This window comes from Xiphophorus maculatus, chromosome 12 (genome assembly GCF_002775205.1).
Source record: "Xiphophorus maculatus strain JP 163 A chromosome 12, X_maculatus-5.0-male, whole genome shotgun sequence".
In the NCBI taxonomy this organism is placed as follows: Eukaryota; Metazoa; Chordata; class Actinopteri; order Cyprinodontiformes; family Poeciliidae; genus Xiphophorus; species Xiphophorus maculatus.
Window position 1 is genome coordinate 25,236,147 of NC_036454.1, and position 113,046 is coordinate 25,349,192.

The window sequence follows — 113,046 nt, forward strand, 5'->3', positions numbered from 1 at the left end:
CTGGGCTGAGGAGTCCATGTCCTGAAACTTTTCATCTGGGAATCCTTGTAAACTAAAAGAAATATATATAGATATATATATATATCGTTAAAATATTTATGGATGTGGAATTTTAAATCAAAGAATACAAAACAATAAGTCGCATCCTATACAGGGGCCCTTTACAGGCCTAAATGGGGCCCGTGTATTCGTAGCTGCGCTGGTCCATCGTTCTAGGTTTAAAAATGTAACTTTAAGATTACAATTTCTGATGTGTGAAAAGAAGAAGGAAAGAAAAGAGAGAGAGAGAGAGAAAAAAGAAACGTGGACAAATATTCAGCAAAAGTCAGGTTAGATGACACCGGACCGGGTCGCAAATTGTCGACGTTTTAAGGCTTCAATAAGCCTCCGTGTTGATCCACGATGGTCAGCGGCTCCGTTGACTTAACGAGAAAAGTGCTGCGCCCCTGCAAAGCCTCTGCAGCCGGGAATGATTTTTTTTTTTTTTTTCCCCTGAAAGCGAAGAGCGCACGGGGCTAAAACAAAAAAAAAAACAAAAAACAGGCGCAATATCAATATTTTTCATCAACTTTTTTTTTAGGAATATCTCAAGGATAAAGGAGCAACATACAATGCAGCGGGTTTTTTTTTTTTTTACGTTTAAAAAGGCCAACCTTCATCAGAAACTCTTATTAAAAGATCAAAGTACGTGAACTATTAAAGTCCTGCAGCTCTGCAATTCATGCAGCCATTAGCTATTTGCTTTGCTATTATGCCCCCCTTTGAAGATGTAAGGAGGTCTTCCCACTTTCCACACGGCGTTTTATTTCAAAATTCCTCTCAGTTTTATAGGGATTATTATTATTTTTTTTTTTAAATGCAACCTCTCAGCTCAAGAAACTTACCAGAAACAAATTTTCACACTCAGCCCATGTTTTATTTTAAATATCAAAGTTATTTATTTATTTATTTATTTTTAGTTTTGCAACTCACAGAGCCTGCGGGTTTAAGGCATGCCTCTGGGTTCTGTGTGTGTGTGTGTGTGTGTGTGTGTGTGTGTGTGTGTGTGTGTGTGTGTGTGTGTGTTTGTGTGTGTTTCTAAGGCAGCACTATGCAAACTGAATTAATAATACTAAAACTTCGCCCCACTTTTAAAAAAACCCCCAACATTTCTGTTTGAAGAACTCGCTTTTGCTAATAAAGATTGCAACTTAAACACGTTTTGAAATAATTTGTGGCTATATGTTCTTTTTTTATGTAAGCAACCTCCCAATAGCAATCAAAGTTGTAATAAAATAACAATTAGACGACGCAAGACGTCTTTATCCTAAAACCACTTGACGCGCTTCCTTCCAAACTTTGTAAAAAGGTTTTACCTCCCATTCGCACAAAGGAACTCCGTTTACTGATTTCCATGGTCTTTTTTTTTTTTTTTTTTTTCAACTTTTTCAGCTTTTCACCCGAAACATCTACATATCGAGTTGGATTCAATAAATCGAGATTGCTTTTTTATTATTATTTTTTTATTTTTATTTTTTTTTTTACAGTGTTACAAAAAAAAAAAAGAAAAAAAGTCTGCAAATGAAAGGACAGCAGGCCGCCTGCAGGAATCAATCTGGGTCATTCTGATTTTTTAATTTTTTTTTTTTTTTTTAATGAAAAACCGCGTTAGCATAATGGTCCCTTACCTTTCCGATGGATGCAACAGTTCTGCTGACTTTAACGTAAATTGCTTGCTTTCCGTGCTGCACACCTGCTGCTACAGTTTTTTCCCCTCTCTCTCTCTCTCTCTCTCTCTCTCTCTCTCTCTCTGTCCCATAAGGCGAGGGAGGGCTCGTCATGCAGAGGCTCATTAAAACACCGCAGGCTGAAAGTTGGCGGATTGATTTATTGAATGCATGTTTGATGTCCTCGTTCACAGAGGTGACCCCATCCGATGACTGCTGCGTAGGACATTAGAGGGGAGCAGAGTTGGGACTGAGGGGGGGCAAAATTCATATGGGCTTTAAAAAAAAAAGAAAGAAAAAAAAACTATCGATTATGTTCTATTGATAGAGTTTAGCTCATAATGCTGCTTAGTGGTGAGATAATCCAATATAGCGTGAGACGGAGGTAATTGACCCCATGCTGATGGAGGCGCTGGAAATAGAAGGAAACTGGAGGTGGAGCCTCCCGCAGGATGTCTTCATGGAGGATCAGAAATGATGAAATAATAATAAATTCTTGTCTATTTTTAGATACAGACATAAATATATTTTGTGAAGGTTGATCAAAAACAGCTTACTAACAGCAAGAAAAAAAAACAAAAACTTTTTTTCTCTTGCTGTACTTCAGATAAATGCAGTTCTCTCTTTGAACGGCAGAGGGCAACGACAGCAGTCGCCAACCTCCCTGGGTCGTCGTCGCCTCGAAGGAGCGCAGAGAGCAGCGAGCGAAGGCCTTGGGAATGGATGCAAAAAAAAAAAAAGAATAAATAAAAATAGAAATCTCCAAATACCGTAGTTACGTTATTTAAATTAATGCATTAATGAAATTTAAACTCACAAATTTATTTTAGTTCTATTTTTAAAAAGCGAAATCCCATGTCACCCATTCCTGTCGACAGACTTTAAAATAAAAAAAACACACCCACACAAAAAAACGAAAAGAAAAAAAAACAAAAACAGTAGCAGCACATGAACACAATCATTTCTTATCCTAACCCATTCATGCGGCCTGCTCCCCAATTTAGATACATTCACATCCAAGAACGTTCCTCGCGGCTGCCGCCAAGCTGCACGATCGACTAAAGCAGATAACCGAGTCGACAAGACAAGCAAAAACACAGAAGGTCCATCGCCGAGTCAAAATGATCGGTCAGGAGAGGAACCCAGTCTGATTCTGAACGGAAAAACAAAAAACAAAAAAAAAAAACGATTCATTTCGTTCACATCTGAAAGGTTATTCGGGGATATGCATATTTAATACGATAATATCCTCTCTTGACTGTGCCCAACCTCAGCAGAAAAACCTTTCATTTCTTGTAGGCCTCAATGCTCAGCAGGATGATCCTCAACATCCACACTGCAGATCCTGTGTGAAGATCTTCACTTCATGACTCAGGAAAACCAGCTTTATTAGTTCAGGTTACAGCCACCCAGTCATGTTCAATGTAAGAAATTATTATTATTATTATTATTATTATTATTATTATTATTATTATTATTATTATTATTATTGGTGGTGTTTCCCTGCACTGGTTGATCGAAAGCTGGCCAGCCGAGGTGGCAGAGGCCACTTCAGTGGCTGACACGGCGCTGTTATCACCCCTGATCGCCAGGTGCATCGGCTGAAAGGGAGCAGCAGCGTCCACCAGAGACAATACACAATAGAGCCTGTGATGCTCCAACACACACACCCAGACACACACACACACACACACACACACACACGCATACCCACAGCCTAGTTCGGAGTTCTGTGCATATAGAAAAAGACCAAAACGCCCCCTTTATTTATTTATTTATTTTTAACATCTTGCTATATTTTTCAGTTTTATTTGTTTTTCTTTTATTATTACAATTTCACGTTTTAATCGTGGTACATGCAATTTTCAGAGTTAGTATTTTTCTATTATTATTATTATTATCATCATTATTATTATTATTATTATTATTAGTGATTTGACCCCCCCCCCCCCCCCCCCCCCCCCCCCCGTGCTGTTACCGGACAGTGCAGATCGCGCTGTATTCTGCTCCAATAGAGCCCCAATGGCAGTGAATGGAGGGAATGGAGGAGGGAGAAAAAAAAGTGTAGCCATGCATGCAGCAGTGGGAGGATCTTTGCTCGCTTCAATCTTGATCTCAGACTTTTGCAGCGACGGGGGCACAAGCAGCCAACCGTCTCTGTTACTTCCAAAGAGTTACTGCCGGGACATCTGCCTGTACGGGCTGTGCTATCTCTGGATTTGGTGTCAACTTTTACCCTTCTTCTTCTTCTTCTTCTTTTTTTTTTTTTTTAACTATTATTATTATTATTATTATCCTTTCCTCCTCTTTGGTGAGGCTGTCACTCGGTGAAGTCATTCCGTTGCGGCTGCCTCCTCTCTTTCTTTTTTTTTCACCCCCCCGTCGGCTTTGGGGAGGAGAAGATAAAGCTTCCTCGGGTCCTCTGATCATAACAGGTGACTGTCCAGAGTTTTCCCATGTTTGTTTGCTGCTCTTCCCTGACGCATCAGGGATTCACGCTTCCGGCTTAGACTGCCTTATTGGCGAGCATCAGAAAAAGTCGTATTTTCTCCCCCTCCCTGCCTCCCCTTCGCTTTATCTGTATCTTTTTGCGACGCGCGTCTAGTTTGTGCGTCGCACGGAGTTTCCAACAGGTTTCTCAGCTCGCCAAAGTCCTCCAGACAGCTTTGGACAAGCCGGGATTTTTTCCCCCTTCTTCTTCTTCTTCTTCTTTTTTTTTTCGTGTTTTTTTTTTTTTTTAATCCTCCCCCTGCCAGCTCTCACCCCCATATTGTTATGGATATCGCAACAGGTCTGGTGTCGCTGGAGCGCCTATCCGCGGGAGAACGGTCCGAGACGCGCATCATGCTGGACGGCATTAAACTCGAAGATCACCCGCTGCGATCGGGACAAGCCACGCTGGGAGTCCTGCTCGGTGAGTGCCACGCATTTCTACAAAGTCGAGCACAAACCCGCATGCAGCCAGATGTTGGATAATTTGATTTTATTTTATCATTTGCATTCATGCATTCTTTTTTTTTTTTTTCCACATTTCACAACAATGCAAATAAAAAAAGAAAAGAAGAAGAGAGGTTTGTGCAAGCAAATGGAGGAAGTGATGGCGAGTGTAGTCCTTGTTCTATTTTAGTGTGTATGATTTTTAAGGCGGTAATTGTCCCAGGCCTCATAGAATAATAATAACAACAACAACAACAACAACAAAGAAAAAATGTTTATCACATATATTTTTAGTTTGAACGTGCAGACCTTGACTCAGGCCTTCCCTCTGTTCCTCCAGGCTCCGAGTGTCACCACAGGTCCGTGTGTGAGGGCTGCCAGCGGCCCATCTCCGACCGCTTCCTGATGAGGGTCAACGACTCCTCGTGGCACGAAGAGTGTTTGCAGTGCACCGTGTGTCAACAGCCCCTCACCACCAGCTGTTACTTCAGAGAAAGGAAACTTTACTGCAAACACGACTACCAACAGTAAGCACAATGTCCGAGGAGGTGGAAGATTTTCCTTTTGTTTTGTTTTGGTCTTTTCTCTTTTTCCTCCGCTTTATATATATATATATATATATATATATATATATATATATATATATATATATATATATATATATATATATATATATATATATATATATATATATTTCTTTGCGTTGTTGAGTGGGTGTGCAGTGATTCTACAGAAAATGGCTTTTGGCTGGTCTGAAGGCCCTCAGCGGGTCTCACGCATCCGAGGGCAGTTGATAATAAAGTTACGAGAATATTATTATTATTATTATTATTATTATTATTATTATTATTATTATTATTATTATTATTATTATAAGTAAAACAGCAACATCTTAAATCCACGTGATGTTTGACTCAATGTAGACATGGAACAGTTGTGCCTCTCGATTAACAGTCCCAGTAACCCACGGTGTTTCCACAGTCGCCTCTGCACTTTGCAGCGTTTAATAGTGCAGCTTGATCCCGCTCGAGTCCGAAAATCCGGAGGCGTAGAAAGTCGGTTTTTATTCCGCTCCCTGACGCTTGTTTTCGGGTTGAATCATGTGGCGTTTCCCTGTCAACCTCAGAGCCCCTTTTTAAAAATAATACCAAAGATGGAAAACACTCTCAGTAGGTTTCTGCGAGCCCACGGCGCTTTATTTCTCCATCAGTCCATATTAGGTTCTCTCTGTAAATCATTTAGCGCTGATATGCCTTTAATATTAAAATTTCTTCCCCTTATTTGATTATGGCGACCTATCCTATTACTTTTATTTGATTCATTATTCTGCTTATTATTTTCTGTTTACGCAGTTATTTGTAAACATCAAATTTATTTTTATCTTATTACACATTTATATTTTTGTTATTACACATAAATCACTTTATTATATGTATTTTAATGGAGCTAAGGAATATTCCGTGCGAATATTCGAGTTCCGACTATCCGAAGAGCAATGTGCCTGTTTAAGTCACCTGTACCGATTTAGATTCGCGCAATTTGCGCATGTGCGAATAATGCACGCATGTACGCAAATATAAATGTTTTAAAAGCATGGAATTGGTTTTAATACAAAAATTGCACATAATAATAGTAATAATAATAATAATAATAATAATAATAATAATAATAATAATAATAATAATAGTAATGGTTTTGTATTATTATTATTATTATTATTATTATTATTATTATTATTATTATTTTTATTATTACACACTCATATAATAATGTTTATCTATTACTATTGGTACTATTTCAAAATATTAGTTTAAATTAAAGAAAGCACCATGATTATTGTAAAATGTATTAATAGCAATTTAAAAGACCAACAAAACAAAACCAAAACTTAGTGCTACCTTCTGATTTAAACCTATTCCAGGAAGAGGTAATAATATAAACTTAATTGGTATTTCCTGAACATAATAATAATTAAAAAAATACCTATATGCATATATATTTTAACAATCCTCATAAGGCTGATGGAATTAGCCGCATGATTAAATTATCTGCCAGACTTAAAGAAGTGCAGCAGGGCCGCTCCCCGGCCTGTGCAGACCCCGGGGTGCCCCAGTGTTTCTCATTGCATGAGCGCTTTTCATGCTTGTCACAGAATTTCCAGCGTTTTGTGTCCGGCCCTTTTAACCAATTCTCCTTCCATTACCGGGACATCATGGCTCTCTGCTAGACACCTTGCAAAGCAACAAAGAGTTACATCTATTGGCATGCGTGGCATTCACCCCGCTCTGGGACGGCGGTGTAGTCGGGCGGTAACAATGGGGAAAAAAAAAATTCAGAGCAGTAACCCGGGGATACCAGAGTCACGGCCCAGAGGTGGCTGGAAGCAGAGACAGAAGGATCTCTTTCTCTTATACTTGTTGCGGCATTCTGTTCCCGTTTGAAGTTTGGTCATTTGCAAAAAAAAAAAAACACAAAAAACAAAAAACAAAAAAAGAGTTGACAAAAATGCAAATGCTAGAATAGAGCCTGAGTAACTCTGGCTTCCAAATATTCATCTTTCTATACATTTTTTCCCCCTCTTATGCTCTTTAGAAATCACATTTGGAATAAAAGCGTCCGTATCCCTAACTATTATTTCCCGGTTTGCTGCTTTGAATGCTGTGAGCAAGCTCAGCCAAGCACGCCATCCGGCTCCCGCGCGCTATAAAATTCATCACATCTTCAAGATCTTCTCCCCTTTTTTCTTCTAACCCCTCCCAGACTTAAAAGAGCTGCCAGGTCGCTCTCTCACACCAGCACAGGTAGATCTTTTTTTCCTTTTCTTTTGTCCATGTTTATTTCATTTTCGCTGATGCGATACTTAAAGATGTAATTGGCACCTTTTTGACTTTTATGACAGCCATTTAAGATGCATTTGTCAGCCCACAAACTGCTTTGGGCTGTGAAGAGAGCTCCAACCCCTTACAGAGGACTTCGTGCCTAATTACATTCCTACAGCAACTGATTCATGCCCCGTAATCAGCGCTCACTAGCTATAATAAATCAAGGCATTGGCAAGTGGGCCCCCCCGCTCTTTCTTTTTTTTTTTTTTTGCACCTTTTTAACAGAAAGGGGAAAACAATTGTGTTCTATGTTACTAAACATAAAACAAACCCAGCTTCAAAGTATCTTGCTACAATATTGTAACAAGGTTGGTTTGCATAACTCCCTTTTTTTTTTTTTTTTTTGCCCTTGATTTTGTTTTTCATCCTCAAAAAAATGTTTTTTATTTTCGTCCGAGAGCAGGATCCGACGGCGTCCGAAACGTGCAGAAGTACAACCGCTCAGTTAAACGCGTGCCAGAATATCTGCGCGGAGAACCGTGGAGCAGAATTTAGTGAGAAAATGCGAGGCCGATCATGAAAGTGCTAGTAGCTGAGGCTGTCAGTCGGTTGACAGCCGTAGCCGTAGAGGAGGAACAAGCTCGAACGAGACGAGCGGTATGCAAAAGGCAGAGTGGAATTACACCATTCCGGGAGAGTTTGTTGTGCCCTGGTGTTTGGGAGGTCAATTATACATCATTAGAAAGAGGGAGATCTTCCACCCCTCAACCCTTCTCCCTCACACACACACACACACACACCACAGGGATTTTTTTTCTCCTCTAACCAAGCAGATGCTTTGAAGGGAGCCACGTAATAAGGGCCTTTCACTCGACCCAAGTGTTGGACAACACCCCTCTCTAATGGACTGCCTTGTTAGAAAGTGCCACAGGCTCTACCTGCAAAACACAACATTTAGCAACTATATTTTACACCCTGCCGCCTTGTTATTGTGGGCGTCCTGTTGATGCATTACAGAGCGGTTTTTTGTTGTTGTTGTTGTTATTATTATTTCTTAATAATAATAATAAGCTTGACTGTATGCCAGTGGGGGCACATTTTAAATATTTTTATTTGTTGTCCATTCAAAAAGGTTCAATAAGCAGATTTTTCTTCAAGCTCCCATGCTGTAAGCAAAATAAAATAAAAATAAAAAAAACAGAAAAAAAAGAAAAAAAAAAATCCAGGTCACGGCAGTGTGAGCAGTAGGAAAACACAGCAGTGATGAAGCCATAAAAAAAAAGAGAGAAAGAAAAAAAAGCGGCGCTCCCAGAATCTGTCTCGCCTCCCAGTGTTTTGTGCAGGATCCCCCCGGTGTGCTGAGAGGTGCTTTTTTTTTTTTTTTCAGGACAGTTTGCAGTGCCCTCCTGTGAAATTGTTGTTTTTTAATTAGCCGTGCTCGGGACGCTGCCGCAGAATGTGTGTGTGTATGTGTGTGTCGGGGTGTGCAAGGATAGATGCTGACGGCTTGGTTTCTGTGTTGGCTCGTCGTCCGTGCGCGCGCGCGTGTAGTGTGTGTAGTGTGTGTAGTGTGTGTGGTGTTTTACTCACTCCAGGACACTCCCGCGTCGCTCGGCGCTGTTAGAGCACTTATATGCAAGCTAAGAATAAAAAGCAAAAAAGGAAAAAAGGAAAACACAGGGATGCAGTCGGTGTTGTGGTTGAGGTTTTATACTCAGCTGAGGAGTTTTACGCTTAATTAAAGATGCTCCTCAACCTGCCGAGTGTGGAGCTTCCTTTCCAGGAACATTTTCTCATGTTTAGCTCTACCTTTTTTTTTTTCTCCCTCCTTCCTCTACCTTTAAATCCCCCTTTAAAAAAATTAAAATAAAAACACGATAATAAGGCGTTTTTAGCCTCCTGTTCTTGGGCAAATAAATCAAGACCTCTGCAGAGAGATAAATCTCACATTGGAAACACAAAGGCAGATGATATTGCTTCGGCTTGCTGGGATTTAAAATGTTTTTTTTTTTTATAGTGGCTCGGCGAGGAGCGGGCTGAAGCTGGCCCCATTCTCCAGTAAGGAAGTATTGGGTTTTATGTCAACACGGCTCGGCCTGTCCCAGCAGCACACTAGGATGCATCATCTGTCATCTCACGGCTTGCTAACCATGACCCCCCTCCGCCCTCCTCCCTCCCGACACATTAAGAGCCATTAAAGACCTGTTGGGGTGTGTATATATTTGCATCGCTGCAACATCATCTTGGGTTCCCACTTTTTTTTCTCTCTCTTTCTCTCTCTCCTCCATCTACTTTCCAAAAGTGGAATCTTTAAGGTAATATTTGTCCTTTTTCTAAGTGCCTTGCAAAAGTATTTGCACCCTTTGAACTTATCACTTTGTCATGGACTTCAGTGTTCGGTTTTCTTCAGAAGTGCCTAATTAGTAAATAGAGTTCAGCTGCGTGTGGTTTAGTCTGTGCTGTGAAGGCATCTGAGGTTTGTTAGGGAACATCGGTGGACAAACAGCATCAGGAAGAACAAAAGCAGACAGGCCGGGGAGAATGCTGTGGAGAAGCTGACACTTTTCTGTCCATCACCCACTAATAATATAGGAGTAGGGGAGGGCGATATGGACTTTGGAATTTTAGGGTGATATTTTGTGGTCCGATAAAGATTAAGATTAAAGGAAAACTATTTATTTGTTATTTTTCATGTAACTGTACGGCTGGGACTGCATGGCATAGCACCGTAAACACAAATATTGTTCTCGAAAACATTCCCATTAGATTTAGGCTTCTTCATGACACCACTTACTTTCAAAAAAAGAGCGATTCACATCACTAAAGTGCACACATTAGCGGCATTTAATCATATTTTTGAATTTACGGAAACCTATCGATGCTTTCGTGGAACAAAGAAGCGACGAAAACAGCAAAAGTAACATTTCTGACCTTGTTGTTAGTGGTTTTTTAAAATTATTATTATTTTAACATCAAAAACTGAAATGAATCATGAAAATGACAAATCAGCATTCTTATCGTGACAAGGAATTTTTGAGTTTGAGTTTGACTTTATTGAACATAGTGTAATGAAAGAATAAACAAAGTCATATACAAACAACATCAATTTAAAACAAAAGCAAAAAAACAAAACAAAAGAAGAGCAGCAGTGAAGCAGAAGTATATTTACACGTTCGAATGAGTGGGTAGAAGAATGACATTATTTTCACGATAAATGATAAACGAAGCAGCCAAGAGACACTGGATTACTGTGAAGATCCACAGCTCTTCCTTACACCACAAATTACCCTGAACAAACCACCGTGTTGAAGTAAAACAAGGTGTTAGCAACGTTATGCTGGGAGCTAATCCTTCAGCAGGTGCGGGAAAAGTTGGCCTGAGATTAAGAGAACATGGATGAAGCTAAACGCAGGCTAGTTCTTGACACTGGAGTTGAGTGGATGGTCAACTTCCATCGCATTGCAGAACATGCAGTCAGAGCTACAACGTAGCATGGTTTGGATCAAAGGATATGCATGTGTCGGAATGGTCTAGTCAAAGTTCTGGCCTAATTCTGAAGGCCAGAACTCCGCAGAACTCTGCGGAAAGATTTTTGAAAGATCCCATCCACTGCGAACGAGCTGGAGCTCTTTTAAGAGAAAGAAAACCGGGCTGATTGCCCGAACGTCTCTCAGCCGTAATTGTTTCACAAAGGCAGTTTTTACGAGTACAACCAGGCACTACTTCATGTTGGTCCATCATGTAAAATCGCAATAGAATATATCGTAACATCAGGTTGTAATGTGACAAAATGTGGAAAAAGTTAATCCACGAACACTTCTTCTGCAAAGTGCAATACTTGAAGTCTTGTTGCATTTGAGCGAAACGCTTCAGCAGCTGCTTTTATTGAAAGGAAAGAGTCTGCCACGTTTCTGGATCCAGTGGTATTCTTGATTCCGCGAATAGATCATAAAATAAGACCCAGAGGTGATTCAATTAAGATGTCTTTTTTTGTGCACAGATACAGTTCTCCTACTGTGCGTTTCAGTGGTAATGACTGGGTACTAGGTGTGCATGCCAAGACGTTGCAGGGAGAGCAAAGAGAGAGTGGTTTGAAACTCTGAGCGCTTCTCTGGACACTACGGGAAGCCACGGTAATGCCCATCACCACTCTAGAGGCCAGGCCGGTGGCTAGGGATGTGGAAAGAGGGCTCTGTGGCTTTGTGTGGTGGCGGGGGGAGCTGTTGTGCAGCAGAGGAGAAGAATCTGCCCGGTGTGCTCACATTACACTGCGTGGTAGCGTAGGGCTACAGAGGAACTCAAGCATGCAATTTGTTGGTAGCCACAATTTAACCTCATCTCCTAAAGCCGGCTGTTAGGCAGCCAGTGGGACACGTCAGTCAACCGGGAACGCTGATCAGCAACGGCTGAGAAAGGGAGAGAGAGGGAGAGAACGAGACGGAGGGAGAAAGAAAAGCCCTCGGCTCGGCAAAGCAGTGATTTTTTATTTTTTTTTTATTGCTGGCTCTGAAATCCTCAGGCCTTCAGGTTTATTTTCCCAGCATGACGGCTCTTCAAAACAAAAAAACAGGGCAACCGCAAGCCATTAAATGCAATTTACAAATTAGATTTTTTGGCCAAATCTGTGAAATCCTATAATAGTCTTTTTCAAAGCAACCGGTTGAGGCGAATACACGTACTCAGCAAATGTGTTTTGTTTTTTTTTTTTCAGTTTAAATTACACTCAAAATCCGGGTGCGTTATTTTTGCTGCCGTGAAATTATTCAATCAGTAAGTCTCTTCTTCGGCTGGCTAATTTATTCCCGCGCGTTTGCAGTTTTGTTCCTGGCGATATTTCCGATCTGTTTGTCTCGCCTGCGCCGTCTGGACTGAGCCCCCACTTGTTTCTTCGGTGCAGCCCGATCGAACGCGCATGAGAAATTGAGAAGGGGCCTCTGCTGCTGGCTCGTGGTGCGGCTCCTGGCCCCAACTGTGTATATGTGATCCCCCCTCTGGAATGTTTTTCCAACACGTAGGCTTTTCACAGATACACAAGAAGGGACTGGCACGGAGGTGGCAAGTGCTGCGTTCAGACTGTTGTGTGCCCAAGGCTTACTCTCGCACTCACGCCACACATTCTAGCTGTGCATGCGAATGGGCAGAGCAGTGTGTTTGTCTACACTCAGCCCAGGTTTTAGTGAGGGTGTGGGCACGCTCGCGTATGCATGCACACTCGCTTCCTCTCCTTTCTTTGTCTCTAAATTCAGCTCTTTTCCTCCGCCTCGCATTGCAAGCGGAAAGACACGGCTCATCCTCGTCGCTGCGTGTCGTATTTAGCTGCTGGCTTGCTGCGTTTTTGGGTTTTTTTTTTTTTTTTCTGCACAAATACGTCATTTCTTTCTTTCTCTCTTTTAAAAAACAACAACAACAACAAAAAATCCTTTAATCTTCATCAAATCAGATTAGCCTCCAAATGCTGGTATTTCTGCCCAAAGTGACTGACAGAGATTTGCACTTTTATCATTAAGTGTGACAGTAAGCCGGTCAGGAGCTTTGTCTTGAATAGAGGGCTCTGACGGAAACGGGGGCTCCTAATCCTTTTATTTATGTCAGACCCAGAAAGAGGGAAAGAATGGGGCCCGGGGTGGGCTGGGGCCGCAGGATGTCGCGGCCCTTAGTCGCCTCTAGACCTGGCCTCCACAGCCAAGTGAGCATGAGAGTAGCCCTATGTGGTCCGAGCCCTCCAACGGCAACAGTCGCTCATGTTTTCCTTGCACCTACAACACGGTGTGTTTAAATGTTAAACCATCTCAGGGTGCAGACAGTTTTTTTTTTGCATATTTGGGGAAAACTGCTCACACAGGGTCGTTCCACAGTGTGTGTACCTGTTCACAGTCAACCAAGCTACGGGTGTTGCAGTGATAAGGGGCTCGCGGTCTAGGATGAGATTAATAAAATTTGCCGCTTCCCTGGTCGAGGTCCAACGTGAGGCTTTTGTCTGCGGCTCACCACCGGGTTGTGGGGCTTCGGCCCCTTTTGTGCGTGTACCCCTCCTGGTAATCCAGCTCCAGCGGGAGTCCCCCGGGGCACTTTATTTACTCATTCAACTGTTTGGAAGTCTGTTAGACTGCAGATCAGATGCAGTGAGACCAATGTGATTACTTTAACCCGCACTTACAGATTCCCGGCCTGGCATCTCTGCTCACCATGAGCCGGTGGGGGTCAGCGGGCGACCAGGGTGCTGCGAGGGGGCGTGAGGGGGAGCTCCACGTCATCTCTGCATGTCCCTGGTCTGAAATCTTCACTGTTTAGACGGGGGGTGGGGGGGGTAATGTATTCAGTGAGTGACCTTATTACTCACCTTTATGCATAAGAATGAGATTGATAACTTTTCAAAGTATCACTGTTTAGCAGTTTTATTGCAAAAAGTAAAATATGTTAGCTGATATTAAAACAGAATAGCTAGCATTTCTGTTGCTACAAAAGCAGTATAACATACTTATTATAACAGATGAAATAATGTTATTTCCAACATGGGTCTATTGTATTTATAAGTGCTTATTATGCTGGTTCATAAGGCCAGTAACTGCTTAGATATCAACTGCATAGTCACTTTCCCCAGCTTCTCAGTAAGGAAGCTAGCTGTCCTAAAAGTCCCCAAAAGTTGGTAAATGACATCTTCACATAATTTGTAAACGGCATGTAATTGTAATAGCCCCTGTAGCAGAGACGACTGATGCAGTGGGAGATATAAGAAGTTAATAGGGAATATCCTAGATATGTTCCGACGTTCAAATTCAATTCTTTGTCGATTATTTTTCAGTTTCGTGTCTGACTTCTCGTTTAACCTATTAGTTCACTTAAGAGGCCACGGTACAACATATTTATTTTGATATTTTCTTGTCTACACTCTGCGTTGGCGTTCTAAATCGACCTTGTCCGAGCACGATTCCTTTGCAGTGTGTTAACATTGGAAGGAGGGCGGTCATCTCCTGATGCCGTTGTAGCATCAGGAGATGATGCTGCAATAGCAAACACAGGCTAGGTGATCTGTGATTGCTTTGGGATGACTCTGAAAGTCTGCAGTAGCACCAGAAAAAGATGCTAGAAGGGTCTGAATACTTATTAGATATAGAGCGGGAAAGTAATGCATGATGCTTGCCAGCAGCAGTTTTAAAACATCGTTACCTTTTACCTTAAACAGAGATTCCTTCGGTTTCCATAGAAACTTAGCTGCGGAAAATGTTTTCAGCAGACAGACCTGTGTCTCTTTTGAGTAAGGGAATAGTGCAGTAGCCTTCTTTCATCCAGCTGACTAGCAGTGGGCAGCAACCATTGGAGGAGGGGCAGACCTACATGACTCTGTCAAGCCCTCTGCCACTTTTCCTGCCATATTGTTCTTACAGTTTAACTTTTTCTTTTTAACACTTTGAACAATATTTGAAACTATAATCTTGTAATACCTCCAACCACCCCGTGCCTTTTTACTAAATATATAATACTTCCGTTGATGTCCTTTCATATCAAAGTGAAGTGTTTGACGTTGCACTGACAGAGTCTGGTGGCTTCCCTAATTTCTTTCACTTGCTACACCATAATTCAGCACCATAGCAAATGTGGTGTCAACATTTATGTTTTATTGCAAACAATGAAGTGGATTTGGTTATCCATCCATCAACATAAACCCAGAGCTATGTATTTGGGGCTAACCCCCATGTTAAACCACTGCAGGCTGTCAGGCTCTCTGAATTTACTCACCACCCCTTCCCCTTAGCGCGTCCTGGGAATATGTTTGGGATCAGCTGCCAGGAGCGGCATCAGTGCAGCGGGAGCTCCCCTAAAACTCTCTGTTTAGAACCAGCTGCTGATTGGCGATGGCTGCCTTGGCAAGGAAAAAAAAAACAACAAAAAAAACCCCGTATGAAAACAGTGCAGATTGGATTTCTGTGCGCCTGACTCCCTCCTGTCCTCTCTGACTTGCCCCCCCACGGCAAGCCAGCGTGATTTGTGCATGAGGTCCCGTGACCCATGGAAGCTTCAAAAAGCAGCGAGGAGAAATATTTGGATGATCCTGATGGGGGAGTGGAGACGTGGGAGGGAGGGAGGCAGAGACGACGGGGGCTTTGGTTGAGAGCTGGGGTCCGTGCTGCGTAAGGCGAGGCAGATGTGGAGGATCTGCAGTGCAGCAGCGATGACAGGGAGGTGTGTGCCGAGATGACAGTCCTCTCTGGACTCCCAGCCCTCCCACCCAGGCACCACCACCCCCGGTGCCCCCTGGGAAACAGACATCCCCCGTCAGAGGGGGTGAAAGAGTTGCAGCAACTGCAATAGAGGAGGTGTTTATTTTATTTTATTTTATTTTTTTTACATCAGGTACAATACCAATCGTCTGTATACCCCACCCCTCTGCTGCTCCCCCTCTCCTCTTCTCTTTACCTTTCCTCTGCAGGCTGGATATTAATATTTCCCAGAAAGCTGCAGCAATATGTCTTCTTGGGAAATTCCACGTCTCCCGAACGCTGCAAAATGATCTGGTGTCTATGAAGAGGATGGATAAGGGGATAAAAACGTAGACATTCTTTTTTCCTTTGTCTATATGTGATTTCATAGAGCTGTCTGAATAGAAAAATCTATACTTTTGCCTTGATAAGAAAAATGGGTTGCTGCAGGTGAAGGCCGAGCCGTTTGCTCTATTTATCAAAGTTTTCCTCCCCCCCAGCCTAAAGCACGGCATCACTGGAAATCCCTTTTGAACTAAAAACGTCAACAATAGGCTGAGGTTTGATGCGAACTGAAGCTTAGCTGGTACAAGGAGAAAATGTGGCATGAGGTAACTGTAATCAGTCTTGTTGCTGCCTCCTTCTCTGTGTGGGTGGGGTTAACTGACCCCCCCGGCCTCCCTTACCCCCACCTTCTGGGGGGAGAATGTCGGCTCGAAGACTGGCAACCAAAGGCCACTGGCGGGGGGCTGTCCCAGCCTCAGGCCGGAGTTTCGCTCTGACACTGGAGCTCTATCGCGGCGTTGGGATCCCAGCTGGAAGAACATCTCTGGCTCTACGCGGAGCCGTCTCTCAGCATGCAGCCGGGCTCACCGCTGGCCTCTGAGCCTCCAGCATTCATCACTCCACTGAGCTCCGGTTCAGACGGCGTTATTTACACACTTTATGGTTCTTCAAGGGCCGTGTCCGAGCCGTGGGTGTAACAAGATCTCATGGCTTGGGATCTTGTGATATTGAAACGCGACAATATTTCTCGTCCACCTCATGCGAATTTTGGGTTTGTTCACCTCACCACCTCATCTTACCCACATTTTATACCAACGCTTTTCCATTTAGTCCCTTCTTTCTTCCATTTGGTACATATAAACAAACTATCCCTATTTACTAAGGAAATTGTGTATCATTTTGCTTTTTATTGTAATTAAGTATTTTCATAAACTATGAAAATATATGATTACACACACATAATCATATATTTTCGTATAAATACATATTATTAACTCCCCGACTGTTATGTTGTTGCCCTGTTGTGTTGATAGAGTCGGCTAAAATGGACTTATTGTCAGACTGGCTGGCAACACTTGGTTACAAAAGCGTCAAGGACCTCCAGCTTCAGAGCTTGTTGTCAAGGTAAAATTAAAAAAAACTATTTCAGAGTTTCTGATTAATCTGGACTGCATGTGTCCTTCAAAGTCTAAAAACTATGAATGCCAAAGTATCTTGACTAGCCAATGTGGGCTGAGATGTTCTACCCTGATTAGACTTGTTAGCACAGTTTGTGATTCGTGAAACCCTTAGTTTTATAGGAATTTTGACTTTTACCAAAAAATATATCTAAAATCTGAGCTTGTTTTTGTCACTTCTCATGTCATCCTGTGAGCTGGATGTGTCTTAATTTCATCTTGTTTGAACAAATATACAAGAACAATATTTCGGGAGGTTTTGTCATCTATAGAGTGTCGTGGAAAAGTGTTTGCTCTCAAACAGATTTCTTCTGTTTTTGCCAGACCCAAACCAAACAAATTTTAAAACACATATGTACTGTTTCAAATGATAACTGCATTTATTAAGGTAAAAAAAACAACAACAACAAAAAAAAAAGCTAGCCAAAGCAATCTATTTATTTGTGAAAAACATAATTTCTCTGTTTGTTATGTCAGTCATAGCCACATTTTGGAAAGGTGAGTTGAGTTTCATTGTGCTTCTATTTAGACATGTGACCTCTGGGTGTCTACGATCAGGAAATCCCGTACATATCACTCATCTTGCAAAAAATTATTTGGTGAATTTATCTCAAAAAGCATCCCATCATGCCCTGATTTAAATAAGTATAACAAGAGATGAGAAACAAAGTTTTTGACATCTATCAGTCTAACCAGGGTTATGAAGGCGTTTCTAAAGTTGTGAGACTCTGGTGAACCTTCCCCAGGAGTGGCCAATGACTCAACACAAAATAATCCTGAACAACATCTAAAGCACAGCAGACTTTACTGAATCTGCTGTGAGGTTGGGGTTCACAGTTCAACAATAAAAACGGACTAAACAATAATTGCGTCAACGGAGCAGTTCCAACGTAAACATTTGACCCAAACAAAACCAGATGTCCATTTCACATATGCCAAGAAACATCTTGATGACCCCTTAAGACATTTGAGAAAATATTCTATTGACTGACAAGAAAAAATAGATTTTGTGACATCTGGAATATAACAAGCACAGCATTTTCAGAAAAATAACATCACACAGGTAGTCAGACATGGGGGTGGCAGTTTGATGGTCTGTGCTGCCTTGCTGCATCAGAACCAGGATGACTTCACGTAACCACAAATTCAACTCTCTAGCAGAAAATCCTCAACAATTCCTGAGCTTAAATAATTGTGCATGCATGACGGTGGGCCACAGCTTCTCCAGCCTGATGTAACAGACTATCATTTCTCCCAAATATCTGATGACATTTGTGGCAAAACAAGGTTTCGAGGACAATTAACTTTCTTATGCAAACTAACCTGCATAGCAAGAGCTATAGCAGGTTAGTTTGCATAGCCTTTGTTGCGCTATAAATAAAATCATCATTTGCAAACTCCTTCATGCACTCAGATTATCTTTATCTGATTGTTCGCTGGTGATCTGAAATGTTTAAGCAAGACAAATAAAGCGGAAACAGAAGACTCGTGTTATTTTTCTCGTGAAAATACAGTCAACTGTTTGGTTATTGGCCTCGGTATTCCCTCTCAATGTATGTCTTTCGGCTTTCTATATAATAGTGCTGGCGTATGTTTATGTGTAGCTGGATGTGTTCTGTACGCCTGTTCTCATGTTGACCGTGGTTCTGTCACTCAGCCAGGCATCGGACATGCTCCTGGCAGCCAATCTCTCTGTGGACTCTAAAGGCACAGAAGTGGTGCGTGCCACCCAAACCACCGGCCGCCTCCGTCGCTTTCCTCCTCCCCCTTTTCTCTATCATCAGCCAAGCAGCCCTCTCCCGGTTCTCCCTGCTCTCCTTTTCCTGGGCCCCAGAAGCCGGGCTGTGGCCTATGGATGAGTGCTACATCCTGGCTGTCAGCACAGGGGTTAGCTGGGGATTGGCCTGTGGTGGAAGTGCAGTATCAGGCTCTGTCTGTCAGCTCCTCATTCCACTTCCTACCTGCCCCTCAGAGCGGGCTGCAGTCGGTGACACAAACACACGCTGAGCTGCAACTGAGTCAGATCTTTGACTTGGGGGGGGGGGAGAGGAATGAAAGGATAACCCGTTAGAATAGGCATATTCATGGCCCTGCCAATGAAAAGGGTCTGTTTAAGTGTTGTGCTTTTAAACAGACTGCGAAAGACTTGACAGACGGTTTACTATTTCACCCCGTATTTCATTTCAGGTGCTTTGAACTGCTGCATTACGACTTCCGAGAAGCAGTCGCTCACCCCGAGCGTGGATTTGCATACAGTTCCAGATCCTTAGCAGCCGCTGCTGAAGCTGCTTTTTTTTTTCTTTAAAAAAAAAGAAAGACATTTATTAGATTGATAAATGTTTACAAAAGTCACATGTGGTGATCTGCAAATGTTGCTGGTTGTAGAGCTCCAGCCAAGATTCTGATCTCTGTTGCCTTTGACGTGGAGCCGTACCTTTCGCTACGTCCGCGAATCTCGTCCGCGAAAACACAGGTACATAAACGCTCACGCACACACACGCACGAGCGCACATCTGCACGGCACATGGCTCCAGACAGGCCTACATATGTCGGAGGATTTGCGACTATAATCAGATTAATTGGTCCATCTCTCCTTGGAAACATCACATACACACATGAAGGCCTCTGGTAGCTTTCAGCTGGATGCCGCTTACACAAACCAGAAGCCAGGCAAAGCGGGGCCGAGGTTGGAGGGGTCACGGCACGCTCTCTGGCGTCAGCATCTCTTCGTGTTCAAAAACGTATTACGGCACTTACTGGCTCGCTCTGCCCAGCAGTGACAGAACCTTTTATCTGCTCGCTCTCGCTGGTTCCTATTTATTCAAGCTGTTAAATGTGACAAAAAAAGACATCTTTTCTCCAACGCTAAGGGTGGAGATTAGTGTTGCTTGGCAGAGGACTCAGCCTTTTTTTTTTTTCTTTCAGAAATGGTGGCAGAACACACTTAGCCTCTGTGGCGACTATTATAAATACATCAACCATAATCCTTATTAACATTCTCTAAGCTTCATGCAGGTTCAGTGCCTGAGTATGCTGAGTGTTTTTCTTGTTGCCCACAAGTATGTCCATGTAAGGGACTATCTACACACACGCTGCCATTCATGATTTTTATTTCAGCCCTTGGTCTCACCACAATTTCTAAGTAATGTTCTCTTGCTCTTGTTTTCAGTCTTCGCAATATCTTCAGCTTGAGAGCGTTCCAGTAATTATTACCTTGTCTTGTGGGCAAATGAGGGTCATCGTTTAGTGGCAGACAACACGGGCGCGTAAATGTTGCCAAACCACATTAGCTCGCAAGTCCTCTGTAGACATATAGGCTATAAAATTACCACTTTTTCCGGTCTTGAGAAAGTAAATGATTAATAAATCTCTTAAACTGTAATTAATGATCCACATAGCTTCAAGATCCTATAAAATGCACTCGGTTCAATTTACGTATGTAGCATCATTTTATACCAGATGTCATCTTGAAAAGCTTTACAAGACAAACAGGTTCAATTTATATCAGATTATATTCAGATCAAATTTGGACCGAATTCAAATTAGAGCACTCTAATTAAGAAGTCAGATTAAGAAGCAACTAGAGGCAGTAAAAGTCAATCTGGTAATAATGCAATGCAGCAGAATTGGGCCAGCATCTCTGTTTTCAATTCAAATCAGTTCAATTCAAAAATACTTTATTAGTCTCAAGGTGAAATTTCTGGTTGTTGTAACTTATATTATGCAATTTTCTTCAAAGAGTTGTTGTAGATGCTGATGACTGTGGGCACGGAGCTTCTCTTGTAGCAGACTGTGTTGCAGCAATCTGAAGAAGGCGCTGACTGAGGACACTCTGTTGTATAGCAATCTCATACAGAGGATGTTCAAGGTCGTCTGTAATTTTCTGGATTTGAAGAAAAACCTTTGTTTTTACAATCATTTCCAGCGGTTCTGTAGTTTCCAGAACAGAACCACCTGTCTTTATCAGGTTATTTAGCCTTTTTAAGTTGTTGGCTCTGATGTTGCCATCCCAACAAATGATGGTAGAAGAGATTACAACAGATATCCACCTATAGCCGATCTGCAGCATCTTGTTGTAAACACTTAAGGACCTAGGCTTCCTCAACAAGTAACATCTGATATGTTGCTTCTTGTAGATTGATTTATTGCTGAATCTCCAGCCCTGTTTTCCAGGTGAACACTGACATATTTGTGCTGCTTCTCCACTTTCACCTCCTCTCCTATAATGGGAACAGTATTTGACCTAATCCTATTTCTCTTGAAATCTACAATCATCTCTTTTGTTCCGTTCACATTCAAGATAAGATTGTTGTTTTATGTGCTATCTGCAAAAATATGAATTGAGAAAGCTCAGATCCCCAATCTCCCAGTCCTCACTTCTGCCATGAGCTAGCACCCCCTGTGTAAAGCTCATAGCAGATAATACAATTTTTATTGAAAAACAATTACAATTGGCTATGTACTGTGTTGGTAAAAGGCTATTTTTTGTCTTAAATGGAGAAAAAAAAATTTGCCTGGTGTGAATTAATATTAATATGAAACAATGACTTTAATACCATCTTATTTCATGACATTTCTGATTTCATTGTGTGAAAGAGGTTTGGTAAAGTTAAAGTTTATTTTGGAACAGATGATAATCTGTGAGTAGTCCGTTTCCTACTACTACAACAACAAAAAACGCAATTTTGCACCCAATGTTGGGTTAAAACGGCTAAATTTCTTTTTGAAGAGCATAAACCCAGCATCTGGGTGGAAGAAATACCTGAGTTTTTTTTTTCTTTTGCAACTTTTGTTTATGTTGAAACCGCAGGGCCATAAAATACCAAGTATTATTAAGGACACAGATTAAATATATTCCATATTAACATGCATTTACATGTAAATATCGCAGACTGCAGCGAACGCTAAGCTCACATTTGCATTACATTATCTTTTGCTTGTAGAAGCAAAATCTGTAAGCACAACAGAGTACTGCAGTGTTTACTCAAAATAATAATTTATAAAGCGCCATCGAGAAGAGTTGCACAGCGTTTCTTTTAGGATTCACTCATGTTTTTTAAACAGACGATGTTTGAAGTTGAGAGGGGACGATAGAGCACAAGAAATATCCGTAAGACTCACCAAATAAAAGGAACACTATGTGACTGTTTTAAGACTTGGAAGGATCTGACATAGATTTTATAAGTTGAATAAGAACACTGGAAAATGGCTCGAAACAGGTCTATTTAGATTTGACAGACAAAAGGCAAAGGACATTTGAGCGTTTTGAGCCGTTAACTGTTAAATATAGTTGGTTTCTAAGTGTTGAAAACTATTTTATGTCAGCATATTTAGAAAGCAACTTGTTAAAGGTAATCACAGAGTCCGTATTACAGAGTTGTGTGAGTTTCGTTGATTCAAAGGCTGGAAGCCTATCTCTTGGAGGGGGGGGGGAGAAATATGATATTTAGACACATAAACACCGACTTCCACCTAAAACTAATGGCTGATGAGAAGGTCTGTAAGAATTTTCATGCACATCATATATCTTATCCAGCATCAAGTATCAGCAGCATGAGGTTTAGCAAATCATAAACGCAAACGTTTTGTCTGGTTAGTCTTCAACTTAACCGTCTCATCATTATTTGTTACTGTCTGAATGTTTTGTCCGCCTGCCCCGCTTTATGTGGGAAACCCCACTCCGCTGGCGCTCCAGACGAGTAAAAAAGCCCATAAAAACCCTTTTTTTTTGCAAATACGTCTTTACCCAGCTCTGCTTTTTTCACACATTTTGCTGCTAATAAGCTCTGACACACCCTAAACAACCAGCCTCTCAAAGACTACATCCAGTGTGGAGCGGCGGTTTGGTGTCCAGGGGGAAGCCTGCGGTTCTGGAGCCAGAGAAGGAGTCGTGCCCTGCCGTCCCACAGAGATGACAGGAAGATAAGAAAGAGAGGTGGCCTCTCGGCGCAAAAACATCCCACCAGGAACTAACCTAACCGAGGGCAGAGATTGAGGACTTTCGGGACCACAGTCAAAAAGTTATGCTTAGTGAAAGAAAATCCAGAGAGGCAAAAGAAATATTTTCATTCATCAGATTTACAAATCCTTCATCGGATGTGTCTGATTGTCCTTTGTTGGCCTTCAGAATATGCTGTGAAATGTTTTCTTTTTTAAAGTAAGAATAGTCATATCAAATTTATGCTTCCACAACATGCCTCTGTATGTCATAACAGGGCTGTGCAATGCAACTTCTTCCAACCAGCATCCACAGAAAGAGACGGGGGGAAGAAAAATCTAAGTGCAAGCGACAGACTCTTGGCAGACACGAGCTCGTACAGTTACGACTTTGGACAACCACTTCTAGTTGTTGCAGTATTTAAGAACGTGAAGGGAAAAGGTTGCTTCTCCAAGACGGTGCGTAATGAGGGAACGGTAGGGAGGAGATTTCTGGGATCAGTGGCATTAAAAGAGATTTACACCCAGAGCCCTTAAAGAGTTTTCTTTTGCTGAACCGTTCTTCTTTTCCAGATATATTTTAAGGAAGTAATAAAGTGCGCTGACAAGCATCCGAGAAGGCTTTGAAACGTCCTTCTGCCTGGGCTTTGTGTGATCGTCATCTCTGCACAGGTCAGCCTCTTTCTGTCTGGAAATTGGGTTCAGCTTTGTGTTGCTTCATATCAAAGAAATGTTTGGTAACTAACCCTAATACATCAAGCATTATGCTCCCCCTCAGGGTAAATCAGTTCAGCATTTATCTCTTTGTGTGAGAGGTGCTTTCCCTGCGTGGTTTAGGCCAACAGACTGTTTTTCTTGAAGGTTATGTTCTTTTGAAGCCGCCTGCATGGTCCAGAACGAGGCCCTGCACAGTGTTAAGATGTCATATTCCCACTGTGCTGACCAACATGCTCTGTGGGCCTCGATGTACCCATAACATTTAATGGGACTTTGGCAAATGCTAATGGAAATTCTTACTTTGCTTGGTAATCAAATTTAATTCCTACTTCTATAGTTGCTCTTTTCTTTTCTTTTTTTTATTTTTTATTTACTATAATTATTCCTTGATATGCTTAAGTATGAACTCATGGTTGAGAGAGCAGCGTGGAGGGAAAAAAACATGCATTATCTGTTAATTATTAAGATTAAGGGTTGGATAAATAAACCAGAACCAAAGGGAACATTTGTCTTGAGTAAAGCTTGGTTTCCCGCATTCTGCTACCCTGAAGCGAGGAGGTTTGAAGTCTTTTGTAGGGTGTCCCTCATGGGTGTAATGTTGTGGCCTATAGGTTGACAAGATACCGAAGGGGGAGGAGGATTTGGCAGTGAGGGGGGGGGAGGTCATGCCGTGGCACATAAGTGTCTCAGTGTGGGATGAGGAAACATCTCAGCCTCGCGCAGGTTCAAGAAGAAACAGCCTGCTTTTGATTAGTCACCCTGATCTGCAGTGATAAACAATTCCTGCGGTCTCCTGCTCAGAGAGAGGTCGCTGCCAACGGCTCGGTGCTCATGGGTGGTTTGTGTGTTTGCATGTATGCCCAGACATGTAAAGTTTCTGAGCGTGAGTGCGAGCTTTTGCTCTGAGAGCAGTTTCCAAAAATAAAACCTTTGGTCTTCCACAACAGTTTGGGTGTGACGACATACCCAGCTGACGAGATACACTATATATATTTTATGTATATTTTATTGATGTATTTACTTGTGGGCGTGTGTGTGTGTGTGTGTGTGTGCACAAACTTGATGAATGAAGCTGATTCTAGCTTTTAGATATCCCAAACTGTGTTTCAGACCATATTAAATCAGTGCTGCATGATTTATTGCAGGTGCGATGAGTCCTGAATGCTGAGAAAACTTAAAAAAAACAAAACATTTTGTGTTTTCAGAAATGGAATTGATCTTAAATTGTCATAGAAAGAATGTTTTTGTCATGTGAAGTTCTTATTCATTTTATCACAGTCAGCTTCAGTCATTCTTAATAGGTTATATTTTGAACAAAATGCACAAATTACAGCTTAGCCCAATTACAAATATGGGAAATGTCCCTTTAGTTTAGTGCTGAAAAGAAACCCTGAACGGCTGCCAGGTTCAGAGTTGTTAGCAGTTCATGTTTAACCAGTCATTCTTGCAGCGCATGCAAATTATTAATTTTTTGTCTGTGGTTCTTCTTTGATCCAGACATGAAAGCAGCCCCGATGCCTTGAAAACTGTGTATGCCCCCTTTATTTAATGCCAGTAAGTAGCACTAAAGCAGAAGCCAATTTTAATAATGTTAGCTGCCAACGGTTAGCTGGTCACAATATCATTGAAAAGGTTACAAATCATTCGTGTCTGGCCTTCCCCCTGTCACTGGTAAATTTTTTGATTGGAGTTTTTGTAATCAGTTGAACGGTTTACAGGGAAGTTTTTATTATATGCTGGACATCAATAAATCAAGAACTTCTTTCTGTCTTGCTTCGAAAATATTGCCTAGATGATTCAACGACTGCAAGACCGCCCAAAATTAAGATCTGATAGGGAACTCTGAAGTTGATAAAAACTTTAGATTGTTATAGAGGCTAATAGCCTAGAGGTCTGCAAACTTTACAATCCGAAGAGTCATTTTGAACTCCAGTCCAGCATAGCTCAGAGGTCTGCAACCTACAGTTCTGGAACCACAAGTGGCTCTTTAGACCTCCCACATTATTATTTTACCCAAAGCTGGTATTAGCTTTGGGTAAAATAATAATCAGTTAATGCTTTTAAATACACCCAAATATATTAGGCGTGGGCAATATTGTCTTACAATTTTATCACAATATTTGGGGGTATTTATTGTAATAAGGATAAAAGTGATCACAAAGAAGCATCTACAGCTTATTTTTTTCTGTCTTTTTTTCAGTGCAACTGCAAGTTTTCAGTTTTTCATGGAATAATTACAGAGTTTCTAATACATTAGATTGTCTATTTTAAAATATAAATGTTAAAATTTACATCCCATAAAAAAAAATATCCATCTTTTCTTTGTAGAAGTTTTAGGATTTTCTTTATTTTAAGCGTTAAAAATAGAAGTACAATGGTGGTTCTTTCAAAATAGCAACAAGTTTCCCATAATATATATTTATCAGAAGCTACAAATTGTCTTTTATCAAAGATCGTGGAACATGTGTGACTCATGGCTAGTTCTATGTAGGTGAGTTGACAGTAAACATAGTTTTGGTTGCAAAGGTTGCATAACCCTGTTCTATCTAGTTGCATGACCTTAAAAAATTACATGATTTTTGATCAATAGATTGAATTGGAAATTTGTGGCCATTTTTTAAAGAACTAAAATTTTGTTTCTATTTTTAGGTTTGGAGTAAGAAAAACTAAACTTTTGCAAAAAGAGGATGGATACATTACAGTATCCATATATTATGGGAAGTTCTTATGACATAAAAATAGATCTAAAATGATGTTACTGGTATTTTAAGTGCCATTTTGTTGTGAACATTTTATGCAGGATGTATCAGAAGGAATACTTCTGTCCAATGCGACAGTCGCCTTGGACAGAAGCCAACTTCCGTTAATGACTTCTCTTTGTTGACATGATGTCACATAATCACACAGTGAAACTCCTCTTCCTGCAGAAACTGAAAGTAAGTTAATGCCATCCGTTGTGGGATTAATAGCTCTTAAATCAGCCTCCTGTAGTTCAATCCTTCTTGGCTGGAAACCCAATATATATATATATATATATATATATATATATATATATATATATATATATATATATATATATATATATATATATATATATAAAAGATTGCTCATAATTTTTTACCGAAGGTATTAAGAACCATGTGGAAGGTCCAAAGAGCCATTTGCCTCCTAACCTAAAGTTAAAGTTCATATTTTTTCAAGCTGTCTCAATCTGGAATGCAGTTTGAAGAGGCTGCTCAAAATCTAAAATGTTTGAAAATACAATTTTATGTTTGTACAAATACAAAATTATATCAAAATGTATTATCTAAGGGTGTAAGGAGCTCTTGTCTCGCAATGGACAAAACACCACAATGTTTCTCGTCCAGTTAAAGTCTCACAAAGCACTACATGGTTGTTGTATAATCTTAGCTATTGTCAGGGAATTTTGAATATAAAGGTGAATTGTTGAAGCTTAATGTCCTGCATCTATGATTGAAATTTAGACAGGAAGCTAAATTGCCTTTGCTCTGTTGTCCAGTTTTGAGATGGAGCTGGAAAAAAAAAAATGTCCAAGAGCATTTTATTGCAAGAACCCTCCACCCTTGTTTATTTGTTCTGTGGCAGCATTTTGAATAACTGATAGAAAACGAAAACAGTGACAGCCAACATACAAGATATAAATGATTTGTTAGAATTAGAAGACAAGGGCATTTAGCCAACTGAGGTTAGCAATAAAGCAGATAGCAACTTTAACATTGTTTGCAGCAAACAGTTAACCAGCCATGGTATTCTTGTAATATACCATACAAGGTATATTACAATGATATAATATGTTGTTATATCATGTCTGCTAACTGTCACCGTTTGCTTTTCATAGTGGGAGAAAAAAAAATATGATTACACAAATGATTTGAAGCAGGTGGAGGCTTATCTAATCCTGATGTAATCAGAGACTGCTTAAGATGTCACCCAGTCCCCAGTTTTAATTCCTTACTCTCTCATAGCTACAACTGGACTGTCTTATATAAAATGGATGTCAGACATAGACACAAAATGTGAAATCTAGGCTCAATTTAATCTGCAGCTCCATAGTGCTATTTAGATATAAATGTATTACAATTTATTTATTACAATTTTAATTTATTATAATTTTTATTTGTTGTTACAACAATCAGATAAAATATTCCAACGGTGTAAAAATGATTTCAAGCCAGAAGACAACAATTTCTTGTAGTTTGACTTTGGATTCCAGCTTTAGATGTTTAAAACCCCTTTGAGGTGTCACCCTCAAAACACTTACATGTAAGTCAATGGATCCATGAGGACGCCAGTGTCCTCATGGCAGTTAAGGGGTTATTAAAAAAAAACAACAACAAAAAAACCAGATGTTAAAAAAAGACCCTTTGATCCCAAACATACAAATCTATGGTTGATGGAAAACCTTTATGAGACTGCAGTCATGTCGTCTGTTGTCCTCCTTGCCCTCACTGGTACCTGGCAACTTTATCTGTTGCTCTGTACTTCTGTACATATGCCTGGCATCAAGCCGCTGGGCGATAAAAATGTCCTTGGGAGGTAAGTGTTTATGGTGAGGATCCACAAAGTTAGCCAGATCAAAGCTTTGTTGAAGGGAAATTAAGCAAAGACACAGGCATGATAAACAAAACAGCCAGTTAGTCATAGAGGGATTTATGGGTGCTAGAATCCAGCAGGGGAAGGCAAATGTCTGCTACGTTGTTCTTTACTGCAGCGAAAAAGTCCCAAACAGCAGGGGGACTGAGTTAAAAGAACAATACAAGCAAAGGGAAGAGTAAGGCGCCAAAAATGTCACACCCAAATAAACAATAGGTTCTTCTTTTTTTTTTGCCTCTCAACATCGCTGTGTTTTCTACTGTTGTCTGAGACGCTGATTGACTGAAAACTCTGTCTGACTTTTTCCATTTCCAGTGAATTTCTTAGTCTGTGGGTGGATGTGTTCAGCAGCCTCTCCGTCTTATTTTACCATCAGACAACAGCATTGTGTGACTCAGCTTGGGACCTGTTCTGGTGCTTGTCGGCGGGAAAAGGCAGATTGGGTTGACTGATTTATTTGGGTACGTTCAGAAATGCCACCCCCCTCTTGTCTTTGAATTCCTCATGCTTACACACTTGGGTACCAGATTTCAATCAAGGCAGATTGATTCATCAAATCAAAGAGTTGAGCGACACAACTGTTTCTGTTTTTAATTTTCATATGCTTTCGTTTTAAAACCAGAGGCTCCTCTCCGAACTTCCTCCGCATTGCTAGTTGACATGTTCGGTTGACGTTTGCTTCGAGGAGGGGTATGGTGCATCACCAGGGCCATGCAGTTCCCGCCCTGCCCAGTCATTTGCTCGCGGCTAGAGAGCTTTAAGTTGGAATTATTGCTGTGGAGATAAGTATGGAGATAAGCTAGTCCTTGCCTGCAAGATGTATGAGGTGTCTGGACATAGCGAGAGGTGCACCTGACCTGGAAATGGATGGTGTGAAGGTGCAAGTGCAGCACACGAGCCTCCTTACTCACCCGGCTCCTGTCGTGTACGCGCAACACCCAAGATTACGGCGCAGATATTAGGAGCAGACTATTGTAGTTTTAGGGCATTGCAAGATTTTATATGGTCTTCGAGTGAAAGAAGATTATTTTGTGTGTTGGAGCAGTAAAGATTTGGGTGTAATTTTAAAAGCAAGTGCAAAAGGCAAAACAGAGCACTCGCTGTTCAACAAGTGTACGAATTGTACGCTTGTGCTTTAATCGTTAGGATCTGGACTTTTAACGACAGGAAGGAAAGAATAAACCAAGTCAAAAAGCAAGACTTGTTGGTGTACTTTTAAAACCAAGTGCAAAAGGCAAAGCAGAGCACTAGGTGTTCACCAAGGGTCCAAATTGTACGCTGGTACTTCAATCGTTAGGATCTGGGCTTTAATGACAATAAGGAACAAATAAACCATGTCAAAGGAAACACGAGCTGCTGTGGCTTTAGAAGAGAAATTGGCATGGTGTTGCCCTAGACCTACTTTGGATTTATTCCTGGAAGTTTTGACGGAACCTATATTAACGGTATTACCACCTTCTGGTGTGGCAGGGCATTGCAGCACTTTTGATTGGAGCGCCACAGATGGCATGGTCAGATATCCGACGCCAAAGACCAACCTTACCGCTCCTTAAGCAAATATATAATCTTTCTACAGATACATTTTCACAGATAATTCCTTGGAATCAGATATTATTGCAAAGCAAAATTGCAGTGAAGAACAAGCGATTAGGCAGCTGATTTTTGAAGGTGTGTGGGAGAAGCATTCTTGCTGCTTGGTATGTTAATTCGCCGCTCCGGGCTCCGCGCCGTCCCTCGCTTTTTGAAGTTTTCCTTTCGCCTCGCCTTCCCTCTATCGGGTGAACTTGTGGCCTCCTCAGCATTTTTATTTATTAGACAATCCCTTACATGTAAAAAAATGATAAAGTTGACACGTTACAGGCAGTCGCCGCTTGCGTGCGTTGAGAGGAGTGCTTTGTTAAACACCCTGGCAAATTTGAGCTTTAAATTTAATGACACTTTACATGTCAGAGTGGCTTGCTCTCTGGACTCCTGCCAAAAGAAGCTAAAGGCTGTGATCTTACGCTGACACTGTCAGTGTAGCCGAGTGCAAACAGGTTCTCCAACTGGTTTTTACATTTACCTATTGCCATGACTTTTCTTTCTTTCCTTTTGACGCGCAAATCCTTAAAAGTCAGTTGTTCCCGCATTTCATCCTGTCTGCCATTATTGCTCTTCTTTTTCCGACTTCCCCGCCAAGAATCGTCCTCGGCAGACGTCCAGCAAAGGTCAGCCGCTGTTACGGCTGAATCGAGCCGTGCCGGTCTGACCCGGCGCGCAAAGAGTTATATAGGTGGTCGGTCAGCTTGTCAGTCAGGAAGGTTGGGGTTTTTTTAATCATTTCATCTTTGCTGGGGGGCCCTCCCGAGACCCCTGCAACGTTTAGCAGTCTGCGGCTCAGAAACCCCGGGGCTCGTCTAAGCCTCGGCTGTATCCGAGCTGCCATTATTAGCTCTGCTCTCCAGAGCACGCCGCTCATCTCTCCCAAGAGAGGGCTGCTGAGAAATGAAGCACTCGGGCTGGGCACGGCAGCGGAGGGCCAATAGCCCGACATGGAACAGTAATTACTCCATTGATATTCCTCGCACAATAACACTGTCATCTCTCATTTGCATAACCCCGGCTCTGCTTGCAGCGGCAGACGAATGCATATGATCTCGTCGGGAGGCTGCGAGGGCTTTACGCGGCTCAGGGTTTTTGAAGGTTCTCTTCCCACCCCACCTCACCCCACCTGTTTTCAAGGTTTCCAACTAATTGCACAATTTGATTGTGCTTTTTAGTTTGCGGATTGAAAAAGCAGCCCATTTTCTGTTGCTGTGGTATTAAAATGTATGCGAAAGAAATAGAAATAGGAAGTTGTTGCCTGTCAGTTTTGCAACAGTGCTTGTGCACACGTGACTGCCTCGGAGAATGAAAGTGTGTTGAGGGGGTGGGTGTCAGCGGATGTCATAGGGCCCTGTCTCAGTCCGTGGTTAATAGCCATTGGTCATAGGCTGTCTCCCCTTTATTTCTTTTGCTCTCCTGCTCTATCCTCCCAGGTCTCCCGCTAGAGCATCGCCCTCGGGCTCCGCATCATTTATTGCTGTCAGGAGTCACAGTAGAGAGGAAGGAGGGAGGAGAGAAGGGGAGAATTGGGGGGGTTGGGGCACAGGGGGAGAGGAGACAAGAAGAAGTTGTGCGGCAGAGAGAGAGAGAAAGAAGCCAGTGGAGGCAATGGGGAGAGGCAGGCATGCTCGACTGTCAAATCTCAGCCGTTGAATATTTAATGGAGCCTGGAGTGTTTATTTAGTTAGCCTGTCGATTTTTACTGCTCTGTCAATAGCAGCTCCCGTGTAGCCCTGCTGATGATCTTTAGTGTCTCTTCCCCCAGGAGAGGCCAGGCACTAAATGCAATTATGGATTTTCCTGCACCGCAATGTGTTTGATATTTTTACTGATCTAATTTGCAATCTGGTAGTTTATTGTTTGGCATTTTAGTGGCGCTCAAGTGGCGAGGCAAATTTGATTTCCCCTCATAATTCTTTATAACTTCATTAATGCTGTTAGCACATTGGCACAGATCTTAAATAAAGCCGGAGAATCATCCCATGCATGAATGCATTCCTCATTTTATTGTCTCCGTTACCCCGCTCTTCTCTTTTCTTTCTCTTTTCTTTTTTTTTCTTTTCTGTTGTTGTTGTTTCACTGATTCTGGTTCTAATTAAAAAAAACCCATCCTAGTGGTGTACTGTCTTTGTGAAATATGAAATCGTAATCGGATTTGAATGGCTCCCTTCATGGAAGCCCGTGCGTCGTGGGGCCGAGATGAGCGGAACCAAAGCCGCTCGGCTTTCGGTGGCATTTCCAAGCGTCGTCGGAGACAAACGAGCAGCATTAGCTGCGGAGCAGCGGAAAGGGAACAGAGGCGAAAATAATGCGGCTGATTGCCTCTCGGCGCCCGTGCGGGCGCCGCGTGTTCTCCGCACAGCCGTAGGATTTCCAGCCCCTATGACGGATGCGTTAGTTAGAGGGGCAGCATTAGCCGTAATGCTGTTAGCATGTAGCCGCGTGAGTGATGTGCTAGTTAGATGCCCAGCAGTAGAGCTAATGGTGTTAGCGTGTTGAGCCTTCAGAGGGATGCAATCGGTTAGGCCTTGATGGATGAGTGTCGTGCTGCAGAGGCCTGCGAGCCTCCTCCTCTGCCAGGCTGTCAGCTTCTTAAGTGGACGTGCACAATTAGCGCTGAAATCAGAGACTGCTTAATCTGATAGTTGGCTTAACATTCAGGAGGAGGAAAAAAAAGCCTCATCTAGCTACTGGTGAGTGAATGATGGCCACTTTAAAAAAAACAAAAAGCGAGTCTCAAAGCATTGTAAGGGAGAAGGAGCTGATACAGATCTTTCTCATTCTGAATTTCTGTAGATGTACAGAAAACAGTGCGTCGCCCTGAAATTCAGGGCAACATAGGAAGGAGTTTCTGGGACCTACAACTCAACTTCCACTTAAGATAAGAAAATAAAAGGACCAGCAGTCTGTTGCCACTGATTGAGTGACAGACAGACAGACGTAGAGAGCCGAACAGACATTTCACTTTCGTTGCGATGAAAGGGGCACGGGCTCCACTCAGGCACATTTTATCATGCAACATATTCACACGTCACCCGAGTCTCCAAAACAAACACAAGGAGCATCAAAGGCAGAGCAGCTCTGTTTCTATGAGCCGCTTCACATCAACAAAACCTGTTCTCACTTGGCCCGCCGCTGTGTGCAGACACAAGGCTCTCATTATCAGTCTGATAATCAGTCAGACTATGATGAAAGCAACCACAAATTAACTTGCTGTGAATTTATTATACAATATCAACTCTGTCCTGATTTGATGTCAAAGTCTCATCTTGAAGAACAGATAAAGATTGCATATCTGATTTGTTTACGTATTCACTTATGTCATTCCTGCTCCGTACAGTTAATTATGACAACCGTTGTACAACTTTAACAAATGCACGAAATATTCTTATTGCTCGATCAACAAGCAGTTGACGCTATAGTAACGGCAACATGTTCATAGTAAGTAATGACAAAAGCTAGTCATAAAGGCACAAGCAACAAAATGGCAAAGAGCGTTTTGATTTATTTGCATGTTTATGATGAACTTTGCCAAGTTTTTATTTGAGTTTGTACGATTCAATTAAGTATGCACCTATGCTTTGTTGTTACCTGTAGAAATCCCTGCAGCTACTACTGCCCTCTGTTTACGATTTCTATATTTTAGCCCTTTGGCAGAAGAGATGGATGCAAATAAATGAATAATCTAATAAAGGCTCGTGGTCTTAATGGTGTAGTTCTGCAACATTTGCCCTTGTCCTCTTGAGTCAGTCTTAGAAGAACACAAACCTGCTCGGCCAAGTCTTCGGCACAGATGAGGCATGTTTCTGCTCCGGCCGCATATAAAATTCATTGTCCTTATCAGCCAAGATGAGAGGGGGAGCGAGGCTGAGGAGGAGTTCTCTTGGAGCAGAAAATGTAGTTTTTCTGCAATAGTTTATGATTCATTCCTCCACCTTTGACTAAATAATGAGGGATGACAATTAGAGCAGGCAATGGGAGTAGAAATCAAAGGGCTGAGATTCCCCTTGGCAGAGTCAGGCCCGTCTGAGAGTGCTCCCAGCAAACAGGATCCAGATGTCGGGTCTGTGCCGCCATAGGCGGCTGCTGCCGCTGCTCCCGCCGCAGCCGCACAACAGTCTCTTTCTGCCAACTAGCAGCCAGCCAGCCAATCTCTCAACCTTCGTGCATGCAAACATAACAGGAGCCTCTCCTGGTGAGAGCCCGGGACAGAGGCCCCTACTCCAAATAAAAGAACTCCAGCACACGGATCTCGCGGGGCTGAGGTCTGCAGAGTGTGGCCTCCTCATGCTGTGTTTTATCTATGCGTTGGTTTGTGTGTCTATCCCCTCTTTGTCTTCCCTCATCCGTTAAAGTGTGTGTCTACGCACAGCATGCATGGCTGACTGATGGGAACTCAGATATGAATATTAGTGAAAATAATACAGTTGTACATTGCTAACAAAATTAAATCCTTCAAGGTTTGCAGTTAGGAAAGCATTGTTTTTAACAGTTCTAACAATGTGTGCGACTTAAAGTGGGTGAACAGGAGTGGGGAGTGAAAACAAGGGTCTGCTGTTGTCACGGCTTTGGCTCAATCAATGGCTCGATGTGGCAGAGAAAAGGCCAGCAGAGCGCTATTGATATGTTTAACAAATTAGCCCTGATGACGGCAGGTGTGATTGTGAGAGCAGATCCGGGGTCAGCTCGTCATATGGTGGCTAACAGACACGATATTGCTGCGTGTCCTGATCTCTCCATTCCCTCACAATGGCATTAGGGGCACCCCAGGGAAATAAAGAGTCCCACTCCCCTATCCCCAGTGCTCTTCAAATTAACTCCCCAGAAGGTTAAGCTCCCTGATTCATAATTATTCAAGCCCACCGCTGCATCCACCGGCGGGCCCACTCCACATCCACTCGCCTGCCCCTTCTCTTTTTCACTCTCCCTACCACTTCTCCTGAGTGGCACTTGGCTTTTTTTTGTGGGAAAGCCCAGGAATTAGATTAACTAAGCCTGACCTGTGAATGCACAGCCAGATGATGGGAGCGGGATTGGACTTGATCTCTGCCTGTCTAGCTGTCTCTCTATTCAATCTAGCTGTCTGTCTCTCATATTGTGTGTTATTGCTTGTGAGCGTCCCTATGGATGAGACATTTTCAGCCGTGGCTCTTCTGCAATTGCATATATGGGCCTCAGAGGAGCGACCAGTGTCAGGAGCACATCTTACTTGCATGGACAAGATTTGAATGATGGAGGGGCTTGATTGGCCTTCGGTTCTCCCTTTGTGGTGCTTGTGACGGTCGGCGTGCTGGTCTTCTCATTACATGCGTTCTGCATAGTAAACAAAAGTAGTGACTCTAAAGGACAGCCAGAAGGCTAGGCTCTACACAAGCAGAGGCAATACCAAAGGAGCCTAGATTTTTTTCTTTTCACATTTTGTCACATTACAAACACAAACTGCCATGTATTTTAATTTTTTTGTGATTGATCAAGACAGAATTGTTTATAATTGTGAGCTGAAAAGAAAACTGTACATCAGTTTTACAAAAAACCCTAATAATCTTTTAAAAAAAAGTTTAGCATGTTTTGTCATTTTTAATCTGAAACCACTCCAAGCCTCAGAGATTTGTTAGAGAGCATTAGCGATAACCGAGGAACGCAGCAAAAAAGGCATCAAGAAACTTATAGAAAAGTTTAGAGTAGCATCATGTTACCAACCAATTCACCATTTGAAAATGGAAATGGTATGGCACAAAAATGTGATGAAAAACTGACTGTTCGGCACCTCTTAACACAACACCTACGGGGTAAAACAAGGTGGTGACGGCAGTATGCTGTGGGGAAGCTAATTAGAGCTGATGAGAAGATGGATGGAGGTAAATGGAGGAAAACCTTAAAAAAACAGAAAAAAAGTTATGTGCTTCACCTATCACCTGGGCAACAACTGCAAAGGAAGGTTTAGAATAAGGCATTATGAATTTGTTAAAATGGTCTAGTCAAAATGCAGACAAGAAATCCAAAAGGGAATCTGTGGTAAGAGTTGAAAACAATCTTGTGTGCGGAGATGTTTTTGGTCTGATCTGTTTGAGTTTGTGGTATTTTGCAAAGAAGAACGGGCTCTGGATGTGCAGAGCATTCCTTAAAAGATCTGCAGCTGTAATTGTTCAAGAAAGTATCAACTGAATGCGGCTGAATACCATTGCTATGCCACACTTTTCAGATTTTTATTGGAAAACCTTGAAAAGGTGCTTGACAGTCATGTACTTCTTTTTATAGGTATAATTCATAAATTATTTGGGGTGTAATGGTACACAGAAATCATAGTTCTGTACATATTTTGGTTTGAAACTCAAACATGTGCCGAACAGTTTATTGTGTTTTTGTACTACAATCAAAAGGAAATACATTTAAGAAATTAATAAATATTTTTTTTCTTATTTACTCCATTCAGCAGTTAAATAGTTTTTTTTAAAGTTCCTACAATTTATTAGATTTTATGATGTAAAACTTAGAAAAGTAGAAAGGATATCACTGATAGATTTGGTTGGACTTTTCACTGAATAAAGTAGCATAAGCAGACGGGGCAAATTCTTGGATCGATAGATTTCAAAACAGTTTAACAACCTAATTCACTTCGATGTAGAATCGGCTACATTGTTGTTGAAAATGTATATACTGACATCAAGTTCTGCTTGAGTCTGCCTTTCATTCTCCACTGTAGCTGCATGAGAAACCTTGTAGGTCCCAAATCTCAGAGTTTAGCTTTGGTGCCACTTTTTAAAGTTGAACATAGCGTTGCACCTTTATTGATACATAAGCCTCCTGCTTGTGTTCAGGAATAAAACAAAGTTATGTTCATTTGGTACAAGTGCATCGCAAACCGAAACGGCTGTGCCAGATGGTTTCGATGTGAATACATGAAGTTACACCCATATAAAATATCAATAGAATAATATTAATTAGTACTAATTAAACAAATTAAAATTCCTGGTTGATGTTTGCAAGTCACTGTGATGTACTGAAATTCTTGAGTATGAAACAAACTTTCAATTTCAAGTAAAGACACGGCTTTCGGTGCCACATGCAGCAGAGGGGTCTGGACATGCATTATCAGCCATTAATAGTTGTCACAGTTCTCAATCACTGTAGATGTTCGCCGAGGAGCAGCATGCCTTTTAAGTCAATTTGGCTCCTCGGGAGAAAAAGGTAATGTAATGAGGGACCTTTCCAACTGGGGGGGGGGTTCCTTTTTTCCACCGTTACGTAATTAATCTCCAGATTCCACCGCTCATCATGTCCTGACAGATACGTTTGTATTCAGTGCATAATGGCGAAGACTTCTGGGCTTTCCCGGTTGTCTGTGTTTGGGAAAGCGGTTGCAAAAGCCCATTCCGTTGCAGGCTACAGAGACTTACTTACAAACCAACATTCCCTTCGGGCCCTATTAGGGCACGAGGAGGAACACTCACCTCACAAGCAGGTTCCCTAATAATATGTCCGCAATTTAGATAATGACTGGGAGTGAGATAAACTGAAGTGTGTATAATAGATAATTGGGTCTGGAGCATGTTGTTCTATCAGAGCATGCATGGAATGTTGTGTTTTAGTTTCGGAGCTGGGAAAGGGCATTATTATATGAACTGCCAATATTAGGCATTGTAATTCTTGCTCAGATGTGTGGAAAATAATGACCGATTTGAGATGCTGTAGCTGAGAGCCCGTCAGAGCCGGATGTAGCTCAGACTCTGGGTATCCAGTTGTGGGCAATTCCCCACTCTGCACCACTTCTTCCCAAATCCCAGGCGCTTGCGAGCCCCTCCATTTAGTCATATGATGACAAATACAACACCACTGGCTGTCCGAGTGATCACGTTAAGGGGTTCTCCCTTCTTCCCTCTGCGGTAAAGCCTGAGAAAGTTGGAGTCATAATGAGAGTTGTCAAGGCTGTACGGAGAAACGCGCTGCAGAAGAGGAAGCACAGAGGACACCTTCGGGGGCCCTGGTGGGCCGCATCTCCCTGGCCTTTAAAGAGATTACCCTAGCAGAGCGAGAAGTTCTACTCGAAGGATTATAGAAAGGTAGGCCAACCAGCCTATTACCAATACTGCAGGGGACCCTCACCAGCTTCATTAATAATCTGATGATGAATCACCACTTTAGTTGGACCTTTATAGCTGCTGCCTGATCCCTGACTCCCATCTTTTCAACTCCGTACTTAATGGGCAGGTAGTTTGTTTTTATTTCTCAAAATAATCATTTCTTTAATTGATTAACTTTACTTGTTTCATGAACGAGGAGGCTTAGATCGATGGGAATAATGTGATGGGTCTTCGCAGAGGCATTCCTTTCAATCAAATTTTGTCTTTGTTCGGATTTGTCCATTAAGTGGGGAAGTGTAGGGCAGGTTTTGAGGCAAGACGTGGGGTCAGATTTTTCCCTCTCTTAATTAGATGAGAGATGGTCTAATTAAATCAAATTCATTATCCTCAGCTCCAGAAATCAAGAGGCTCTATTGGAAATAAGGTTAGGCTCTCCCTCATCCATCATGGCCTAACTAACCAATTTACAGCCCAGCCTTTTGCATGAGGCATTATTACCTTGTCATAAACACTTACCTTTAAAATCCTTGAATCAAGCCGTGATATGCTGAGCTTTTATCACATTAGTTTGCGCTACTGTGTCAGCCTCTTTCTACCTAAGACAAAGTGGGTCCCAAATAATTATATTAGCCACATAAGGCGGAGACAGTGCAAACGACTGCTATTTAAATCTGGCTGATAATTCTGTATAATTAAGATGTAGCACGGTTTCTTGCAAGGAAGAGGGACTGAGGGCTTTTCATGGGTAAAACAAACAGGGAGAAAAACACTGCCCCTGGTGAAGATGCACTCGGGGGGCTGAAAAATCTCAAATGCATGTAGAAATGCACTGATCTCAGATCTCTGTGATCTGATTTTCATTCTTTGGTTTTTGACAAAACTTTGACAATCGGTTACTACTTTTTTGGTTAACTCAGCTTGTGTTTCTACCAAGTTAGATCAGGGACACCTCTATTAAACGTAGGGGCGGGAATTGGGGTTGGACATCACTGCCCTGCTCTGTCTTGCCATGTTGCGTCCGTGAAAATAATAGTCCACTGTCCAGCGATCTGAAGAGAGGAATCGACGTACAATTTACGTTCATAGATGTGATCTGAAACCTTTTGAATCATTGTAATACCTCACTCTGCGTCTGGGTAACCATAGTAGCACATTGTTTTCTCTCCTCCCGCTGCAATCTTTGTCTGTACTGCTGCATTTGTCTCATGCGTACACAGCAGCGTACTGACAGCTTCTTCCCTTGGCTGCTCCTCATATTGGACTGATTCTTGTGTCAGCGCCCTCAGACTGCTTGTTGCTGTATTTGCGTCACATTGTCCAGACGATTGATCCACCTCAAAAGTGCAATGTGAAAGTGAGCCAAACCAAATGAAGCTGTGAAATCTTTTGTTGTACTTGCATCATGAAAAGGATTGCCCAACCATTCGGTTCGACCTTAGAGACAATCGATTTAAAAATCATCAGATTCAGGCAAGCGGCTGATTTCTCTCTGCGTCCCTGCATGGCTCGTTACTGTCTAACAGTTCCTGCTTCCTTTATTCAAGCTGCTTTAAATGCACGGGACCTAATATCCCTAACTCTACGCTCTAGCCGTCGTGTCTCGTCTCTGCAGCTGCAAGTCGCTCTGAATCTTTTGTCTAGGAAAGATAAAAAGCCACCTTCATGATTATTCAGTTCAACTGATCCATCCGAGGCGATACGCTATTCATCATATGGCTCGCCTTTGATATTGCTGATGCCAAAAACGATTGGAATTCCCATTTAATAAACTGTCGCAGCTCTGTCTCGCAGTCGATATCTTGGAATATTTACAGCTGATTAGCGCAGGTGTGAGATGTAAATAGTTGCGTGAGGACGTGAGAATGCAGTTGCTTAAAATTTATAACAGGCCACCAAATGGCCACAAGCCCCCTTAAATGCCGCTCAGTGATGGAGCCATATTCTGGAACACATGAGGCCTGTCTTCGTATCTGTGTTGGAAAGTGAATTAGTGGGCTCGATTCTAAAGCTGGTGATAGCAATGGGCCGAGGGCAGTGATTTGTTGGCAGCGTATATTACAGCCCCACGGTCAGGGGAGGAGGGATGTGTGTGTGCGTGTGTGTGTGTGTGAGGGATAGGATGGGGGGGTCTTATCACTCAGTGTTTACTCACAGTAAATTGAGTTGAAATAATAGTCTTTCTCCAAGGCCAAACAATGGAGCAGGCTGCAGGCCGAGGGCCCAGGCTGGTGCGTAGCTGGTCTGCGCCACTTCAAAATGAAAGGAGCTGAGCCCGGGGCCATGGAGGCAAGGCGAGAAGGGAGCTGGTGGGGGAGAAGGATGGAGGGGGGTCCTTTATACGGACAGCTACACTAGTCATGGAGCAGACACCCCTCTGACTGGCACCTGTGCTGGACAACAAGGCGGAGGAGGGGTGGAGTGATGAGGCCTTGGGGCTCTGCCATTAGGGTGGCGGTGGAAAGGAAGATGACTGCCCCGAGGACAGAGATGCGACAGGTCTCGATGGGACGGCCGCCGCGACCTTTCACTCCCCTGGGCCCGCATGAGGACTGGTGGGACGTGTCGGTCCCCATCCCCACTGGGTATCCTCAGCATGCTGCCATAACCTCTGGCTATGGGTAAAGCGCCAGGAGTCCAACCTGCTGAGAGGCAGAGCGTGTCAAAGCGAGAGGCGGGCACAGAGTGCTGATCCATGTAGCGAACGGACCCTCCTAAGCCATTGTCTGGGGGTGGCGGGGTGGGCGTGCGTGCGTGTGTGTGCGCGCTTCAGCTGCACCTCAGCTCTGCCTTTTCCCCTTCATTCATCATTCTGCAACATAAAGTGCTGCCACAGCATTATAGAAACAGCTGCTTTTCTCAGACGGCCGCAGAGAATGGGCCTGCCTGCCGCCACACAAAGGCGCTCGTGGACCTAAAGAGAGTGTAAAATTGGTGGGTGAATGCAAAACTCTTTCATGGCTGAGAGGCCTGACAATGGGTGTCACTGTGGCAGCAGACTCTGTCATCGCGTCTAAAGACAAATAAGGATCCGCACGAACCGAGTCATGTGTGCAATTGTGGCTGGCAGGGGGGGCGGGGGGGGGGGCACCGGGGAGATCGGCCTTGTTCGCAGCTAAATGCGCGTAACCACAGCTGCTTTGAGTCATAGCCTCTTGAGAATTCATATCAGCCTGTTTAATCAGGCTTTATATGCATGAATCATCCGAGTCGAGGCATCTGTATGTATCTGTGTGCGCTTCGGCACAATACAGTGTCTGCTTATTGAGTCCAGAGCCAAAGTGAAGAAAATGAACCGTGTCAGTGCTCTGTTAGAGGTCATAATGCAGTCACTGAAGGGCTGCGGTTAAGGCCACTGAGCCGACTGGAGGTAAGCGCCGCGGGGGCCATGCAGATACGCTGTCAGTTGGTGCGCCGAGGGAAGCAGACGTGCCGTGCCATGCTCGGCCATTCCGCTCCAAGCCTCGGAGGCTCCACGTGCAGCGAAGGGAATTTTGCCGAACCTGTTCTGTTCCAGCTGGAGAGATGAGATTTTACACTCCACCAACCACATGACAGAGAAGCGCCGAGGTTGCATGTGCGCACGCGCGCCTTCGTGTGCGGGTGTGTGGGAAAAGACGGAGGAAAGATGAAGAAAAAGAGCAGCGGGGGCATCAGACACCTCATCTGCCAGACCTCCTGGGGGCAGAATGCGTACTTGAGTACTTGAAGACATGAACAAAATAGTTTCACAGTAACTTTAGCTGCTACAACGGGGAGAGAATTTCCCTTTCAAGATAACGCACACAAACACTCGCATACATGCAGCAGGTCCCGGCAAGTACAGACAATTCATTTATTGTTTAGGTGAAACAACACAGAGACAACACTTGGTAAAGTAACTCTGTTTGACTGAGTTCGACTTGACATCTGTGGCTCGACCTGCAACCTGCAGAAATGCAGCTCGTTTTTAATGAGATTTATTTCAGCTTACTTTTAAAAGTAACTGTTTTCTATTGAAGGGCTGTCACAGGTAAAAGTCGTGTATCTTTTCACAAGACGTCGCATATTAGCAATAAACTTCAATGAAGATAACAATGTGGCAGACCAAAACAAAGTTCTCAATTTCTTTTAACAAATAAGATCTAAAAAAATAATATGCAGCACATTTTTATTTACCCACCTTGAGTCAATTCTATGTATAACTGCATGTTACTGCTACTGTGAGTCTTTTGAAGTACTGTATGTCTCCATAAGCTTTGTACACCCTGACACTAAAATCTTTTTTAAGCATTTTCCATGTTTTACAATAGCTGAAACTCAGGGGGTGTATTTAAGCATCAGTTTTCAAGTTTTACCACAATTTCTCAGTTGGACTTTTGACTTGGCCTCTCTCAACCATTGACTATATTCTTTTCTCTTAGCCAGAGGTTCCAGGCTCTCTCGTCAGTGCCTTTCAGCTTTTATATGTCTCGGCTTCGACAAACCTGAAGCTTGTTTGTTGTTTTTTAGACCTGAAAAACAATCAGGTCTAAAAGATGTAACAGAAATAGTCAATGAAAACACAGCATCTATCTTTACAGAAGTGGAAGTGTCCATATGAACATGTCTGCAGAACCTGATTGCATGCTGAGGAGGAAATTCAGTCACTTAATTCAGGTGTGTTTGACCAAAGACAAAGGCTGTCGCAATAAGCAGTAAATCAATAAGTCGGACAATAAATTAACATGAGCTCAGTAGTTTCCTGTTGCATGACTGTTCTCATGACTCCACCTCTTTATACCAAAAACTGGATGGCAAAAGTCTTGTGCATTGGTCTCAACTAAACCGTTTTTGGAGGGGAATTTTACTTTAAGAGACTTCAGTATCTATTTAGTTTTTTTTGTTTGTTTGTTTGTTTTGTTTGTTTAATTTGGCTGTGTCTTCCAGTTCCAATTCTAAATGTTTTTTAGAAGTTAAGCTTTATTGATCTTTGAGAGGGTGCTTTTGCATTATTATGCAAATACTGTTATATTACTTGAAAATGGTCTCAAAACATAACATACTTCTGGGAAATTTTATCATCCAGCAAAATTTGTTATCGTGACAAACATACCAAGGACACATCTTGAGGACCGGAGTTTGAGGCCTGTGCTTCTAAACCGTCTATTGTACCTTTGACTGTTCGTAGAAAAATTATCCTTCTGGAAGGTGAACATTTGGGTTTATCTCAGCGTTAGGCTGCAACTAGCTCATCCGTCTTCCCATCAACTCTCTGTCCCTGCTGAAGAAAACACATCACCTAAGCATTATGCTGCCTCAGCCATGTTTCAGTGTTGGGAGGGTTTGTTCTTCTGCTTTTTGCATGTAGGTCAAATGGGCTAATCTTGATTTCTTTTGACCAAAGCACTTTCTCTCTGTCTATGTTGTGGTTGACTTTAAATGGCTTTATTCACACAATTCTCCTTTAAGAAGTCCCACGTATGTGGAGTGCACAACTATTTGTTGTCCTGTCAACATTTTTCCCTCCCTGGCTGTTTTTCTGTTTTTCTTGTCTAGCTATGTCTTGGTTGGTTTGGTCATTTTTTGGAGGATGGATAAACATGGTCTTATAACCCAATCCTGCTTTAAACATCTCCACAACTTCATTGCTGTTGAGATTCTTGGTCCTCATGAGGCAGTTTTTTTTTGTTTTGTTTTTTACAATAATGTTCTACAGCAAACCTCTAAGACTTTAACAGGACAATTGTGTTTATAACTGAGATTGTTTATGCACAGCTGTTCTTTTGTTGCTTAAGGTAATCAGTGGCACTGGGTTTTATTTTGGTATGTCGGGGTAAAAAGGGGCAGAGGAGAAATGTCAGGTGTTTCTTTGTTTGTAAATGGTAATTTAAAGATATTTCAAATTTTCTTTCACTTCACAGACACTATTTTCTGTTCACCTATGGCAAACAGGTGAAATGCAATACTTTGTTGATGTAATCTGACAAAATGTGGAACGTTACATAGGCACCAAATTCACTGAAAGAACTATTATTACATTGTAGTTCTACATACTTTGTATTTAGCCACCATCACTTACTTTTACATGAAAAAGCAGTTTTGTTCCACTTGATTATGTAGCTTCGAATGTAATTTGATTGCATTCCCCATGTTTGGCGTATGTGTTTCGGCAGAATGATTTTTATAGGTCAAAGGTAACTGGATGAATCATCTCAGACAAAGCAGGAAGAACATTGTTTAATTCATCCTGATGAAGACATCTCCTCCTCTAGAATAAATGTATCACTTTTACATCTGACTCCCTTTGAACTAGGCAAGGCACACCTAAATCAGCCCACTTGTAAAAGTCCATCTATTTAAAAAAAAAACAACAAAAAAAACAATAGGGACAGTATAGCTGCTTGGAATTTGTAGGTGGTCTCAGTGCTGACAGTCTTTAGTCTTTTTGTGAAACAGCAGGTTTTTGGTTTGCTCTGCGGTGTGTGTGTGTGCCCCTCTGTCTGTTTGACACATTCCAGCACCGCGCCGCCACGCCGTGGCTCCTGACTACCAGCCGGTCACCATGGCTACAACCATACATCCATGCCAGCTCTTCACAATCAAAGACATATTTGTTTGGCTAGTGTAGCTACGTTCCTGACCAAAAAAACCCACAGCTTTTTAGCATAACACCTGCTAATCTTGGGATTTAGCTCTATGAAGAGGATTGCTGATCAGATATTCAAATATATTATTTGAATGCTAAGCCGAATGTTAATCCTTGGCCCCGGGTCTTAAAGCATCCCGTCTCTCAATAACAGTGTTTATTTTTCATTTGGTTTTTTTTTTAACTACCCCTTTCATCCCTTTTATTAAAAGATAAGATGGAGAACTAAACTCTCAAAGGATGCAGCAAATTAAAGCATAAATTATTTAGATACTATTAATGAAACAGAATATTATGACTGTTTGTAGAATCAAGTTAATCTATCCAGCTAGATTCTATCAATCTTTTTTTTTTTCATCTTTAAAGTTTAGCTTCTAAAGTTTAGGTTAACTCATCCATACAGCAATGTGAACAAAACCTTTCCTATTTGTTATTATTATTTTTTTATTACATGCCATTTATGAAAATTAAGTCTTTTTTACCAAGTGTTTTCTCTCCAGCTTTAGGTAAACAGTATGGTGGGTCTACATTGTAGGGCCATTGGAATTCTTTGTTTATTTTGACATTATCCATTTAGAACGTCTCAATATTTAGGCGCTAAAGTTTCTTTAGAACATATCCATGGTAAATATTGAAGGAACTATATTTCTTTAAAATCTGTCCTAGCCACCTGTGGTGTACGGCCATTTTTTCTTACTGTGCATGAGCTGTATACAGCTTAGAGCTACATCCATTTCTCATTGACTTAACATGCAGTTAAGCAATAGGAAACTCATCCGGGTAACAATTGATAGATTGTATTTTTGCCCCAGGAAAGTGCTGGTCCGCCCTAATAATTGTACCGCCCTGAAAATGCTTTAATATTCAAATCAAAAAGACATATATTATCAAAACATTTATACTTTTTAGATATATTCAGAAAATAGCTTTTTTAAGTATTTGTCATGACCTAAAATGCTAACTGCTTATGAAATCGGAGAAGGGTTTCCTGTTTTATTCAGTCTTCTCATATCTCCAATAGAGACTCAAGGGCAGGGAGATCACAGGCACATGAATCCGGATCTTGTGAACAACCTCTAATTCCTGGTTGCCTCACATTCTCTCCCTCCAAACTAATTTTGGGCTTAGACTGAATCTCTGCTAAGCAAACAGAGCCCCCACTCATCCAACAATCCTCTGTCACAAGGATCTCCAGATCATCTCAGCCCATTAAAACCTGGGCAAACACTTTACTTCACACCAATATTCTAAAGACTGGAGGAAGAGAAGAAGAAGAAGAAAAAAAAGGGAAATGCACTCTTCTTCTTCTTTTTTTTGCTTGAGACTTTCCCAGATTGTCTCTCTTTCTCCCATTCTAGCCTGTAATCCACTATCTTTCAGTGCTGGTAAACTCCTCAAGATGGACACAGCTCGGTTCGGGGCGGAAAGGGGTCAAGCTTCGCTGGCCTCTGCACAGAGCTGTGGAATTTTTCATTAGTGCACAGCTGGGTCACAAGTGGCTCCAAAGCCGTCTTAATATTGTGTAGGGCCCAAAGATTAGGAGCGGAGAAAAGAAGCCAAAGCGTGATGCTCTCCACCAGACCCTGTCTTTGCATATTTGCAGACTTGTGCTTTAGAACACCTCATATTACTGTTTGTTTTATTTCTTAGGCCCAGAACCTCTGGGTCAATAGTAATTATGAAGCCCTCCAATCCAAATGTTGTTTTTTAACCATTCCGGTGCTGAATCCGAGAGACGAGTCCATTTGTTTTTTCTTACAATAAAGAAAAGAGGGGGGAGGGCAGAGGGAGAAAAAAACAAGTGTCCTTGAGTTGGATGCTGCTCCCATGATTCTATCTTGTCTTCCTGCACATATGAATTGTTTTTATTGCTGCAAAGTATTATTGCACGTCCCAAACTGCTGTCAATCTCTTATTAAAGAATAATAATAGTGTTTGTATGGGGGGTCATATCACTTTGTAATTCTGAAGCATGTGAGAGCTGTTGTGCTCACTTTTAAAACAACCGTCTGTTACAGTAGCTCAGCAGTGGTAGGTTTCGCTTTACGTCTCTCAGATCAAAGTGAATTTTTCGTCACGATTTTGTTCACGTGAACGACACCAAAAATTCAAACTCGTCACTTTTGACGGACAATGGTTATGTACGGTACGGCTTTATGCCGGGAGGTTTTAGACTTTACAGTCTTACTGCTTTGTGTTTAGGTAAAGAAGGAAGCTGAAGGAGCAACTCAAATATGGTGCACGCAGAAACAAAACAAAAAAAAATCTTCTCAGTCATCATTTCTTCACAGATGCTGTAGCGCAGCGTGTGCTACCACACTGTTTGCTCGAGGCTTTAAAAACTGAGCCTAAATGTGATGTCGCACTCATTTTACATACTCAGGAACAGCAGCTGTCCAAACAACATCGTGTGTGCTCGCCTGCTTACTCTTGTATTTAGCTGTGTACTTAGCCTCCTCCGCTGCCCAGTACACTGTCCTTTTCACTCCATTTGCTTTGTTCTACCTGTGTGGCTGCGGAGGATTATTTCTGCGCTGTTTTCCTGTAGCGACTCATTAGTGAAGACGGGAGAAGAAGAAGCGGTTCTCTACATCCTTTTTTTTTTTTTTTACCATGGGTTGGTTATGACTGGCCATTTGCTCACAGATTCTCACTGTATGATGATTTGTCTTGAACTACCGTGGTCTCATGGTATCTACACAGAATTTGTCGACAGAGATGTGCAACATGACATAATTACTTCTCATTTCAACTATTTCTACCGCCGTTACAATAAAATGATGTGTCAATTATTAGGGCTTTAATAACAGTGTCTACAAAATTAGTTTTTGCTAGTTTCATTTGGATATACAGAATATATTAGACCTAAGCAAAAACATACAAATCTTCTAAATTCATATTATTTTTTTTGCTTCTGTTTCTTATTCAGTGACATAAGTAAACCGAGGCAGTCTGCAATTGGCCGCTTGACAGCCATGCTGCTCTTAGCTTGTCAACTGTAAATTTATAACATTAGATTAAAATGAAAGATGGGTGGCATGCCTTTAGTTTCCACTTCATAACCATGAGTTGTTGTGACCAAACGTATTCCCAAAATCTATAAATTGCAGGACACAATGACTCAAAGACTATAGTCTGCCAATTTTCCCTTTAACATCTTTGACTTGTGAATGTCAAGTCAATTCTGCAAGTACTTATTGTTCTCCATTTGTTAAAAGAAAGACCTTCTACTGTTTCTTTCTTTACGAACACTGAAGCCAACACCATGTTTTACTGTTCACCTTTTTGATTTAATAAAAATCAGACACTGTTCGACCTAAAGTTATTCATACCACTGGCGGTTTAAGGCGTAACGTTTTCTTTTGATTTTACTAAGATGTTTTTCTGCCTGAAATCAATATTAACATTTTGGAGTGACCTGGTCAAAATTGTACCTTGAATCTGATAGGTAACCTGTGATATCTTATCAGATATCAGGTTATCTGATTGGTATTAGATAACCTGATATCCTTCTATAATCTTCTGTGATAGAAGGTAAAAATGAACATGATGGCAAAAAGGTGCTCTAAGACTCATCACTGAACATAAATCATCCATCTCCCAGTGAAAACATGCAAAGAAATGGCCTACAGTCATAAGTAAGGTCTGATTGCTGTGATGCCAATAGAGATTGTTTTACCATTTATTGTTGGGAAGAAAACATTTTGGCCAAATTAAGCCAATTTAGCAAAACAATGTGTTTGTAATAAATTGGTTAGTAATATGAATGACTTTGGGTTGAACAGTAAACGGTAAAGTATTTGGTTCAATAGGAAGCATTTTATGATTTCTTTATTTACCAGTGAATTGAAAACTGCTCTTTCAATAAAAACAACAACAACAAAAAACACGAGCCCCTTTTCTTACAGTTTATTGTGGAAAAAAATGTCAAAAAACAATAGTTAACCAATTATTTGCAAGAAAAGCCAGACTGGTGCAGCCATATTAATTGTCCTCCTTTGTTTCTCTACGAATTTAACCCTTGCCTCTCTCCAGGAACTCACTGATTCCGACATATTTTCTGGGCCATAGTTATTAATTAAGAATTTATAATTTACGACCTTCTTCAGCTCAATGTGAGCTTAAAATATTTGTTTCAACAAAGAAATCATGGGAAAAACAAGAGCAATTTGCATGTTTTGATCATGTTCTGGTAGTGAGCCGGAGCGCAAACGACACAGATTTCTACCAAGCCGTATTTCAGGTGTTGAGTAATCTGTGAAGCCTGGAATGAGATCACTGAAATGACGACGCCAGGGTTAGGATTTCTTTTTGCAGCTGTGCTGCTACGCGCAGATCGGCCTGGGATGTCCGTCTGGCTGGAGGCTCGTTCGACGAGCTGCGCATTCCAGCGCATGGGAGCTGATACCGCCACAGAACCCTAGGTGCTCGATTTACTTTTACAACAACAGCCGTGCGGTTGATCCTGGAAACATTTCCTTCCTGTCTCTCTCTCCCTCTCTGTAACCGGCGGTGTTTTGCAGGTTTAGCGTTGCTCTGTTCAGCAGCTATTACTAAGTGCGTTTCCTCTGAGAGGAAGGGGCACCTGCATATGCAAACTGTAACACATCAAACATATTTCTGCTATTATCTTTTTTTTTTTTTTTTTTTTAATGCCAAGTGCAATCTGCTCGTCTCTTTCATCCCCCTGTGAGCCTGCAGGCAGCCGGCGCTGCACGTCAGCGCGGGAGTACGAGCCGGACCCTTCGGCCAGAGCTGCTTGATGAAGAAGGCACCTTTGGGCCATTAGTGGTGTACACATTTCCCGTTAATGTGTTTTACTTTTACCTGCTGGGAGTTTAATTAAAAAACAAAGAGCCTCAATTTAAAGGCCATTATTATGCTAATGTAGTAAGCAAGGGATGGTGATTAAGCAGCTTTTAGAGCTGACTGGAGCTGGCCCTCGGGAGCACGAGGATGGCACTTTTTATTTGGCTTCATTACTCTCCATGAATGTGTTCTCCAAAGAGAAACGCTGATACAATGAAACAAGGTCGGCCAATGAGGATGCTCCCAGAAATGGCGTCATCCTTACTGCTTCTTGTTTCGCGGTCGACTTTCCTTACAGGCCTGAACTTCAGCAGGTTTGTTTTTTTTTTCCCCTTTTCTTCTACATCCACGAGCAGCTGTCTTAAACCTGCTTTTGTCATCAGAGCCTCTGCAAGCAATCACACACTTGTATTAGCAGAATGCAGGGCTGCTATTTTAGGGCAGCGTGGTCAACATCCAGCCTCGGCTGCATGGAGAGGACAGCAGGGCGGTGCATAACAAAGTAATTTTCCTGACGTTCTGGTGAAGTTAAAGAGGTTTGTTCATCAATGGGGAGGCCAAACATCTGGTCATCAAATGTTCCTCCGCGTCTTCGGCTCCTCACGCGGCTGCTGAAGCGCCGTCTTCAAAGTGAGGTGAGGAGCTGCAAAGAGGATAAGGAACACTTTACGACAAATTAAGTTTCTATAGATATTTCTTGGAAGAAAAAAAAAAGATGAGTTTTGATTTGTCTGAAGCGACGCTTTGCAAGGCTTCATCAGTTTTATCTACAGGTAGTGGTTAGTTGTGTGTGTGTGTTCCCTCTTTGAGCTGATTTTGGATGTCCACTTCATAATTCAGTGGAAATGTTGATATGTGTGACACAGAGTACTTTATTAATAATAAATATCTGTCTTCGTGTTTGCAACACATGGCTGTTGTGGTGCAGCTGACCTCTGGGATAATTCCCAAACAATGACGAGACCTGGAAAAGCTCTTTGATGGTGTCACGATAATGACAGGTTTACTCGACTTTTGGGACTATTGAGTAACAGCTGATAGAGCGAATTGATAAAACAGTCTGTCTCAAATCATGTAACTCCAGCATATTAATGCCAACATTCTTCAGCTAAGAAAATGATAAGCAGTACAGTGTTTCCTCTGAGTGTGAAGGTTTAACACAGCATTCGTATCCCGTTGATATAAACAGTTTCAATGCGAGTTGTTTAAAATGGCTAAAGACAACTAAAACTGACTGCTTGTCCTCTCTGAGGATTTCTACACTTTTCTACAAACTGTAGAAAAGTTTGTAGAAAACAAACTTTGTTTTGTTTTATATAAACTCACAGTAATTTGAGTTTATATCTAACCCTGATATGACACTTTACTGCCCCTTTAATCAGGTGCCTTTGGTTATGCTTAGGAATGAGTTCCAAATTTATTGTTATTCCTTGAGGAAGAGGTATTTATAGGTTGAATGATCAAAATAGTGATGTAGAAAATTGCTTATATTTACCCATCTCACACTATTGTGTTTCTAACTTATGTTTTAATGATTTGACCAGATATGGTGCCTTAAGTAAATGACGCTCCGGCTTTGCCTTCAAAAGCGATTTACAGTAAAATATACAAAATTTTATCACATAAATATCAAGCTCTTACACACCCTATATGTCGCTGATACAGATAAGCAACTGCTTCTCAAATACTGCAGATAGCTCCACTCACCTAGCTTCAAATGTAAAGTGAAACAGGTGGCAGGACCCACTTTTTGATTCATTTGGATAAAAATTATCTGACCAATTGATGGTGCTCAAAGAGCATTAAAATTTCAATCCCAGTTGGTCAGTGGAGCTTTAAATATGACAAAAGGATGAAAAAAATGTCAGTCGTGTCATTGTAAAACCCCATCCTTGATGCAGCAGTGCAAAGTGTAATCCACAACCTTGATCCCAATACACCTTCACTATTCAGAACGGGAGCACATCAAACATGACGGACACACATTAAAGACACGACCGGACGTTGTGTTCCCCTTCATGTCTTCAGGTATAGACCTGCGCTTCAGACATTGTTTAATACGCTGACACACATGGCAAAATAGGAAAACACCTGCAGTGTCATTAGATTATTCTAACTCCTCCATCTTTTCAAAAGAAAATTTTGTTTGTTGGTGATTATTTCATTTTTCCCCCCCAAGTTTTGAATAATCTGACAAAATTTCTAATCACTGACTAGTTCTGAGATTATTGTGCAAAATATAGCATAACCACCAGCTGTGAGGTAAATGTAAAATCAACGTATATCCATCTGAGATCATATGAAGGAAGGGCGAAGAAGTAGGATAGGCTCAAGTAAATCCTCTTACAATTCAATTATGATATTTGTATTTGTGTTGATAGATTTCCTTTTTCTTTTAGGTATTGGTTGTGCTTTTCATCAACAATCAAAGTTCCCCAATAGACACACGCACACACAGCAATATTACTCTGACAGAATCAAACATTGAGTTATTTTAATCAAACCCTAAAAACTGAATTGAGTTGTTTTTTTAATATCTATATATATATTTTTTTTCCATGAGCAGCCACATAGGCCTCGAGCCTCACCTCTGCATGATTGGCACAGCCACAGGTTTTCCTACCAAAAAAACAAAGACGCACACACCCACCCCAGCACACGAGCCCATCTTCAAAGTAATAGCTTACAGCTGCTGCCTGGATAATCCTCGTCCTCGCTTTCTTTTGAAGGGATGCGGTGACATAATGGCCCTGGCTATTCTTCGCCTAAATTGTTATGGTATTTCTCAGAGTGTTGTTCAAAAGCAAAAGGGGAGTAGGTGAGGCTGTTGCACGTGTTGGTTAAATGTGGCATGATAGCAGCCAGCCACCTTTCTCCTACCCCGTCCTCCTCCTCCTCATTCGGGCTTCCTTTTTTTTTTTTAACTCTCTTTCTCTCTCTCTCTTTCTTGTTCTTCTGCTTTTCTTTTATCCCACCCCGTCCTCCCGATGCTCGCTACTGCGGCAGAAGTGATAAATGTAAAGTCTGCAGAGGAGAAATGGCTGGCAACACGTGGTGCGAGTTTAACATGTTGTCACACTCTTAAGTTGCGCTTAATCTGCTCAGAGGGAGAATGCGGCGGGTCTCTGAAGTGCCCGGATAGAGAGGCGGAAGACGACGAGCCGAGGTCCCCTGATTGCACTTTTTGGCGGTGCAGCTCATCAGACATAAAACTACTCCTTTTGCTTTTGTTTTCCCCTCAATGTTTTCAGTTGTTTTTTTTTCTCTCTCTCTTTCTGCGCATTTCACCCTCAACAGTGTGATAATCTGTCACACAGAGAGGTGATGTGAGAAAGAGCAGACGAGGGATTACAGGTATGAGATTTGGAAAAAAAAAAAAGACCGACGTAATGATTCCACAGGGGCCGAGGTATGTGCTGAGATGGGCTCTTTTTTTTTTTCCTCATTTATGAGTCCTGTTCCAGGGAGGCCTAGGTAAATATTGACAGGTCTCTGCTTGAGATGCAGCCATTGATCCAGGCGGCGGGGTCTCATCATTCGATCTGTGCGCTCAGGTGTGGGAGGAGGGAAACAAAAAAGAAAAAAAGAGCCAGAACAGGAGTTGTCATGCTGGTGGTCCCTCTTTGTGTTGTCCTTTTCACGCAGGCTTGACTTGCAACACCGGGCATCCTGTTACTGAAGCAGATGAATGACTGGAAAGTGGATTTTTTTTTTAGCTGGAAACTAGCATCGCCGGAGTCAGGCAGGAACGAGAAATTGGTTAAAGACGACCTAACTCGCTTCAAGTTTGATTCAGAGCCACTTACGGCGTCGTAGATGTCTCCGGAGAGGCGGGCGGTCTTTCCCGTGGCCTACGTCGTCCCCCTGCCTCTGCTCGTGTGTTGTTTTTATTTATAAAATCATAATTTACATCTTCCAGTCTGTCTCCTGCTGGCCGTGCCAGCCCAGCAGCCCCGGCCGCAAACCTCTAATCAGGTAATGTTGGGGAGGTTGAAAGGCGTGCCCCCCGCTCCCCCTCCCGGTCAACCTTCACTGCTCACACAGTGGTGTTGTTTTTAAGAGCATTCTTTAGCAGCTGAACTTGGAAAGGTATTAAAGTGGGATTAGGCTCCTCCACAATCCACTGCTTGTGTCATTCAGGGAGTTTGTGTTCCCCTCTCCCCGCTGCCGCCTCCCCGCTCCTCCTCTGTTTGATTGTGGCTAGCCGCAGGAGTGGGACTGACTGTGCCTTTCAAAGGATAGGGGTAGGGTTAAATCCCTAGTCCGCTGCTCCCTGCTAATTCTCCTTGTTCCTTAGAGAAGGATTTACTTCTGCTGCCAGCCTCTCAAAGGCCTTCTCTGCCCATCCGAAAAGTCGGCGTTGCCTTCCTGTGGAGGTGTGGTTGCCATAGGAGGGGCGTCACGCATGGCTATTCCATCTGAACCCCGCTGAGAATGGGGACCGGCGGACTGAAAACAGGCAGAAAGTCCGGATTAGACCCGGGGACAAAGCAGGACAGGAAGATTCCAGAAGGGACGAATGGGAATTACAGCAGCAAAAATAATGCAAAGTGACAGAGAGGGGAAATAGAAAAATAATGGCTTACAAGATTAGTCCCGGCGAGGAGAAAAAAAAAGAAGAAAGGAGAAGGGAGCTGAATGAGAATGTTTTCATCCAGATGAGAAGATTTGAGAGAGCGAGAGAGAGAGAGAGCGGTCGTAGGTGAATGCAGCTCGCCTGACGCATCTAAACCGCGCTAACAAGTCATTTCCTCAACTTTTCGCACCCCTTTTCTGAGCCTAAGCCACCGATCATTAGCTAAACATTAGAGTTGGAGCTGGGAACTCGTCTTGACAGATTCATCACCTCTGTTTCCCTGATCCCAGCATGTAGCACACTAATCCCCTCTGAAAACCAGACACATCTCAGAATATTTGACTTTTTCCACTGGTGGTTGGACTTTAGCAGGAACCTAACAAAGCCACAGAGAAATTAACCCAACGCAGTCCAGTCATATCGTCAGATTCAATTTCAGTTGTAGGTATTTTAATGCAGACAGAGTCAGTTTGTGCTGTCAAATGGTAAAAAGTCATCTATCTGAGGAAATTCAGCTGCATCACATCGTTTACTTTGTGGCAGTTCCTCATAGAGAGCATGTGGCTACAGCAGACTGTTGATTGCATCAGCATCACTGGTAAATGGACCGAACCGGAAAACAGTTAAACCTAAGCCTATTCATACCCATGATGGGTTTAAATTTTGAAAAATAACCTGTTTCTAATTTGTTTCTAATCAGAAATAAGATGGGCTTCTCTCAAAGATCATAAAGCAATGTAAGAATTGCATAGAGTTTGTAGTCTAAATGTTGTTGCTTACATTTTACTGAAAATGTTGACCCTTCTTGAAAGTCAGTAGGTGATTTTTTTATTTTATTTTTACCTTAGAGCTATTGCATCTTTTTAAAAACAATTATTTGTTAATTATGTAATGAAACAATCGGTGAAAAGATTCCCTCTGAGGGAATCTGTTTGAAGAGGTGTGACTGACAGGATGGAGACGACTGTAAGGTGGGGAAATAGAAGTTTATCATCGCTGCTTCCAAGCTTTCAGCTGAAAATGAACCTCCTGATGGAGAGGTGCTTCTGCTTGGGCTTCAAAAACATCAAGTCGTGACAAAGCATCCACGTTATGCTGGTACACACAGCTGCTTTGTTTTGGGGATCCTGTGTACTGAAGCTTTGCACATTTTCTTTCTTACACTGCGCATGTCTCTTCAATGTGTTTTTACGCCACAGTCGGTGTCTTTGGAGACAGAGGATAAGCAGGAAAAGTTCAAAAAGGGAGACATTTACCAGCCGGATGAGGAGCACGTACAGGCAAAACAAAGTCTGGGTTTTGTGGGAGGCGTTCTGCTGGATGGGCCACAAACCAACCACGTACAACAGAGTATATGTCTCTTGGGGGACTTTTATGTGTCCCCAAGTGTAAAAAGATCGTATTCAAGTTTGTTTGTACTGAGGGGTTTCATTGTATTTTAAAGCAGTGATGTCACACAAACCCAAACCTCAACTCAAAGCACTGCAGACATAAGACAAAGCATCGCATGAAATCCTGTTGTACTTTTATTGCATTTCAATGACTATGTTACTATGCTTGGCATAGTTATTATAACAGTTTGAGTAATATTTGTGTATGGATGAAGATGACTCTAGAAATTTGTTAATAGTGAACTTTTTATAAATACACAAGCTATAGTAGGAAAGTTCCTATTTTCTCGTGAAAAAAGGCCTAAAAACTGTGATATTCATCTGTCCCTGTTACGATATTTTACAAGAAAAACAGATAATTATGTAGGTGGACAACAAAACTGACTCTGGTCCCTCGTCCTCCTAAATCCGGCCCTGGATGTGATGTTTCTCTCTTTTTCTGTCGTCCAACTTCCCATCATTTGTTTCTTTATGGACCTAACTTGGTTGTTTAGAGGACAGATCCAGGTTGGCAGGTCAATTCAACAAGAGCGCCGCATGTTTGAGATGCATGCCAGCATTTCTTTCGCAGAGGATTATCCTGGAGGTGTTTCCATAGTTCAATAATCTTCTTAACCTATTGTAATAAACGAAAAATTAAAGGATTTTTGAACCTTGCGAGTGCCAACATTGACATCTCTGTTGTTTCACTGCTGCATGGGGGGGAGATAAAAAAAAAAAAAAAAGACTGTGATGCTCTACTTACCTTCTGCTGGAAGAGAGAAGTTGTATTTTAGTGGATAGACATTAAGGATGTTGCAAAGATAACAAATTAATTGCTCTATAATTAAAAGTTAAGAACAAAAGCGTGTCGGTCCTCAGGACACACACACACAGCTGCTCACGCCCGCACGTGTTAACACGCACACACACTCCCACACACACATTATCAGCACTCAATCAGTACCTATAGCTGCATTAGCATGACAACAACTGTCCTTTGGTTTCCCCTCGCTCTCATATTTACACATTATATTCATCTCTATCGTTCAACCCTGTCGCGAAACTGCCAATGATGTCAACTGCTCCCCTCGCCGCCTCCTGCACAATGAAATAGATGTTCACCACAAACAGATAGGCGGTCGCCAGCTGTCTCCCAGACCAGGGCAAACACAGAAGCCACTAATAAATCCAGCTTTTACAGCTGGACAAGATCAACCGCACTCCTCTGCCTTCTTGCTCCGTTTAATGTGGCTTCTTCCGACACAACAGAGTGCGAATTAAATGCCTCTCAGTCACCGATAAAACAATGCAAACATCTTCGCTGAAAGGGTATAAAAGAAGATGGAGGTGTTGTCAGGGGAATGGTGATAGAGGTGGGCGTCGCAACGCAGGGCGGGGGGAGGGGGGGGCATGGTGTTAGACGCAGAGATGAGATATGAACGGTAGCCAGCAATGAATCACAGCCTCAGATATGCTATCTGATGCATATAGAGAACTGTGGAAATGAAAGAAGTAGAGGTGGACCAATCAGGCTTTTCCAAGGCAGTACAAACGTCCAGTTTGCTTTCTTTTTATATATATATATACTATATATATATATATATATATATATATATATATATATATATATATATATATATATATATATATATATATATATACTATATCTCAGGCCGGACCTGTTGATTGTGATTTTGACTGACCATAACACTTGCAAGGCATTCTGCAGATGGCTGTATATAATTTATAGCAGTGGATCCCACAGACAATGAAAGAATACATCAAAACAACAACAAAAGAAATGTACGTCACAGTGCATGCAGGTTTCATGTTTTTAGACTGAAAACTGTGAGTCCTTAGCTTTGATGCTTTTACTGAAAATAAATAAAAGAGTCAGATTTTGTTTTAGCATTTCTTCTGCAGATTCATGATCATAGCAGAAAAAGGGAAAGTTGGCTTATTCTGATATCTTTTGAAAAAATAAACTTCTAGCAAAGAGTCGATTGGGGTTTTGTTGTTTGAAGATCGCTGCAGCAGAACCTGAACCAGCCTCATGTTTTTTTTTTTTTTTAGGTTTTCAAAGGGATTTTGTTTTCATGACTGAGCTCACTTTGGACCGATGCAGCGTTGGGCCCACCCTAGAAATCTTAACAGATGAGTTGTTGCCAAAGGAGTCACATCCCTTTGACTGCTTAAAGGGGTCAACGAGCCAGTGTAAAAAATAACAATAAAAAAAAATCCTTTATGAGCAACTAAAGCTTCATTGAAGAGAGACAACAAATAATTTGAATGAAAAATGTATCCTTAATTTCAAAGAAATACATATAAACTATAGATTCATCATAATATTTGGTGAGGTTTTTTTTATCGTAATAGTGAGAGACAGGACAATGAGATGTAATAAAAATAAAAGAATCACTCTTTTCAGTAACAAATCTTTCTCTGCGTAGAGACAGAGCCTAAAGAAATAAAACTTACACATAATAACTTTTATGTCTGCAGGAGTTTCATTTAGTAGTGCAACTGAGCTGCAAGACGCTACATATTGATTGCATGCTATTATATTTCGTATAGTTAAACTGCAAAATTATCAAATCCAGCCAGGTTGTCACAGAATGACTTTTTTTCAGATTCTCTTCCAGAAAAATAGTAAATGATATAAAAATTGCCAATCTCAAAAAATAAAATAAAAAAAAATCAAGGCAGATGTGACATAAGACTTCTTAGGACCTCCAGGCCAGCTGGCGGACCAGAGAGCACGCGACTCCTTAAACACAATACCGGTTTCTAAACTTAACTGTGAATATTTTTTTGTAGTTATGTACTTTTTTTCTAAAGCAACACCTTTAAAAAAAAGCTGCTAATTCTTTAATGCTTACATTTTTTTTTTATAAATTTACTATTCACTAAATATAACATTTGTCTTCTATTTGGAGAATTATGTAATTAATTAATGGTTTGTTGTCAGTGTTCTAATTTATTTAGGTGAAGTAAATTGATAAAGAGACCTTCTAAAATATATTTTTTAATTAAAGAGATTTAATTATTTAATCAATGAATTGCTAATTTTGTACTTATAAGTACAACAAATTCTCCTTACTAACTTGACTGAACATGTGAAAAGCTGAACTGTGGACAATATTCTGGACCAACTGAGTAACTCAGTAACTCAGAATTTCCATTTTGGGAAATAATAATAAAAATAAATAAAATGTGAAGTGAACCATCCAAGCAAAACACATTTTATTTTATTTTGTTTTCTGACCTACCTTGTAAACTCTGACACTCAAGATTTGTTGGAGCTGTGGTTGGCAGCGAGGGTTAGCCGGAATTGGGATTGGGTTTTTCAGTCTTGGTGCCGGCAACACATACAAAAACAAGGAGCAGTGTGCATTTTATTTATTTATTTTTTTTAAGACATGACATATTAAACAGTACGTTTTTCTCCTCCACCCTCAGGTTGTTTGCCACCAAGTGCAGCGGCTGCATGGAGAAGATCGCCCCCACGGAGTTCGTGATGCGGGCCCTGGAGTGCGTCTACCACCTGAACTGCTTCTGCTGCTGCGTGTGCGACCGCCAGCTCCGGAAGGGTGACGAGTTTGTCCTGAAGGAGGGTCAGCTGCTCTGCAAGATCGACTACGAGAGGGAGAAAGACTTACTCAGCTCAGTCAGCCCAGATGACTCAGACTCAGGTGAGGCCCCCCCCTGCACCCCTCTCACAGCAGGGTGAGAACAGCACTCTGGTGCTATCATCATCCGGCACTGAGGTGTTGCATTCAGTGTGCTGTGCTGCAGCACAGCACACGCCAACAAAGATGCCCTCCATGAGAAAACGAAACCCACCTTACTTTATTATTATTAGAATAGTTTTCATAGACGTCTGAGATACAACGCTTGCACCCGATAGAGCTGAACTTATTTACTCCTGTGGCTCCATCTGGGGCTCTTCGATGGTTTTTCTCACGTTCATCCGAGCGAGGAGTGTGGCTTTATAATACAGTAGGAAGTGGAAGCAGGACAAAGCCAAGCCACCCTGCATTAATGGCTCTCCATGCGTGGGCAGGATCTGGTGCTGGAAAGAATTAAATTACTGTATCACGATGAGTGACAGAGGGATTTGGGGGGCCTTTCTGCAGTAAGCCTTCGCCTCCGCTCTTATCAGCCAGAGTGCTCCTCGCCTATAGACTGCACACACAACGAGGCACCTAGCCAAGCCTCGCTGTTCGCCGCCATCTGGCTTACATTTAGACATTCACAAAAGCAGGAATTTGTCAAATACATCTGTGCCTGTGTCAACTTTTGTCAACTTGTGGGAATATTTGCTCCTTGTCCTCTCTCCACCAACCCCCCACCCCCCCGTTGCCCCCGCTCACCCGCCCTCATCCCTCGTTTACTCGCATCCCAGCGCACCACTCACACATGTCTTTGGGAGTCTCCCGGATTTTCGAGGCGGAGAGAATCTCGACACGAGCAGAGGTTAACCTCGGCATGTCGGGAACCAAACGGAGGTTTTCGGTTGAGAAATGTAGAAACATATCAGAACCAGATGACGGGAGACACTCGGCCGTCGTGTGAGAGCCTCCGTTTTCAGCCGTGAGCGCCCGAAAATCAGTAACAGCAATCAGTAACCAATGGAGCAACGCTGGTTCAAATTTGGAAATACATTTTTTATTTATTTTTTTTACTTTGTTGTGTGTGAACAGTTGAAGGCTTAAAAGCTACTTGTCAGACGTTTTGTTTGTCAAAATTCATCCAACGCACTTTTTTTTTTACTTAGATTGATGCCAATGGATCAACATGTCATTGTCATATTTTCTTTCACATTTTTTGGGGATTGTGAATTGTTTATTAATCAGACAAAAACAACAACAAAAAACGTACACGTACACCACGGTGACATCACATGAGGCAGTTTTTTATTGGAGTACATCTGTGTGCCTTTTTCTTGCTTTGTCCTTTTTATTCACGGTTTACAACAATGCTTTACATGTAATCTGTAGAGCTCTAGCATAACGTCTAGATTTTACATACGCATAACAGTGGGAATTTGGCAAAAAGGAAGCGTGTAATTTTGAACTTAAATGCTTCAAAATCTTTTTTTCCACCACATTTTGTTCTACTTCAAACATGGCACTACATTTTTGTTCCTTTTTTTGTTGTAGGACTACAATAATATTTGTATCAATTACTGTGCTAGACCACACGAAAACACTCAAGGCTGAAGTTTTGTTGAATTCAAATGTATATTGTTATCGGGAGACTTTAACTCTCTTCCCTGTTGAGCTTTTTCTTTGTTAAATTGGACTAATTATGATCCCTGGTCAAACCAAAATATCTGAGTGACCTCTTGCTATTTGTTCAGTTCAAATAACCAATTTTCCTCACAGTAAATTATGAGAAGAAAATGTATTTAAATCATCGATTGTCAAAGCCTCTTGTGATGTCATCAAATCAGAAAGCAGATTTTGCTGGGGGGTTTTTGCAGTGAAGTTTTTAAAAGTGTTATTTTGTGAAAATCCTTCTGTAGTTTTTGTTGACAGTTTACCCTTTTTAGTGAAAAGAAATACACCTAGGGATAGATTTTTTTGAATCAATCAAGATCTAAAGTAGATGTATGCTGCTGTCCTTTGGTACAAGAGAACTTGATATTTGTCTGTTTCCTGAAAAAAGGTTCTACTTTACGAGCTTCAAGAACACAAAACAAATTGAATAGATGATCTGTCGCAGCAGCCTCAGTCTGCCTTTAAAAGCTACGACAAAGTCAAACTTAGTTTTCCTAGAGATGCTTTTCCAGTATGAGCCCACAATGGTTTTTCCGTGGCACTCATGAGGTAAGTTTTCTTATCAGAGACTGATTTAGTTTAAATTAGGCAAAGCTGAGAGCAATAAATTACTAATGACACCATGTCCAGCAGGGTAAAGAAAAAAAACAAGATCATTTTTCAGCGTGCTCTCCACATGCTTCTGAAAGTCTAATCATGCCTCTTTTTTTCCCCCATTTGTACAAAATTGATAAAGTACCAAAAGCACGTCTCTTGTTTGATTGGCCGTTTGTTCCTCACCCGATGTAGTGGAATAAAAATATACATTTATCAGCCGTCTGTCAGCAACTTAAAGCCTGTGCTTTGTCCAAATTTGGGTTCATTTTGGCTAAATGATGCTCTTCTTTTTTCCCCTGCAGAGAAAAGTGATGATGAGGAGCTAGACATCAAGCCAGAGAAAGGAATCGGGAGCCAGAGCAAAGGGGACGACGGGAAGGATCCGAGGAGGCCCAAGAGACCGCGGACTATTCTGACCACTCAGCAGAGACGGGCCTTCAAGGCCTCCTTTGAGGTCTCCTCCAAACCCTGTAGGAAGGTGAGGCGCAGCACAGAAAAACTTCCACGACAAAGTGGGATTTTTATTTTCTTTTGTTTGGAGCGTAGTGGGGATTTAAAAGCCCTACAGTAGTTTGACATATAAAATCCTCAAATAAAAAAAAATAATAGTAATTTTCCTCCACCTCTGAGCCGAACTTTGAAGTGGACAGCTATCTTCTGTTTCGGCGTTGCCGAGGCAAGGCAGCAGTAACACAGTCCGTCTGCATCAAACATCACACTGAGATGAGGGGGGGGATGCCTGCATAACTTCAGCCCTGAAACACTAAAACAGGAGCAGCAGTCGCTCCAGAACCTTTAGGAACCAATTACCAAAAGGCTCAAAAAAGACAGTACCATTCAGGTTTTACTCCAATCAAATAAAAATCAAAAAAAGTTCTATTTTCTTTTTGTGTGTGATGGTAACTGTATTTCTTTTTTCGTCTTTAGGTTAGGGAAACGTTGGCTGCAGAGACGGGACTCAGTGTTCGAGTGGTCCAGGTGTGGTTTCAGAACCAGAGAGCTAAGGTGAGAGACACCCTACACCAGATTAAAATCCGACTCTCCCCGTCTGAAAGAACAGCTCCGTTCTGTTTGCGCCACTAAATCACCGCAACTATGCGTGTGTTAAACTTATCGCCGCATTCCTCTCGCGAAATGCAGAGAACGAGAGCGAAGAGTTGCAAATCTCGCTTGGTCCTGCATTAAATGTCTACGCCCTCCTCTTTGCTGATGATTATCTCGCGAAAACCTTTGATACTCGACAACGAAGCACGCTGAGATAGAGATTTCAGGCGGTTCACGCAAGGGTGAACAGCGAGGAGCATCCTTTTTAAATTAAAGACAGCATGTTAGTTTTGGGAGTTCTTCACAACTTTGACTCCTTCGTTTCAGATGAAGAAGTTGGCAAGAAGACAGCAGCAACAACAAGAGCAGCAGAATTCCCAGCGGCTCGGCCAAGGTACGACCTTCATATTCTCGGCACCAGCGGCGGCTGTGCGGGGCCTGGCAAATGTTTTCCTACCCCTTGAACCTTTTTTACAATTTGAAACATCCATGCAACATAAAACCATCCATTACTCTCACACCCCTAAATTAAATTAAACAATATCCCAGCTTACAGAACATTGTTCCATCCATTAACTGAAAATGGTAATGGTATCTTACATGCGCAAACTTATGAAGCTGCCGCTGCTGTGATGGGATAATCTGTCAGAAGAACAGCTGTCAGACATGTAGCAAGAAAAAAAGCTACATGCAGTCTGTTTACAAAATTATAACAAGCCATATTGGGAACACAGCAAACTTGTAGATGAAGGTACTCTGGTGAGACGAGACCAAAATGAGACATTTTAACCTACATGCAGAGAGGTTTGTGTGGCTGCCATTGAGGACGCGGTGTCAATGTTTATTCATAGAGGTGGCAACATTATGCACTACAGAAGCTCTACTTCAGTATGGATTGGGAAGCTCATCAGATTTAATGCGAGTATAGATGTTGGTAGAGACGTGCAACCATAAGCTAAAACTATTTAGCTCAGGGGAGCCAAATGCGAATGGATACCACTCTGTTCAGTTTTTTTTTTGTAAAAACTTATTGAAAGCTAAGTATTCTTTTCATTACTCCTTGCGGCTAATATGCCTTTATCTTTTTCTAAAATTAGATCTCAGTGAATTGCAGAGATGTTTGTGTTTTCGCTGTGACAAAATGCGAAAAATGTTTAAGGATGCATGTATTTGCAAAGGACTTTTTAATTAATCTGATCACATTAAACAATTAAACTATTTCGAGTGTTGATGTTTGGAAACCAAGAACTCAGAAATCCCACATTACGTAGCTGTGTTGCACTGTAATCAAATTTGTGTTCAGTGATTACGCAAGGATAACAGATTACAAACATGTCAGCGGGTAAACAAGAGCACCACAGAACAAAGTTGGAAATTGTTTTCCGGAGGCAAACAAAATAAATGGCAGACATCATTTTGTAAAACCGCTGGAAAGTGAAACGTGGGGGGATGGGCTCGAGTACTGAGGCTGTGAGACAGCTTTGTGTTCCTCTTGACACTCAGTCAGCCAAAAGCAGTGTTTGTCAAGGGGAATTGTGGCAGATCTACTGTAGGTTACCATGGAAATGCTAACACGGAGACAGGCGAGCAATCTAGGTATTGGATAGTCGTAGGAGCTTCTCTCAAAAGCAAACAGAGACGGCCCAAGGCGAAAGAACCCTAACCAGCTGTTTTAGACTCTATACCAACAAGGGGCCCCCAATAGCACCAGAGTTGTCTATCAAATAAGGTTTATAAATGCACATGTTTTTGTAGGCTTGTAATTATATGGAAACCTGGTATAAAAATCAATGTGTGGAGATTCGTTGTCATGATTTTGGTAAAATGTGCTTGAAAATGGAAGATGTATTATCACAGGTTGAAGGTAATCCACTTGAACTGGAGCCAGCAGCAAATTGTCAACTTAACAGGACTTAGCTTAACTAATGAGGGTAATGACCTGATTGAATTTCTTTATGAATTAGTTCATATTCACTTAGATTTTTCTTTTACAAATTTAACAACTGATCATTGTTATATCATGTCACAGATTAATTTCCATCTTGAAATCGAACACGCAGTCAGTCAGTGCACTCAGACTGTTGTCGTTTTTAAACATAGAAGCTATTTTAATTGGACTGAAAACAATGTCTCTTAAAGTTCAAAGTACAGGATACTTATACCGAAGACTCTTATCTGGAAGCTTTTTAGTAAGTTCTGTTGCTGGTTATGTCATTTTAAAACAGAATTGGTAATCAGAAAAAGTTTATCATAGGAACCATTAAAACTACAAATCCAATAGAAATCGCAGTATGATGATTATCAGTGATAATTGCGCAAATCGGTCTCTATCTTTTTTCAATATAGGATATATATCGTAAACAGTGAAGTCGATCTGCTAAGATGTTTTTCTAAGTAAACTGGTTTGCTGTTGAACAGAGTAACTTAGAAACAGCCTTGCTGCTTTCAACGGCATCTTTTCATGCTCACCTCAGCTACAGACATGAGCACAGACTACCAAAAATTATGTCAATACTAGGAAATAATAATGATGGCTTTCCCTGAAATGGTCTCAAACAATGTTTCTGAAAGGCCAAATTGGAGGCAATGTGAATTCTGTTGAATAATTTCCATCCTGTACTCAGTCAATACTGGGACAGAATTATTATCAAAATAAGGAAATATGTTTTTCATATCTTTATGTATGCAAACTTTCAACATAGAGCCATCAATGTACAATTCATGGGAGATGGATGTGATTTAAGCAAGGCACAACTAGTTACTATCTAGTTCTAAAGCACAGTCCTATTTAGTTAACTAGAATGTGTGTTGAGAAGAGGTTTGTTTGTCAGGTATTAACACTACTTTTCATGAAGCCCAAATTTCTGGATCAAAATTGTGTTTTTTATTGATCCATTGCAATATTCTGATCTTAAATGTCTTTTTTTTTCTATAGGCGTCAAATAGAAAATTGTCATAATTAAGATAAATAAAGATCTTGAAGACATCAGTCTGTGTGTAATTATTCTATTATTTCACTTAGTGAATTGAGTTACTGCCATAAAGCAATATTCAGATTCATTCAACGTGACTGGGATAATGGTTGGTTATGGTAGATGTATAATTAGTACATGTTTGAAAATTGACAATGCAAAGAGGATGTTACTTAAGGTGTGAATCCAGTTCTTTTTTTTTTTGGAGCCCTACTGCTTTGGACTGACACTCGTTATGTCTTTTTTCCCCCCTTCATTAAAGGTGTTTTATGTAATTACTGTACATGTTTTTGTTTTTCCATTCGCTGCAGAGGTGATGTCCAATCGGATGGAGGGGATGATGAACTCCTTTACACCGCTCGCTCCCCCTCAGCAGCAGCTGGTCACCATGGATCAGAACGGCTACAGCACAGACCCGTTCCAGCAGGGGCTCACCCCCCCACAGATGCCTGGGGACCATATGAACCCATATGGTGAGCATCCACCTCCCAGCGCTACACGGCTCACATGCACACACACACAAGACGAACACATGCCCGTCCCGTAATCAGCCCCATGGCTCCTCTGTGTGGGACATGTTCCCTGGCCACAGCTCCCTGATTTAAGCCGCTCTCCCAGAGGAGCGAGCAGCATCTCCTCCCACATGAGATAACACAACTGTTCCCATAAACTCTCGGGGTTTGAAGTGTGCTTTCAGATCTGTTTAATATGGTTTCGACTCCATGCCTCCACTTCTAAGAGATGCCTCGTCACTGATGATGTTTCCTAATGTCGGCAGAAACATGTGGCTTGGCTTTGAGATGAGATGCACTGCAGTTCGAGGAGGGTGAGATAATGGAGCAGAAGTGGGAAAACAACAAGCCTCCGATTTCTGTTTGATACCAGACGGAATTAAAATGCAAATAGAGGCAGGGCGGGAAAATGAGCCAATCAACGTTTGAGTCCACGGGATGTAACTGGAACAGCACATTTCTGAGTGATGTCCTCAACGTGTCCCAGTGGGACCATTTTCTGAAGTTCATAACTTCCTTATAATTTGCTTCCATTTAGTTCTTCGCGGCAGTAAGAAACCAAATCCCTCGTCTCATCACTCTCCTTTGGTTTGGGGAACAGAACAATATTGGCAAGGCATTAAAAGATATCTCTCAAAACGCTGTCCCCATTTTGTGCAACACTATCATTAAGATCCAGAGTGTAATAAAGTTAACTATTCCCCCCAGAGAAATAACACATTGAGGTTTTTATGAAAGGCGTAAACAGTTGCTATTAACCAGATCTTTTAAGAGGGTGCCCCTTGTTTACATGCTCCCTCGCTGTCCTTCAATCGTCCCAGGGAGGGCAGCAAAAAGTGAGCTTTGATGATATCTAACAAAAGTCTTCTCGCAATTGTGATGACACACAACAGCTATTTCTCAAAGTGACTATTAGTAATTATCATTTTCCAACTCTGCTATAAATCTTAAATACAAGGTTGCTGTGATTTTATAGCCCAGTGTTGTTATTTTATTTTATTTATTTTTTCGTCTGATGTCTCTCCCTCTGAATTGGCAATGCTGGTATCAAGATGTAACAGCTTCGGAACCACCAGTACCCATGTTACATTATTCTGCATCTCTATTGAGTTCCAAAACTATATTTATATAGTGCTGATTCACAATAAACAACGTCTTAAGTCATTTTACAAGACAGATTCAATTTCTGTACATATGTTCCAATTTGATCCAAGTCATAAAATAATGTAGTCAAGTTCTGTTTGTTATGCCAGTTGGTAAAATGTTTTCTATTTAAGGAAACCTGTAGTTGATAGCTTCAAGTTGCTGACTTTTCAGCAATCTCTCCTTCTGAGCGAGCCTGTGGTGACAGAGGCCTGAGTACGGAAATGTATCACCATCTAAGCCAGGCTAATGATGATTCATTAAACTCAAGTGCTGGGTACTTAAAACTAAAAGTGAAACTCATGGCATGACCTACTTTCTGATTACTTTGTTTTCTAATTTTCTAAACACCAAGGAGCACTCATAGGGAAAGCGATTTCTAGAAATCTCCTTCTCTATTTTTAGAGGAAAAAATAAAGAGTGGTTTGTGTTGATGCAGATGAACATTACAAATTTCACACCCTTGATCTCACCACACAATCATGAGGAAAACTGGGAGCACTTCAAAATTGACACGTTTTTCAAACATTTTACAGAACTTTAATTTCTTCTAAATCCACTTCAGTTCCTCATATTTGGATCTGCATGACAAGTTCTACTCAAAGCGCCAACATATATGGAAAAAATAAGAAACAATGTGACGGCGGCTTGAAATGTTCCTGCATACCATTCCACAGAATCAGGGTGTATTAATGAGATGTCAGTCAAAGTGCAGAAGTAGCAAGAGCTACTCAGTTGGAAGGAACTAAATATCACTTCACACTCCTGCTCAGCTGGCTAAGAAAAACATTTTTTTCTTGTTTACATGAAAAATAAAAGTAGTCATGTTACAAGCAGCGTGCCTGTCATGTCAGTGAATATTAGCTTGTTTTTCCGGTGCTACTGTATTGTATTTTTTGTTGTTCTGGTCTTGATAATTTGACTAATAGTGCTTGCAGACTGCTACTAAATTTGGTGTGTACTGTATATGTATATATGATTTTTATAGTTCACGTATTTAAAAAAAAAAAAACAATAAAGAAATGTCACACATATTGAAACTGTCCTTAAAAATGTTTTAGCAGTAGTACGAAATATTGCTACTTTTCTCTTAACAATTACATCATGCTATACATTTTTAGTTAACACCTTGTGGTGTTTTTTAATCTTACTCCAGAACAGGCTTGCTTTGAATTCTGATGACTGATCGCACCATGTCCTCTCTTCACAGGTAACGATTCTGCGTTCCACGACATAGACAGCGACACGTCTTTAACCAGCCTCAGCGACTGCTTTATGGCGTCCTCGGAAGTCAACTCCATGCAGGCCCGCGTGGGAAACCCCATCGACCGCCTCTACTCAATGCAGAACTCTTACTTTGCGTCATGAAAAAGAGTGGAACAAAAATTGTCAGCTTAAAAAAAAACAACAGAGAGAAGAAAAAAAAAACTGCCCACCTCAACCTACGGCGCGATGGCCTGGGGTTCCTACACTACTATGGACATGAAGAGACGACCCCTTCCAGCAGCTCCTGGCTACGCACAGAAGCTAACGAAAAGATAGCTAAACCACTTTGATGTAGGAGAGTGAAGAATGGTGGGGACTTACACAAGACTTAAATATTCTTAGAGATTATTTGGTAGGATTGCTTATTCCTCACTCTTTTCTTTGTTCACTTAAAGAAAACAAGCAGATTCGGAAGCCACTGATGAAAACCTGTCAAACCAAATAATACGCTGAGTTTATACAGTGCATGATCAATTGTAAACTAACTTTTTGTAAGCCCCTCACCGCCCTGCCCCTCCCTGGTTAAGATGTGGTGTTTGGACTATTTCTTCTTCACACTACATGGACTTCCATGTTCACCGTTAGCATTTGATCACTTGCCATAGATTTAGGTATTGTGTTAATAGTATATAGATGCAGCATGTCTGCAAGAGTGACTGTACATTCGTGTGTATGAGCGTTTGTGACGAGAAAGAATCGTGTAGAGGAGTAAAAACTAAAAAAAAAAAAAAAAATTAATAAAATAAAGAGGCGGACGTGTAGGATCAGTGAACTGTAAATAGTTTCCCCGGACAAATTGGATGTGCATGTTAGAAATGGAAAGCATTCTATTTATTTAACTATAACAGGCTCTTGAAGGTACATATTAAACGTGAAAAGCTTTATTTAAAAAGGACAGCTTTTTTTGGAGCAGTTAGTGAGTTCACGAGAATCACATCGCATCTGTATGCCATTTTTAAATATGAAGATTAACCCTTATGTTTTTTTTTGTTGTTTTTTCTGTCTCCCAGCCAAGCTGTAAATGAGCAACATAGCTATTTATTTCATACAGACCATTTTTTGTGTCATTGTCCGATGTACATTCTCAAAATGTTCAAGTTGCTAATTGACCAAAGTTGACTGGTTTGATGAATAAACAATGTCTTTTTTCCTGATAACATTAAATAAATGCCATCTGTGACCATTTACATGTTAATGGTGTTAGCCCAGTATTATTTGTGACTGAAGAGCTCTATTAAAGGTCTTCCAATATATCAGATTATTTTCATTTCTGATATTGGTGTAGCTGTCATGTCAGGAAATGATATGAAATATTACCCTTCATTTTACATTGGCATTCAACATGAGAAAACAGATACCTTTACTCTTCAACTGGCTTATAAGGTAAACACATACCCGATATCAGGGTGGTAGCTTGATTATTGTGACTGATAATTGTGAGCCTCACAGAGCTTTCAGAAGTCATAAATCAATCCATTTGGTCAGCCGTTGGCCTAATTACCGTTCCTCCTCCGGTGTGTGACACGTCCATACGAGAATGAGGATACAGAGGAATAAAGATTTTATGCAGCGCTTGTGAGGTCAAGGAAGTTCAGGTGACACACCAAAACAGCTGCACACTCCACCTATAACCCCTAGGGCTGTCAGGCGGCTGACTTGAAGAACCACCTGGGAGCTTTATCTCTCTCTTGACAGCTTTTCATGTGGACAGGCAAGAGCCCGCCCACTGTCTGTGTAGTCATGTGCGTAAATCGACAAAGTTTGTTCTGAAGTAGTTCAAATGACTAATTCCACACTAATGCATGAACGTAGTCATTTCGGCTACTCTAACTGATTTTAAGGTAGTGACAATAAAAACTGTGACCCTTCCCAGACTTGAACAGCTACGGTAGATTGATATTAACGCTGCATTGGATTTGAGTTTGATCGTAAAGCTCAGAATTTGTGTTCTAGTTGCATTGGGTTTTGGTGCTAACTATGGTAGCAATGCAAGCTGATAAAAGTATATTTTTGTTTCATTCACGAAAGGAACATGTAGTAGTACCATGTGTATCACTGGTTAGAAAGGATGAAAACCAGCAGAAGTCCCAAAAAAACATGTTTCTTACTGCAACTTCCTTCTTACTGCAACTTCCACGATTGTTTCATGTGCTATATTGAACATTAAGAGTGTTTGCAATGACCTCACAAAAAGTACACACTGGCTATCTTGAAATACAAACAACAATCAAAACCATGGCAACACAAAAACATTTACTAAAAAAAGAGCATTTGATATCTGTTCAGTTTGTTAGATCCATACCAGATGTCAACTAGTAAATGTAGGTCTGAATTATAAGTGTCCAGGCTGCCAAACATTTCTTACATGGTTATGGAGAACCACTTGTTGCTGCCAGTGTAGCACACAATCAGTTTGCATCTAGCTGAGTAAGAAGTGTCTCAGTGGCATTTCATCACCCACATGTTGGATATGGGCCCACTGTAATTCATACTGACAAAAACATAGGGCTATGTAGCCTGGAAACATGCTAGCTTAGCTAGGGCGTGAGCTAATTCTAAATTCAGTTGTGTTTTTTTTTTTTGTTTTTTTCAAGAAGTCGGAGCTGGAAACATCACACCTGAGTTTAGTTCTAAGTAAAGAAAAACGATGGGATTGATGGATGTGGAACTCAGGGCTGTCAGATGTCAGAGTTCAGTGGCTGTTCTTGTATTTTTATTTATGAAGATCCAACGTCCAATTCTACCAATATTGGCAATTTAGCACCTTAACACCAGATATACAGTGATAGTGATTCCCAGTCCAAAAATAGTTGGGCCTTGTAGCTTGACTGCTATGCAAGACATGAGCTAAATAGACAAAATAGCTTTGTGTACATACACGTGTCCCTTTGTAAGACATGGGCTCCAGGAGGACAATGGGCAGGTTTGCATCAGGTTTCTTGTTTATATAAGGATTAATCTGTGAAAGACGGAGTAAACACGAATAACAAAGAATCCCATTTACAGTAAACATAGATAGGGCTGCCATGCACACGTTGTGTTTGTGTGGAACAGACAGTACAATTGGCTCAAATTGGTCCTTTTCAAGGCAGCCAGGTGAGATTACAGAGAGGTGTTTTGGTGGAGGGAAGGACTGAAGACCCTACCGCTGACAACGTCTAGAAAAAGTGAGCATAGATCCAAAAGGAAAAATTCTCTCACATTGAAACTTTGGCTAAGTTCCACGTTGCATTTTAGCTATGAAGAATTTGAAAACAATAACCTTTTTGTCATTCAGTTTAACCTTTTTGAGTAATGTCTGTAAATGTGATGGTTTAGAAACTTAAAAAAAAATGTCTATATCGCACTACCATCTATAGATATGCACAGAAATATTTGATACTTTTACCAGCAATTTTGTTGTTGCTTTTTTAAAATTTTTATAAAATATATAGCATGAACTGGATTAATGCAGTAAACTTGCTTTGCACTCAACAGTCTCATAAGGGCAAAATTGTCGATATTTTACACACAGAGGAATAAAAGAGCAAATCTCGATTACTTGTATGGAAAGAGTTTTTCAAGTGAGAAGCCAGGAGGATGAGAGGACTACACCTCTGCAGCTAAGCTTCTAGCCTGCAGTGTTTACTCCTCGTTGCAAACATGGCAGATTTGATCTAAAACCACCTCGGTTGCGCTCATCTAATAATAACTGCTAGATTTCAGCGTCACATAGCCAAGAGAAATTGTTCATATGGACAGGAATGTCTGGGACCGGCTACTGGAAACTGCAACTGAAAAATTGGTAATGGTGGAGGTATTCATCATGACAGAGCTCCCGACTTCAAACATTATTGTCGGACTAACGAGGATGTTGACATAATGTACTGATGTAGACGTTCTGGCCAAACTGAAGTATGGGTTTGGCTATTTCAAACCAGTTATTACAGAACAGTCTGTTCTTGGCTCCTGTTTGCACCATTGTTACCAACATAAAAGTGCAAATGACTCAATCTTGTAGGAACACTTTAAATCTCTTTTCTGCAGTAGATAGTTTTGATAGATGTTAACCGCTTAACCGTCACACCCAGTGACAGAGGTCAATGGTCAAGGAGTTTCACCCAGCCACCTGCTTTGAACACTTCAATAGCTAAAAAGTTAGAAAACCATCAGCTTTTACTATATAGGTTTCACTTTTAGTTAAAAGTACCAGTTTAACTGCACTTACTCATACCTCCTGTACAGACATGCAACAATATTTAAAAGAATATTTTTGTCGTTATTGCAGTTGCATTAAACAGTACTTAATGTAACTGCTGAGCTCACCGCACAGCTTCACCACATGGTTTGAATCCAGTGACTAAACTGGCAACAGAAGAAAGTTGGTGTTTGTATCTGCTGAGTCATTTCTGTCTTTATTTGGCAATTCTGGATTGTTGTTCTGTTGAAAGTGATCCAAACCATTTTCAATTTTCTGGTAGTGTCTAACTGCTTTTTTCTATTTTCAAGAGTTTATCACAGGTTGTTCTCTAACAAACTTCACAAAGTCTTTTAAAGGGAAACAGGCCCCCGTTATCACATATCCACCTGGGTACCCTCGACTATGCCTTCTGTTATACTAATCAAAGCAGGAGAAACTATACAGGAAGTCAGTCACAAACAATGCAGCTAACCAATCATACAATTTCTCTAAGTGGGTGGGTTTTGTAATCATGTTAGTGACAAATTCTCTACTCTGTGATCTTAATCTCACCTAACCAAAGCTCATAGTTCTAGTTAGAGTTCTGGTAGGTTTGTGTTGGTGGGGCATAAAAAGATAGTTTTTTTGTTTTGTTGTTGTTTGTTTTTTCTGGAATGTGGCCCAAAATCCAGGATGCCACTCAGTGCTGCAGTTAGCAGGAGAAATATGAATTGTTGTGTTGTTTGTTCCAGTTCCAGGTGCTCACAATGTGTTTTCAACTATTGCTCTAACTCACACGGGAAGTTTTGAGATACTCTGATCTACTTCAACCTTCCTCTTTTGTTTGAGAGACAGGATCTGATTATCTCAATTATTGTTGAAAGGAAAATCAAGCAAGCACATATTTACATATATGTACAACCTCATTTAGTTTGCCAATCCCCATAGTCAGCATTTATCTCTTGCTCAAGTCCCCTTTGAAGTCGTATTTCTAACTTGCAACGTCACCGTGAACCACAGCATGAGAGTTCAGTATATCTACCTCATTTTTAAAATGCAGTAAAACTTGGACAAACTTTTAATTTGCACAGAAAACAATATTTAGTTGTCACCAGATATTTCTATGCACTGTCTGACATTAGAGCAGCTGAGATGATCAACAATGATTCTGTTTTCCAGTGGTGGGCCGTCAGGGCCTGGAAGGCCTTCTCTGCTGGCCTAAAAATATCTGAATCACAGACTGATGTTAATTATATTTTGTCCATGAATATGTATTAAATAAATCCAAATGGTCTGTCCGCTTCCTTTCATTGCTAGTCCCCTGGTTGCGCTGCTTCCAGACGTGTATTTTCATATTTAAGCATTTAACCAATCACATTTCAGCCACTATTTGTTGCCAGGGTCAAAGAAATCTGCCTGGAGGCCCTGTAGCATAAAATAAATGTCGATCAAACTGTTGCTTCAACCAATCAGATTTTGAGTTGGCGACACCAAGGCCCTCTAGCAGGCGTAACGTCAGCGTATTCACACGCTCTGATTGGCTAGTCAAAGAGCGTACTAGCCAGAGCTAGCAAACTGCGTCTGTAGCGAGCAGCACAAGCAAAGATGTTGTTGTGTTGATTTAATAGCTGGTTTGTCAACCCACACTGGGTGAAGGAGGAGAAGAAATGGATTTGGTTGGAGATTTACTGTCAAAGACATTTTCAAGACGGACTTTTCAAGAAAAGCTGGACATTGTTAAGCAAAGTTTAACAACCGAAGCTAGCAAGCCTGTCACAACCGGGAAAAGGATTTGTCCGCCACTTTCAGTCTACTAACTAAAACTTATGCCAGAAATACGACAGGGCAGGCTGGACTTCCAGCATTAGCTTCGATGGCGATAGAAAAGGATTTCTTCATGGAACTGAAAGGCACGGATAATCTGCACAACAGAGTAATTGAAATCTTCTTGAGGAAAGAAAGGAGGATGGATTTTGTGTACAAATAATCAGGATTTTTGGTGAGTAAAATGTTGCTATATTCCTAAATAATATTGCAATTTTATCAGGTTATTTTTGATGCTTTTTTTATGTGTGTCGCAGCTGTAGAAGTTTTATAGCCATAAAATAGTTATTGAGGGTTGGATTGATTCAGACGGAGCACTACTGAAGGCCTAGGTGTGAAATGCACGGCCCGCCACTGCTGTTTTCTAAATGACAGAAATATTGATTTATTTTTTAAAATTTGGTTAAATCAGAATTAGAATTGCCTTTTACTGTATGACTTGGGCCAAATTTAGGTCTGTTCCTCTTGACAGAAATTGTGAAACTGTCAATGTTTAAGCCAGCCTTGCCAATAGACACGTTTTTTTTAAAAAAGATTTCTTCAAACATTTTCTTCAGCACTGAATTTTGGGTCTTTGCAAAAACTAACTTTGCTGTCTTTAAACCGCCTTGTGTCTAATTTGGTGGTATGCTTACTCTGGATTTACACTTCATGTGCCTATGCTCCGCCCGCTGCACACTTCGCCTCAGTTGCATGGTAAAATCTGATAGCTTATATTTATAAATATACCCATATATTTATTAAAATAGCTTGGATTTCACAAAAAGAAATTTGTTGTGAATTATTTTGAAAGCATGGATGTTGTGGTCATCCTGTTGGTGTGTTGTGATCTTTGTAGATTGACTACACACTTGTTCTGCCATCGGGCAAAAGTTGACTTTCTTCTAATTTTGCTGGATGCTGAAGCGGAGGTGCAATGCACTGCACCACCGTAGTGGTTTCTTCCAGTCCAACTGGCCTTACAATCCAGGTCAGTACAGGACTTGTCACACTATAGATAATAATGCTCTGTCTCCACAGTTCTCTTCCTGAAATCTTGCCATATTTCTTTTTATTTGTCCCACAAATAAGTAGTGTGTTACTGTTTAACTAAGATTTTGTCTTAAATTTATCAGAATAATGATATCAGGATCTAGGCTTACTCAAAATGTCAACAAATTCTCTTGGAAAAATGGTCAACTTAGTATCCTAAGATACAAAAAGTGCCACAAAGAGGGTAACAAGTTTATTTTATGTATTTATTTTTTAAAAGGTGAATGTAAATATGTGTTTAAAGCTTCATAAATCCTAATGTAATGATGTTCTCAGTTGGAAAAGGCCACTAGCTTTGTGCATGTAGAGCTATATTAGATTTGTCTATGCTCTAAATTCAGGTGTTGAATATAGAGAAGCAGGGGAAAGAGGCTGGAGTGAATCAAATTTACGGATTCCAAAATGTTTATTGGATTAGCCGTTTAGGAGCGTCCCTTTACACCTCCTGCTTTCTTTTTTCTTTTTCCACTGGCTTCCGACTTTCCGCAGTTCATGCCCCAAGTCAAGAAAACTGTCAAGAAAATGAATGAAAGTCATCTATGCTGCCACTTATTCACTGGCTCTCAGTTGGACGTGAATCCACTGAAGAGGCTGAGGTAAGTGTGGCCTCGATATGAAAACAGCCACCCCCGAAACCTGAGCTGGAGACACACAAACTCACGGCAAGCCGAGAGTCGCCCTTCAGAGCACTGTTCACACATTTACTCTTCTGCACTTCTGGCACCACAGAGGAAATGAGTCTAGTGACAATATTTTCATTAGATAACCAAAATCCTGAAATTTTCCAACCGGAGACACAATTGTAAGTTTGTGATTCAGTTACACCGCTAGCCTCTCTCGCCGAGCACATGGAAAAACACATGGAGCTCAGTTTATTGTTCGGGGTAATTTAAAGCAAGATTCTGAGTGGCTCGCTAATAAAAGCACAGCATGAACTAGGACAGAAGCTGCACCCTCTCTTCATCAGATCCATTCCACCAGGCCGTACAACATGTAGTTTCAACCGGCCATTGTTTTTGGATTTATTGTAGCTGTAATTGACATTCCAAATTGGCGTTTCTCAACAGTGCATTCACAACAGACCAATATTACATTTTAACTAACCCAACCCAATTAATTGTTGCCTTGCCAAGCCTTTCAGACACTTGTGGCTTCAGCACAGTCTAGATTTCTTTTCATGATTTTGCTGGGTTCACAGGAGTTCACAGCCAGTCTCCAGTGGGAACCGGGGGGAGCTTATGGGTGTTTTCATTGGGCATTTTCCATGCCGTGTGGTTAATTGTTAAGGGAGACTTTTAACCAACGTCTGACACATATTCTTTGAGCCTCGAGGGCCTGTGTATAATCAAATCAGAGCCTGTACCGCAGTTTGGGTCGTGGTGAAGGGGTCGAGCCAAACATCCAAGCATGCCCTCACAGCGGCGTCATACTTTGTTCCGTCAGTCAGAAGCATGACACACTCCTGCCACTGGGTGAAGTGTCATTTGTCTGCTACGGATCCAACAAAGAAAGGGGATTCTACTGTAGGACGCTGCCACGCTGAAACATTTTTGTTTTCATTTTTGTAGAAAAAAATGGTTAAAGTTCCTGACATTCACGCCTGGAGAAAAGGTAGTTGCACTCACGCAGATTTATTCTGGGGGGATTTTTTTCTGTCTTTTGTGGCAAATTTAAACATCTTAGATCATCAAAATAATTTTCATATTAGACAAAGATGACTGGCAGTTTTTGAAGAACAATTTAACTTTTTAAGGAAAAAGGGCCATTTGTGGAAATTTGATTTCACTCCTCTAAAAGGATACAAAGACCCATCTCACATGTGCCCAGAACATCTTGAGGATCCTGAAGACTCTTAGGGAAATATTCTGTAGATTCACAAGATTGAAGTGAAACGTTTTAGAGGGTGTGTCCCGTTATATTGATACAGCATGACAGAAAACATCGTACTGACAGTGAAACATGGTAGTGGTACTGTGATGTTCTGGGGCTGCGTTGCTTTCTGCAGGACCTTAATGATGAGCTGTAAGTGAATGAACTGTGAATCCTCTCTCTCGACTTAAAAAAAAAAATCTGAGGGTCATCACTTTTGACCTTAAGTTAAAGCTCACTTGGATTATCTTAAAAATTAGAAGAGCACCTTTGTGGAAACATAACAACCCAGCAACATTTCCAGTGACATACCTTCAAAGTTCACAAGGAGATTTGTCTGGTAGATCGGGACAAAAAAGGAAAGGAAACCACAACAAAGTCTGAAGTACTGTCAAGGTGGACTCAGTTAAATTATCTCATTCTGTGGAAGCGGTGACCATTTGAACTTCTCCTCCTGAGACATGTAAACACATCGCAGCGACTGCTTTCCTGCCTCCCACCTTTGTTCCTGTGCTGAGAAAGAGACAGTGTGGGATTCAGTTCTCGGTGCCCAGAGGTACGCACAGAGCCCTGGATAGAGATCAGTAATCCCCACCACTATTGGAGTCCATGTGTTTTGGCTTTCATTTTTCTGCATTATTAGTGCTTATTGGTACATGGTCTAGGAATGTGGCCAGGGTGTTTGAAGTCAAGGAGGAAGGTGATGCCAGGGGCATTATCTGAAGGAATGATGACCTTAAGGTCTAAACACAAGCCAGTACGCCTAACCTCCAGGAGCCTCTCCCTTCATGTTGGAATCCAAAGTCCTGCACTCTTTCCAACCTCCGGCACATGGGACGTTACAAATGTGTGATTTTGTCCCATAGCCAAGTAATGCCACTGATATAACATCTCCGTATATGTTATATACTGTATGTGCTCAAAAGAAATCTGTAGCGATATAATTACACATCACCTACCATTCAAAATCCATGGTTTTGTATCATTTAGACGAATCCAAGGGTTTGAAAGTACATTTTATACAACTGATTCCAGATTGCCTTCATCTATCTTCATAAGTAATATGATGGAATATGTGGTGTGTGGCTTTGCACACTTGAGGTTTGATGTAAATAATTTTAAGTGCCGTGGCGTGGCGGTGGTACACAGGTTGAATGTGCAAACCGTGTAAGGAGGTCTTAATCCTTTTTTTTTTGGAACCAGGTTGCTGGGCATTGCAGACTTCTGCCCAGGTTTCTCTTGAAAATGAGATCTAGATCTCAATGGGGTTTGCCTGGTTAAATAAAGGAAATAAAAAATAAAAATAAAAAAACGCAGCTGTCACAGGTTTGAGTTCCGACCCGTTGATCTTCGCCGCATGTCTTTCCCCATGTCTCATAACCCACTTTCCTGTTGACTCACTGTCGAATAAAGGCCACTAGAGCCAAAAAATACAAAAAACATTTTTTTTATAGCTTTTAAACGGTAGAATCATTTATGTTTGAAAATCCTAGGTTTAAATCCCTGGTGTAATTTCTTAATACCTTGCCTGTAGGATGCACCGGGCATCCTACTCTAGATGGAGCAGGGGCAACGTTTCCTTATGCACAAATAACATGTAAATTTAAAGACAATAATGAAAAAAGAACTAGTGTTTCCAGCAGCACACTTCAATAAACTGTTTTCATCTTTCATATTTCAGGCAATAAGAAAGATTACTTGAAAACTTCAGCTAAATTTAGTGCGGTATATTTAAAGTCACTGTTTGTCACAATAATAAATTAATGTCATAGATAGACAAATGCAATAATCAATATGATCTATTACTTTTGGTTATAGTCAGGATGTTTGTTGTTTTGCTGTTAAATAAAAGCAGTTCAGCAGATTACATAATAGTTTTTATTTTTACATAAAAACAGCAGTACTATATTATAACGTTATAACATACTGTTAGAATGTCACACTGACCAATGTCTCATTAAAAGTAGTCATTTCAGTTTATTTTGTCTCATTTTATTTCGTTGTTCAAGGAAAGACAAAAGTTTTGAGAGTTTATGCTCATTGAGATGTTAACCGGTCACTAAATTTAAACATTCGAGATCTGTTTTAAGTAGACTTGGAAACGGTTTAAAAGCTGATCTGCTGCAGGAAGGAGCACCAAGACTTTCTGAGCTGAAATAAATTAAATGTCTTAGACAGCCTTTGCACGACTGGAGAAATAGAAACTTAAATGTGGACTGAGAAAAAAAAAGGAAACGTTGCAAAAGGACAACCCTTGATTGGAGAAAAAAAAAGCATGACAGAGGGGACAACACAACAGAAAAAGAAATAAATCTGTTTTCTGTTTGATCAAATGTGAGTTTTAAAGTACAACATAGACAAAATTCATTAAATGGCTAAAGGAATGGTTTTAAAAGAGAGAATATGTGAGCAGTTATAAAGTTCAGACTGGCATCACCTCAAGAGTACAGTTCAATCTTAGAGCATTATTCAGCAACTTCGCTGAGATACAAACATTATCATGTTCTGAAAACTGAGAACCAACCAGACAGGTTGAAGAACATTGTGCTATTTCAGAGAGGGTGGCCAGTTTATCTGCTACAGCTTTTCAAAACATTTCAGTTGAGGAAAGAAGAATTTTTGTCTGTTTTATATATAACATGACACATACTAAACTCATCTTTATCCATATTTGCGCGCAGTCTGATTTGGTCTGGTTAAAGACACTAGAACTGAGTCTCTCAAGGAGGAGTAGCTCTGCTACAATAGTTCTGATTTGTTCTTTTTCCAGATTTTTATTCATAACTTCTTTGGTTTTTTGGCCCTGTGCAGCTGGAAATGTATCATGATGCATAACCATGGCAACAAGCTATTGTTTTTACAGCTGGGAGTAGCTGATTAGCATCTCCAAAGGTCAAATAATACCCAAACTTTGACCTTCAAATCCCAGAGGAGTTAAAAAGGAGAGTTCATAGATGCAGAACAGGACCAAGGAGCAGAGAGAAAAGGAGGAAGTTCAAATCATTTCTTCCATTGATCATAATGGACAAGAATCACATCTCCAACTCCAGCATCTCTCTGTCTGGCTTTTTAACCATAAAGCCAGACAGAGATTTAAACAGGACCAACAAAATCGTCAAAGGTGGATTTGCAGTGTTTGTCCAACAACTGATGGTGTCATCCAGAACATGGAATATCATTTCTGCTGTCCATTTATTGAGCTGATAGAATGTAATGACAGTCATTAGGCTGTCACACAACAACCATCTTCAGTCAGAGGCCTCGTCAGATTTACTACAAGACTGACTGCTGCGCAGCATCACCATCCACAATAACTCTACTCTTTGGAGATACTTGGATAATACAAGCTGCAACAACATTTAATTCCCCTTTGGGTTAATTGAATGTTTCAATATTTCTGAATTGAATGCAATTAGATGAATTGCATTATTGTTGCTCAATCGCGAGCTGCAAATCTATTTTTGATTTTTCTTTTCAATGTCGCCTGAAAATTCAAACCCAGCTCAGGTTTATTGGTTAATGTCACCATTGTTTGGTGACATTCTTCTGGGGGAATGCTTTTGAGACCAGAGAAGATGTTGCTCACACCGAGATTACTTTTGTTTTACAGAGAAATGCCCTCTGGCAGATATAGACCCTATTGACTCTCCATTGTACATTCTCCATCACTAGTTATCAAAGCTGCCAATAGTCTTTCTCGGGTTTTGGGTCGATATTCAAAGGATTTATCTTTGAGTCCTTCTGAATTAGAACATTTGCTACTAGATGATGGTCTCTGTGAAAATGGGTTAATAATTACAGTAGCAACTTGACTCCCAAATTTTTGACGGGAGACAAAAGCATCTGGAGTACTTTGTGTGGTCACTGCTGCAGCACAGGCCTACTTTCTTCCAAATTACTGAATTTTGACACTGAGATGAAAGTTTTGCTCAAACGTCTGATACGCAGCCCCCCCCTTAGATGGATTTAACGAAACATTACCTTATTCACTGTTCACAGATGTCTTTATTGTACAATTCGAATTGTCTTCCATCTACAGTCTGTAGAGTCCCAACTAAATGAAGCATCTCAGAGATGTGTGACATTTCAGAGTATTCCCCTTTCTTGTTGTCATCATCTCTGTTTGTGAACTCTTATCTAAAGTCACAATGGGTCCTCAATCCATCTTCCTTCTGAAGTGAATCATTGGAGAAAGGACATTGACTCATTGATAATGTTTGAAAAGATGCTAGGATGGTTACTTCAATGAGAATAGTCACAATAATGTAAAAGGCATGTCTCTTTCAAGTGAGACCTGGCCAAGAACACCCACTGTTACTGTCATGATCTGTGTTTTTCTGTGTATTTATTTGGAGTTTTCTGTGTCTCTGTGTTGTCCTGTTCTCACCTCGATTACTCCCAGGTGTTTCTCGTTTCCCTAATTACCTCCTATGTATTTAGTGTCACCTGTGTGTCTTTGTTGGGTCCTTGTCTCTTTTGGCGTCTAGTCTGTCAGTCCGTCGTCTCGTCCGTTGTTTTACGGTTGCTACTGGCGTCGAGCCGTGGCTTCCGCTCGGCCGTGCTGCCCGTTTGTTTTGGACATTATTGGACTGTGTATTCTGGATATTCATCATTAAAAACCATCATTTCTCACTTCAACCTGGGTCTACAGCGTCTGCCTCACCAACTTCACCCGCACCTTATGACAGTTACAAGGTACAAACTAAAAAGGTTTGAAGGAACATCTTACAAGGAAAAGGCCAAACTTAAGATTAGTCATTGGGCTCTTCAGTTAAAGAGCTTTAAACTGTCACTGAAAGACAAAAAGCAGGACACTTTAGTACGGTTCAAGACCTACTGGTGTACTTAACAAAATTCATGGGATCATGAAGAAAGAATATTGGGTGGAAACACTGACATTACAAAGTTAATTCTTAGAGGCAAATGGGATTAGCTACAGGGTGGCTTAATGACAACAAAGTCAATGTTTGGAATGGTCATCACAATGTCAATCTTAGTCCAATAGAAAAATGTGGGTGCAGAGTAGAAATTGTGTATATTAACAAGACAGTCTCCAAACATGAATCAGTTACATCACTTCTGTCAGCAGGAATGGATTGAAACTCCATCCAACTATTGTGACAAGGTTGTGGAAGGAAACCATTTTGACCTGAGTCATACAGTTTTAAGGCTAATCTGTCAAATACAAGAAATATATTTATAGAAAGTAATAAAAATTCTCTAATAAAAATGTTCTCTAGTGTTTATGTCATGTAGCAGAGAGAGGAAATGTAGTCCCAGTTGACCTGAGAGAGGAAATCTGTGGTCCGATTTAAAATTAGGTTAGCTGTCTTTTTATATTGTATATAGGCGTATCAAAGAAAATCACAATATTATTGAAAGGTTGATTTGTTTCAGTGACTTGACTGGAATGCATTATATGGGTTAATTGCACACAAACTAATTTCAACCCATTAACTCAGTTAATTATTTAGATTTTACACTAACTATCCTTAATTAGTTGGAAGCATAGATATATACATATACACACATACTGGCTCTCTTTTGAGTTAGACAAAATCCGCAGACTGCGCATACCTTATCAGGTGAGCGTCACATATAAAACAGTTCAAGGTAAGCGCTGTATTGCTTCCCACTGAGTAGTTTACTGTACATTGAGTGTTTGCATTATTTACCTTTGAGTGGACGTGTCCGGCAGATGTCAGCTTTGAGTCCGCAATAAGTCCACCGCGAGTACGAAAGGACCTTCTGGCACCATGTCTTCCCTTGTTGAAACATCTTTTACAAGTCAAACTGGTGATATCGTCATGTTGACAAGACATTGGGATAAAACATTAGACTCAGCAGAGCTTAGAGCTATTGTTACTAGCGTATGTTGCATCCAAGTTTATCTCCTTTATTAGTTTATAATCAGCTATTCACAACCCTCCTAAAAGCTGCTAATGTGTATCAAAGACCAGAATCCACATCAATATTTATTATGTTTAGATTAACCTGTAATTTGGTCATTTTTGCTTGGATGCTAGCATTTTTTTAGAACAATGAAACTGGGTTATTTAATAATAATAAAAAAAGGCTATTGTGTTACATTTCAAATGTGTGTGTAAATCCTTTCTTGCATGCTTTGTAGGATCAGGTGCTGTGATTAACTAATTACAGCTAACTTGTGGACAAAGTTGTTGAGAAGATTTAAAAATAATCAGTTGGTTTTTTTTCTTAAATGAGAAATAAAGAAATCCCACAAAATGCAACTTTAACAGAATGACAGTTCATAAAACACCTCAACAGTTTTGCTTTTACAGTCGCTGGCAACATTTATGTAACATCTGACTGATGCCAATCACAACAACAACACAGCCCTAGAAACCTTGCAAATAATGCTTAATGTACCATAAAATTTTGACATATTATTGATGCAGGCCTGAGATCAGACACATTTTACTCATGTGAGGATGGAATGGCAATCATGCCATTTAATTACATGCCACTAATTGACGTTTGTGTGTTTATTATTCATCTTCAAGTTGCCTTTGGCAACCACACTAGACCTGCCAATGCAAAATCGTGTTTGTGCACTGTCAATCTGGAGAAGTGAAATACAGTTGTCACCATGAATTACGACTGTCACACAGGCAGGTAAAAGTAGCAATTACTTCAACCACAAACGTTGGAACAAGCTCAGGTTGCTCTGGCAATTTACAAATCGCTTCAATAAGAACTCCCTTCTTAGCTGCGTTACTCCCACTCCCAAAGCATGCCTGCTTATAAAACGGTGATTTTATCAGTCTAGTCTAAAAGCTTGTTAAAATTCAAAATCACACTGACTCCTTCTCTTCCATAGTGGATAAACTGGAAGAGGCAGTCTCTCCGGGTTCACACACAACTTTAGTCAGAGTTGATGTTCATAGAGCCGCTCATAAATATTACCTCCGGATGTAGATTAATGCGCAGGACAAGTTGAGCCCTGAGCTGTGTGATTGGGGGCGTGTGTGTGTGTGTGTGTGTGTGTTTCGACAGAACTCACCTGTGAGCTTGATAAATCACTTACAGTGTGCTCTCAGAGTTGCGGACAGTAAATCTGAAAGTCAACAGCCAGTGAGGTTGAATCCAACCTGTTAGGAATTCTGTGTTGAGACCCTTCCGATGTACATATATATATATATATATATATATATATATATATATATATATATATATATATATATATATATATTCATACACACTCTTCCTTAGTGGCCCCAGGAAGAGCCTTTATAATGAATATCAGCACATGTGCATGATAAATAGAATTTAGAAGTCTGAACCATATAACTAAAGAACTTAAGGTTGGCCTTTCCATTTTAGTTCAATATAGGTCAGTAATGTTAAAAGCACTTTTTGGTGTGAAACATTAATTGTCAGGCTTATATTATAAATAGGAAGTGAGTGTCATTGTTACAAGACACGTGTGTACAGGTGAAAGGCACAAATGTCTCCTCCATCAAAACAGTCTCTCTCTTTTTGAAACATAGATGATGTAACAACAAGCCTTCAATTTCATGAAAAGAACAAGTCAAACTCAAAAAAAGATCACACAACATAATTCATGCCACAGCTAGGACAAATAGCTCAGGCAGATTTGGTTTGTGAGCATAAAGTTTATCATGTAATAGAAATCATGTCTTTTACAGGCGTTGCAGTCTAAAACATCTGCGGCTGTCCACAGATTTGTTTCTAATACAATAATCAAGCTCTTCAAATAATTCACTGCATGTTTAGCTATGATAGCTAGCTTAATATGTGACTTTTTTTTTTCCTCTGCTGACGTTCCTTCCTTTTTGAGGTCAAACAAAGTGTCATGGATAAACTCACTTGCAACAGAGATCGTCATTTAATGCTTTAAAAGACTGTCACCCAGTTAAACCCTTCAAAGACTTAATATGTAGAAAAAAAATCTAGAATTGCGGAGCCACTGCATAGCTCCCTCATCTAAAGCAAACTAGCCTGGTGAACTACAGCTACAACGAATTCAAACTAGAGACTTGTGTGGACTTTGTGTTATTCTTTGTTGACTGAGTTCACCACTTGAACTATCATGAGGTACAAGCCTGGTGTGCAACTCAAGTGTAAACTAAAAGAAACATACAACTTTCCCAATTAAGTCTTTAATACAGTAAATCCGTCTTATCTGGATGCTACTCTAGCAGTTGTGCTGTGTGCTCGTCTCATGACCGCTGGGTCACATTTGACCTGCTTGTACTCGATAATTAGTGCTTTCAGAAAACAGAGGTCAGTGCCTTGATGCCCTACTGTGACCTTTTTCAATGTAGCAAAAGGCAACATGATTATCAGCTCATCATAACAACAATAATCCACACGGTTACATATGAAAATAATTTGTTTGTCCTGTCTTTCTGTCCAGTTGTCCCTGAGGACCGAGCTCCACTAACAGAGTTTTGATGTGCACTGCATTGATTAGCCTCCTCCTCCTCTCGTTGCAGTTCACAACAGACTATCATTCTTTGTGCGCCGCTCGGCCTTTTGGTGGATTTTGACAGTTTTATTATAAGGAGCAAAGCGGCCCAAATAAACAGAGGATTAACAGCCGTCCCTCGCTAGCGTTTCCAAAGGTTAGTAAATCTCACCATATGGATTTTTTGGTGTCTCCCCCAAATGTCATGGCTTAATTATTAACTGCGGGGCCATTTTGGAGAGAGATTTGCACTTTTACAATATTGTTGTGCCTGGTGAGGTTAAGTGTTGAGAGTTCATGGAAGACCGTTGCTTCCCCCCCCTTTGTGTTTAATGAAGATGGATTTAGAGACGAAATGTTGAGTGTAATAAGGACAGCGTGACCTTTAAGGCTTCGCCACAAGTAGAAAACATGCTGATGGTTTGAACTAACAAATAATAAAACTGCAATAAAAAAAGAGCGCATCCAAGCTTTCGCTGAATGATTTTTAACAAAGTGAGACTCCATGCTTCCATATTAGCAGGTATTTTTCATATGCATCTTGACTGATCATTTTTATGAAATTGTGAGATGTTTTTTTTTTTTCTCTCTTCCCATAGATAAGGGTCTATGAGCTCTAACTCAAGATTATAACCAGCCGTGGACAACAGGGGTTGTGACCTCCCAGTGTGCCTGTTATGAGTAAATATTGATTACACAGTGGTCAGTGGATAAATGGAGCCACTTGAGCAAAACACTATTACGTTGCATGCTGCGTTTTTTTTTTTTTCCCCAAGCGGTATTATCTACTTTCTGCTGGAGCCCTGCTCTGTCCCCTCTGCAGCGCTTTTCACCAGCAGGTTCAGGTTTGCTGGAGCTCCTGTTTGGTAGAGTGAAGCCTTCAGGGCTTTTCATTGGAACAAGCTCGAAGAATCTCAAAGTCCTCACGTCTGCACTGTCTTTAGAGAACTATGCTGGCGAGTGTGCGTGAGATGCTGGAAGACAGAGCAAGGGTTCACATGTTGCTCAACTCCTAACGCTCGCTTTGGTGAAAGCATTCTGTTGACTCATGTTGTTTTTTTTTACAAGCAGTAACGACTACTTCGTTAGAACGCAATGTCAAATATCAGCAAGAGCACGAGCGGTCTGTTTTGAGATTCTCAAGTCGGCAAGTGATGTCAAGAAACTTTAAGAAAACAAGAAAACTTTAACGCATGCAACTGTATCGATTAAGGCTCAACCAGGACCTAATTTTCTGTAGCCGTGACACATAGTGAGGAGATGGTAAAAAAAAAAGAGGGAAAACCAGTTAAGCTGAAGCCACCAAGTCACCATAACAACAGTTTATATTGAGGTGTTTTCAATAATTTTAGCATAATTATACATAATTGTGGAGGTTGTTGAGGACCATGGTGGGAATGCAGGAGCTAGCAATGACAAACCTGTTTGGCAAGTACAGAAGTTTATGAAATGTGTTGCAATTCAGCCACTTTCTAACGTTGGGTCCTGTTGGTCGAAGAGAGTATTGTGCAGCCTGAATACTGTGTGATGGAGTCCGTAACATTGAGCTCTAACTGCTGACAAAGCACCAAATGTCTGTGAAGAAATACACTTCTGGTCCTAAATTTATTACATACCACAGCAAGGGCTACAATATTGTTGTATTTTTAACAGCGGCAGAGATAACACAATAAATATGGTGTAAAAGGATAAAAACTAGATCTGCATGGAGACTTTTACAGCATAGTATGGAACTGGAAAATAGGCAGAAATTGTACAGACATTGTTCTATGATTACAGACACAGAAACATAATAATGATTGAGTGTTGATGTCAGTAAGTAAGTAAATAATCTTTATTGACATAGTGCCTTTCATGGGTCAGAAATTACAAAGTGGTTTACAATAAAAACAGACATAACTGTATGCAGATAGATTAGAAATGCTTGGTTTAATCAGTCCAGCTGTCTTCTCTGTGCAACGGGATAAATGGCTTAAACTATTTACCTTTAAATATTATAGTTAATAAATTAGAAAATTATTGAAAAGTTCATTGATTTCAGTATGCCAGCTCACTAAGCTAAACACATTATATAAATTGTCTGCGAGTACACTCAGACTGGTGTCTCCAAGCTTTTATTTTATTTTTTTTAATACAATGAGTTTTGTGCAAACATCTTATGAAAACAGCAATTAAAATGAGAACACTTCATTAGATTAATAAACAATATATTAATACATAAATATGGGATTCATAATAAAATTTGTTATTTTCAAAAGGTACTTATAATCTGCGAAATGAGCCTCATCAGGACATATATATTATAACTTTTTGGAAATGGCTGTTCATAATTGTACACTTACTGTATCTATTGCTTGTGAAGCAAAGAGTGAAGCCCTGAACAGCGTTGTACCTGGACTCTGAGAATAGTTTCATATATCATAAATCATAGCCTTGAACCTCATCATGTAGCTTCTCAAAAGATAAACACGTTTCTTAGTGCTAACGTAAATACACGCGCAACAGAAAAACCTAATTAAAAATGTCAAGCGTGTAATATTTTAATTCTACAAGTTTACCAATGTGGCACATTCACAAGCAGCACCCTTATGGCAATTATGACCAGGCTTTTGAGCATTTAACCACCAAGACGACTCTATAGACCAAGAATAAATTCTTTCTTTAAGAACAAAAAAACATTTCATATATCTGGAATGGTATTCTTCCTGTACACAACTAACATCTTAGCTAGCTCAAACATCAATCTCTCTGGAACATTTTCCATGCATTTGTATTAGATTTACAGTTGCTCCTATCTACATGTAGTTTCTCCCTAAAATAAACATTGTTCATTGCTGAGTTGAACCGATTCACCACCATCAGATTCCAGTATAACTAATCATTGATTCTTCTATAAATGTCCGCTCACTGAAAAATGCTGATAGTTTTATGGAGTTTCTTTTTTTTTTTTTTTTTTTAAGGTATTCACATAAACCATCATGATGTTTTAAAGACTGAAGTTACAAGAGATCAAAAGTCCACTTTGTCTCAATCTCTATCCGACTGGCCGTTAAATCTGGATCCTCAATTACATTCTTGGTCTGGAATTGAACCAAATCGTGGGGTCGATACACATGCTGCAGTCAAGATATTAAATCCTTATAACGCTTTAACAGAGCCTCACTTCAAACATCCTTGACAGTCCCTTTAAGGTGTGCCTGAATTAACATGAGCGCAAATTCAACTTAAAATTGCTGCATTGAATCTGGTAACATGAAGTGATGATTAGCTGTTTTAAATCCCCCGAACAAATGGAGGATTTTTGAGCCTCTCATCAACAGAGGCGTCAACGTTCAGATTTAGATGATCTGCTTGTGAGGTGATTTAGAACTGGAGGCAGAAGGAGGCAGCAAGCCCTGACAAAGAGCTGCCATCGCACTGAAAACATACCCACAAACCCTTGCCTGTGGCTTGGCCTTTGAAGGTGCATGTCTCTTCTTGACACTTCTTGTCAACTTGCCTTGGGAACAGTGAATTCCATCCACTTGGTCCAAGGTTTTTCAGACTGTGTGGCATGATACAGAAGGAAAAAAAAACAACAACACATAACTCTTTATTTCAGGTACCAAGTCACTAATACCTAAAGGCTATATTCCCAAAGTAATCCCTATTTTCCGTCTGGGTGGTTTGAGTCACTGAAGGAAGAAGGCTCAAACTTCCTTGTATTTAAAAGTAGAAACGATCCAAAGCAAAACACCAGCTTTAATACGCCGCTGCGTTTCTGAAGAGTGGAAGGCCATTGTTCTGCATTTTCTTTTGTACAAACAGGAATCTGACAGGGAATTTGGCATATTTGTGGCACTGCTGCAATTAGAAGGGAACGACATTAATAGATCATGCAGGGTGTAATACGATTAAAACATAAATATGCAAAGCACAGTGGGACACCAGCGGCATGCTGGATGTGCAGGGGCAGCTGCCAGACGTCCTCGGTGTTGACAGCGAAGACACTACAGGAAAATGGGATCAAAGTGCATTAATTTGAAACGTTTTCTCGTTTTGATTTCGGCAGGACTTAAGATTAAGACAAGCTAAAACAGTAAATGAGCACAGCAAGAGACACAAACGTGAAAATAACCTTACATGGGCGGGGGAAACCGGCATGAAAACTGCCATGTGCTCAGTGAAGAGAAGAGATTTCTTGCTTTTATTACTGGATGGAAAAAATAAGCTAAGCATTACAAGTGAACTAATGATTGTGATTATTTTTTGAAGGGTCTCTAATGTTAGAGAAGGTGTGAAAAACACTGTGCATGTCTGGACAGGGATCTTCTTACTCCCAGGCAGCTGCAGTCGAGAGTGAAAGTCCTGTCTGTCTAACCGACTCCGGCCCCGCTGACACGTCCCGTCCTCTTCCAGGGGGCATTTGCTTTCTCTTTCAGCGGATTCATTCTCGGTGGTCCCGTGTTCAGTTTGGCTGATGAAGCAGACAGATCGACTTGCAGCAGATTTACACAAGCTGTCAGGCGCGAGGTGGCTGTCCAATAACATATAGGCTCCTGCAGTCCGTGTTCAAGGACCTTTAAGCTATCACATGGCCATTACCAGTGAAATCTCCGTGTGGAAGAGTGGCAGGGAAACCAATGCGTCTCTGTGACAAAAAGGCTCTCATTGCGAAAGGTTCTCCTACAGTCGAACGCGGGACTTCAAATCAATTTCAAATTAAGGCCCTGCAGCTGTAAGAGTTGTGTCTGGGTTGCTGCAGCATGTAGCTCGCTTTGATAAAGTGTAGAAAATGGTTGCCTTCCCTTATTTGTTCACTCAGATTATGTTGCGAAAATGTTTGAAAGATTTCACGTTTTGTGTCACATGTTATTAGCATTTGGTGTGATAAAAAAAAAAAATCACAAGAACGTATAAACTATTAAGTGAAAAGAAAATGATAGCTGATTTTTAGTTGTTTTTTTTTAGAATAGAATCTTATAAACCCTTATAAAATCCACTTATGCACACACTAATCTTAGTAAAATTAAAGGTGTCCAGTGAAGGCCTCAAATGTTTGTTAATTCACCAAGTAGGTGACGGCAGCATCACGCTGCTGAGCTGTTCTAATGTAGAGGAAACCTGTTGGAAGACACCCAACTGGACTGGAGGTTTTACTTTCCTGCAGCACAACAAGCCTAATAATACAACCACAACTGTAATAGAGAAGCTTAGATCAAAGTATATCTATGGTTTAGATGGTCCTAGTCAAAGTCCAGAGCACAATCTAATAGAGAATCTGGGCAGGATTTGAAAATCCATTTTTATAGATGCCCTCCATCTGATTTGACCCAGCTCAGACCATTTTGCAAAAAAGAATTGTGGAAAATCCTTCAGCGTCTAGATGTGCAAAGCTGGCAGAGACAAACTTCAGACTGACAGCTGTAATTTCGGGGAGAGTTGACTTTACACGGTATTGATTCCGACGCAGTAACCGGATTTGTTCAAATAAAAACTGGAACCTTTACAGCAGTTCATATTGTATATCTTAGTCTTAAGTGCATCTTGAATTGGTTCAGTGGTAAAGATGGAACAGGTAAAGCCTGTGCTGACAGCTGCTGACAGCTGACACGAGTTCATCAAATGTAAGTGGTTTTGACAAAGCCTAAATGGCAACAAACACCTTTTTGAGAATCTGACAATGTGCAGCTGTGATGACGAACGTGACGATGACAATTTTGATAAATGAACCGCCGCGTTGCACTTGCACCCAGCAGAATGTTGTTTGCTGTCAAAAATTAGCGCCGCAGATAACTTCTGTTTCACCGCGCTTTCTGACGAAATTTCATTCCCATCTTCCACATCTGTTTTTATTTTCCTGCTGGCTTTCACTGTCTGTCACAGTGCGGTTTTCAAAGTTTTTTTTTGTTTTGGGTGTTTCTCAATGTGCCCTCGCAAACCTCTCCAACCCAAGTAATAAATTTACATTTGCTTTTCTTCCATGGTTGCCCATATCTGCGACAGTGTTTCCTCTAGTTATTGTTCCAATCAATATCTTAAATATGACAGATGTGATTTGGTAAGTTTTTGGGAGGGAGGGAGGGTTGGTGACAGTGAAGGCTGGTGTGTGTGTTCTGAATAAATGACAATAAAGAGTACAGCGATGAGTTTATGATCAGCTTGTGAAAGCTTTTAAATGAAGCCTCTCTCTCCTCTGACACAATAGGCCACAACACCAGCGGAGGGAAGAATGTCTTCACAGCTAAATGACCATGACGTTTAAGTGTGTTATCACTCACTCCTCTTTCCGAGTGAAACAAAGTTCCTCGTTCTGAGGGGGAGGAATCGTGTCTTGGATTAATTAGCTTGAGGAACTCCCAGCTTGGGGAGCTTAGCATGTGCAGGGTGATGTTTTCTTCAGAGTCTTTTCCACAGGGATAGGTTTGCACTCATCTTTGATAGTTAACCTCGTGTGACCCTTCCCTAGAGCCATAGACCGCTCCCACTTTTCTGCTCCTGCTTCTCATTAGGGCCTGTCCACTAGCCTGACTTGGTCTAAGCGGTCTGCCACCCAGGCCACGAAGACGCTGGGACTCTCCACACTCGACACAATACGATGTGGATACGTGTAAAAGGATCTGTTTCAACAGTTAATAGCTTTGTCAGGTTAATTCAGAAGGTGACATGAATCTGTTTCATGTCACATGTTCATGTTTACTGTCTGAAGAGTCAGGGTTGTTTTTGTCCTGGTGTTGCTGCGTAGGCAAATCTGAACACACGGGGTTCTGTCCGTTAAACTGCTGCAATATGTGATCAGACCTTCTCATGCATATGTTAGCATTATGCTAAACGATGCTAAATCTGTGTAGCTACAAACTTTTAAAAGTAATATGGGTGATTCAGTACAACATAACAGTAGAGTAGTGAATAAATGTTTAAATTGACTGAGGGTGTCAACTATTTAGCTTCATTTAGGATGTAACTATTGGTTTAAATGCTCTGAAAAGGCCTTACATTTAGTGACAACATCCCTCTGTTGCCGGGTAAATTACTGAGCCTCAACATCAATAAGTCATTAAATGAAAGACTGACAAAAGTCTCTCCAAACAATTAAACACAATGATTAGTTCATATTTTAGTCAGAAGGAGCCCAAAACATATGATGGGTGTGTTTTCAAATAGCTTTTTTACTACTTTTGTTAGCGATTAGCACAGTTAGCATTGTTAGCATTTCTAAGCAGTAGATTTTCAAAGTATTCAAAACAGAGTGCTGACATTTACAAATATTTTATGCTGAATGACAGGGAGAAAAGAGAAATGAAAAATCTGGAATACAGTCACATTCAATAAATTAGAATATCTTTCAAACGTTCATTTGTTTTCGGAAACTCAATTCCCCAAGTGAAACACGTCATTTAGATTAATTACAAATAGACTGATGTGTTCAAGCTTTTATCTCTGCTAATTATGATATTCGTTTTTGCTGACAGCTCGATAATACACAATGTTTTAATACATAAACGTGAGCGTAATAAATAATATGTTTAACATATGCCTAAAGGTTGTTATTTTCTAAAAGTTTCTTTTGATCTGACAAACAAGACCCTTAAGAGCATATATTGGAAATGATTCAAAGCAACATTCTGTATTGATGTTAACCTTCGTATTGTCCATCTGTTGAGCTCTGGAGTTTTCTTCTCAGTTGTTATTACTGTAACAATTTCAGATAATTTCTACCATTTTAAATATTTGCACACAACACATATTCTGTCTTGCATTACCTCCATCCACTAAATCATCTCAGAAGAAGGTGATGATAAAGAGCTTAGTGCTCGTTCTGCAGAAACAGACTGAGAATAAGCTTTTGCAGCATAATCCCCCTGCATATTTAAACCTTCAGTAATCTACACCCTTTTAAAAATACATAGATGTGTTTCAAGCATGTGATTATGTATGGGTTGTTCAGATTGTTGTGTATGTTTAACGCGTATGTAGATTATGCAACAATTTTGTGGCCATATCTTACTTTAGTGGTCAGGTAGAAAAATTAGAAAGCAAGACAAGGCCAGTTTAAATATGTAGCACCACGCATATAACCAATAAAGCTTTGGAAACCATTGCATAAAAAGAAAGTAATTTTAAAATGTATATTTAATCTACAGTTTCACACATCAGTCAGTGATTAATGATCAGAAGGTGTGACAACAACAACAAAAAAATCAGCTTTTAGTCTTGATTTTAAAAAGCCAATGATTTCTGCACCTGTTTGCTCTGGAGCGAAGGAGCTTAAAAAACTAAATGCTATGGAGCAATGAATAAAAACATTTATTTTCTGCTTTTCTGATGAATATGTATTTAGACTTTTAAATGTTCTTCATTACAAACTGTTTATGTAAAACCTTCCTCCCATTTAAAGTGACTTATCAAAAATATTTCTTAGATGTTCTGAACTTTTATGGTGCATTTTTAAATACAAATGGTTTTGCAATGCAGTTTAATCAGCACAAAAATTATTTTACAAAACCGTTTTACTCTTACATTATTCATTAATTTTTTTCATCCAAGCAGATATTTCGACTTTTGCTGCATGATGGTGACAAATGTATACTTAATTGTTAATATTCCATCAGGAAATTTTACTGGAGGACAGAAAATACTTACTCCCAGTGAAATGGGTCTATTACATGCAGTACCCAAACAACTTACTTTGAATTTTAAGCAGTAGCGTTAAAATATTCAGATGTTCTTTACTTTTACGTTGGCAAAACAGCAAATCAATAAATAAAATTGCTCAAATATCACACGCATTCCCAAACGTAAACCAATACACTTAAAGAGAGAAGGAATACAAAAGTCTCTATTTGAAGAATTATAATTATTGTTTTACACTGCAGGCAATGGAGTTGAAACCACAGCTGAGTCATTATCACCGTATCACCGCTATCTCTGCGTATGATGAGACATGAATTCGTCTGACCTGCTTGGGGCAGGACAAAGGACTGAATTGAAAGCAGGGCACCTAGAGGCCAAGCTGGCGGCCGGCCCAGCTGAGGAACACCAGCCAGCCGCCACCTGCATACTGCTCCTGCCTGCCCGCCCCCACCCAAGCTGCCCCCTTTCCTCCCCCACTTTGCAGCTCTGACCAGCCTCATCTGCATCCCAGCCGTGTCCCTACTCCCACTCCCAATATCTGCCCGGTCCATCTCATCCGCCTATCATGCCAGCTGAACTCAAGACGGAGACATCAGCTGGGAACAGACGTCTCAAGTTGTCAGTGTGCCGTTTCTTGGAGGCAGAGCTTGTCAGCTCTTTAATGTTAGACTGTAGCTTAGCTTCTGGTTGTGTGGACTTTATTTTTTTTTTGACATTTGAAATTATGGACAGAAGCTCTCATATTATCAGCTGTGTGACATTTGTTGGGACTCAGGCTCCATGTGACACAAAACTTTGCTCCAAATGACGTCACTCCCTCAATACTAATCGACTTTGCACTACGATTTAAATGCAAGACAAATCATCTCCCTCATGTGGAACAAAAATTGACCCACTTTCACCAAGCATGTTAGTGAAGGAAATGTATTTTTTCTCTTTGTTGGAAATGCTAGCCTACATTGTCAAAGGAAAAGCAGAGGAGTTTGAAAACATATGCAGACCTTGGTTGGACTTTTTGAGACACAAAATTTAATGAAACTAATAGGATTTTTTCTTTTTCTTTTCTTTTTTCACTTGTTTTTGTTTGTCTGTGCATGTTCATACATCCGGGGAGGTTCTTTTCTTTTTTCAGGCTTACTTCGTTTAATAAGGTTCAAAATGCTAATAAAAATATTCGACAACAAATTAACAACTCTGGGTTTTTTTGCATTTTACGTGCTAAAATGTAAAAAAAAAAAAAAAAAAACAGGGATATTTTGCATGCTTTTTTGCCAGCCTGAAAAAGAAAACTGGCATCATTGTTTGTATAATCAACATGGATTATCTTGTTTGTCTCTCTTTGTGCCCAATAAATTGAACCTGACAGTTCTAGCACTGCTTTTGATCTTTGACCATTAAAAGCTGCAGCATTAAGCATATGAATGCTTTTGAAATATCTCAAAGTTACTGGTAAGGATTTGATTAATTGGCTTGTTTGCTTTTCATGTATTCAGCCTCTGTACAGCTTCAGGGCTACAAGTGTGCTTCTCTCTCAGTTCAACAGTGCCCCCTGGAAAACAGTTGGCGTATTGCAAGTCAGAAAATCCATCTGAGGGTGGGAAATAAAGGTGACAGAACAACAGACAGATCACTTAGCCTGCCACTGGAGAGGCTTTTTCTCACGCAAACATTCACACGTTCGAGCTCCATGATGCTGAGATGAAAATTCGACCGCATGTGCAAAAACCAGGAGATGTATTCTCATTATAAAGATGATTTAAACACCTGCAGGGATGATGTCGCAACTATTAGCATACTTGCTAATAACAAAGACTCACTTCTTCCACCTCTGTTTTTTTCTGCCTGAGTCGGCCCCTGTTTAATTTTTTACTTTTACCAAGATCACTGTTTACAATTCATTTCCCGTCAAACTCGGATGTCACAACCCAGATGACCCTTGCTCCCCCCCCGAGTAAAACCAATATCTAAACACTGAGCCGGGATGACAGCGGAGCCAGACAGAGAGCACTGGGATGCGAATGCCAGACAATAAGAGAAAGGCCAAACCGAGGATGGTAGAAATTCTCCTCCCAGCTGCAGACCCTCGTTGGGTCCCTCCTCTGAATTCCTGAGCTCTCCTGAAGGAGCCCTAGAGGCTGGCAGAATGGCAGGGGTGTGTTGTGGGAGTCAGTCCTGTTTCTCTAAACCCACACATGGGAAGGAGAGGTCCAAGGGGGGAACAGGGGAGCTTGTGGGGGGGGTACGTGTGCGCTTGATAAAACTGCATTTTTGACCCCCTCGCGTCGCTGCTGTCTCTGCTGCGGCGTCTGATTCACGCCGAGGCGTAGTCGGGGCCCTCCAGACTCGTCTCCAAGATTCACGCCAAGACTAATTCAGCGGCTTGTTGCGGGCGACAGTGTTTGACAACGAGCATCAGCTTTCCGAGGGGCACTAATGAGAGAGTTCAGGGAAGGTTAAAGGGTTAGTGTGCTTTACTACTGCTCTAACCTTGATCACCAAGGTAATTATGAGGCTGGGGGTGAGGGGACCGTGGACACGCCTGGGGCTGTGGACATGGCAATACATTAGAGTACAATATCTCAGCTGAAGTGTGTGGGTGATGTAGGTGTGCTTTACTTGCTTGTCAAAAACACACACAAACCTTTTTGTTTTAATACTTCTCACCCAGCTCCAAATTATTCTAGTGGAAAAGATATTATTTTGTTAGGTTTTTTTCTGATTTACTTGTTTATAAATTCTTAACTTTTAATAAAAATAAAATAAAAAAGACTTATTTAAAAGACAGGTTACATATTTACATGAAAAAAAAGATAAAGGTTTAAATTTTATAAGTATATTTTATAACTCATTCCTAATTTATTTGATTCAAAAAATCAAAGGAAAAAAACATAAAGGGTATTTAACTATTTAAGAAACAAAATTTACATTTAACCAAAAGACATGAAACATTATCTTCAAAGAAAGTTGTCTATAGTGAATTACTTTTTATTTACTTAAAAAAACAAAATAAGGTGAAGGATGTTTTGCATCATGAGTTGACCCTTGTAATTGTTTTCCTTTTATTGTTATTTTTGTATGAATATTACACACAGACAACATGTTTGTCTTCAGAGTGATGTGTGTCTTCATTGAGTGACCAAATGAAACAAACTCAAACCTGAAGCTCACTGATGTCCTTGCAAAAAACCCACTCTAACGTAAATTGCACTTAGAAAGGAACTTATACTACCACTAAAACTACTACCTTTACCCATACTGCTAATAACAATAACAATAATAATAATAATAATAATAATAGCAGTCTAAAAAATAGTGGTATGTTGTGAAGGTATGCACCTTTCTGAAGGGCGATCCAGACGCCGAAGGAGGCTGTCATTCTGCATGAAAGCTGACAAGTCATATCATGTGTGTTCATCTGCATGCAGCGGCTCTCCTGAGGGCTCAGACTGTGGACTCTGTGTGCAGGACCAGTCTTGGCCCTCAGATCGGGGGAGCGGTTCTTGAGGCGATCCATTATCAGTAGTGGGTCAGGGTCGCACAATGGGGGCACTTTGTCGGATCTGTCGGGGATGCACTGCGGTAGGCAGAGGGCTTGCTTTGATCTCGGTGCGTATGTTCACCGAAGTGTGCCATGTCTGAAAACTGATCCTCTAAGTGACATTGCCCTCCCATAACCGTCGGGATCCGCATCTTTCTTCTGGAACCCCCCCCCCCCCCCCCAAAAAACTATGACTGTTTACCTGTATTCCCTGCAAGACATAGCTGCGTCTGCATGGAGCAAAAATTGCAGCCTCACGCAAGAAGCTTTGATGATATCTCTGTTGCCCGTCCTCTGTATAACAGATAAACGGGCAGTTAACAGTTGGCTTGTGTGTGTGCATGCATGCATGCAAGTGTGCATCTGTGTGAAGCCGGGACTGCCTGGTGTTTGTAGTTTTTGTAGTCCTGAGGGCCCCCGGTGGGTGTGCTCACTTTAAAGGGCCCAGTGAACTGTGAGGACTTGAGACATGAGACCGTGCCGCCCAACTGGCCCAGAGGACACGGGTTCACCCGGAGAATGTGAGCCGGGCAGGGGAACTGGGCCGAGACGAGCTCCCACAAATAGCCGTCCCATTCCTGCGAGAGAGCAATCCCAGCTAAAAGATTCTGTTGCTTGTTGCTTAACAGAAGGAAATGCTGAATTGCAAACAATGCAGAAGAGGAACCAAGTGCTTCATATGTCCCAACCCTAATAAAAAAAGGTACATGCTGTCGGCTCACAGATCGTTTTAGTTTTCTCAACACTCTTAAATGGTTCAAATCATCAAACGGACACTGGCTAAATGATTGCTTCATTTACTAGAGAAAAAAGTGTGCAAACAACCATGTAAAAATAAAATTGTCCCCCAAATTAAAATATTGATCACCATGTTTGGGCCCTTTTTTCCAACCTATTAATCTAAACCTAGAAATCTAAAGACTTTCTAGAACAGGATGAGGAAAAAAATGAATTGATTTCACTTCCATCAGTCAGTTTCAAAGTCATTCCCACGGGCTTTACATCTAAAGCATTGTGGACTTTAATTGCTCCATTTAGGGTCAGTGTTAATGATTTGGCAGTGGAAGAAAGACTGGACCAAAAAGACATACTGTACATGTATCGCAAATACCAATACTGATCAAAAAGGATACAAATGTCCATCTCATATTTTCATGTCCACATCTGAAAGGCTCAGAAAGACTCAGTGAAGGCTTTAAAATGTCCTAGTTCAAGTCTGAACTTAAACCTGACAGAGATGCTGTTGTCTGTCCTTAAAAAGGCTATTCATACTCAAACCCCCTCCAATGTGACTAAGTTGAAACAATTCAGTAATGAAGAGTGGGCAAAGATGTCTCCAGAAGGATTCAAAATACAAACAACTTATTGCCAGTAATAAAACACACTTTGTGGTAGACACAACATAGAAGTGTAGAAGAACAATTATTACATACCATGTTGGTTTGTATAGCTTTTGTTTCACCTCTTAGTCATTGAAATCAATTGACGTCGTATTTATTCAGATTTAAATGTGACAAAATGTACATACAACACAAAAAAAATTACTTTACCAATCATTCTTTTATTTCAAGTTCAATAACATCAATCTTTTTCCATCTATCATTTTGTTAATGCGCATGTCCTTCGGTAACTAACAGCTCTGGATGGATCAGAGCGTAAGGAAGTAAGAAACCTTTGATCGTTATGGAGACAGGATAGCAAGGCCGTAAGATTTTGATTTGTTGAGAATAACAGAAATAATTAAGATAAAAAAGATTTGTTAAAGATTGATGATGTGGTTCACCTGATGACCAAATGTCAAATTAAAATATCTAAACCAAACATCCTTCCATTTTCTACATCTTGAAAGAAAGCCACTAGAATTCCCACTTATGTTTTACAATTCCTGTAAGGGAGACAGCAAACACGTGGATGATTTTCATCATGAGTGAACATCACTCATGATGAAACATGGTGATGGCAGCATCATGCCGTGGAAGTTCTTCTGGAGACATTGTGGTAGAGATTCAGCCTCCAGCAGAAAACACCATTTTGGAATACTTTAGATCAAATCATTCTCAAGATTTAGTCAATGTCCAAAATTAAAAAAAAAAAAAAGATGCTCACAGATGCTCTCCATTGTCTCTGACTATGATTGAACTACTCTGCAAAAACACTGGGGGAAAGAAAGAGGGCTGAGTGTGATACTGTCTCTGCATATATACAGTATATAAAGCTGGCAGAGACATGCCCTCAAAAAAAACTGCAGGAGTATTAATACCTTTTTCAAGGCACTGTATCAGAAATAACATTTACATTTCCACAAAAACATATTTTTCACGAGCGTGGTATGTGTGAGATTTATTTTTAGCCATGCAGATAGTTTGAGGAAGCCCTTATAGATTGCACCCTCCCAGGAGAGGAAAAACAGAGACTCCAGAAGTAAAGCGAACCCCAGCTGAGTGTTGATATCAGGTTGGGATGTTTGCTGTTTTAACATGAGCCTCTCTTTTCTTGTGTCCTGTTGTTTCTTCTCCTCTTCAAGGGTAGACGGGCAGACGAGGCCCGAGGCTGTATCTCCCCAGCTGGGATCTTAAGGTTAAGCTCCAAAGAGCAAAATACCAATGTTATTTCTTGCTGCATTTCCTTCGTTGCTACTCTATTTTACATCCTCCTCTGGATGTTTCCCATCGCACGGCTTTGCTCTTGTAATTTGGACGAGGTTCTCCAGTTCATCCTGAGGTAAAAGGTTAGGAAAACACAGTCTCTCACTGTTGCAGAGCTGTCCATTTTTAGTCCTCTGAAAGACGGAGACTCGTCCATTTGTGGGCAAGACGTTAGAAAGTCGAAAAGAGCCGCAAAATTTATGATCGCGGAGTTGTCTAAGTAAGTAGAGAACAGGAACACTCCTAGAGCACGTTCGCTTCTTCTTTGTTCACAGAGAGCCGCATCTGTCAGGTCGGGCTCCAGAGGTACAGGGCTTGACAAAAATGTCAATTAAAGGGCAATTTAAATATTTAAGCAACAAAGTTAGTAAGCGGTCCCCTGGGTGCAGTTATGGGGGAGGAGGAGGTGGCGGAGAAGTAAATGCAGCCTCAGCTCCCGGGGGAGCAGCCTTAATGCCAGGCAGCCAGCGTGGATAGTTGGGAGGCATCACGGCTAGGGTTACAGTGTGAATTAAAGCTGACACTAAGAAGCGTTCCTCACAATGACCTGCAGAAAACGGCAGACAAAAGAGCCTATTTTGAAGCAGGACAAAGGGGAGGTTAGAGGAGATACCTGAGCCAAGGCCGACCGAGCCAGCACGTCTGCGGAGCGACGGACGGCTGGTGTGACGAGACCACCGCCGTTATAAACCCACCTGTAGAAGAGACACGGGGAAAGATAGTCCTGCATGCCCACACTGCTTGGCTTGCAAGGCCTCATGACTCAAAAAGCTGAGATTTATAACAACAAAAAAGGATTTTATCTACATGCGTTGACGTTTTGGTCTCACGCACAAGGTGTATAATTTCCTTAACATTTTTAACAAACACGTGTTTGTTGATAACACTGTAAAAAGACATTGTGAAGAGTGTTAAATATTAGCCATTAAAATTATATAAAATTTTAATTAAGAATAGTAGTTTGCATATGTAACGTTCAATAATGGTTAAATCTGGTGTCCTGCAGAGACAGTGAGGCTGAAATGTTTTTATGGGTTGTAATATGAGTTAATGTACAGCTCTGGAAAAAATTAAGAGATCACTTAAAATGATCAGTTTCTCTGATTTTACTTTTTATATGTTTGAGCAAAATGAACATTGTTCTTTTATTCTATGAACTACCGACAACATGTCTCTGAAATTCCAAACAAACATTTAGTATTTATTTGCAGAAAATGAGAAATGGTCAAAATAACAAAGCAGATGCAGAGCTTTCAGACCTCAAACAAGTTCATATTAATTTATAAACAACAATACTAATGTTTTAACTCAGGAAGAGTCCAGAAATTAATATTTGGTGGAATAACCATGAGGTTTTCAATGGGGTTCAGTGCAGTTGGCTCTTCATGTTTTTCCAGAGCTCTGTGATCTAAGTTAAAGTTAAGAACTAGGCTGGGTGCAGAAATGTTACTTTGCGTCAAGTTGTACAGTGCTTTACAAACATTTTCAATTTTGTAAAGCACTGTGTCACATTTTGTCCTCTTGCAACCCCAGCCTACAGTGAATGTTGAAGTACTTAGTAACTGTAAAGTGGTGGGAAAAACGTACAAACGTTTTACATTTTTATCACAAGAAGACATCTGAAAAGTGTGGCTTGCATATTGATTCTAGCCCTCTAGAGTCAATACTTTGTAGAACCATCTTTCACTACCAACTGCATGTCTCTACCAGCTTTCAGCTACCGGTTTTCAAGTCTTGCTACAGATTCTGAACTGGACTTGATGTAAATCATTCCGCTGCAGCTCTGCTGGCTCCGTTTTGAGTGGTTGTCCTTCTGGAAGGTGAGCCTCTGCTCCAGTCTCAAGTCTCCTGCAACTTTCAATGGGTTTTCTTCCTGGGTTGCCGAGTATTTGCCTCCATCTCCGACCAGCTTCCCTGTCCTTTCTGAAGAAAAGTATCTAAAGAGCATAATCCTGCCACACATTTAGCATGGTGTGCGTAGGGTGATGTGTTAATTTTATTCCAAATATAATATTCTACATGCTGGCCAAAAGTGTTTTGGTCTGGTCTGACACTAAGGACGTATTAATATCTTTGCAGAGCACAGCAAAAAAGGAAGATGATTTTTGGCTGAGAAATGTAGGTTATGTTATAATCTAATTGATTAATAAATCACCAATAAAATGTATTTCAATACAAAACAATTAATCAGAACCTGACTGTTGTTTTAATTAATTTGATTAAAAAGATTTCATTTGGGAATGTTCATTTAAAAAAATATATTTAAGAGTCTTCAGCTACTACCGTCACAGTCAGCTTAAAGTCACTGATTAGCATCTACCAAAAATAAGGTTTACAGATTGTTTGACCCCTTCTAGTCATACCTAAATTTATGTTGAGATTCCTTTGTCATCCGAAGACAAGTGTCTGTTTTCAAAAATAATTTCCTCAGAAGCAAAGTCCGGTCAGTCGTTACAAAAGACATTTTCACTTGAAATTCTCATTACCAGAAATACCTCCGCCAACGCTCCACCACTCCTATAGCAACGCTTCTGTCGCTCCCCGCCCCTCCACTCCCCAAAATCAGTCAATAAATGGTTGTGAATTCCACAGAAGTTTGTACTATCTCCCTCCATCTTCTGTCACCATGGTCCTCAGCATGCGATTCGCCTCCTTCCTAATCCCCCCAACTTCATCTGAAAGTCAGGATGACAGCTTTGGCTCTCGTGTCTGTGTGTTTGTGTTTTCTCTGACTTCTCTAATGTCCGCCTGCTTTTTTGTCAAGGAGGTCGCGCAAGAACTCGCTCGAGTAACTGGAATGGTTTTATTCGGCTAATAAATATATCAAAGCTCTAATTCCCCCTCTCACTCTCGGCCTAAACTGAGTTATCTTAGGAGCTTATATACTTCTTTATTTCCAGACAATAGTTCATTTGCTTTGAGCCAAGCTGAGAGCATCCTGGTCTCAGTAATTACTTTCTGCAGACATCTCCCGGGGTGCGGAGTGTCCAGACGACAGCCACATCCGTACTCTGGCACTCCAAAGGGTCACTGCGAGGACAGCGCTCGCCGTGGAAACCATGTGAGCGGCCATCTTTATGCTGCCGCTGCCGCATTCTCTTCACCCGCTGTCTGCAACATAAAGGACGAGCGGCACTCCTTAGAGCCAGATATTATTGAGCTGAGGGCTTTGTAGGTGAGATTCCTTCTCTGTTGTGAAAACAAGAAGACCGTGACACAACATGCCGAAACCCAGACAGGTAATTAGAGGAGATGAAGACACCTCAGTGACATTTATCGAAGGTGTGAAGCAAAAACACAAACAGCCACTTTAGATATAAATGAAATCAAAAAGACCAATTTTTATTATTATTATTATTATTAAGGTAACCACATGGATTTAACCATTGAAAGATATTTAAAATGTGTGAATATTCTCCACTGGTACAAAATTGGATCAGAGAAATATTGCTCTAAAAATTATAATGTCACCTATTAAAGCTTGCATTCACTTATTTACTGGGATAAAGTAACACTATCCTATGCTCAGTCTTGGAGAAATGTCCTTTCAAGCGAAGTCATATGTTGATGTGCTAAATGAATATGCAATGTAAGTAATTTATATCAGATATGGCCCTTCAACCAGGGCAGCATGGCAGAGTGGGGCACCACCAAAAACAAAAACCTCTGCATTATCTGTGAGTAACACTGCCGACAATCCAGTCCAAAGCTTTCAACTAAACTAATTGGCTTCTCAGTGTTTTTGTGTGATATGGACTGAATTTTAACACTTGTAGATCAAAATCTAAAATATTTAGCCTGATCAAATCTGACCTGGATTCAACTACACTGAAGAGATTTTTTTAAACAATTTTAAGTTTATGAAACATTTATTTAAGATGAAACCTATGAAGATTTGGATAAATGTTCTCCTCAGTGATCTACATGCTGACACCCTCAAATGAGAGCATAAACTCAACCAAAAGAGATGTTACTATAGAAAAACCTGATCTGGCGCTTAGATTGTAATATAATTTAGATATCGGCAAGTATTTTGGAAGGTGACAAGGGGTAATTATATTACTTTTATCCCACTGTTCTTTGCTTTGAATTATAATAATCACTGTTGTTGTTAGTACGTATTTTGGTCAATAGCTTCCACACTAACAGTAACTACTGAAGTTGTAAATTTTGTGTTCCAACTTTCTTCCAGTGATATACATACAGTACAGACCAAAAGTTTGGACACACCTTCTAATTCAATGAGTTTCCTTTATTTTCATGACTATTGACATTGTAGATTCACACTGAAGGCATCAAAACTATGAACAACACATGTGGAAATATGCACTAAACAAGAAAGTGTAAAACAACTGAAAATACCCCTTATATTCGAGTTTCTTCAAAGTAGCAACCTTTTGCTGTGATTACTGCTTTGCACACACTCTGCATTTTCTTGATGAGCTTCAAGAGGTCGTCACCTGAAATGGTTTTCACTTCATAGGTGTTGCCCTGTCAGGTTAATAAGTGGGATTTATTGCCTTATAAATAGTCATGAAAATAAAGAAAACCCATTGAATTAGAAAGGTACTGTATATATATATATATATATATATATATATATATATATATATATATATATATATATATATATATATATATATATATGGACGGGGACAACCTAACTGATCTCTCATTTGCCCCACTGAGTGCCCATTTATTGTTTATTTCTCTGTCATTTTGTTAGGGAATGCATGCTCCCCTGTCTTTGGTGCAGCATAAGCATTAAATGAAATATTGCTGTTTGCCATCGCCCAACTGTCAGTCTGGTTTGCATCTGATTCATCGCTTTAGACTTGGAATTAAATTTAAGGCATATTTGACATTTTTACGGAATCTGAATTGCATTTTGTCGTCTCTTTTCAACTTCTAAAGCCCTCGGACTGAGCAAACCTCAAAATGATAGTCCCACAGAGATTCTTTACCAACAGCTTGATGGCCATTAAGTATTTGTTATTTGTATATTATGACGCTTTTTAATTGACACATGCATCCAAAGCAACAACTTATAAATATGCCAAATTGGACTGAATTATTTACATCAATTTAGTTTCGTTAAAACAGTTTTTACTTTGTTTAGGAGAAAGTTTGTATTTGACTATTTTTAACTATAGCGGACTTAGCTCATACAGATCATTTTCAGTACCTAATGTTTCTGACAGCAAATTAAAAAGCCACTGTTGTATTTTTTTAAAAGAACTTGTTTTGAACCTCTGTTTGTACATTGTTGCATGGTGAGCTTGGTATAGACAGGTGTTGGGAACCAAATAAGCAGCCAAACTACCTGCTTTGTGCGCGCTTCCTTGTAGTTTCAAACTTGTATTTAGCTAAAACACGAAGCCTTTATCGTCACAAGTTAAATTCTACATGCAAACTAAATCTGGCCACAGCATACAGTCAGACAGAGCCGCCCCAGCAGGAAACCAGTGGCTTACACGTCTCCGGTCTCTACTGATTAACATGGATAACTGTGACCCACAGACTGGGTGAGGATTCCTGTCTAATTGAATTACTGTCAGTCTTTCAGCCTCCAAATATTGTCTTGAACTTATACCCCTCAATTATTTACATTTTATATGTGGTAAAAGTTTCCCTCCCATCAGTGTTTTATTATGTCAGGCGTACCAAAGCATGTTAGGACCATGAAACAATCTGTAAATGAAGGACAGGTGAAATAGGGAAAGTCTGTCCTTGAGTCTGGGTTTCACTTGTATGTTAAAGTGAAAGCCATAACTTCATTCACTGTTTTGGATTAGCCACGAAGTGTCACCCCTTTCCTCTGCAAAAAGTGTTCAAGTGATAGTTAAGTTCCATAAAAATTACAGACTTTATTTTGGTAGCAAATTCTACCAAAACAGTTACTTGTGTGTACTAAAACAATTGAAATTGGTAAAATGTCCTTAAATTATCTTAAAAACAAGTTAGAATGAAAAGATGTTGTGTCAAATATAATAAAGTTTTGCTGGTAAACGTACAAAAATATATGACGAGAAAAGCTAACTTATTCTACCAAATCCACCTTTTCCTTTAGTTACATTTTGTTCTCTCAGTGATGTTGAACATCACCCTCGCCCAGGTGGCTTGTTCCCAGAAACAGGGCCTGCAGATCCACTTCCCTCCATGTTATTCTTTCTGCATCCTGGGAGAACACAAAAAGCACAGACCGCATCCCCGGCTGACAAACAGCTCGCTTGTTAAAATCCAGCAACACTTCCTTCATGTAACATCCATTCGACTTGGAGAGTCAAGACACGGCGGCATGAATGTTCTATAAAATATGCATATCTCAAGTGTCCACGCTGGATTCCACAGTGGACACTGGGAGATTTATAGCGCCATTGACCCTGATTGCTACAGCTTCCTCAAGAGAACTCGCCAGGGGCTGAGCACCGAAATGCTTTAAAATTTAAAGAGGTGGTGAAGAAACTGCACAGAGTAGACAAACCACATCAGTTCTTCCACAATAAGGCTTTTCTCCTTCTTTTTCTTGCCTTCTTTCAGAGTGATTCATTCCACACTGAGCGGTCGTTATCCAGCACTTCAACTTATTTGCATGTTTTGACAACAGCCATTCATAGTTACGGCGGCGTTCGTTATGGACATCCCGGGAAAATTGGATTAATCTTTCTCAGGAACGAGGCAACGCTTTGCTCAGATTCCAATTAGAAAGTTATTTAGTGTAATCACATAAATGAACTTTAAACATGATTATTGGAAACCAGAGATGTCTAAAATTTCTTCTTTGTGATTGTTAACAACTCTTCCCCCGTGTGCCTTCTCTCTGACTGCAGGATAAAGGAAGCTTTCGGCTGGCGACGGGAAGGTTGTTTTTTTTTTCTTCTCTTCTTCCTTCAGACCCTTTGCTGCAAGCACAACACCTGCACATTTTTCCAAGGTTCCAACAGCGCTCTGAATTTGACCTTAGCTTTTAAGAAAAAAGAGAAATGGTGTGCAAATATTTCTAAATGTCCAAATGCCATGCCTGTATTCCATTTGGCCGACTCTGACTCATGGCTCTGTTCAAAATAGAAAGATTTCCAAAGGAAGTAAAGTCGGCACACCTTTCTGGTAGTTTTGGAAACCTCAAATTGTCACAGTTTTTGAATCTACCTTAAAGCGTTTTCTGACACCCGGCAGCCATGAACTATGGACAGGTGAACTGGTGAGGTCAGTTCTCTCAGGGATGGAAGATGATATTTTCCTACAGGCATACCGAGCTGACCCTACAGCACCTAGTTATGTCCCAGCCCTCTGGCCTTAAAAAAAAAGAGAAAGAAAAAATATCCCTCCTTCTCCAGGATGGATTGGGTTCCGGGACCCTCTCCTCTCTCCCTCTCCTGGGACCGACCCAAAACAGAGGAATAGGGGGGGCTTTCATGGGAGATCACAGGTGCTTATATACAAAATGGCAATTTTCTTCTTCCATAATTCCATGTTACCGCATTACCAGATCTTATCGTCAGGCCAGTATCTCATTCCTGAGGTTTTAGACGTTAATGAAAGATGCTTTTCCTCCGGGCCGCTGGGGGGCTAGACCAACAAGCCGTGGATTCCTGTTGGTCTTTGTAGGGGGAATACCAAAGGCAGTGAGCGAATCGAGCTGAGGTCAGAGACAAAGCATTGAACCCAGGATGGAAATGCTTTTTACTCACCGAGCCAGGTCATTTTGTAGTTCTGGGAAAAACCTTTTAGATGTACTTCTTCCTGTGCCTATAAAAGTCTCTATACCACTTGTGCTTTCCCTCATTGTGTCACTTTTAAAATGACTCAATTGTTTAAAAGGCATAATCAGTTGTTTTTTTTTATGTATTTCATCATCAAACACATACCCAGAGTGTTGCTTTGACTCATTCGTGCAAGTTTGAGGAATCCTTGAATCTCCTGTGGCAGACATTTACCTTCATTTTGGGAAACTACATCCAAAGTGTTACGTGTGGTAGAAATCTAGAACCTTCAGCACACCAACCCCTACTGGGGGTTGGTTCGCTACTGGGAAACATGTTGGTGGCAGCATCATGCTGCAGGCTTACAAGGGAAGATATTCAGAATTAATGAGCGGATGGATGAAGTCGAATAGAGGGCAAACCTGCAATAAAACCTTTTAGAGGCTGCAGAAAAACTTGAGCCTGTTGTGGAGGGTTGCACCTCCGAAGAATAATGATCTTAAAAATACAACCAGAGCAGCATTGGAAGGGGTCGGATGTTAGCATATTTTTATTAGCATGAATGTGATTTCATCTGAACAGTACGGTCATAAAAAAATGCATGTTCCAGTTTTAAAATCTTTCAAAGTTATGTATTTCCTTCCACATCACATACATGTATATTCATTACTCTGTGTTGGTCTGTCAGATAAAATTCAAATAAAATACATAGTTTGAGGTTGTAATCTGACAAAATGTTGAAAAGTTTAAGGGACATGAATACTTTTGCAAGACTGCGCACACCCTTCATGTGAGAAAGTACCCACTAGAGTGATCCTCACAGTGGACACTAGCAAGCTGACTTAAATATGTTCCTCTTATTATTCCCACAGCAGACATAATAATCACCTAAAACTGTCACAGTGTGTCATTACATAAAAGAGAAATATTAAAATGAGGCAGCCAGATCAATGTACACCATGGTATAATATAACCAAATGAATGGCATGCTATTCTTTTCAAAGGAGAATTGAAAATTTTTTTGATAATTACTTTTTATGCCCTTAGTGTGCTCCACAATCTGACTGAAACAGCCTCAACAATATGTGTTGAGGATATGTAATTTCACCCACTTAGGATCATTAAAAAGAGATCATATTAAATATCGCTTCCAGAGAGAGGAAAGAGAAAGCGAGAAAGAAATAAAGAAGAGATTTGTTTGTCAGTCAATTCCGACTCGCGCAATCTCCTTAGTGATGTGAAAGAGCGGCGGAGAAAAGGGTCGGGGTCAGCTTTCTGTAAATCTGCCGATGAAATGTTGACAAAACAGCCAATTTTCTGTAATTTTCCTCCGACCCTCTTTCAGCAGCTCACTCACTCAGAACCCCTTCATTTCAAACAGCGGCGCGCTGCGACCTCTGACCTGCATCTCGTCCCCTGGCCTCCCTTTGGCCGGGCAGAGAGACGTAACAGTTGTGCCTTTTAGGTCAGGTGGACGCCGCTTGAGGAGCCAGCACTATAAAGGATGCCATTGTCTCTCAAGCAGGATCTCCTGGGCCCCAGTAAAGGGATAAGAAATGTAGTTAATAGCTCAAGAGTGGCCTAATCATCAGCTGCCATTACTGCCCCAATATCAGCGGAGATGACAGACTTATCAATAACAAAGGCCCAGCTGAAGCCTCTGCCGCTCAGTCATTTTGATCTTTGCTCCACTAATCAGAGCTTTCATTTGAGCTAAGCACCGGGCAACACACCTCTCATTCTCTTCAAGCTGTGCCAGATATCACTCATCTTTACAAGCCGCTCTGTACTCCTGCAACCCCCGGACACCATTTTCACAAATTGGCTTAATTTCTCAGGCAAATAAATGACACATCTGAGAACTCATCATCTTTGCAATGCCAGTGATTATTGCTCTTGCCGGCAAAACCCTTCTCTTGCAACTGCGGCTTCGTCTCGAATGGCTTTAAGCTGGAATCCAGCTGGCTTTCAAATTAAAGTAAGAATCTGTTAAGTGACGGAGGCAGGCGAATGTTTCATGAAGTTATTCTATGATTTTCATTAATAACGACGTAAATTTGTCTTTGACTGAAGTGCGTAAAAACACAGACAACTTAGAAAAAAATACTTTTCCGTCATCTACGGCGCACTTACTGTACATAGTAACACACAACACGTTGCAAATGAATAAATGCCCCTTCACATTTCTACAGTGTTTCCATTTCTGCTCAGCCCACCTGAGTCAGTACTTTGTAGACACAGCCTTTACTGCAAATTATCCTGCAAGTCTTTTGGCTTGAATCTGTGAACATTCCTTTTCAAGTCTTGCCACATATTCTCAATTACATTTGAGCCTGGACTTTGAGTGGGTAATTTTAACTCATGTTTATGCGTTGATTTACACCTCTGTATTGTACCACTGGCGGCATGTTCAGGGTCACTGTCTTGGTAGAACATGAACCTTTGCTCCAGTTTTAGTACTTTTGAAGCTTCTAACAAGTTTTCTTCTGGATTTACCCCGTGTTTAGCTCCATCTGACCTCCCATTAACTCCAACCAGTTCCCTGTTCCTGCTGAAAACAAAGCACGCCTATAGCATGGTGCTGCCACAGCAATGTTTCCTGGTATGCTCTGTGCATTCAGGCCAAGTGCTCAGCATTTTGCATATAGGCAAAAAATATATATTTTGGGTCTCATCTGACCAGCCAACAAAATGTCTTGAGGGTTAAAAAAAAAAGGTTAAGATAGGTCTGTTATCTTAACCCTTGGGCTAGCTAGACAGAACATATTCATTAAATTTTTTGTACAAATCATTTTTATATAATGAGATTTTCGTCCACTCAGTTCCGGCTAATTTGAGTTCCTTTCAGAATTAACTTGTTTTAGGGCTCTGTCACTTTAAATCCAAATAAGCTTCTGCTGGTATGTGAAAATGACTGCAAACAGATGAGCAATCATACAATTGTACATCTTGAAATCAGAAGTAGAGCCTGCTGCACAACCAGCAAGGCTGCAGCAAGTGGTTTCAAAATGGTAAGTCAACACCAAAACACTTGTCTTTTCCAGCAGTCATTATATAGAGCATACAATGGTAAAACCAGCTGACCAAATGTGCTGGAGCTCCGCTTGGGTTGCAAGGTAACAGGATGAGGAGCTGGGCCAGGCTGGGGTTGCTAGGTACCCATTGAATGTAACTAAACATTGAGGAGGTTTTTGAAATGACTCATTTTCCAGACACCGCAAAACATTAACTTATTGCCCAAAAAATTCTGGGTGTTGTTTTTAGAAGCAGTTGAGACTCAAATGCAAGTACAATAATTCCTTTCCTTCACCCAGGAAAGAAATTAGAACAAACTTAAAATCCAGAGAAACTCATATAGGGAAATTACATTAGATCAACATTTGGGACTATCTTCTTTATAGAATCAAACATGGAGACCCAACACTTGTATTACTTTAGACCAATATTTAGCTTACTATTGCCCAGAGAAACTCCTTTTAGCTTATAGGTTATGGAGTAATTATACTTATAACAGGAGCATCTAGTTTATATATTCAGGAATTAGAACAAACTTAAAATCCAGAGAAACTCCCTTTAGCTCATCTAGAGAAACTCTTCTTTTGCTCGTTCCTTTGGTTTGTTGTTGTGGGTTTTTGTTATTTATTTCCTTCTATTTCACGTAAAGCACTTTGAATTGCCTTGTTGCTGAAAATATACTATATAAATAAAATTACCTGACCTTACCTTACCTAGGTCCCCTTTGAAATTAACGTTTTAACCACTTATCCTCAAAGAATCAACGATTTTTAGGATCTATGACTCATAGTTGCCCTGCCAATAGATTCACTCACCTGAGTTGTGGTTTTCTGCAGCTCTTCCTTTCTGCTTTATTTCTTGGTCTCCATGATGCTGTTTGATTGCTAACGCTCTCTGAGGTCTTCCAAAAACAGCTATGTTTACAATAAGCGACACAATGGGACTCTTTTTTTCAAATTAAAGTTCTCCTAAAGACATCTTTATTTTTTCTTTTTTTTACAGCATTTAATTTTAGAGCAGCAAACAAAAGGGAGCTTGAGACAAATGCATGTCATGTTTGTCAGATTTTCCCTTTTCAGAAAAGCATTTTCCTTCCGTGTCATAATTATGAACAACTCAGGAAAAGAAAAAAAAAGAAAACACTTAAGTTTGTGGTAAAAGCATGACAAGGTGGTGAAAAATTCAAGCAGTATGAATACCTGGAAGGCACTCTTAAGTTTTAGAGTAATTTTCGCTGTTCATTTCATTACTCGTGTCAGTTCTATCACACTATTCTTCTTCATCAAGGAGAAACCTGAGAGGGTCAGAGCAGGCATTCCTGCACCTGGCCGAGCTGGGCCTTTTATTTACAGCCATGGTGAGGATCAAGCTCTGACTGGCTCGGACACCTGCTATTGGCAAATATGTTCTCCATCAGTGAACTATAGACTTTTTTTTTTTTTTTTCTGGACAGGAGGACTGGGAGACCATTGTTCTCCCCAGCAGTGACAGCCAAGGTATTCTGGGACTTCTAGGCACTTGTAGGAAACAATGTGTCATTCATGCTACCTTTAAAAAGTGGACTGCATATTCATAAAATTGTGGTTGAAGTTGATTCTGGACTCTGAAAATGTGCTTAATATCATTTGGAGTTAAATCACTTTAGATTGTAGAGAATTAATTTGGAACCCAATGGATGCTTTAAGATTTTTGCAGTTAACACAACAACAATGACTCAACACACCAGAATATAATTCTGGTCCTAATATGATTGGACTCACATGTATTTATAAAAATACCTGTCTTCTTAGTAAGCATTAGCTATGGTCTCAAGTTAAACACAAAACAGTGGAGCTCCTTATTCCCCCCAGTCTGACACATGATATGTGCTTTTTAAACAAATCACCTGGTCTCTGCTTCTATACAGTCTTATACAAGACCATGGAGTTTGAGGATTTTGCAATGTCATCTGGGATTAAA

At 40.7% G+C, this 113,046-nt stretch overlaps 1 protein-coding gene across 2 annotated transcripts; it reads left to right on the forward strand.

Moving 5' to 3' along the window:
* The first annotated feature begins 3,840 nt into the window (after positions 1-3,840).
* Positions 3,841-69,424, forward strand: lmx1b (LIM homeobox transcription factor 1 beta). 2 transcript variants are annotated; one of them, XM_023343038.1, is made up of 9 exons: positions 3,841-4,141; positions 4,498-4,620; positions 4,984-5,170; positions 58,881-59,113; positions 61,603-61,778; positions 62,228-62,305; positions 62,672-62,738; positions 65,628-65,789; positions 68,182-69,424. In XM_023343038.1, the coding sequence occupies exons 2-9, from the start codon at positions 4,551-4,553 to the stop codon at positions 68,337-68,339; spliced, it is 1,131 nt and encodes a 376-aa protein (XP_023198806.1). In that variant the 5' UTR covers positions 3,841-4,141; positions 4,498-4,550; the 3' UTR covers positions 68,340-69,424. The 2 variants fall into 2 exon arrangements, with proteins under 2 accessions (XP_023198806.1, XP_023198805.1); XM_023343037.1 differs by lacking the exon at positions 3,841-4,141 and having other exon boundaries at positions 4,482-4,620.
* Positions 69,425-113,046: the final 43,622 nt, after the last annotated feature.

Bases quoted from the DNA above. Each gene is read 5' to 3' on its own strand.
- lmx1b (XM_023343037.1), top strand. From the start codon at position 4,482: ATGGATATCGCAACAGGTCTGGTGTCGCTGGAGCGCCTATCCGCGGGA. The intron at 4,621-4,983 runs GTGAGTGCCACG...CTGTTCCTCCAG, and splicing joins CACGCTGGGAGTCCTGCTCG to GCTCCGAGTGTCACCACAGG. The intron at 62,739-65,627 runs GTACGACCTTCA...CATTCGCTGCAG, and splicing joins TTCCCAGCGGCTCGGCCAAG to AGGTGATGTCCAATCGGATG.